The sequence below is a fragment of the Dicentrarchus labrax genome, unplaced genomic scaffold (genome assembly GCF_905237075.1).
Source record: "Dicentrarchus labrax unplaced genomic scaffold, dlabrax2021, whole genome shotgun sequence".
NCBI classification, from domain to species: domain Eukaryota; kingdom Metazoa; phylum Chordata; class Actinopteri; family Moronidae; genus Dicentrarchus; species Dicentrarchus labrax.
The window spans coordinates 5,737,217-5,881,395 of record NW_026136714.1 but is presented as its reverse complement, the minus strand read 5'-3'; the positions used below and the strand labels follow the sequence as shown (position 1 = coordinate 5,881,395).

The 144,179-nt window shown below is 38.3% G+C and overlaps 1 protein-coding gene across 2 annotated transcripts; it reads left to right on the top strand.

Moving 5' to 3' along the window:
- The first annotated feature begins 24,604 nt into the window (after window positions 1-24,604).
- edil3a (EGF-like repeats and discoidin I-like domains 3a) lies at window positions 24,605-130,087 on the top strand. Of its 2 annotated transcripts, none has more exons than XM_051423770.1 (10): window positions 24,605-25,002; window positions 52,926-52,952; window positions 62,145-62,273; window positions 81,421-81,534; window positions 89,336-89,517; window positions 96,748-96,903; window positions 98,030-98,174; window positions 98,387-98,571; window positions 116,782-116,937; window positions 126,834-130,087. In XM_051423770.1, the coding sequence occupies exons 1-10, from the start codon at window positions 24,939-24,941 to the stop codon at window positions 126,981-126,983; spliced, it is 1,308 nt and encodes a 435-aa protein (XP_051279730.1). In that variant the 5' UTR covers window positions 24,605-24,938; the 3' UTR covers window positions 126,984-130,087. The 2 variants fall into 2 exon arrangements, with proteins under 2 accessions (XP_051279730.1, XP_051279729.1); XM_051423769.1 differs by having other exon boundaries at window positions 24,606-25,002; window positions 52,923-52,952.
- The last annotated feature ends 14,092 nt before the right edge of the window (window positions 130,088-144,179 follow it).

Genomic DNA, 144,179 nt, shown 5'->3' with positions numbered 1-144,179 from the left:
TGGGTGCGTGTGTTTGTGTGTTTAGAGTGTGTGTTTTAGAGACTCATTAGAATATGTTTATGCTTCCTTAAAGAATAAAGAGAATCTGTAAAACAAGAACAAGAAAAGTACATATATATATATATATATCCAATTAAGCATATAAACAGTAAAATATGTCCGATTCATTTATGATTACCTTTGAGATTATCACATCAACTAAATGTATCTTAATACGTGTGTCTGCTAATGCTTACTTTTGTGGTTTTGTCTTATATAGTCTATTGCTTTAGCTGCTGTTTTTTTTTGTTCATTTAATTTAGTTATGAACAAAAGTAAAACTTCTGTGGTTGGTATTTATAAGGAGATTGCTGCCCATATTTTCCTTACAATAGCATTTTATTATATTGCTATGGTACGTGCAAGGAAAGCCATTATAATGGAAACACTTTTTTTTCCCCCCGTAAGTAAAAGCCTCTGGTGGTTCCGCACTGTTATATAATGCAATGCTTTCGCTCCATGATGAATTTCTGTCTTGATGGGAAGGCTGTTTTCCAGGATGACAATGTCCCTTTTCACCCGGTGATTTGAAAAGCATGACATAGATGTCTCATCAATAAGCAGAAATAATGTCAGAGGAATTGTGTGCGATTCTGAAAAAGCATTAGAGATGATGGAGTGCCACTATGATCGCTCAGTATCATTTTGTGTGTTGTTCCTTCCTTTGGTGTTGCCCTTGAAGAAATAAATGGGCCCAGTGCATAAGACACTAGAAATCAAGCTATAGATTTCTTTTTGGACAGCACTTTCAATCTACACTTCTCTGATGGAGCTTACGGAGCATTGCCTGAAGACCACTGGTTCCTGATTAATATAATTAAAAACGTGTTTAATTCTCTAAGTTCTTACTCAGAAAATCAATGCAGTCTAAATGTCTCTGGTGTGAATTTAAGAGTTTGAGCACAGACTTCTCTCACAGCAGAGAAAATTGTGTAATTGTGACCTTGCATTTTTTCTTGATTGTATTGCCTTTCTTATAAGTTCTGTTCACTTCTTGCCTTCGAATGACTAAAAATCATACACTTAAAAAAAGTCCTCAATTCAATAGTGTTGCATTATCAGCAGTCCTTGTCCAATCGACAATCTCACTATGGACTGCTTGGGTGTAAATTGAATTTTATTTTAATCTAGGGCTGAGGTATCTTTATATACTTAGAATATGCTGTGGCTAAACTATGCTGAAGAGGTCTGGCATGTCAAACAATTGGATTTTATTTTGGTTATATCTGCACTACCACTATAGGTGTATCCATTAGCCATTTATTGTCCCATTATCTGATTGTAATCTGTACACAATGTATGGCAGAACCTCACAGCACATTGCTCACTCCACACATTTCTTCTTTAATGCCAGTAAATTTAACCTCCAGACTACTAAAGTCTTAAAAAACAATGTTAAATATAAAGTACTGAGCATTAATGATTAACCTACATATTTAGGCTCTTGTGGTGGACTGTCTTTCTCTTTCTTTTTGTCTTTATTTCACTGTTTTGGTTCCATCTAATGCAAAGTCTAGTCTAGTCCTTTTTGCTTATGAGTGTTTTTTCTCCTGATATTAGCTTTGCTTTCTACCCCTGTGTCACTGCAGCTCCCTGTCTCTATGCCCATCTGCCCATCTATCATCATCTCTTATTTCCAGCCAAGTGTTGAGCCATGGGAATCTATGAGGTCATCCCAAATCTAACTTCTGTAGCAGCTGCCAGCCACACCGTCTATTTGATAAGCACTTCGATTTCCAGCTAAGATCCTTTCATCAAAAATCTCCGGGGGAGTAAACTCAATTTCCATTTTAAAGCATTTCAGGTGTTTTGCAATAAACAGGGCCAGTAGCCAATGTAATGTTAGGTCCATCTCTACATGTGGTGCATTTATGTTGATTGTCTGTTTAGTTTATGATCACCCCATAAACTCTAATGATACTCATTTGAACCCCTGTGGCAAAGGTGGGACAAAGGGCACGAGGAAACATGAACTTTAAAAGAGAAGTTCCTTATGATGCTAAATTATATGTACAAAAAACTTTTTCATTATCTCCCCCAGGACGAGGGTTGAAGCAGAGGGGTGGAGGGAGGGACGTGAGGCAAAGATACTGCGTGAGGTAAAAGTGACAGGTGCATGCATGTGTTCAACATCTGGAAATTACTGGCCCAATGATTTGGCTCGCTCACCAACACTGTCAACAGTTGCCGCAGTAGCAGTGGCTGAGACACACAGCTCAGAGAGGCAATTAAGCTACCTTAGATTCTTTTAACGCCTGTTAGCTGCAATTTGCATCAAAACCTGTACTCTTTCTCAGTTAAATCTGAACACACATGGTATACGCTACACATATTTTCAGATTCAGCGTGACTTAGATTTTACGGGGATATCATTATATCCATCGTAAATAAACATCCATAACTCCAGTTGACAATCAAAGATTAAAAAGAGACCCCCCTTATACTCCAGACCTTGCCTGAGAATGATCAGACAAGTAATCTAGTGATAGTTGTCCATACTTCCACGGGTACATTGCAACCAGGAACTGATATAGTTAAAAGTGTAAACTAGGTTGATGTGGCTCTGATGATTTTATGGTGGAATATTTGTATTTTATTTTATAACATTTCTAATGTTATGCTGCCATGTTATCACTTGTGTGAGTGTATTGTAATATAATGTGGAATGCATCGTTTATGTAATCTTCATCTGTGAGAAATATTCATTAAGCTTAAAGATCTCACATTTACAGTATGAAATGTGTCCCATTGTTGTAAATTTTAATCATTTAAGTATATGGTGCAGTTATTCATAATGAAAGAATTATATACAACATAAAATAATAAATAAAAACGTATCTTATTGTACGCTAAACAAAAAAAGCTCAACAAGATGAGTTCAGGTCATTAATGTGTTGGCATGTAACTAGTTTTTAATTTTACAGTATTTTAGGCTAGCTATGTCTGGTATAATACATGCCTGCCTTTCTAGTATTACAAATATTATAAATGTGAGATTGTCTGCAGCTCCATGACACATGACAAATAGGGCGCTGTAAAAGTGCAGCATGCAATATTAATGGCAGTTCTGAGTGGAAAGAAGCCTTTAGCTTGGGATAATGATTCATGGTGATATGATCAGTCTTGTACTTTTAGGCAAGCATGTGCAAGTCAAATAACATAGCGTAATATTTTTGTATTGTTTTGTTTGCATACACTTCACTGACTTTGGGTGTGCTCTATCCACTGATTATTTAGTGAGTCACAAATATTCTCAAATGAGCTCAGTTTATTCTAGCATTTAATAAAAATAATTTATTTCGATTTTTGCTCATACATTGTGGTTGGATTATTTTTTTCTCAAATATACTTTATCTTCTCTCCTAGATAAATATATACACCATATATATCTACTAGTATTTGGATATATTAAATAGTTTTTTTATGATCAATGTGTGCACATTTATTCACTTAATTAAGGTTGAGTCAGTTTGGCTGGGGTAGTGTAGTCTGTAGTGTTGAATTACTGTAAAATTATGTAAGTTGCACTGGTGAAACAATAAAATGTGTGTTTAGGCACAGATTTATGACATTTATCATGTCTAAACAGTTTTGTCTGTTTAGACATGATAAGCATGTTTTCCCTCACACTGCTGCTGCTTGAGCCAATCATCATTCAATCATACAGTGTTTGGCAGCATACCAAACCATTGGTGACTCGATTTCCACTTAAAATTTGTTACAAAAAAATACTTTCGAGACTAACAGATGGCAGTTCATTGAGCCACAAACACAGCAGTACAAATCTGCATGGCAGGAGTTGTGTAGTGTGCGGTGAGAGTTTTGCAATGCCAAAACGAAATTTAATTTGTCAGGAAGATTAGTTGCATGTTTAAAACCTGTTGCACGTCTGTTAACATTGTTATACATGCTATAATTTTCATCTGCCATTGTTTCTTCCTCCATTTGAAATGCAAATATGCTAATTCAATTGAGTAACTGCCCCATACCTGCGAATACTGTAATTACATTCTTGCATAAATACATGTCTTAACATAGCATCCATGTGGGGTTTTTTTTACATTATTTTCATTATGTAGTGCCACAGACAGGATACATTTGCCATGCAGATTCTTTTTAATCATCAATCTGAATTTTTAAATTTCTGATAACTGAGATTTGTGTGGATAATGTTCAGCTTTAATACACGTAATTGAAATACAGAAAGCAACGTGGGTCAGAAAAGGTAAATCATGCCCCTATTAAATCTTTTCCATCTATTTTGAAGAAAAGTGTATTTGGCATTGAATCCGTAATGAAATATAAACTAAAGAATGTTCATGCATTATGCACATCGCAGTGCTACTGTATCCTATGTTTAACATAGAATATTCTGCAGTCAACAGAATAGTAGCTGTGCCTGTGTATGTTATATGTAGTGCAGTGATTGTGTGTGAATGTGTGCATCAACATTTGTGGTATCTTCCTCACAGAGGTAGATAATAAATGAACAGTCTGTTTGGTTCTTCAATTTTACCTGTTGACTGACAGACATCCTCTTGTGCCTAGAGATAGTCAAAGCAAAATGCCTTTGGCATGTTAAGCCAGAGGGAGAAAATGAATAAATCATAAATAAGAAAACATCCACACATCATAGACATCTTCAATTTTCCACAAAATTGATGTGTCAGATGTTTCTACAGTCAATCTCTGCTATAGCTACATATCCATTTTTTTCTCTCTCTTTCTATTTATGCACAAAGGTTGTTGAACACTGAGATAAAGTTTTACTTGATTTACCGGTAGCAGTCTGTGTGAGGTGGTCATGATAAATCTGCTCAGATCTTAATAAGAGATGGAGACTTGCATATCGCTTCATCAGTGAAGGAGAAAGGAATTTTCAAAGGTTTAGTGCTTTATTTTTCTCTGTACTCCTCTTACTATTACACAGCAATCACATTGAGAAAAAAATACAGGCCCTTTGACAAGATGGCCTCCTGGAAATGATGTGTGACTGTTTTCCTGCCAGGTACTACATAGTGAGCTTATTCCAAGGCAGTGAACTCACTCACTTACTTTCCACGCCAAATTATTTTAGTACTGTAGACTGCTAAGATGCTCTCATCACTCAGAACCATAAAAAAGCTCTCACTTTCTCTATTTCAATGTCTTATTCCTTTGTTTCTCTATTTGCATCACACCATTTGGCCAGAGCTACATCTTCAATATAAAAAAACATATGTGTTGTAAGAATCTCTGACATTACTTTGGTTTGAATTTCAACCAAATAAGACAGAATTTTCTAAATAAAAACACCAGCATTCAGAATACCAGAATTAATTTGACTACATTGCAAAATACAATTTGACTATATTGCAATGGTACATGTACCATGCATACATGCATAAAACATTTACAAGTATTCCTTTTTCCCATCCTGGGTATCTGTCAGTTTTATGAACTTGGCTCATTTCCACATCTGGACTCTTTTAATCCTGACTGTACAACATCTTACAGTTAATCAAAGTCTTTACTCAGTTTCAACACTGCCCACGCCAGATAAATTTACTCTCATATCCTGAGGAATTTTCACAGTCCGTGTTGGGTTGTGAGTTCCCGTAAAAGTCCCTTTAGGAATTGTCCATGTTTTTTTTATAGTTTACAGTCGCCTCAGTCAACTACCTCAGTGGAGAGAGAGCTGTGTGATTCTGGATGGACACTGGCTCCCAAGAGTGATGTTGGTTGTTGCTCTGAACACTGTCTGACGCTGTCTCTCTTTGGGTTTGATCAGGGTCAGCCAAGTTATGTTATTAATAAAACGCATGTGCTTGAGAGTCATACTGGAAGTAACTGAACAGCTGAGAAAAAAACCCACACAACCTTGAGGGTGGACATAAAAGTAAACTGATGAGTGGTTGCATTCAAATAGTCGTTAAAGTGGTCTGGCCTGTTTGCTGCTAAATTGTATTGGTGTTTTAATGCATATGTCTATATGAAAAAATGTATTTGTTATTTTTAACTCTATTGTTCAGCCTTTGATTTCTTCAGGCACTCTTTGCTTCTAATCTGAAGGAATGCTAAGTGTACTTATTATGATCATTCATTCAGCACTGCTTCAAGAACTACCCAATCTGCGTAAATGCCAAAGCGATGGAAAGAGTCTGTCCTTTCATACAAATAAAAGAACTCTGAGAGAAGAACTGTTTTAAATGTAAGACATTAATGATTCAGCCATATCAGAGTACCATATATTGGGTTCATATTGCAGTTCCCTTTGATAGAACAACTGCCTACATCAATTGGAAAGCTAATTCCCGCTCTAACATGCACTCGCAAACCAAACCCCCAGAAACCCCTTTCATATCAACCTCCCTCTCTTCTGTATCCAAGACATGGAGAGTCCTCCCATGTGATATCTGACTGGGGACCAAGCAACGCACCAAAGACAAAGTCATTTACATATCCCACATCTCCTGTTTACACGGCTCCCATTTATCATCAAAGACAACTTTATGGATAGGTCTTTCAATGGGCGAGAAATATTAATCAAGCACAGATCCAACAGGAAACAGAGAAATCAGATGCCAGAGGCCAGCATCTTCTTGTCTGTGTGGTGAAGGCCCGTATCTTGGGTAAATATTGTATGCAGATAAAGTGTAGGAGTAAGCAGAAAAGGCAAAGGGAGGCAGCGAAGTTTGCAGAAGGCAGGTTTCTTGTGCTCAGCATTTTGGCTTCGCCTGATGTGCTGGATTATACAGTACACTGGTGTTTTTGAGGGACACAGTGATATGTTTGCAAGAGGCAATGTTAGATTTCATTTTATGGTACAGGGCACTGATAACATCAACACTACAAAAAAAAAAAAAAAAAAAAACATAGCGTGCTAGACGAGTAGCAGTATAGACATGCTCCATAAAGGCAGCTTTGATCCGTCATTGCTGCTAAGCCTAAAGCCCCATGATGTATATCATGGAGAAAAAGGAAAAAAACAAATATTAAAGTGGTTTACAGTAGGTGCAGCAGTGGTGATATGAGCTAAAATACTAACACAACCCAGTCTCAATGGAAACATTAAATGGACTGTGATAAAATACCCAGCAGCGGGGGCCTCTCGCTGTAGAGATCCAGCCTTCCTCAGGTCTTAAGGTTCATGGTGGCAAGTTTGCAAGGCTGTTAAAGAGCATCTCCACACTAAATCTGCTGTGGAGAAAAAGCATTGCTCCCCTGACCTCTACAGGTTAAAAGGTTTAGCTCTGTTACACCCAATAACACAGTTGGGTGTTATCATCTGGTACCACAATACCACTTGAAAGTCACTGGTGAAATCTACCCAATCACAAATCACACTTACACAACACAGCTGCTGCTTTTATCTGTGGTCAGTGACCATGTTATAAGAGGGATGAGAGATTTTTTTTCAAAGATATGTCATTCTCCTTTTCAAATTTCTATATATATTTATATAATTATGTACAATTGTATCAATCAATTTTCTTCCAGGCAGCTAATCAGTTAATCAGCTTTTTCCAGCTCAATTCAAATGTGTCCTAAAATAAAATAAAGTAACAATAAAAAGGAATATATTAAAATGGCAAAAATAAAATCAGGCCAGAATTAAAAGTACATATTTGACTCAGGAGCTTTCACAAAAGCACGTACAGACACAGAAAATAAGCATCTATGGTAACCTCTGCACACACAGTCATGGTTAGCCATACACACACGTTGTAATTAACAGACAGAAAGACACACTCCTGCACAGCAGATGCACCAACACAGTAACACACACACACAATTTCTTCACGCTTTGTCTCACTCTACATATCACTGATATAAACAGCAAAGACACACACGAACACACGCACACAGGGACACAGCACACATCACCAGCGACAGCTCTCCTGACACCCACTCCCAGTTTGTTGTGTTGTTCACATGCTGTCCCTGGAGTGAGAAGCTATGAGCGGGGAGTGAGAATAGAGAACAAAGACAAAACACAGCGTTCGGAGATAGGAGAATTGCATTACGCAGAAAAGAGGTGTCCAGAAACAGCACCATGTTTGTGTCTTCAAGGTGTAAATGGACTGCACTTATATGTAACATATGAAAATAACAAAAATATAATTGCCTTTTATATCCATACAACACAATGCCATTTATCTTTCAACAAGTTATACCATGCCATGGTCAGTAATGGGAAAACACCATTTGCAAGATTTACACATGAACTCAGAGTATCTTTTCTGCACTATTTCAATATTATTGGCCATAACACTGTGTAATATCCAATATAGTGCTTTACCTTTTATTTACCACCACATATTAATTACAGTATATGTTCTTAGCATGTGACTTTGGCTTGTACCCATGGGCTCCAGGCTTCTGGAAGGTTCAGTTATTTTCCTCCTACATGCTGTAATTACATGCAAGTAACACAGAGACTGCAGGGGCACAGATAAGTTTAATATTTTAAATGAGGTTGAAACAATTTGCAACCCAGACTTGAAGCAGAAAAGTTAAATGTAAACGGTGTAGTAATGTAAACAACAGACAATGTAGTTTACAGATGAATTAACATAGTAATAGTAACATATATAATAGTAACATAAACAACAGTGTAAGGTATAAGACATTATTGTCACAGACATTTGTAGAAAAATAGATGAAAATATTCCACAGTTAAATCGTGTTTTCATTTCTGTTAGGAACAGCCTCTTAATATAACAAATTAAGATGACAATGTGGTGTTCACAATTAGAAAATTGAAAGGAATAATTTTATATTTTGGAAAAGACACTTGTTTTTTCAGAGGTGCAGGTTGGCAGATTGTTTCACCTCGGTGTCCAGGCGCTAAGCTAATCAGCTGCTGAGCGTGGTCTCAACCTTTTCATCAAAATCTTGGCACGAAAGCAATCATATTTCCCAATTAATTCAAATCTATCCTAAAGAAAAGTCAATACTTGAAATTATAAAAATCAATTTATACTACTGTATATCTCCGGAAACTCCAGTGCTTTACTGTGTTTAAGCTTCATTTGTAATCCGACTAATCTGACTGGGACATGATTGGGCATGTAAATGTTGTAAAGTCAGCAGGAAATAGGGTACAAGTTTCAATAATTCAAATTTTCAGAACAGTGGTGAGGTGTAAAATTTGTGCTGGTCTGCAACACCCACAATTGTGCTGTGGCAAAGTCTTGCATCTCTCTCCATGGGATAACAATAGCTCAAAATGCAAAGTGATTCTACTGTAATCATGTATAGGCAGCCTAACTTGCACAGAGCATTGCAAATAATCCCCCAAAGCCCAACACAGAGCCAAACCATATGTCCAGTTAGTTTGTGTTCAGCCTTCCTGGTTGCAGCACAATCATGATTACCCATTCTTCCAAAGTGAATTGTACTGCTTGTAACCATAGTATTCCTGCAGAGGAGGTATCAAGTTTCCTTAAGAGACACAGAGCGTTCCCTCTTGTTCTGTCACCAACCCCCACAGATGTATGCAAAACAGTATCCTGGAGCATACAAAATATTCTGCCTGTAGAGATAAACCAGTATGGCCAGAGAACCCACTGCTTCCTGGGTATCATGATCAGTGGCTTCTGAAATTACTGCACATCCTTGAACACAATGTGGATCACCTTAGATGGTAGCATATTTAAATTTGTTTAAGCCTACAATTTTCCTATACTACACCATCTTCATCACATCATTCTGAGAGCAGAATTTAAAAAATAAAATTCACATTCTGCTTTTTGCTTTATGTTCTGCAGAAAAGTTGATGTAGTTGTAGATCATGAGATGACCTTGAATAACTGAATTACTTACTACATGATAGTCAGAACTGAAATCCAGAGATATAAAAGATGTTCAACCAAGCAAAAAATAAATGATGCATTCTTTCTCCATCTTAAAACAAATATACATATTTAGTCTTTTCCTGTTCCAACAACTAACAACCATAAAAAGTTCTCCTTTCTTCCCCATCCTTATGCATGGAATTGTTTAAACCCTAGTTAGGTTAACAGTAAGTGGTTTTGTTAATCTGGTGTCTACTGCTCAAGGAAGTGTTGTGCCCTGAGTTAAGCCTCTAAGGTAAGACTTCCTCTCAAGACTGTCTAGTTCCCCCAACAAGTTCACAGCATGAGACTAAGTGTAGTCTGAGAATTTTAATGTAGGCTAAGAACGTCCCTTTAATGCATGCACTGCTGTAGCCACAAAGCCCCAAAAGGCATGACTGGCACCTGGTGAGATAAAAATGCAATTAAAAAAACTTTTTGCACAGTGCATTAACTTTGAAAGAACTAAATATTGATAAGGGTAGGAGGTACTAAACCAGCCTGGTTCCAGACCCTGAATTGTCTGGCCACTTTTCAAATTTGTCTGTCGATTCGAGGGTCTGGTGTTACACCCCTTTTAACAGCTTGAGCCAGGAGGCACCCATGCGAATGTGACCAGAGCTGGTGACTTGTCAATCTGTGTCAGAGACAGAAAATGGGAGCTCAATATTTCAACAAGCTCAGTGGTGATGTGACATTATGCATGCAGGCCCCCTGGAAATAAGCCACCTATACTGAGGATGAAGTGGGCAGGAAAACACCCGTTTCCAGGGTTTGAAGTGGCACTCAGTCACGAGTGCCACTTCATTCCCTTGACGAGCCTTCTTGAAGCGGTATGCAGACTGTGCTGCCAGATTCGACAGTGGGTTTGGATTGAAGTAGATGCATGAATGTATTATATGTCTGAGGTACTTAAACATGGCTGCTCATTCTTTCCAATGAAAACTGCTCACAGGGAGCAAAAAGTTTCTCCTGTTTCCTAAAATATGTGAACCAGTGTCTTTGTCTGGCTGAGCCAAGCTGAGAGAAATGATGTCTGGATACAACTTTAGATGGATCTTAAATATGTTGTACCTAATGGTTGAAATAGCAGAATAACATCTCTATTATTTTTTATGTGTGTCCTCAGTTATTTTTTTGTGATATTTGAATTGCTGCTTCCTGTATATTGTATTGTATTGTGTATTGTGGATGGCTTATTTCTGGGCTGAGGATGAGCAAGCCAAACTGCATAAAAAGCAATAGGTAGGCATATAATGTTCAAAGCACACAACACCACACAGTGTTATTTTAAGTTTTAAAATGTCCTATTTGTTGGCTTATTGGCAAAAAGGCAATTATAGCCAAATGAATATGTCTTAATGGAACAATAAGGCATCATTGAAGGAAACTTAAAAGACAACTCCACCGACTAAATTATATAAAAGATCAAAATTGATGCCGCAAAACCAGATATACATATTCTTCATTCCACACATTGTCCTTCCTTGTCAACACCTAGTATCTACATTTCCCACAATGCAGCTCAGCCAGCGACAGTTTGGTCAGAGATTTGGTTGTGTTGTGCTAGTCATGGCTAATGTAGTCTCAAACTGCTAGACTACGTAGGTCACACACTAACCCCACACCTCCAGATTTGTTTTCACTTTTCACTTTCAAACTTGTAGTCTGCTCCGACCAACGTTGGATTTCCCTTTTCCTCCATTTGATCTTTATGTTTAATTTCCAACCACAGAAATAACTCTGGTCAAGTTATTACCCGCCTTGAAGTTTATCCTGCAGGCATCCTTGATGTTTACCAGCAGGAGGCAAAAATATGAGTGTGATAATTATAATAATAATATGTAATGCAGTAACATGTACTCTGTTTTCTAACCTTAGGTAAGAAATCACTTGCAAGATTACCTGTGCACTGCAGACTTTTGATGACAGCCTGCAAATACTTCCAGAGAAAATGTTAACATTACAACAGAACACATAAAACAAATACAAAATAATCACACTATCACAAAAGTAAAGCATGGCTATAACAAATTGTCATTACCGCGATGATTTCAACAATTACTTCTAAAAAATATATGCTAAGTAGACTCATATAATAACGTTTGAGTTCATTTTTCATTATTCTTATTATTTTGACACAATTCTTGAAAGCCGAGTTGATACTCCAGGTGGGAATAACCCAAACTGCAGCTAGAGCCATTCATTATTCATACTTTCTTTTCAATGCCGTAGGGAAAACATCAGTCAAACTAAAGAAAGCAAGTGAACTGTAGACAGTCTCTTTCAAGGCATCTATTCATTTTCACCTCAGATGAACTTTATCTTTTGCCCTAAGTAGTTTTATAGATTATACAGAATTACAGCGTGACCCTGTGGTCTGGTGAGTGGATGATACCTGACACAACTCTTTTTTTAAGTGCTACATGTTCCCATTGTAATGGTAAATTCAATTTCTTTGTTTCAGCCACGACAGATGCCCAACCTCCCCCTTCCTAACACAAGATGCCAGGTCCTTTTGTGTTTTGTAGATTGTGATGTCTGGACTCGGCTTTGCACCTGAATGCAAGAACCTGCAGGACACCTCAGAGTTGGAACACACCAGCGGGGGGTCTGCCACGATGCCTGCAGTGGGCAGAGGGGTGTGAAAGCACTTCCTGGAGGGCCAGACCCCTACAGCAGACAAAGGGGTGTGAAAGAGGTGGTCCTCAGGTATAAATGTTTAGATCTCCCCATATTTGGGGCCTTTCTTCATCTTTGACCGCTTGCGTGCTGATTGATCTTTTCTTTGTAAAGAAAATAAAACCTTGTCGGCCGGCAGAAGTTCTCTATTTCATTCTTCACCAGCAGCAGAGAGATTTCCACAACACCATGCAGTCTGACCTACGACAGATGCAGGGATGTCTCTCCTGGGTGACAATTCTTTGGAAAAAAGACTTAAAAGAGAGACCTTGACAGACGCACTGACAGGAAACGAGAGAGAGGGCTCCATCGCCTTCAGTGTCAGACATGTTTATATGTTGGTACTGTGTTTGTGAGGGAAGCATGAGAGACAGAAGAGCAGGCAAACAGAAATCTAATGAGAAGGTAGGATCCCATAAACAAGAATCAGACTTATTGGCTAGTCTTTAAAAATTTGCTTTATTTTAGATAAAACACTGAGTGTTCAGAGGAGAGGTTCAGAGGTGACAGGTAAACAGAACAGTTACTCATCTGCTGTGTTGACAGTGAGATGTTGTGTGTCAACAGGGAAATTATTTTCTCTAAAAAAGAAAAGCTTTGGGGATTTAGACCGCTATATCTCTGGGTATCTGATGTTCTCACAGTAGTGTTTTGCTGTCCAAATTGTTGTCATCAAAACTGCCTTTTATCCCATTAATAGTTTTGTTCTCAAATTTCTATTCCAATTATAAAACCTCATAGGTACTTGTGCAATATCGTCAGTGCCCCTTCCTTTGCATCCACATTGTGTGTGTACCATATTTGGGAAAAAAGAAATGGATACCTTTGATATTCCTCCTATGAGTTTTCTGTTGCTATGCCACGACTATTTATCTTCTTTTCCTTATCTTAAAAGTGTATTATTATGCACTTAAACACACACACATTCACACACTCACATGTCAACACCACGTCTGAAAACAAAAACCGTGTACATTTCCCAAAAGCAAGTAGATATCACACTCAAATGAAAAGAAGTTGCAGTCCCTCAGATAGAACAAAAACACAAAGTGTAACTCCCCAAAGTCTTGTGCTCACTAGCGCTGCCAACTTTTCATGAGAAAACAAGAGAGAGAGTCAAACACATGGAGCCTGCATAGTTTTGTTGCATGCAAACTTTGCTTCGTCTCAGGTCAGTGGTTCCTATTGTGTGGGTCACTATACAGTGCTTCCACACACAGTGCACCCCAATTTTCTATTCTGTCCATTCAGTTTGTTTTTGTTCTAGTTCAGCTGAACATGTGATTAATGAGGTTAACTTTTTTCTAGCTCACCCCCAAAGGAGAACAACCAGCAAGGGCACTAAGTGGAATGAAATGCTTTTTATATTTGTTTTTCATTTCCTGGCATCATTAAAAGCAGAACAAATGGTAAAATTCCATATTGTGGCTCTATAACATTTCATGTCCATAGCAGATGTATGTTGAGTATAACCAATGTGAAATATAAACAATCAATCAACAACAACAAAACCAAAGAAACAAAGAGAAAAAAAGCTCATGTGAGCCCTTCCTGGCCTTTAACGGCTCATTTTTTTGTGGAATACATGACCAGCCAGAGGAATCTCTTTGGGAAGGGAGCGGGAGTACATAGTATACTTACTGCAATTAGGCAAGGAGCTGAACTGAACTGAATCTGGACCTGTGTTTGGATTGTAGATTGTATTTCGTTTTTGGCGTGAAAAATGTGAGCGGATTTTCAAAATATAGTCAAATCTATTCCATGCTTTCCTTGAATCCAGTGGATCTACTTTACATTGAGGTTATTCACAGTCAACTTGTTCCCCTAATGGACAAGAAGAAAATCACATCTTCTGTGTTCTTGTGGTTTCTGATCTGGGTATGTTATACTGTACAAAATGTATGTTGCAATGAAAAATAATCCAAGAAGAGAAAAAGAGAAGGCACTCGACAATAATGCGTAAAATTGTGCTTTGTTTCTTTGTAGGGTTTCCATTTAATTAAACATTGAGTGTTGAACCATTCACGGTTTATAACTGTGTTTATTGTCTAGGCTGTGGTAGAACAGACACTCTCTTGCCAAGTACTGGCGTCAGATTCAGATCAAAGCACCTTATTTGTGCTCCTGATTACATGTTGACCTAGAACTGACATTCGAAAAGATTCAGTCCCTGTATACAGTACTTGTGTCTCTGTGTGTCTGTGTTCACACCTTTCTAACTGAAATATGTAAATGAGTGTAAATATCAACCCACTGTAATGTAACCCATGAGTGTAATTTACTGTGGTAAAGATGCAGAACAATATGCATTTGTCTGTTTATCTCCTACATGCCCCCTGAGATACTTGTTTTCTATGTAGACCTATGTGGGTGGTGGTAGTGGGGACTCAGGAGAGACCTTTTACCCGTTCAGGTTCTGCTATACTTATGGGCCCGCTTTGATTCAGAGTAGTTGATGTGGGTGGCCCTGCAAAATGATCATTCGAAGCCCTTGTTTTAAATGCAGCAGTTGCTGGTAGGACGTGCCTGAGTGCAGGTTTTGTTTGTTGAGTCTTAACTCTGTCAAAGATTAAAGAACTTATTTTTAATGTGTTTCTATGTGAGTGTTGGCAAGTTATTTTCTAATTTACATGTGGCCAGACTTTTCAAATTAATTTATTCAAGTCAAAATAGTGTCATATATACTATCTGTTAATTACATAATTAGATTTTTTAGTGTTTGCTGGAACATGTTTGCTGATAATTACAACATGGTGTAAATGACAGTTTATATTTATGATGAGATTGTACAATTACAATTTTAAAACAGCCGTGACAAAAAGAAAACCATTATTTTCTGGTGCATTAAACCTTATACTGTACATTTGTAAGGAAAGTTTGTCTCCATTTTTTTTAACCACTTTACTGCAGTGCTAGGCTGATGCTAATTGAACTGTATCCAAATTCATTAGAAATAATTGTCCTTGTATTGTCAGTTAGCATTTTCACATCTTGTGAAAGGCTAAAATCTCCTTATTGATGGGGAAAAGCGGATTTCGTATAGCCAGCTTCGCTTCCACCAGCAGTGAGCTAATTACCCCATAGTGTGCTCGGCTCCCACAGCTGTTTTCCAGATCTCTAAGGGAAAAAGAAACAAAATTTGGAAGGCTTACGCTGCTCAAAGATGGCTCTTGAATTGGAATGGAAAAATGTCAAGTGTACTGCTTGGTAAAAAGGGGGGGAGGATGAGAAAATTGAAAATCCTCTTTCGCCTAGCAAAGAGTTTCTCCCTGTCTGACAGAGGCACAGCCAAGACAATCCCTTGTGTAACCTCTGAATTATTTACATATTCCAGTGGGGTGCATAAACATTACTTTTATATGCTTGGCTGGGTGAGAATGGACACAAACATTCCTTGACAGCTATCATCTTACAGTGTTCAGCCTCATGTGATGGTGGAAGAATCCATAGAGAAAATGGGGACAGTATCCGCAAGCAGGGTCAATATATTGATCGTCACCCAGGGACCAATGGTACTGTCATGTCAATGGCCATCCTAGGTCCGCTTAACTTATTGATCATTTAATAGTTTTTGCCAAGGCACTCAATGCTGATGCAGGAATTAATCCTTCTACCTTCCCACTGTCTCTACAAATACGCCTACAGAGTGAAAAATGTCAGGCCATTGAACTTTTGATTGGTTTCAACTTAAAGTGTTTTATTTTTTTTTATCTTATTAAGATTGAAAACCAAAATAAGTTCTGCTCTGGATGATTACCTACCATGAAAAGACAGCTTTTAAAGGATTCTGGTCTCCAGGGCACTGTTCTCTATCAATACCAGTTAAAGCAATGTCTCTGTAGCATACTAATACAAGGGCATTGGATTGTCGAACATACCCATATGCTTGTTTCCATTATAAATGAGGTCCTTAGTTTGGGATGCACATCAAAAGAGAAAATAACCTTGGGTTGTTCTCAGCTCCTTTCTTTTTCCTGTCTGTTTTATTTTTCAAAACACTTGTCAACTTAACTTTCTTTGTCAGTTATTGACCCGTTAAATATACTCTTTGCTTACGCATTCAATAATATAGTTTGCACTCGTTGAGTTTCGTAAATGTTTGCAAGTAAAAGTTCATCTGATCTGACCATCCTCCCACAAATAATGGAACAATACAATTAAAATAAGAGCAGAACTGACATTTAGCATTCTGCGACATTTGCCATTATAGTTTGTCACCACCTTCCTCAAGTTAATCAATAATTCAACTTAGGAAAAAAAAAAAGTTTTCACACACGTGACTGAGTAAACACTGTGATGCTGTTTGTTGTTTACTCTCTATAAATGGAAGCTTGATGTAAAGTGTCACCGCTTGTTTCTCTCTTTCATCTCCTCCTTTTCCACCCACATAGTGACTGCATCTGCTTTGGCGTAAGATGTATCATCATCATCGTGCCCAGGCTGTGAGAAAAACAGCTTTATGAGTGCTCAGAGGCACAGAAACATTTACTCATACTTTGAGTCCAAAGTTTAAAATATTTGAAATGAACTATTTTCAAGAGAAAAGAGCCACCAGACAGCCAGCTCATTACCTCCGACTACAGTTCCTTCTCAGTGTTGTGGCTTTGGAATCCGTCCGAAACCTTTGAGAAAAGATTAGATTAGATTAGATTTCTGGGTTAATGTCTAAAACAATGTGTACACTACAAAATAAGATACTTTTGGTTGGTTTTATATTTATTTAATGATAAAGGAATCACTGTCTGTACACTAAACGGCTAGCATGGTTCTTTAGAAAAGAAATAAAATCTCCCTACTAGCATCTCTAAGATCACTAATTGACACAATTGAAAACAGGCATTTAATCAAAAAGTGTGAAAATGACGGTTTGTTGGTTTACATGAACATTTTTGGATGGAACACAGAGCAGATTGCACTGGCAGGAAGTCAGACGCAGAAACGGCATAGAGAATCCGGTTAATTTCCAAAATAAAATACCAACAGTTGCTCAACAGTTTCACATACATCAACATTGTGGCACCAGACCAGAAGTCAGAGCATCAGAGGCAGGTTAGATTATATTTTAAGCAAATAATCACACTATTTTGTATCCTTTTTAAATACAAAATACAAAAGTAAACAACATATGGCAGACAACACGCACTGAAGCAGACGCAACAGTATAGAGCCGTGCCCGGTGGAATTTCGGGGTTAGTCTGAATCAGTTGCCAGGTAATCAGACTCCAGGAAGTTACTGGTCCTGGCCAAGCAATAGTCCAGCACACAACCTCCCATATAATGGTGAATGGTGCTGGAAGGCAGATTTTGTTGGACAAAGCCAGGCCCCTTGTTTGCAATCTTTAGCTTAGTTTGTCAGCTGCTGGTGTACCCTTCATGTTTAGCACACAGACATGAGAGTGGTATCAATCTTTTCATCTAATGAAAATGAACAACCACATTGCCCAAAACATGAAACTTTCCCCTGAATTTCTCATCTCTGACATTATGCTCAACCATATTTCAGACAAGGTGTCTATATGAGATTATAAAATGGCATTTACAGTGTAATGCACTTTACATAGACAGTTCATCATATTGGTGAAATGGTCAGTTTAGGCAGCCATTGCAGTATTTAACATTCTTTAGCATTATTTTAGGCATACCATAAAACAGGATGTTTTGTTGTCTATGTGGCCTTTTTATGACACTTTAAATAGTACACACACGGTCACAAGCAAATAATCCACGTGCACGCCTACGCAACAAGCAATAAACACACAAATACACATTAATGCGATTCAGAAATTCCTTTTGTGTGCAGCTTAATAATATGTGAGACCCTCCGGGTGTCAGTAAATACTTTCTATGGTTCCACTGGAACACACGCCTTGAGTAGCCTCAGTAAATGGTTTTATAAGCAGTTCACTGAAGCATGATGTCTCCTTACCTGAAACCCCTTACCATTATCCCTCACATATTACCACTGATACAATTTATTTTCAGGCAATTGTGGCACAGGCCAATGATCCCCTTGATTGATTCTATTGCTTTGGCTAAAAATGTGCTCTCACTCTTCAAAGAGAGTGAGTCACCCATGTGTCTATGTCCAAGGCATGGACTTCTCAGCAAACCTCTGCGAACTCTCACATTAGGAAAAGCCCAAGTTCTTTGTGACTCAAGTTTTCTCCAGATATTTTTGGTTTTGGCTGAATAGACTTTAAGAGGTTTGTCTAGACTGAGGTTAGTGCAGAGGGCAAACAAGGGACCAGCTCTTATTGCTTATTGCTGAAAAGCAAACTTCAAACAAGATTTATTATTACTGCTGACACTGAAAAAGTATTGCCTTTAATCACTCTTGTCAGAGAGAGTATTCATGAGGAATACCTACATTTGTGTTCCTGTTTCATAACAAAGCACACAGTTATATCGTTTTCAAACTCACTAAAGAAGACCACAGGTATCAAATAAATACATTACTACTATATTAAATGTCTTTCACTCCCCCCATCTCAGATTGCCTGCATGTATTTATGTTTACAGCTCAAAAGATGCAAAGCAGAGCAGAGCCAACTACCTCAGATTACTGTGGCAGTTGATTTGATCATACTGCCAGCAATGGAACAGTTGATTGATTAAAATGCTGATCAAATAAAAACAAATAAGCTGTAATTAACTTAATTCACCCAAGATCCCTACAAAACAAGGTTGCACTTTTAATCAGCAAAGACTCCTTCCTTTTAGTGGACATTTAGCTGATTGCCGATTCTAATAGTTAACAACTACAGATTAGCGATGGGAGGGAAGAGGTGGTGCATATGTTTGCTCATATTTTTGATGATCAGGGTGGAGGAGGTGGAGGATGGGAGGACTTCCTCATAACTTACATTGTTACATTATAAATCCTGCTGTCTCACGCAGGTGAGCTGTGTATTGATCTTTACAGAAGAAATATAGTCCTTCGAAGCCATTTGCCTTTGTTGATATGTGGCATTGTAGTGTGGAAAATGAGTTGCAGGGACTCACAGACTTAAAGAACCACTTCTCAGCATAACCGTGCTTTTCCATTTTCACTATAGTCTGTTTTTTATGTTTGTATCAAAAATAATAGTTGTGTTTGTCATGATTGCAGTGCGTGCTTACGCAGGCATTGAAGTTAAGTCCTCAGTAAAGGGTTGAGTGCCTTCTCTACAAATTGTTCTTCAGTCCCAAGCCTCAGCCAGTGAAGAAAATATTTGCTCAATGTAAGAAAAATAACTGTTAAATCTTAAACTTGCAGGTAAAAGTCGATCCTTGAGCTCAGCAGTTATATAACACAAACAAAATCTGAACGTGTCAATACTCAAGGCTAGATACCTTTAAGCAAACTATAATCAAAATGGAATCCTGAAAATCTGGATAAATGAAGCTGTCTGTAATTGAAAGCTGCATTAAGCCCAACAAAAAAATTTAGTCTGTTAAAATAACACCCTGCTAAGTCTTCTTGATTCTAGGAATCTGTGGAGTTAAGTTAAAAGGAGCCTTGCTGAGCTAGACAAAGAATATTTGATTGTTTGAAACATTTGTTTTTGCATCCTAAATTTGATGATTATTGCTGTCTTCAGCTGTTGCAGTGATGCCTCTCTGAAATTAAGTTATTTTCAGACACACACTGATACTGTACAGAATTAAAGACTAAAGAAAGAGTGAATGACTGCCATTGATGCAGATGTATGTATATAATTACTTGCACACTACTCATTAAGTCAGATCTGTTAGCTGTTATATCACAACATGTAGATCTTAACAGTACTTAAAGGCTAAATTCCTAATAATTAAAAAATGAGAATAATCTATAAGAAGCAAAATTAAGACTAGTTTAAAAGCTCATGTCATTCATTCAGTAGAACCTGATATATATCACTCTATTATGCATTCAGCACAAACTGACAAAAACGCCGTAGAGTGGAACGTCAGTGGAGCATAGCTGACTACTCAGCAAATACAGCTGCCCGATATTATAATTCTCCAATCGTAGTTTAAATAAGAAATGCGGGGCTCTGAATGTGGAGGCTCAGGCCAGTGTTTCAGGCAACCACCAGATTGCTGCTTTGGACCTAAACGTAGTGGAAACAGATGGGATGGGGTGCACAGTAGCAGATCATCGTTATTATGGTCACACAGTGGGGGCGAGCTATGGAAAATGTTCCTTGTGATGCAATGCATCATGGTTCATTCACCCTAGAAAACTAAAAAGAAGTGGATGACATTGTGAAAGTACAACAAATTGATATACTTTGGATGTGAATGCAATATCTTGACAGCTGTTTCTGTTCATTTTTATTATTTAGAGATGAAATACCCTGTGCTATTATAGCAGTTGTGCAATTTGTCTGATTTTCAATGACAACATGCCCAAATGCTCAAAGTAGTTTTATTTTAAACATCACAATCATAGCTCAATCAAAACCTCATTTTCGGTGCATTTGTAATGTTAGCACTCAGCCTGTTTGCTGCAGAAAAAGTATAATAATGCAGCAGAATGACAAAGAGAGGGAAAGCATGGGCTGATGCCAGTGGTATCAACGGCCTGGGACTAACAGAAGAGGAGAGAAATAGAGGAGCCTGCTGGGGGAACACATAACTCCGCTCTATGTCCCAATGCTGAGAGAAGAAGGGAAAAGAAGATACAATGCAATATTCTCTTTGGAATTAATTCACTGTCTCTTCTCCAAGAGCATCTAATTTAGTGTTGCTTGCCTTTCTTACTGTCTCAATCTGCCCCTCGCTCTCTCTGTCTCTCCCACTTTCTTCATCCATCTCCTTTACTATCTCGTTGTTTCCATCCTGCTCTGCGCCGCCCGCCCCACCACCACCGCCATCACCACCCTTCTAACCACCACCACCACTCCTCTTCCTTTACTGTCTCTCGTGCTCTCTTTCTCTGCCTTAGGCCTTTGTTAGACTGTCTTTGTGGCGAGTGCAGAGAGAAAGAGGGAGGCCTTGAACACGACTCAAGCAGTCTGATTGGGAGGGAGAGCCCGAGAACCTGGAGACATGGGAGATGAGAGAGGGAGCGAGTGGATATGAAAAACCTCTTCTCCCCCTGTGAGAAACAGAGGGAATGGGAAAGGAAAGGGAGCGTACAGATAGAAACACAGACAGGCAAGGAAGAAAAAAGTGGTTATCCCCTTATCCAGTGTTTTTAAAGAAGTTAACCTCATTAAAATTGTGGTTATGAAAATGCTGAGGGCACGGTAGATAATAAAGCCTCATGCCAATAGTACATTCTCAGTCTGAATTCATAGATTCTTCACCAATGAAGTTTCAATTTGAGATTATGTCTGCATCCTTAAGGTGCTTTAGCCCCCCTCCCCACCATCCATTTGGATGAAAGGATAACATCTCTGTGCCCTTCAAGGTGTGGATTATTGCTGGAGGAGAAAAAGTGGCCACTCCTCTCCAACTCTGTAACTTTTGCTAGAAATAAAAACATGGCGCCAGTTTCTAGTGGCTGAAATAAAAACAGCAGTAAATGAGTCAAATATGAGAAGGTCACTGTGTTTTCCAGCCCGTTGCTCATCCTAAATGGGTCCCCGTGGCCTAAATGAGGATGGATGTGAGCCGAAGAGGAATCACTGGTCTGAGCTGCAGCCTCTCGACAAGCCAAGGGAAAAACAAGGGCAAAGGGGATGAGAAGAGTCAAGTTTGTAGACTGGACTGGCTGTGGTGAGGTTTAGATGCACCAGTGGTGGTGGATTTACAGAATACAGTTGTAGGAGCAGTTCAGTGTGTGGGCTGGCAGCGAAGACTAGGAGGAGGTCAAGGGGCCTGTACTTGTGTACAGATTTACCAGCACGCCTCTGTGTTGGTGACCAATCCTCTCTGATCTGTTGTTTGATTTTTTTCTCACTCTCTGGCACAGATGAAACTGAAGCCTAATGAGGCGTTTTGTGTCTGTTTTATGATTGTAAATGAAAAAAGGGTATTATATTTATCTAATTTAAGAAGTTAATTTTTAATCCAACTGCAAACAAAAGGTAAATACCAGTAAAATAACACCATTTTATTGATGTCTTGATATGCAGGATTAGCATAAGATATTCTCAGTGGAACTTGTACTCAAAGATTGTAACCAGTTGTTGTTTTATTCTCATTAATAATCCTCCTTAGTGATAATACGTTGTAAAGAGATCACATTTCCACTAAGGATGATCTGCTATGGAGACAGAAACCCGAAACAAGGGGAGGTGCTGTGATCATAGGAATAGAGGGTGGTGTCTCATTAAGATGATAGGAGACTTTACTGTGGGCACTGCGGATGATTTATAGGTCTTGACCAAGTGCATACACTTATAGGTCTCTATCTGCATTAAACCATAAGACACTTGATATCTTCCATGATTCATTATTAGGAGCCTGAAAACACCTCAAGGTCAGACTGATAGCTACGGGATGTTGGATGATGACATCAGCTTAAAGTCTGAGCTTTGCCCTGCTCTTACTTACTTACTCTTACAATTTTGGAACATTCTCACTAAAATAGAAACCGAGATCACAAGTATTAAATGGTGTTCCTTAAAAATGATGCATTCTCCCTATCGACCAAGTACTGGCCGGATGACACCTGAGGAGGACATCAAATCTAGAATTGCATGTCCTTGCAAGAGGAGACCATTGTTCTAACCAACATCTTAACAATTTCAAAACAAAAAATAGTTCCTCATTTGTTCCGTCATTGTAGTCCCCAGCATGGGTTAATTACTTTTACTTTGAAATCTCCAAAGTGCAATTGTCAGATTAATTTAACCCCCAAGTTCAAAATCCAATCAGTGGTGGCTGAAATATCACACATGGCACATCAACAATCAGTGTGAGGCCACCCTTGTGGAAATAATCTAATTTTGAAAATGCCAGCGCTCAGGGAGAAACCTACAGCAGTTTACATTCTGGCTTCATCAGTGCCTTGTCAGTGGTGTCTGAATGGATGGATGGATGAAATCCCAAGCTGGTCATCAGGATCAACCTTTCAGTAAGATCATGTTTCATTTCTCTAAGGAGCTGAAGTGACTTTTAAAAAGAAGTTTATGGTGGTGCAGGCCATGAAATTGTCTCCATTGGTTCTCCTGGCATTCATGGAATCATAATAAGCATGTCACAGCGTGGGCACACATTTTACTGTTTATATCTTTGAAATCAAAGTTGTTATCACACTGTGTTTTAGTGACCATAACAGCACGCCTGTATATTTCAGAAACAACAGATAATATGTTGTTCTTATGTTGTTCATAAGTGACTTTTCTTACACTGTATTAACATACCCTATTGACATTACAGAATCTCCTACTTTAATCATTTGGGTTGGAATTCTGGTTCAAGATCTGCACTTTAAAACTCAACAAGGCTTTCCAGAGAAAAGGAACCTGAACTGCTATCCAACTTCCTCGGGCTTGAAACGGAAGCCATGGGGAGTAAAAAAAAAAAAAAAAAGAGGTTAAGGAAAGGCTGAAGAGGCTGATTATACGCAATTTAAAGTCCCGAGCCGGCAGGGGTTTTTGGAAGTGCTCTTCAGGAGGAGGGGGAGGAGGAGGTGAAGGGAGGAGGAGGAAGAGCAGTCTCCACCAGCGTGACAGCGCCCCAGTCGGTTTACTGTGACCGACCGTGAAGCGCACATCCTCCAGCGAGCCAAACGGACTGTCCTTGAAGCTGCGTCAGTGTGCACCGCCTAGCCGGGATGTCAGATGATTGTACCTTCAAAACAAAAACGTACCCACGCCCCCCTTCTTTTTCTACTTTGAAGAAAAAAAAAAAGAAATACGCATGGATTTATATATGTCATTACATTTTAAAAAGTGCATTATAGGTTATTAGTGAAATTTGCAGAAGCCCTCGCAGCTCTTTTGATGCACTGACAAAACATTTGAAATAAAATACTACCCGTAAAACACAATACAATAACCCTTTTTTTTGCATGATTTTGAATCAAATGCAGCCTATTTCAAATAAATAAAATAAAAAAAAAAAAATAAAAAAAACCAAATGTTTTATTTTGGAAGTCATAGCCGGAAGTGGTGATTCACCTCACTCACGCAGGGTTGACAGTAGCTGTCCGGGAGCGTTGAGCGCACACGTCGCTCTCTCCACTACATCGCACCACTGCGGTAGGAGCGCGGAAGGCAGCAGCGGAGGGGGACCCTGCAGGCGCACTTCACTTGCTCCTGCACGAAGAAAAAAGGCAAACAAACATCCAGGAGGCGAGTGTATCTCTCTGCCGACTTTATCACAGAGGAGGACTTTACCTGTCAGGACATATAATAACACCTCCCAGGGCAAATCCTACAGCCTAGAGAGAGCGCAGGAGGGAGAACTTTTGGCTATTGCTCCGCGATTATTAACCACCGTCTCCGTAACCTTGGAAGTCAGACCTGTTCATCGTGAGAGAGGATGGGACCGCTACTCCTTTCCATCGCTCTGTGTTTGAGCGCCGCTGTCCCGCAGCGTGTGAAAGGTGAGTGGAAAAGTGACTGGCTGTCATTATCGCTGTCAAAACATTTCTAACACGACCAGCCCTTTAGCGTGGGAGTACCACAAACTGATCAATCCAGCATCTTTCGCCTGTGACCAAGTGAATTGATTTTTTTTTTTTTTTTTTTTAACGGGGGAGCCCACATGAATAGCAGAGCAAAATGTAATGTGCGTCTATGGAGAGCCTGTGTTGTTTGCGGAAAAAGCCTGGCAGCACGGTTTGGTAATAGAAAACTACGTCTTAATGAGTGCACGGCTGGTTCACTTGTGTTTAAAGGCCACTTGTTTGAGTGAAAGAAACAGATCATTCTTGTTTTTTATTTTTTTTATCCGTGCGTAATTTCTCTGTGATAAGGGCCAAATCAGTCCGTGCATCAGGCGCGCACATTTAAGGGAGAAATGTGCACTGCTCCAGTGTTTTGTGCGCCCTCACAGTGATAATCTTCTCCTCTGTGATGCTTCCACAGGATACAAAGAAGCCGTGCGTCCAGATCGATTAAGACATAAAGGACGTCACTTTCCCTTCTTTAACAAACTGGATTAGGAATAAAAGATAAGGATATGGAAAGATTTCAGGCATGTGGGCTTCAGACAGACCTAGATGCTATCACTTAGAGGAGATCTGTTAGAGAGCCTCCTGTATTGGTTGCATTTCGGTACCATTATTGACTAGGATGTCACAGGGGGAAGGTCAATTGCAACTCTAATGTAGTCTTACCAAAAAAGACTGCCTTATGTAGCCAGGAGATTGTTGAAAGCTTCACCTGACCCACTGGATCTGCGTTCAAATTATTTCACACCCTCCTCGTTCTCCTCTTTTTCCTCTGCCCGTCCAGTTTTCTGGCGATGGGAATATTTAAGCTTTTGCCTGCTGTATTTTTTTCCCCCCATGAACAGTGCAGAGCAGTATGGGATTTGTGTAAAGAAAGCAATAAAGCCCTTATGGAAGTGGGTCACTTCATCCTCCCTGTCTGTATTCATTTAGCAACATGCTTGCCTCAGGAGTCACACATGTCAGACAGACCTCTGTCTCTACACCAGGAGAGTGCCTTAAGCAGACTTTCTAAGGCTACTTAAGCCTCGCAGTGTCAACTCAGAGTCAGCCGTTACAAGATGTAATACTCCCTGGTAGACTGGCATAATGAATGCAGAGAAGAAGCAGGGAGCCGTGGTGCCTGTGGGTCGACTTGTTTCAAGGCTCAGTGAGTTAAAAATACACCCTGAACTTGTCCCTCAATTAATCATATCCCAGTTAAATTTGTGGTATTGTAAAGGGATTTTTGTCCATCTGTTTCCAAAACGGTGTACAGCTGTAACCTCATCCTCAGTGAGGACCTGGTTTTAGGAGCAGATGGAGGTGGATAGAGGGTGTTAACAATATCTGATCTGTGAGTGAGCATTCTTAGAGCTACAGTGGTCACCCTGGTAGCTATTTTAGCAACGTAACTGCTATGGGATGTTTTTTCTTTTTTCCAAAGAGTCCCAGAGTCAGCCTAAAAAAGGGGGTCCAAAGCTCCAACAGCATTCAAACTCCCGACCACAAAGAAAGAGATAGAAGGATTGCATTGTGATGATTAGAAATATTTTTGTAATTGTACAAAAGGCACATTATTCTTAACGTTTCCTCGTTACTCAAAGGTAGCAGGTGTCTTCAGGGACAGCAAACAAACACTCTATTGAGGATGTCACAGGGTCCCTCTGTCCACTGAAACAAATTGATGGGGTAGAGGCATTCGCCTTCAGGTAAAACAGTCTGCATTGTTCCAAGTCAGTGTGCAATACATCACTTCCTCTGGTTGGTTACTGGTGCTGACTCTCACACATTGTTTGGAATTCTGCCCGTCTGCCTGGACAAAAGCACATGACCGCACCATTGGGCCCCTCTGTATGGAAATGTAAGATGCTATTGTCCTTGTTTAGAGAGTCAGTTTTAATGAATTTTATGCATCTTAATTTTAGTCTCAGACTTGTTATAATGGCTGCGCAATTAAAGCATTTTAGGCAAATGGACAGCCATCTGGAGAGGCGATGTGATTGTCTGCTATTGGTGAATCATGATTTGTGTTAATATTGTTGGTCACTGTTCATTTCACTCAAAGATTTTACTCACCCAGCACAGTTGAGGAAGCTTGTCATTTCTAGAGTGATTTTGGGTTTAGATCGGTTCGATCAGTTGCTCATCACGCTCACAGACTGTGGATTCGTTGGTTTAACACTTGAGGCAAAGACTGACAGAAAGCTATTTTCTTGCTAGCAGCATCTGGTGCATTTGAATAAACAATCGACCTGGCTGGAAATGAGAGGGATGGGAATGTTGGCTGGATGTAACTTAAAACTGCTTGGGATATCATGGGACCGTGAAACACAGTGCAGACTAATTCACTTACATTTTCCTACAGTATATGCACTGTGGTCTATAATTGTCATGAGTTATTGATCACTGCAGATATATGATCTCACATCTGTAAACAAATGACTGCTGCAGTACAGTATTGGCTAGAGCTGTAGCGATTAGGTGATTAATTGATAAGTCAAATGACAAAATAGGACACAGCTAAACTTTGATCATTAATTTATCGTTGTTTGTCAGTTTTTAAAGTAAAAATTTGAAACATTTGCTGGTTAAATAAACTAATATGTGAGGATTTGGTGCTTTTCTTTGTCATAACTGATTGTAAACTGAATATTCTGGGGGGGTTGCACTGTTGGTCAAAGAAAACAAGCCATTTGAATTCATCACCTTAAGCTTCGGGAAGTTATAGCCCACACTTCTCTGTTTTCATTTTAAAGAAAAAACTATGAATTGAGAAACTAATTGTCAGATGAATCAATAATGGAACTTATCATTAGTTTTGTATTGGCCTTTTCTACAAAGATCTAAAAAGACCCTTTATACCCGTGGAGACACTATATATGACTAATTCAATTGATGAATTGTCCTTGGTTTACTGTAATGAAGTTATTCCAAGTCACCTGGTATCAACTATGCTGAATAGAAAAAAACTAGAGCTTTTTTTTGCAAAGAGTTTGGGGATATTAGATGTTACATGAATGCAGATGATAGCAATCTATTTAAAAGCTCATTACATTCAAGGGCCACTGAAGGTTATGGTTGATGTACAGGTGACTTTTAATAACAATGACTTGCAACCTACCTCTACAGTGCCCTTCACTCTGGTTTTAAATGGCATAGTCTTCAATCAGTCGAGAGAGGTCAGACCTCTGTCAGATCAGCAGCCATGATAACCAAAGGAATCAAAGCAACTCATTGGACGACAACCCATACATAAGGAAATGAAAAATGGTATATCAGAACATAGGAATCAGTCTTTCTATTAAAGCCTTCCCCCACTGCTGCAGTGACATTGGCTGCTGTCTTTATTTTTCTCATGTTTGTGGAACTTGATTGGGCTATTTATTGTCAGTGCAGATGTTCTTTAATCCCATTAATAATTGAAGGAGAGTTCATTTGTCTCTGATGCTGACAAGTTAATGGATACAGTGCCATTTGTCTTCGCTGTTGTCTGGCCTCTGTTGTCCTGCCTACATTTCATGCTTGACTTATTGGGAGGGCACTAGAGGGACGGTTATGGAGGTTGCAAGGACACACACTGAGCAAGTGCTTACCAAAGAACTTGAATATGACCCTGAGATGAGAACAGGCAGCATGGTGGTAAAATAAGTTGTTTGAGCCAACACACTATAATAAGCTTTCACATAGAGACAAAATGATTGTGTCACTGTTGTTTTATGTCTTTGTTTCCAATTTTCTCCCTTGTAATTGAGTGATCACCTGACTAGTCATAAGTGTCTTGCTCAACCAAAATATTGCTGTTGTGATGTACTATGCTTTAGCTCCAGTCGTAGATATTAAAGCTGACTTCAGGCTTATCAACTCTACATTCGTACATCAGAGAGTGAAAAGAAGCCGTGTTTAAGCACTTCACACAGAAAAAGACTAACACAAAGACTGATCAGCAGTAAAAATAGCCACTTTTCACACGTTTTTTCCCCCCTAATCTTTAAATCGATGTCTGATGTTTCTCTTCACAAAACTCTGGAAACATTGATTCCACATTTTCCCAGACATGTTAAAGGTCTAACGTTTACTAAAAGCAGCATGTAACATTATGACGGCTGGCTTAAGCAGCGATCTTCTTAGCATTCTATTAATGCCAGTGTCAAAATTCAGGCCGCGACTGTGTCAGGAAGAGAAAAAAAGCGGAAAGAGTGCTCTGAAACAGTAAAAAGATTATATGACTGTTTCGTTTGTAGTGTCATTTCATATTGAGTATACTTCACTTTTTCCAGCTAAGAACATGCAGCAGCCCCCTTTCATAGTTTGAGCATTCATAAGACCACATGCTGGTTTTAAGTAATCCCACTCGGTCACGATTAATGACTCAACTTCTGGAGGCATGGAGAGGCCCACAGTGCGGGCCCTGAGTGTGTGTGCAGCAAAAAAAAAGATAATGAAGTTTTATGATATCGTGTTTAAAGTACATGTACTATAACAACTGTAATATACAATATTTTGGGGGATTTTTCACAGGATGCAGGCTCACTACTTTCTTTTCTTAGGTCTTATAAAAAGAAATAAAATATGAAAAGATGTCCAAAGCCATCCAGACACAACACATTTTCACACTATTCAACATTACTGCACAATGGACAGTGACATTTGGCAGAACAGTGATCTAATGACTAGGGCTGGTACCAATATGTCACCAGTTTCTATTACTGCTGTCAAACGATTAAAATATTTCATCGCGATTAATCGCATTAATGTCTTTAATCTCTTATCAACATGGAAAAGTGGATCGGCTTGCTTTGTGCAAATGTTGTTTTTATTGAAAACAACATTGGCATATACTGTAGTGTTCAATTTCACACTAACATTCACACTTGGAGCAAATAATCTCTCACACAATGTAACACTGTCCATCAATAAAAGGATGTAAAAAATACTTTGTCACACAAACAGCCCCTTCAACAGCCCTTTCTAAGAGATCAAAACAGGGCGATACAAAATAAAATTACAAAGTGCACATGTAAGGTAAACTAGGACTCAGCCTATAGCGCAGTTAAACCATGGCTTAATACTTCTCAAGTTTGCTTTGAGCATAGCAGTCAGGCTACTGCTCTTTATTCACCAGAGGCTCATCAACCCAGCCTCTTATTTCAGAAAGAATGAACAGTAACGGTTACCAATAAAAGGTTTGTTCTTAGTTGTGGTATCCATGTGCTTCTGTCTGAAATCATCCATTGTTGCCTGGCTTTGACGAGGGGGCGGAGAATTGGCATCAGCTGTGCGCTTGGCCATCAAGTGGTATTTCAGACTGGACGTGCTGCGATGATAGCTCAGTTCGCAACGACAAAACACACAGATCACTTTGGTCTTGTCAATGGAACCATTTGGTTGCTAACGTTACTAGTTGTTGCAACAGCATGTGAAAAAAACTACAAAGTGTACTAGGCCAAAAAGAACGCTAATCTCGCAATTAAAAAAAATTACGCCGTTAAAATGGGTTTGCGTTAACGCCGTTAATAACGCGTTTAACTGACAGCACTAGTTTCTATATGACTGGTGTCTACAGGACCAAATCATAACCTAGTTGTCGGTGTCTCATTCCGGTGCTTGAGCCGTCTATTGACATAGTTGCCCTCTGATGCGGACATGACAACAGAGGTAACATCGCCCTTGACACGGCAATACGCCCATGACTCTGGCAGCAGGTAACCTCTCGCTAGGTTAGCTAGGAGCTACCTTAATATGGTTAATATGGTAACAGTCTAAAGCGTGCCTTTATTATCGCTCGAAGGGATTCCACCACCGTGCAGGACATCCAAGCATCTGATGCACCATGCTCGACTGCTTGTGTGACCCCATGTCAAGCACATCAGCCGGCAGTGTTGGCATCCCTGGCCCCAGTGATCGGGTGCATAGGTATAAAACACCAGATGCAATGTGTCATAATGATTTGTTCTTCTACTTTAGCTAACATTACGAGATAGGTCAATTGTAACACCGGTGTCCATGGCAAAATTAACATAATTCATAATAAGTCCAAACATCACTGTAGAAACAAATGCAGAACGTATGTAAGAAATAAGAATCAGGGATGAGATTTTTCCGGATTAACACAGAATTCCCGATTTTCGACCTGTGCAAACCTGTATCATAGAAGACTGGAATATTTGTCCTGGTGGTCTTCAGTGCTGTCCGAGTGCCCCTTCTAGTTCATTTCCGGGGTCCACTTATGAGTGTCCAGTGTTACAGTTAAAACATACATTTAACATTTATTAACAAATCCTTAAGCAAAAGACTGTGCTAATAATTACATTGTCGTTTGTTAGCCAATTAATAAATGTTTACATGGTGTTACAAAAGTTGAATTGGGGGGTTGAAGTGTTTACCCACACAAGCTCATTAACTGGGCCACCATAACAAGATAGGTTTAGCAGACCGAGTGTTATAGATCCAACACAGACATCCTGCAGATGCAGCATTTGTTGATGTGATGGAATGTGTCTGGACTTTAATGTGCTGTTGAAATAAAGTTTTTGATTCTTGGTATTGAGCAGCATTCTTTGAAATTCATGTTGATGCCAGAATCATTACACAGTTACTCAACTAGGACTGTAAACTGTGTAGAAGATGAACAGCACATTTTTATTTACTCACATAAATTTGCTTCTGGCTGCACCTGGGTAATATGGATGAATTATTTTTCAGATTATTACAACTTTTTCATATTGCTATGTTATATAATTCTGTACATTTATCACAGTGTGTGCTATGGCTTAATATGACTCATTAGACTCAATAAGTTCACATACAAAAACAAACATAGGTTTATGTTCAATTCTCAAAAATAATATTTGAGGTGGTAAAGGTGCATTGTGTGATAATTGCATTAGAAAACATTAGTTTACACGTCTCTATCATCTACACAGTAGCCTAACATTATTGAACATGGCATACATTTTAAAATCAACTCAAAAAACATTGGAGCTCCTAATCTGAGAAATGCAGTCCAAAGAATGTTGTATTGGCCTCTGAACCTGCATTCCTTATCCTCACTCCACTTCTCTTACTTTTACATGGGAATGGGAAAGCACAGATTTCATCATTCTCTGTTCTTGTTAAATAATACAGTATGATTGCATCCATCCACTCGTCTGTTATTTGTAAATACATACAGGCCACATGTCAGCTCGCTATGTGCGTGCCAACTGTACTGTATTTCCCAAGCAAGGGTCCAACTTAGACAGCTGTATGAACTAAATAGCTGTTCACTGCAAACAAAAAAACACTTCAAGTCTGCACCAACAATAGCACCATGCAATTACTGTATAAATGAATCCCTTTCGGTTTTTTAATTCTTTTGTTTTTCAAACACCTGCCTCAACACACAAAAAGGGATTCAGAGTGTCAAGATATTGTTAGATGGCTAGTATATGTTTGTGTGTGTGTGTGTGTGTGTGTGTGTGTGTGTGTGTGTGTGTGTGTGTGTGTTGTGTGTGTGTGTAGGAAGGGAGTTGTTGGGCAGGAATGCAAAGCTCACTGACAAGCATCAGGGTGGATTTTCATTGCATTCCTTATGCGAGCCAAGCAAAATTTCTGTATAGTAGTATGAGTGGATACTGAGGGCCTTGGACCCACCTTTTTGTTAGGGAGGTGTCTGGACAGCATCAACCATTCATTATCAGTGCTGGCCATGAGTGAAAGAGTCCACCTTTCCCCAGCAGATCAATGAACAGAATAAATTATTTTGGATTAAGTGTGGAACTGTAGCAGCCTGTAAACCTTAGGAGGTGTGAGCAGTTTCAGCCTATTAAAGCTTTACTGTGAGACCAAAGCTTTAAGACTCTGAGATTCAAATTGACATGTTGAGTTTGAAGCTTGTACATAGACACAATGACTCATAGACCTTGGAATGTTTGAATGTTTTATCTTTACACAAAATGCCAGCTCCTGACACATTTTTGCGATGTAATATCTTCTGTGTATGAGGATATACACCTCTTTTATGTGAAGTGAATGAGCATCCGCTGGTAATTTAAACACTTTTTATTTCACATCTTTCAAAGACTCTTTCCAATGTGTGAGTGATACTTTAAGTTTTATTGCATTGTCAGGTGTGGAGACCATCCAGTCTCATACTAAGCCGGTAATGGGAGCAGATTTTGTTGGTAAGTTTTCAAGAAATCTCAAAGCTTGCAACTTTTATGCTTGTATTTATGGGCCAAGCATACTCCATGCATGCTTTAGTTGCTGCTGACTGAACTTAAGCCTGCTTTATTCAAAATAAGATTTTGGAGTTGAAGCGATGAGCTTTGCTTTGGTCTGGTAATGTCTCTCCATTGGGCTCTGGACTGCATTTTCAGTAAGTCCAGTCTACTTATTTGAGATGATGATCAGATGGGTGCCGGTTGCTTAAGGTCTTACTTATTTCTATTCTAGAGACATATTTAAATCATGAGGCCCCATGTAACAGTCTACACATCAGGATAAAAAAAGTAACACGTCCCTTTTCTTCTTGCATGAATGTACAGTAAACACACGATGGAGGCTGCTAACCCTGTTCTTCTCTCTCTCTTTGTCTGTGGCATTCAGAAGCCTGGTTGAAGGCATGTTATCATTTAACGTAACAGCTTGGTACAACAACTTGAGTTTAAAGAGCAAAAACAACTCCAATATTGTTATCATTGCAGGGAAGATGACTGGCAAGTCACAAAAACAGCTTTCCAATATATTTGACGGTGCTGCACACAAGCTGTGAAGGCTAAACATATAACTGCAGATACCTCACTCAATACACTGTCGAGTTTGAGCTGCTATCGCCTCATCAATTCAGGTTCCCAAGGACCAGCCGGAACATATACAAGAAGTCTTTCACTCTCTATGTCATACAGGCATTGAACATGACTGTTTTAGGGTTATTTTGTAAGATTTGCTCTCTTGTACTTTTCATACAATCTATTGACCAATTTGCACATTGTCTCTCTGTTTGTCTAAATGATGCCACAGAAGCTAAGAAAAAGAGATACACATTCATCTAAATAAATTAAAAAGTCATTAGCCATTGGTTTACTATAATGCTCAAATCTCAAACTTTATTGTGCCATCCATCTTTTATTATTCTCTTTCTACCCATCTGTCGTTCTGATTATATCTATGCTCTTTCACTCAGATAATGAGATAGCGTAGTAGATACAGGCCTTTTTTGAGGATTTGTTTGTTCATTTCATCTCATTCCCAGACTCATCAACTCTGTGGTTTATAGCATTTTTACTTATATTTGATAATGTCAATACCTGTTGATGATGCTGTGTTTCTTGCTGTGTGTGTGTGTGTGTGTGTGTGTGTGTGTGTGTGTGTGTGTGTGTGTGTGTGTATGTGCAGTTGTGTGCACAGAGGTAACCCAGAAATGTCATCACACAAAGTCTAGGCAGCAATTCTTGCTTTTCTGCACAGTTGATGTGCATCCATGCTTCACTCGTTTTTCCAAATAACAAAGACAACATCCCTTTATTTATCATGTCAGCCAGTCTGCTTTTGTACTAAATTGTGCTGAATGCCATCAAGGGTTTTTTTGGTGGGTGATTGAAGGAGCAAGAAGGAATGTCTGTTAAAGGCAAATCGTAAAATATGTTTTTGCTATGTTTTTTAACAATCTGTATATGCCAAATTTTAACTAAAAGCGTCAAATATGAACAAACCGCCTTGGACTAGTGCCAAATACTTTTGAGTAGGCTTATTTGAGGTAATGGCATAAAATATATGCTACTGTATCCATTGAGAAGTGAACCAGGCAGGGGAGAGAAAGAGAGAGCTGAGAGTCAGGCTGAAATTCCCCTTTAAAGTGAATTTCAATGAACAGCAACCACTCACCTTCAAACTTCAAAGTAAGCCCATTAGAAAACTGCAAAAAAAGATCATCTTCTCCACTTTGTAATGACAGTCCATTGGCACCTATAAAAAGGGCAAGGGTTGCACCATTTGGGTAATTGTTAAGCACAGGTCTAAAACTGATGATTAAATTACTTTCTCCTTCAGATTCCTCCATTTAGGGGCGTATGAGGCAAACTGAATCCCTAATAAACTGAAACGCGCAATCGAACTCCTCTGACTCTGAGGCAGCAACAACAAGGCAACCCTGAGTCACTAGTTTCAGATGAGGGAGTGACAAAGAGCAGTGGGATTGCTGGTCTCCCTGACTTGGTGACAGGAAGAAGTTGAATTTAACTTGTGCTTTAGCAATAGACAGTATTCAGCTTTTTATTCAGCTTTATTTTTCCAGTTAAAACATAGGGTGGGGGTTTTGAGGTTGAAAAGGACCACCTAAGGGGAACCATGAACTGCACAGCTGTATGGACCTTATTGACCATTTCTTTCAAAGTTTATTTAAAGAGATATTGCTCATGTTCTGTTTTGTTTTCGTGTTGTTTCATCCAAGCTAATTCTGGCATCATTCACCATGCTGAACGTTGTTGTTCCTCTTCTATTTTTGCTCCTAAAGCAGGTAGTTCAGTACAGTATGATCGTTGTATTATTCACCACTGTTTGGGGTATATGAAATATTTACTAGTATGATCTTTCTAACCTGCCTCAGTTGTTCTGAAGGTAGGTGTGCTCCACTGCAGATGGAAGCAAAATCATACTGAAGTACATCGAGAACATTATACTTGTAAATCTTGCATCGTATCTAGCGTCGAAGCTGTGGAGAGCCTGACAAGTTAAATTAGCAGCTGAAGAAGTTCAAAAGTTTAAATCTCAGAACATATTTTTAACCAGGTTCTCTGCCTTGAAGAGGAGTCTTTGTGGGATAGCTCACCTTCTCTTTCTCACTCTCTCTCTCTTTTTCTGTCTCCCCCCTTTCACACAAACTCTCGAAGTTATAATTATAACACATCAAACCACGGTTCTTAGGTGGCTGCTGCAGCTGGGCGAGGATTTGGTTTGATGTCATGAATAAAAGTATCAGACAGGTTCGCACCGTGTATTGGAATTGAAGAGAATATGCTTCTTGTGCAGATTAATGCTCGCCTGTTTGTGTCTGATGCTTGTTTCTTTAATGTTGTCATTATCCATTCATTTCCTATGTGTTCTGCTCAAAGTTGCTCCTACAACTGAAATGAGCTGAGCTTTTTTTTCAAAGACACCAAGAATAATCACTGATAAGTAGCTACAGTATAATATTTTGATGTTCAATCATCACCCGTGACTGTACATTATCACTCAAAAAGCTACTCGAGCCTTGTCTTGCTCAACACAGAGGCTCTTAGAGTAAGCAGCGCCTGCTACATGAAATTCACTGACCAAGTGGTAAGCAGGATGAAAAAATTCAATTTGTCAAGGCCTGCCCTTTTCAGCACACACAATGCACAGCTTAGCCCGGCTAGTGTGAAGTATGAGTGGAACAAGGATCAGAAGATATTTTGTAACTACTTCTTCATGTACTTAGAGCAACATCACATTCAGCTTCCCCTTAACATTTTTCACTGTTTAAATGACCTTAACCAAAAAAATATGAAAGACCTGCAATGCAGTGTGACAGTGAGAAGTTTGTTTGCAGTGTAGGAGACCACATGACCCATATGTTCAAAATTAAAATCAACGTGTCTTAAATGAACTGTGATGAAGCATATTTAAGGATTGTGTGTTATGTATGCGACAACGTTTTAGAGATTTTAAAGGAACAGTTTACAGACGCTTACACTTACGACAAGATCGATACCATTCTTATATCTGTCTTTTCAATATGTATGTCTTATATCGGTTTAATCCGTACAAAAACCAAAGTCTAAAAATGTTTTTATGTTTTACAGGGAGTTATGGCCAGGATTATTTCATTAAGTCCTGTTGTCACTTTGTTCTGTGCCAGGCAACCAGTGGGGATGCCAGAGAGTCACAACTCCTAGCCAAGAAATACTTTGGCACCTAACTCTCCACAAAATGAAAAAGTTGTTTGCCATTATTTTGTTTTTTTGACGAATTAAACAAACAAGATATAATATAACAATAGGTGAGCTTAAGAGGCGCTGGCAGGTATATCTTGGTTCCTTTGGACAGAGTCAGGCTTGGTGTTTTTGCTCTTGTTTCCAGCCTTTATGCTAAGCTAAGCTAAGCTAGCTACTGGCTCCAGCTACATGTTGATCAGAAAGACATAAACTTTCTCATCTAACTTTTGTCAATAAGCGTGTTTCACAAAACGTTTCCTTTAATGCAAAGAAACATGTAACAAAAAAATATTAACATTCACTTAAATTCTTTTCCTGGATTTATCAAACTTATTGATTGGTTTTTTGAAGCTATCTGTATCTCCCTGTCTCTTACACACACACCAAAAAAACATCGAAAAAAAGACTAAACATTTTAATTTGCCGTACTACTGCATCCTTTGTGAATTTTGAATCAGAGCGTTGCTCAGTCACAGAGTGTATTTGTGTGGCATAATTTCCCTTTCATCCAAAATGCCACATGGAAAACATCATAACAACAAGAGAGCTAATGAGGTAAACATTTAACGAACAGGGTCACAGAGATGCCTTCATGTGCTGTTGAATATGCATTAATCCTGTGAATTAGTGACACAGTTTTAAAATGCATTTTCCCCTCATCCCTTTTTCTTTCCTCGGCTGTTAATCTGCACTGGCACTTTCCTTCACAGACACCTTCCTCTTCAGCGGTTACTGTGAAGATTCAGATGAGATGTGAGCTCCGCTTCTTTATACATGTTTGATGAATCTTTTTATGCCGCTTCTGGGATACAAGCATGAATGTGGGAGATCTTGTCTGGAAAAAAGGTACAAAAGATGGGAGGTTTCCAAGTTTGTAATGAGGCTAGCAAGGCTCTCCTGGCTCACGAGCAAACTAGGGCATCTGTAATGAGCGTGCAGAGAAACGAGGTGGTGGGGGCAGGAGAGGAGGGAGAGGAGCATGTTGCAAACCCGATGTGAGCCACAAGCTGTAATGTCAGCTGTCCAGTCAGTCCGACTAAAGCTCCCACTCAACAGGACATACTGAATGAATTTGATAATTACCACTCCCCTCAGACCTGAAGTGTGTGTCTTAGCAGAAGTTTGCAGCTTGATTTTTAACTGGGTGTATACAATTTAACAAGCATGTTGAGACAGTATTTTTGAATTAATCTCCGACAATCAAGAGGGTAATGATTTAAAAAGCCTTTACTATCTCATGGCTATTTACTCATAGTAACAGTTAAAAAAATATGACTATGCATTTTAGCCATTCAGTCCTTTATCAGGGCAAGTAGTCACATGTATAGTACAGAAATTCAGTAAGTTCTCACGTTATTAGTATTTTCACATGCTCAACAGATGTTTTGTATAATTTTTCCTAATGTTGTGTGTGACACAGTTTTGCACTGGCATGCAAAACCTCTGAATGTTATGTAAGCAGCAATAGTAATGCACAAAACTGTTCAAAACATCATAGCCGTGATCTGCTAACTGCAACTAAATTGAATGTCACCACATTTCAAAGGTGACATTACTCTCTCCATGTAATGCAATTATTAAAAATAATATGGTGAATTCAGTAAAATGTTTACTAATCCATATAGCTGACTCTTAATTAGCAAGAACCTGAAAGAGCATGGACAACTATTATGTTAATTAACACAATCCATCATAGGGCCTTGATGTTATGTTTCTCTGCTAATTTACAACAGACAGTGATTCAGACATAACAACAATTCATTTTGGTGAGTGTCTGGAGCCTAGTAGTAGTTGAAGAGAATTGTTACAAATGAGAATTTAAAGGCATGTTTTAAACTTTCCTTCCTTTTATATATAACTAATGTCGATTTCTCCTGAAATATTTTAAATCCTGGTTCCTGGTTCCTGGTTAAGCACTTTGTCACTTTGTGTTGTATAAATTTTGTTTATTATTATTATTATTTCATGGCTATCCTTTCTTTTCCCTCAATGTCAGAGATTAGAGGAGTCACATTTGCCAACTCAGTGTTCCTGCCAAATCTTATAACGCATAAACAGCCATATAACAATGTTAGCAGTGCCATAATCATCATTAATTATCCCTTAAAGAAATGCTGTCCCAGCAGTTAACTTGCATCCGCAGTTTTGATCAGTTACTTTCCCATCACATAAAATAAATCACTTCACAATGTAAGACCAGCTCAGAGGTTAGCTAACTTATAACTCAACTTGGTTTTGTGGTCGGAGTATTTATATTTTATTGAGCCTGCATTGTCATGGGAGGAAGCTATATCTAAAATAAAAAAGGCGTAAGTGTATTCTGCAGGGTTGGACCAGCTTTGCCCCGTGGAAGTTGCTTGCCAAAGGTTGCCAAATCCAATTTTTAACAGAATTAGGCATTTATGAAGGGGGCAGGATGGAGGGAGTGAATAAGTAACCCTGTAACATTTATATTACGTGGTTCTAATGCATCAGATCTTGCTATTCATAATGGCAGCATGCTGTAATAAAGTCTTAAAATCTTTGCATCTAAAATACCACCATAGTTCTGGAAACATTGCACATTTTTATTCTATAGTGACTTCATGGTCCCTGGTCCCAGGTTGCTGCAAAATCCTGTGAACCCTCCAGACCCTGTGTTGAGTGCATTATCGCTGCCCCTGGCCCATGATGAGGACAGGTATCGATCTTATCCTCAGACAAAAGCCCTCTGTGCACCTCTGCAGGGCTTAGAGTTGGCTGAGGCAGGATACACAGTAATGAGAGCAATAGAGGGCAGAATAAGGGGCCAGCTTATTCCTAACAAGGATGGAGACCTTTACACTAAAGAAAAGAAAGAAGCTAGGTGGGCTTTCTTTTGTTTGTTTTATTTATTTCTTTTTTCTGTTGAACCCCTCCCTTCAAGCTGTTCTGTTCTTTCTTTCTCCGAGCACAGTTTAGGTCTTAACCACACCATGCACTATAGCCCTGATAGTCTTATCTGGAATTTAGGACTCCTGTGGGAATATATCTCAGCACAGACTGTCTGAAAAGTAAATTTGGTTCACTCCCGCTATGAAGTTAGAGGAGCAGCGGAGGTGGTCTTAAACGATTAAAAGCATTTCTCAGGGACAGTGGTTTGAGTTTACCCAGACCTAAGAAGGTATCCCTCTGGCTGGGAAGAAAGATCCCCACTGCTTTGAGTGCTATGGTTGGAGGCTTTTGTGGCAACAGAAGTTGTTTTTATGACAAGGACTCCAAAGAGAAGACTTTGTGTGTGCAAGTCTTTGAGGTGATGATTTTGCTGGGTGAAGCCTCTAACCTCACAGTGACCAAAGCTCAACCACACCATGCTTATTATGGCTGCTGATTCTGGGCCATGACTGCTGTAGGTTTTGGTTAGTCTTGCCCAGAGATTACATCATTATGGAGCTGAAACAAATCTTTGTTTCATGCCCAACCACAATTCACTTTTTTTTTTAAAACAAGTAACATTACACATCTATTCCCTACTGGTCATGTCCATCTGAGTTAGTGCCTATTCGAACCAGAAAGTGGCAAAATCTATTCTGTATCCTGGCAAAATAGACGGTGCTGGAAGCTTAATCACATAGGGACTCTACAGAGAATTATCCAGTCTCAGTTGCTAACTGTAAATAAGTTAAAGAAATAGTTTGAAATTTCAGAAAATTCGCTTTACCTGCTGCTGAGAGTTAGATAAGAAGATTGGTATCACTCTCGTGTCTGTAAGACAAATATGGAGCTGCCGCTAGCAGCTGGTTAGCCTAGATTAGCATAAAGACTGGAAACCAGAAGAAACAGCTAGCCTTGCTCTGTTCAAAGATAACAAAGATCTGCCTACCATTACCTAAACTCACTAATACACATGTAGGTCTTGTTTGTGTAATCTGTATAAATTTGCATGTTCACCAAAGCTCCTCACAGACTGATTCTATTGCAGTGAAATGAAGTCATAAATGCTGGTCTGACTGATCCCTCAGATTCTGACCTGTTTGAAATGAGAAAATCACTGGTTGGACCGCTCTAAATACTCATACCAGCCCATTCTGCCTCAGTTCCACTAGCTGTACAAATCAGTTGAACTCAATGAGGGGGAAAGTTTAAAGGACTGCCCTCAGCAACTCACTGACTTGACAGGAGCACCTAAGGTTTCCGTCATCTTCAAAATGTTCCTGCAATGAAGACCCAGATCTCTTGTGTACTGGGTTCCCCCCAAAAGCTTTCACAGAGTTAGCAGCCAGCAGGCTTTCTGTTATCAATACCCATTTCATGTGTATGATTTGCTGCTTTGAACAATCTCTCTCTCTCTTCGTTTTCTCTTCTCTCTGGCGCATTTTATTTCCGGTCCACATTCCCGCGTGTTCTTTTTTTTCTCCTTTGTGCGCCATCTCTACAGAGCTCTTTCTGAGCAGTAGGCTGTGTCCTGTATGTGTTCAGTTTACTAGGACCACACTGTCTGTCTTTCTACTCTCCCATGGATGTTTAGCATTTTCAGCCCTCTCTAAACATTGCCTCTCTCTTCTCGCTTTCCCCTCCCCAAGGCCAAAGCAAGCTTATTCCCTCTAGCTATTACATCCAATTAGTAGGAGTGAGAGTTTCAGCCCTCCTCCCTTTCTACACTAACAATGTGGAATACAGTGGAATGAGTCAGGGTTTTCTCTTCTCTTCTTTGATGTGAACAAATTACACTTCAGATGCACACTTGGCAAGGAAACAAAGATCCAGTTTACTCTTTCAAGTTTGGATTCTTTGTCATTTGGTGAACAAGAGGATACACAATGGAAGAAGAGATCACTTGGTGTGGATTGATGGCTTCTTTTATTTCAGCTATTCTCTTTCAACTGGCAAAAATCTTGCTTAAAATTGGATTTGAATAACAACAGTATAAATATGTAGGGCGTTTCCTTTCCTTGAGCACTGTCAGCTGCTCTCATACAGTTCATGTCAGTTATGCTGACTACAGTGATGTGATTCCTCTTTGCACAGAACATGTCTACAGTATAAAGACAAATCTCTGCCTGGACAATTCTTCTACCTTCAGAGGCCCTTCAGCTGACTTTAAGGTGTGGCTGTATATGGGAGTATTCAAGATGACCTTTAAACACATCTTTCTTTTGCAAAATCCATGGCCTCCAACAATTTAAAGAGCAAAAACTATGTGACCCATATCAGTACATCTTTATAGCTACAGTGTTTTCCACTGGTAACTCGAAAAATCCAATTTTAAAAATCACTGCGATCAATCATCAGATTCACTTCCTCTGCACATAGTGTACGTGGCCGGTTTCACTTAACAACATGTTTGTTACTCTACCTGTGAAGACCGATTTCGCGATTAGTGTGATCTCATATGTTACCTTTCCAGACCTCTGGTTTTAGGCTGTTTTAATTAACTTTAAACTGACTTATAGCTGGGAACAAACATTTCACAGTCCAGACCAATTCTGTAAAGAATGCAGCAAGATGCAGTACCGTTACATGAACAGGGACCTCTGTGACAGCAAACACAATATACTGCCTTTTAGTACTATCATACTGCAACGTGTGCTTATCTAGACACTTTATGGCCGACTAAAGTAACATAACCACCTGTAATAGCATGCACTTTTCTCTGGCTGCCGCAATGTGCTGGTACCTCTCTCACCCACCGGGAGCGACTCAGATTGCCCCCAGAGCCAACCTCTCGTTCCAGAGGAAACAACCAAGCTAGTGTTTTTGGAAGAAATGGAATGAGAACGTAGTTTTGTTTAGTCGTTTTTACATATTGAGCATGATACTGTAGGTGTCAAGTACTTAGTGAGAACTAAAGCCTCTAAAACAGATGGTAGCTCTGGTAGGTGTAAGTGCATCCAAATCCCATGACAGCAGCCTTCCGTGACACGAATGATAAAGCTGGAACATGAGCAGTTTGATATAAAATCATATTCTACAAAACAAATTTTTTTAAAAAGAAGAACCTCACCATATAGCGCTCTTTTCAAAGACAATAGGACCTAACCTTTATAGTTCCATTTCAGATAATTGAAGTAAACATTGGTTTGGGATCCAAAAGGGGTGGAAAATTACCATAACATTTCTGGAAACAACTTGAGCAACATAATGGGGTCAGTTTACTCTAACACTCAGGAAGCTCATTTGTATTTGTTTTTTTGTTCATACACTCTTTGGTGGAATTGCATACATTAGGGTGAAGGTAAGGATGACAATATCAATGTTGGTGCGAACTGTTCCTTTAAGATGGTGGCGAACTGCCTCATATGAAGGCTTTTGCTCCTTGGCTTGTATTGCTGTAGTCTGCTGTTTCTGCTTCATTCCCTTTTTCCTTCTCTTGGCACTGTGCAGTTATAATCCGTACTTACATTAATCATTTTGGTATACAGATCAAATAAATATACATTTGTCCTGGTAAGGGGAATCTTCTCTTTGTATAGTCACTTGCTTGTTTTATTTGCTGTCTTAAAAGCCACAAAAAGTTAAATCAGAGAAGCTGGGTTTTTGATCTGACCACATCTGTTCATATATATTATGTTTTTAATAGCAGGAGCAATATTGGTCCTCATACTGTTTATGTGGGGTTCCTTTTTTCAGAATACATAAGGAAACACAGTACATTTAATGCAGGTATAGTTTTAATGCAGCTCTACTTGTATAATATTTAACCTGACATATTCAAAGCCCCACCAACCCATCCATCAGAGTTTAGTTAAAAATCATCATATGACATCTACCATAAATCTTTTGGTTATAAGATTATTTTTTTCTGCACATTAGTACACACAACAAGATACAAAAATATGCCCTAGAAACAACATCTCTGCTGAAAAGGAACAGTTTGCCATGCATATCTGCGCTGCCATGTATATCAGCCTCTGTGCCAAGGCATCTGGTCATTGCTCATTAAACAGTGAACAGTGTAACAACCGTTATTCACTTGGAATTATTTCTGGAAGAATAACAATTAAAAATAATTAATCTGTAAATGAATAGTTTTGTTATCAGATGGGATTGGCATGCAACATGTCTTCAGTTTCCAGAGGAATCTATCAAATCTCAGAATTTGAACGCAATTGTCAGGAAGAAATGTCACTTTTGTCTACTTCTGTATTCTTGACGTAGCCTTCTATAGGGTATGGACAATCAATACTGACCATGGCACTATAGAAAATATATATTATTTTCTGTCTTTTTGCACACTGACACTTAGGAGCAGACTTTAAAAAACATATTGATTGTGTGTCAAAAACACAGTATGAATCAGGCCTTGGACATGTCTGCACTCTGTATTGACCACATTACAAAAACACTTTCCTGTACAGAGTCTGATCCAATGGGGTTTTCTCTATGTTATGCTTGGAACAGCAATTTGATGCTCTATTTGACTGAACATCCCCTCCACAAGCAATCACATACAGTATACAGTCAGTGATACTATGGATTTTAAACAGTTTTATGGTTTCTTTCAGTTGACTCTGGCACATTTGTCAAAGGAAAATTAGTCTTAGATCACTGCTTTGTTTTAGACAAGATCAATATGTTAAATTCAGATTGATATCTTGACTTAACACAGTATGACCATTCCAAAGGCTTATTTTTGTATTGTCTTAAATATGTTACCATTTGTTTAATGGCTAACAAAAACTCAGAGTTTGAGTCTCCCTATGCAATTATATTATAAATATACCTGCTAGTGAAACTATCACTTAAAGAAGTACAGTTAAAAGGCCATAACAAAGATAACTGTTGTGGTTTCATATATTTCAAATGTTACAGTTGACAAATTTGCTGTTTACAACATTTCCGAAAGTGAAATGGTTTGGGAATATTTAACATTTCCTCCTGAACAGACTGCACTTCGACTTTTCTAAAACCAATTTAGAAATTTAATAAAATAATATTAAAATTTTGAAACACATATCATCCGCCACTGCTTTATTGAGCAGAGTGCGTATTCCCATAACAAACTGTTTTGGCAGTGGTTTCACCACTACATTAGGAAAAACAGCTCTAAAGCAAAAATATTATACATTGTAAATCATACTACAGTCACAGTATCTGTCAGAAAAATTGCAATACCATTTTTTCTTTTCATACTGTGCAGGCCGGTTTTTCACAATATTCCTACTTTCATGCAATATTACTTACTTAAAGGAGGTTGAATGCCATGTAGAACAGCCATAGAAGCCAGATGAGTTGTAAGGAAAAAGAAATCCCTGATCTCATCTTGGAGTGTGGAGTATTTTCATTTATTTTTTTCCTTTCCTGAACCACATGTCAAAGAGGCACTCGTTAATGGAGGACTTCACCCTACACTACTGCTCCGCTGACAAAAAAGTTAAATGAGGATGGATGGGTTATTTACTTAGAGATAGTGTTTACCACTCCACTTGATATAAAGGGGTATGCTACTGCACTTCCTTGTCATTAGTAGGAAGAACGTCAACAATGCCTCCCTAATTATTGTCGGTATTGTGTCTGTGAGTCATTTCACAGTTAGCCACCCACTCCATAGCAAGACAATTTAATGTTAATAAGCACTGCTATGATGGAACAAACACTTTTAAGGGTGATGTTATGTGGGAGATAGATGTGCAGTGAGCATCTGCTGGAGTTTGGAGAGTGTGAGCATGTGTGTGTATGTGTGTGTGTGGGTAGGGGGTACAAGGAAAGGTGATATCTGTAGTGCTAATTTAGCACATGTACACAGATTGCCATATGTGCCACAGTGCAGCTAACTAAATCCTCATTTGCGACAAACCACTGTAGACATTGTTTTTAGTGTTTGTTTTTCTGTCAGAAAAAGCGAAAATGAATACGATATAAATTCTGACTGTTTATTGCCAGCTGGACTGAGTTCTGAGCTGTAACTGTCTTTAAACAAGCAAACAAAATGTCTTAGCTGTGTTCACACTGTGGCACCAGTGCTCCTTTTTTTTTATTCTGATGATGTTATCTGAGTGACATTAAAACTTAGTGAGTGTAAATGCTGATTTGCTGAATTGTGTCACTTATATAAATTATAAATTATAACTCTTACCTATTATCATTTCAGCTAGTCTATAACAATTTATGTCATTCTTATTCTGCAGCTGCCTGGCAAGTTGATTGTGATAATTAATACCGCTCATTTATGGCTGAAAACACATGGAACATTTTAAACTGTGATTTGAGTCATGCTGTAATTAAATGCATGCCTGTAGCAAATTAAACTGGTTTGTGTGATAATTTTATGGATATTCTCTTTTTCAAACTACCGTATCATGATTAAAAAAGCCCATATCTCCTACTCACTGCCAAATGCTCGAAAGAAACATGAAAACAAAAGTTTTGCTGCTTGAGATTCATAACAGGAGACACTTGACAGACGCAAACAGGATTTGTCAGCCCCAGTGAGTGGTGTCTGGGCTGCCAGCATTAGCAGTGACAGCTGACTGTCACTCTTGATGCCACGCTACTAAATGGGAATACAATCTATTACCCCGATTGTTTTTGACTTTGTCTTGGGCCGACTGGCCATGAAGGTAAGAGTGATAAGCTTTACAGAGCCATCATGTCAGATAGAGCTCAATTTCACTATCCCGCAATCCTTCTTGGGGTTTTCAGTTGTTGCATCCTAGCTAATCAGTAATGTGTGGCAACATTATCAATACAAAGAAGTTTACTCCATCAACAATTGCCATTTACAATATATGGTCAATACTTTGAATTATATTTTATTAGGATGTAATGTGTGCAGACAATTTCACATGTTAATAAAAAAAAGATTATCATGATATATGTATGATTATTGTCTGTGATAGTAATCTTCATTATTCCTGAACTAAAATCCCTCAAACTATCATAAATTATTTTACTGATAACCCTTGTTACTGCAAATGCCTAAAGTGCAGTAACTCTAGCAGTCACAGTATAACCTGCAGTGTTGAACCAATCTTGTCAATAAGGTCATTCCATCTTAAAACAATCACATCAATACATTTAATGCATTACTGTTCCTAAATTCAGTAATCATATTGCACTTACTAATCAAACAATTATGTTGTTACTCACTTTACATAAGGTCTTTGATTATCTGCATAAAAAAGAATCTAACCTGATTTTTCATCCACATTTATAAAATCACTTGACTGATTTAATTGCTTTTGGTGAGAAGGATACACCTTCCTCTAATTCCAACTCTAAAGTCATTACATAGTTGAAGTCAGGGTTGGAGATGGAGATAAGGAGGAAATAAGCTGCACTAGTCTAAAGTTTGGGGAGCAAGTAATTCGATTGAATTTGTTTTCAGGGATTTGTTGAATACCAAGAATAAAAACTCAAAATCTTTTTTGCTGTTATTAGTACTGCAACTACCGTTTAGTGTTAAATTGTTGTAGTTGGGTTAGGTTTTATATGTTATGTAAATTTGTTATGTACATTTAATGGGTGTTTTGTATTTATTTATATGAACATATTTAAGTATTATTAAAACCATTAATTATTCCATTTCAAGTTAAAATTTTCCTTAGCAATAAAAAAAAAAGTTAATATCAATCGTCTTTTTTTACTTTAAAGTATTGGTTCTGACACTGTTTAGGCACCGGTACCATTTTAAAAGTATTGTTTTAGCACCATTATCAAAAAACAAAACAAAAGGATACCCAACCCTATACAATATATAACACTGGCCATCAAGCCAGCTCTGCATGGAGTTTGTGCATGACCTTTCCAGAGTACAAAACATCCACGAGGTCAATGCCATCAAACTCAATATCATGAAACAGTCACTGGCTCCCACAAGTGTGCAATAGATGGTTATCATAATTACAGTATTTGCAATCATTGTTTTGACCTCTTACCCAGACAAATGTGGATACATCAAAACAATACATTCATCTTTATTATGAACGCCTTACAGGGTTATGGGGTTAATGTTAATACTACGGAAACAACACTGAAAAAGGACATCAATTATTTCATGCTACATCGTCCCACTCAAAAGGATCCAAATGTATTTACTTCATCACATTCATACACATTGTCCTAATGGACAATTATTTCTTAAAATTTACATATTTTCCTCTTTAATGAAAATTGACAGATTAAGCAGAATGTTAATATCACACCTACATACACTTCATTTAACCTTTACAATACTAACTTCTCAGTTTTCACACTATGTACTATATTCTATCTCTCAGCCTACGACTATTACTATTGACATTTTAGGCAGGCGACAAGTATTCTATCAAATGTTTCTACTCCAAACCTTTTGTCATCTTGATAAGTGACGTTGAGAGAAATGTAGGCATTTTGTTGTCTGTAGTCACTGGCGTCAAAATCTCTTACATTATTTGCTACAGCACTCACAGCTGTCAACAATTTAAGTGGGGCTAAGCTTTCACTTGTTTAAATTTGAAGTGGCCACATTAAAGAGACAAAACTGAACACAACCACAGACCAGATGTAACACTTCACTGTGAATATCTCCCTGAATGTCTCTAATGTAAGACAAAAAAATGCTGTTCTTCTATAGTTGCTTTTGTCGTTTCAACCAATTCCTGATTTTACCAATGTGACCAATGTGCCACATATCGTACTGAAAGTCATAATTCTAGCAGTTTAAGTGATTAACTAATAGGATGACAGCACTGTAGGTGTTGGAGTTTTTTTTTTCCTCTCACCTCCTCTGATTCCACTTCTAGGTGTCTGTCAGCTTGTGATACTGTGATCACATGGTTTGTCAGAGGTGATCCAAATGCATTTTACACATTCCACTCTCCTCTTTGCGCCTCATACAAGTAAATCACATCCGCCATCTACCCTGTGAATCTCCAAATCATTGGCCACCTTATATCGCAGAAACAACAACACTGATGATCTTATTAGAGGGATAGAGCATTGATGCACTTTTACCATCAATTCTGATATCTGACCACTTCCTAATAATTTCTGCTCTTGGAAGCACCACTTGCTTCGACAAGCTACTTAACAAATTTTTATTTACTTGTCATACCACAACTGCGACCAGCAAACAATGTACCATCTCACATCCACTGTGACTGATAAAAACAGATCAGCTTTCTCCACATTTGTTTTTTGAAATTGATTTTTGACAGATGGAGCCCAAGGTCACTATTGGGGAAGAAATGGAGATTAAAATATGCTATTTGTTTTAAAATGTACTGTTGATCCATATTGTGTTATTGATTTCATGTAATTTATACTAAATCATTGGATGTGAGTGTGTGCATGTAAAACAGGTCATTGCTGTTAAAGGGCATGCTGCGAAGGTACATCAGTTGTTTCTGTTCTGGATGCATTGGTTTCCATCATTTTTCCAAACATAGCGACGTCAAAACTGCTGTAAATGGCGAATGAAGGGAAAGATTACATGAACACATTTCCCCCAACCCCAACCCAAACCTGTCATCCATGCGAACACCTTAATTTGAGTCTTTTAATATATGCATGTGTATCCTCCTCCTTATATATGTATTTGTGTTTTGTACGGGATTTGTATTTGTCTAACCTGTGCACCGGCCCCTCTATCTCTACTGAACACCTTGAGGTCATATCGGCCCTATGCTGGACAGGCTGGCTGGTTCCCATTTAGATTATGGATGGTTATTACTGCCTCCCGGCTGTCAGTCAGATTAAACCAATATGTCCCAGGATGGAGGCTCATCGTGCAACATAGAGGACCTTCTGCTGGGGAGGAGGAGGGGCAATTCAAATAAGTCATCTCCAGAACCTTCCATGTTTTACAAATGTATTAGTGCACTCTCCAGATGTATCCATGTGTCAAGTATTTGGTGTACCAAATGTCCACTATGTAAGGTAATGTCTAGCCTGTCTGCCTGTCTCTCTATATCCATAACCACAAGAATAACATTATCTTACACTCTTGGCACTTGCAGTTAAGTACATGTAAGAAAGACATAAGAAAACAAACACACATATCTGCAGTATTCCCTTGTAACACATTCAACTGATTAAATAATTTGTTGGTTTTTGGTTAGCAGAATAGTGTGGTTCCTAATAATAGAGAACATTAGCGTAAGTTGTTTGATGTTATGTCTGCCCACAGCTCTAATATGCAGATGCGGTTTGGTTTTCACCACTTTGAAAGACATGATAGACATTAAACTGAAATGTTCTTGTTTATATCACCACATTTTTTGAGATACAGTATGTAGCAAGCACACTTAAGTGGTTAATCGTGATTGTTTCAAGATTCATTATATATCTGTTTATAGCCCCACTGCTGAGGGAAATCTGGTTTTGCTTTGATGACAACTTTTATGGGGAGGGAAATTGAAAGATGTTAGATTTGCAGGATTTTATGAACAAACATTTCAATGCTTTCAATTACTGAGTGTAAGTACCAGTATAGTCCCACTTTCCCGACTATTCTACCAATATGTTATTTGATGCCATTTTATTTTTTCTTCTGTGGCTTTGTAATACAGTATTAGAAGTATTTCCACCAGAATGTTTGTAGCAGTAGTTCCAACAGCAGTGCAAGACAGACAAGCAATTGTTTTAAAGCAGTCTATTAAGCCATGTGTTGATTTACTGAATAGCATCCTTTCTGAAAGGCTTGGTATAATAATATTGGCATGACTAAATAGAATAATAAGCTATAAAATAAATGAAACCTAAGTTGTTACATGAAAACTCCTTTAGAATACCCACTTTTAAAGTCAACTTTGACTGCCACAAAACTTAAAAAAATCTGCGGCATGCTAACACCTCTGATTTGCCTCCTATACATCACATGGTGTATGTGAGATTAAGTCAGTGTTGTCTGCATCTGTGTACTACAGAGGCATTTACCCCATACGGGGGACGAACTGAGTAGTAAGAATTGTGCTGTTTCACTATTTCAGCAGAGACAAACACTCTTCTCATTTTCTAATCTATTTATTAAATGGAGAGTACGTTTTCTCTCGGCAGACAATAATAGATAAATAGTGATGTTCACTTTCATGGGAAATAAGCCATGTGATGCTATTCGCATGGGGTGTTTTGACTTATTTATATGTAACACCAACAACTGCAGACAAGAATTTGCCAGCCCAGTGTATTGTACAAATAACAGTCAGTATTTTGTGTACTCTTATGATTCACCATTTCAACACTTGTGTGGACCAAAAACTATTCCTTTTATGTATCTCTATCTTCTCAGCATGTGTATTTATGTGTGGGTGTGAATAGTTGTCTGCACTCAGAGGCGTATGTTGTTTTTTCCCCTTCTTTTTATTTTTTCTTTGTGGGTGTGTAATTGTGTGTGTGTACACAGAGACACAGTATGTCTCTGTGGGCTTGCATGTGTGTGTTTTGACCCTGATGGTAAGAGAGGAGAGGAAATGGCAGAAGGAAAACCGCACTACAGTAAGTGAAGTGTGGAATGTGCTTAGTTTTGGGATCACATTGGCCCATGTGCATGGGAAAACACAAAGAATAGCATCTACTGCCAGACAGATGAGAGGTTGGGAAAGTGCTTGGCTTTGGCTCACTGTGACTTCAATTTAAGCTTTCTCTCATATTTAAAACAATGTTAAAGGCTGCGGATCACTCTTTAATTCAGCTGTTTATCACTATGGTGTCTAAGTAAATCATTTTCCCCTTCAGTTTGCAGCTGCGGAGAAAGGATTCATGTATGCTGTCTGAGTTGAAATCATTTGTTCCAGGGGTGTCCTAAGTTTGTCAAAACAGTCAGCTCAGCTTGTCTTCCTAGACATTTAGTGGAAACACTGAATGCAAACACCCCTGAAATAAAGTACCACATTAAATTAGCCGGCAATATAAAAGTTTTTAAAACCCTCTGAGAGCACTTTGTGAAGTGATTTTATTTTCACATCCAAAACACCATAGGGGATTCAGGCTGACAGAGCACTGATGTTTGGTTTGTGAATAGGAAAAAAAAACTCTACGGGACTCTGTGCATGTTTCTCTGCATTATGATTGGAATTGAGACTTGATTAGTCTTCTAAAATGGTTTTAGATGCATTTGCAGCAGCATGAAATGCTTGCATCTATAACTGTCTCACTCACTATCAGCCTCATGATCTATGTGGCCTTAATCCTTCCCATATGTTAATGCATAATTAGTATGCAATGCTGTGGAAGAAAACATGTAGATGACATTTAATCATACTTTAATTAAGCCAGCTCAGTGACAGCCAGTATCATTAGCTATTGAGAAATAACACGTGCAGAATTAATATTGTCTTTAGAGTAACAAATCCCAATATGTTCATGTTTGTCCAGCCGCCCATCCATCCATCCAATGAAGCCTTCCAAAGGGAATTGTTTCAACATAACACATTTCTGATCATCCCTAACAGTAATGACAATTTTCTTCATCATTCTATGCATCTGATGCCCTTGGTCTTTTGCCTCCGCAGCGGTGTCCAGCTTCTGGGCACATTTTCAGAGCAATTTTATAAGTGATGATGGAGATAGAGGGTTGTGGTAATGATGGTAGACAGGCCAAGTCTCAGCCATGGAGCTGGACTGGGATTTAGGAGCCAGGGATGCAGCAAACAAGTATGTATGCCACAGGGGCTAATCCTACACTGGTCCAGAATGATGAACACATATTAGTCAAAGGCCACCGACCAGGACATAGCATAGTAAGAGTGTATAAATGGGGGATGGGCTGTGACACAGTGCCAGGTTACGCTCAGTGGTCGCAGTGTGGAGTATTACTGCTGGCAGGATGTTGTGCCTACAGGTAGCAGGTGTGTCTGGCGTTACATTTTGTATGCTCTCTTGGATTACATGTCAAATGTTACTGCACATATGGTAGTGCACAGTGCGATTAATGCTATAGTTGAATCAGCAGAGCTACATGCAGCTGCAGCACTGAATACTGTGACATAGTTTTGACAAAGCTAATATAATTTTTCTCTCTTCCCCTCCTCCCTCTTTTCTTCCTCTGTGTCTCAACAGCAGCAGATGGTGAGGAACCAACTTCAGCAGGTGGGAAATTTTTATGCTTGGTAACATGATTTCCCTTTCATTTGTGTATGTCTGTGTGTGTGTGTGTGTGTGATAGAGAGAGAGAGCAAGAGGGTGCTTTCAGTCTCTAAGTCTTGGCCAAGCCTCTTCCTTCCTTCATTATCACATACTCTAATTCCTTTATCGAACCACTGATCATGTCTGGTCAGCAACACTCGTGATTATATAATTTGCTAGTTCAGTTTATAAGGCAGTCCTATTTAAACCTCCTCTAATGGTGTGACTCAAGAGAACTATCTTGTCTTGGTCTGGTACAGAGTTTTGAGATTGTTTTCAGAATCTCACAGTCCAATTCAGTCCGGTGATTGCTTTAGCTTGATTGCTTTTCATCGAGTGAAATTTTCAGAATACCAGAGTATTTAGCATAATTTCAAGAATGTTTTTGAAAACCATTCCTAGTCTGTCTGAGCAAGGATGTTTAAATCCATTACCTTCAGAATAGCTTTAATATACAACAATTTCAATATCTTACTGTCTTTTATGTAAAGTACAATGCATTCCATCTTAAAATGCATGCCATTAGCATTAGTCTGAATGTAAAGTGTATCCAGTCCCTAAGGGGTGCACTGAGTTGTGCTGCTCTTAGTGTTTGCATTTAATAGGTAATAAAGTCAGATCTGTGAATTATCATACAGAGACTTCCTTTGAAAATCCTCTTCCTTCGAGATCATATTTGTTATTCAAAAGTACTGCTTCTCATTATTGAAAGAACTAATGTAACGAGAGTTTCATTACAAAAGCAAGACCACAGAGGACAACAGTAAACAAGAACCTGATTTATCTTCATCAGTGATATAATTAAAATGTCACTTCACATCCTGGGGAAGCACTGCAACTGAATACAAACTTCCTAGTTCTAAGTGCATCCTCAGCATCTAATTGTCTTTGTCTATGTTTCTTTCATTAATATTAATAGTGGAATGTTTATTTGAGATCAAATGGGTTAAAACAAGACTGATTTATTTAGATAAGACATAATACCCTACAAATCAAAGCAGTTTGTTGTCAGTCAAGACAGAAACACAAACAAACGTACGTACGTATATGCATACGTACATGCATACATACATCTACATATACATAATACATATATAAATACGTAAATACAACTGAATATACATTTGCTGCAGTATAAAAAAAATATAAATATAAACCTACTCAAAAAAGTGAATATTGGAAAGTGAATTTCACACAAAAAGTACTAAATAATTAAAATGCTCATTTAAATATCTATATCCAAATCTCGTATTTTTTAACCAAAGTCACGAGGCACAATTCAGATTGAATTGCCCAGTGGCAGTTGTCACACATAGGGCTCTCACGAGAACCGATACCAAGTCTATACCAAAGTTCTTCTAGTTTTTTTGCAGCACTGTAGGTACCATAAGTACCAGGGATACAGGGGGTGGCATACACACCAACAAGTATTCTAGTCTCCTGTTAAGTGCATAGTAAGAACAGCTCATATAAGAACAGTAACATGTTGAAGATGGGGGGGACAGCAAGCAATAGCTCAACCTCAACTCTGAGAAAAGAAATAAAGGAAAACTTTTTTAACTCTGAGGGGTCTCTCCTTGCAGAGCATTCAGGAGGAGAAGAGGTGCTCACCTGAAATGGTTTGCTGAGTCTCAAAATGACCCATAGTCACACTATGACTATAGAACTACTTTTATTATATTGTTAGAACAATATGGAAGCCAAGTGTGAACATACTGTAAATTAACATTAATATAAACATTTATTTATAATATATAGCAGTTCAGTCTAAATATACTCCGGTTAATTGCTTGCAAGAATAAATCATGTTGGCAAAGCTTTTTTTTGTGTACTGTACACATTTCAGATAACAGAGAGAATGTGGCAAACAGCACGAGAAATAATTATCAGATCTGAAAATGACCCGAATTAGGTGTGACTTGTGACCACTGACCTGGAACTGGACTTCGAGAGAAAATAGGACAGGGTGATGTGGAAGGCCAAATTACTCATGACAGGTTTGAAGAATTTAGCATATCAGCTGCTATTTCTCAGCCTTCATATCTTTAATCTACATATTCACACCCTTTGTCTGCACACATAAAGGGGACTAGTCCTCAGCACATTTGGCCGGTATTTCTTTAGGGTCTATGTATATCTCTGCATGTGTCGTGCTACTGTTTTGCAAGGTTGACGTTGATAAAGAAAATCTGCTTAGTGTGATAACATGACAAAATATTGGATTTAATTTTGTCCTCTGCCCCAATAAAATAATGAAATGAGGAAATTGGCTACATTTTATCTACATAGGGTGGGATTCTTTCTTTATATCTAGGAAAGTCTGTTCCTACTGTAAGAAATGGAAAATTTCTGATTACATTAAGAATACAAAGGACAATGACTAACTGTACCTTCATCTTTTTGCTGTGAAGCCGCAAAAAATCCCACCGAGAAACAGCAATGACTGAACTGAATCACATTAATAAATGTAGTGAGCATACAGTGTGTCACCTTTTTTATTGTGTTTTAGGATGTAGTGGGAGACTGTAATTTCAATGTTGCATATTAAGTAGTTACATTATTACTACTTTGATTAATTTGTAAATGTCTTGAACGTCAATGTGTTAAATATGCAGCTTTTTCAATTGAGTCAGTCACACACACACACACACACACACACACAGACAAATCTGCTCAGTAAGTAAGCAAAGCACATTTGAATCTTTTTTCTTTTTTTATAATAAGGAAGTAGTTTTAATGGGCACAGGTCTTTCATTATATACCAAGAGATACTAAAATATCCATATTAAGAAACATGTTCCTCTTAAACATCCATCCTATCAGATCATGGTCAAAACTCTTCACTGGCTTTCAGAATGTGCTCATCATGTGCATTAGTCTTAAGTACAAAATTCATTTCTTCACATTTATATCATTATAGATAAAAGAGAGAGAGAGAGAGAGAGAGAGAGAGAGAGAGAGAGAGAGAGAGAGTGCACTAATAGGTTTCATTCATTCAGTCATCCACTTGCTTATGCATCAGAGAGAGGAAGATTGTGTCTTCCTGTCCATCTTATTCAGTATTAGCTTAATGTGTTTTTTTGATGTATAGTTATTGTACATTATGAAACATTTTAATTTATGCATATATTACATATTGGTAAATGGTAATTTGACTGCATTTAGCCTTTATAGTCTTCTAACTACTTAAAGTGTTTTACACTACAGGTCAACATTCACCCATTCACACACACATTCATACACAGATGACAATGGCTGACATGCAGTCATCAGAAACAGAAAGTAACGCCCATTCTTACACGCATACACACACGCACCGAGAAAACACACACGCACACACAGACTGATGGCGCAGCCTTAGGGAGCATGTTTATAGGAGCAGGTCATAAGGTCTGAAGAATCTTCCGATTAGTGGACGACCCGCTATACCTCTAAGCCAGACTTCCCCCATTATATATTAATTATGATACACTTAACTTTCTGTTAGTATCTAATTTAGGGAGAATGAGCACCTAAACTAATTGTCCAATTGTAACTCTTTCTGTGAGTCTTCCTTTGTGTGAAATGTGCCTCGTAGACTTAAGAATCTTACTTTTCATTGAATGTAAGGCCTACCATGAATCCTTTAGAGCTACAATGACCCTGGTATTGATAACGCAAACCTAATTGTATGCTTACAGTGGCCTCTGTGATATGCAAGTTGCAGTTCTCTGAGAAAGCTCCATGAGGCGCAGGCTCTGGCTTCCACGCACAAATTTTGCAAAGCCCATTGCAGGGGCAGCCCCAATCACATATTTGCAGTGTCATTTCACTGCAAAAACTTGTAGATGATGTAACCTAAAATTAATTCATATATCATAACACTGCAGGTGCCCCCACAAATTCTATAAATGCTTAAGCCCCATGGTTGAAGCATGTGGACTCCACAGGCAAATAGCACAGATGCCACTGAGACCTCAAGAAGCATAATTGAGTTTTAGGTTAAGTGGATAAATAACAGTCTCTTTGCAGAACACAGAACAGTGGTTGTCCTCCACTGAACAGGTTGGTGCCAGCTTCTCTCTAATTTTCTTAAATCTTATTAGGTTACAGCTAATTTCTTTTACGATATACTATATATTTGGCATTGCTCACAAACATTAGAATCAGGACAATGCCTTTGTTACCGAAGACCCTTTGGAGGCAGGCCCAATGCTCTGACATTTTCATGGCATTTAGTATCTGACAAGACAACCTCCATTTATGCCTTTCTCTGGATCTTCCAAGAATGATGCTGCTCTTCAGTGTGACCTCTCCATTCGGATATTTAGTTGACATATTCCAAACCATTTTGTTTCTGCCTGATTCTTACTACTTTCAATTCTAAGTGCATTTGTCTGACATTGTCAAATGCTGATGGGCTGAAATGGCAGTGTGGCAAGGGCACAGGAGAATAGAATTCACTAAAAGCACGAACGTACGGCAGCTCATGCTGAGAGCCCTGATGTAATATTGGTGGTACAGTGCCAACTTTCATCAGTCGAGGTGAAGGATGGGTGCAGTGACCATGAGCCTGTGAACCAGTGAAGCCATCATAGAAAAAGAGGCTGGGTTAAAATAGATTTGACACAATTAGGCCATGTCAGATTTCTCTGTGATGTGGCTGGGTGCACATTCAGAGCTGAACTTCAATGTAAATTTCACTCTCTTGAGGCAGGTAAAATGTGCATTTCTTAAAATATTTTAATAAAAGGTTAACAAGGTGGTTGATGGGCCGGCTTTTCACTGTTAACTCAGTACTGTGTAAGATGGAGAAATTGGAACTGAAATTCAGTTGACAGTTTCATTTTCAGGGGACTTTTTCATCGACAGTCATTTCACTTGTGTCATTTAATTATCTACGGAATCTCTCTAAAATAAAGGTTTTCCAATAAAGGTAGTGGGTGTGACTTTGATGGTTGGTGTTTCAGTGCAGCTGTCAATGGAGATATTTCCCCTATCCTTGCATTTGATTTATCAGAGAAAAAGCTATAATACTGTAAATTGTTCACATTTTCATAGAGGAGTGTTGTCTCTGAGTCTTTGTAATAGGAAAACAGAGTGAACAAGAGGCTCAGTACTTAATTATATCCCACTTATGAAATTAAGTGAGTCTTAATACCTAAAGCCTCTCAGCTTCAATGGTGCATTGTAAAATTTAGCATTGTAAACTATATCATTTATAAGGGGCTAAGTTATAGGTTTAGTATAATGAAATTAGTATTTGCTTGTACATTTAGAACAAGCTAATGTTTATGACAGCTGTCAGCTAAGATGTAAGAGCGCATATGTAGTCTTAACCCTGAAAATGTCAGGCCTTCATGATTGATTTTCAAGGAAACAAAGGATGCTTTCCTGTGTTTAACCATTGGTCAGGTTTTCACAGTTGATTGATTGAACTCTCTTTGCAGCCAGAAAAGAAATCACAGCGCTCGTGCCGGACACAGCACAGGCTCACATCAATCACAGAGCTAGCGTTGGCTTGTACAGCAGAGCAGCAGCTGACGTTCACACAAGAAAGCTGCCAATGTTTCCTCCAGACACGCATCACACAACTTACGAAGAGAGCATCCACTGACAGCCTGATGAGACATCCTCACATGACACCCAATGTCCACCTCCTCACCTTTTCTGGAAAAGTTGCTTGTTTTTTCTTAGATGTGTCTTGATCTCCAGTTTTGTATCTACAAATATATCATTTATATTTTCTTGTTTGGAAGTTAGAAACTTGTTAGTCCAGCAGCCACAATGAGCACTTTTTCAATAAGTTTTTAAAAGAGTTTTATAAATCTCAACCCACTATGACAGTGTGCTAATGTAACTGTTGTAGTCCATCAGGTTTTGATGTTTTTTAACACATCAGGGTGTAAAGGTATGCAGTGTCTCCCTCAACTTGAAGTGTTCTAGGTTTAGAATTGTCATCCAGCTCCATAACAACAGTATCAGTAAATCAGTATTTTTGAAATATTGCTTTGTAATGTTTTGGAGCCTTTTATATCTAAAAAAATAACTCAAACATAGCTGTCACACAGTACACACTCCCTCTGTATCTGTCTCACACACTCACTTTGACTCTCTCTCTCTCTCTTACTCCCACCGCCTCTTTCCCTCCCTGCTTTTTTCAGCTTTATGCGCTCTCCATTAGGGAGGCTGTCAGTACGCCTTGGTGCGACTATAGATCGTCACGTCAAAACAGCCCTGAAACCTGTCACCCCCCTCTCCCTCAGAGAGCAGGGCCTCTGTGAAAGCTATTATACGTTTCTCTGTTCAGCTGATTAGCCACCGCTCTCATTATTACTGATACAGGTCCTGGCTTTGAAATGGCATGGCTTCGATAGGATTAACTCCTTTGTAATTCATATCCAGAGGCCTACTAATTTCAACGAGAGAACAATAATAAGATTGCTACTGGTGTTTATTTATCTATTTCCATTCCTGAGTTCATTTTCAGCTTATACATTTTCTGGGTTGGGGCTAGCTCTAAATGGTTGAGCAGATGATGTAGTATACAATTCAAGGCCGCGCCTGTTTACTTGACATTGTTGAATTTTCTGCTCATGGCTGTTCATTTGTCAAATTGACTTAAGAGGGCATGATAGTCTCACCCTTGAGACTTCTTCTTGTTGCTTATCACTTAAAATGAAATAAGAGTCCTGTCAAAGCACAGTTTACCTGTCAACGGTAAGATATGACTGCAAAAAGACTAGAATAGAAATTGCATCAAGAGACAGGAAGCCTAAAGAGAGGGTTCATGGAAGCAAATTTGTTTAGCTTTTTCTGTTTTTTCTGTTGACAGACAACAAGCTTGAGACTGACCATAAATTGTCACAGAAAACATCAGGCATTCGTTACACATCGGCCTTTTAACATTCAACACGTGCTGAGCTTCAACCAAGTTTGCATTAACATCGATGCGAGACTCCTAAAGTTTTTCCCATCCAATCTCAATCCACAAAGTTTTGACAGCCTCGGTGCAGTTGTACAACTCAATGTTTAAAAGATGAGACAGCTATTGGCAGGCCCTTGAGTTATGAAACCAATAACCCTGCGTCAAGGCCTTGTCATTTACATTTGGCCCCATGCTGCAGGTTAGTCCGAGAAAGGTTTTAGATGGCTATAATATGGCATCATGTTGTAGGCATTGCCAATGAATTAATATATTGCTGTCATATATATTTGCTTGTAATAACTGATCCAAGGCTGCGGGTATTGTCATTGGTCCCAGAGAGCAAAATTATGAGGAAAATAAATTATAAAAACACTTAAACACTTATAGAAGAAAAAATACTCAAACTGAGTTATTAATCATTACCAGCATAACTTTGAGGGTGTTTTTTTTGTTTTGTTTTTGGTGATTGAAATTCTTTCTTTTGTTTGCTAAATCCCCAAAGAATCCCCATGAATTCACCAGCGATTGCAAAGCCTCCCAGTGCTCACTACACCCAAATATTAAAGAGATAACAATGGTAATGATGAATGGGGCACTGCAAACACAGCAAGAATACATGTGCTTAGTGGCAATGAATACAAATTCCCTTGCAAATTAATGTTTGGCACATGCAGGACTTTTCTGCACTGTACTGACCCTTGCACAGGGTAACAGCATAAGCACCCTTTGATTTTCAGTAGGAATGTTGAACTGTTGTAATGTGTGTGGTGTGGAATAGCAACATGTGGAAACGTTTAGAAGTAGGCCATATTGAAAGTGATCAGGGGCATTGAGTACACTTAACAACAAAGAAAGCAACAAAGTCATCAGCAAATACAGTACGTATCAATTCATACAAACTATGCAAAAACTGATACATATGCTCATACATGGATGCAAACAATCCTTGCAATGAAGGGCAAGTTCTTTTGGTAAAATAAACGTATTTTCAATATTCAGAATTCGTATATTTTGCTACTTTATGAAGTGCCTCATGAAATTTAATGAGAAGTAACTCTATCCTCATGATGATTTTTTGTGTTGAGAGCACTAAGAAAGGCAAGAGATCCATGTGTCTTTTGTAGAGTTCAGTTACACATATGTAACACATTCCACATATGTTAGCAATAAAGACAATCTCACTGTAACCAAGCTTATATAGATTTTTTATTTATTTATTTTCATTTAAAACTAACTTTTTTTTTTTTTATTATTTATTTAGACTGATGTAAGTGTCCAAGGCACTGGTCTCTATACTGCACCTTCTGTTATTTAAAGAATAAATAACTGCATAAATGGCAGAAGGTCAGTTATTAATTATCCAGCAAGCCTACCCAGCAGTGCAGGAAACATCTTTGCAGTCACTCAAGCAGACATTGTTTTGCGCTGTGGAATGTAAGTACAGTACACAATTGATAATTGGATGCAAAGGCCAAAAATGAGCTGTTTGGCCCGTTTAACGTTCATTATAATGTTTCATTTCAAAGGTAACTCACTTCTGTTGTAACAAATACCTTACTAATCGTCTGTTCTGTGTTTTGGCATCGTTGGTATCATGATTTTTCTGTCTCAATTTCAAGTTTTTCCACTCCAGCAACCTAAATCTGGTAGAGCAATTCACTCTTCTCTGCACTCTTGTGTGTGCCAGTGTGTTTGTGTATTAGCATGCAGTTAGTCTGTACTTTCCTCTTAGCACTGTGAGGATGAAGTGTTGCTTTCCTGCAGGGGACATATTCAATGATTTTAGACGGTGCCTTGGGCTGCCCTCCAGACCACAGAGACCAGCAGCAGTCACTGAAAGCCAGCCTCTCTCTGCTCTCCTGTCATCCTCAGTTTTGCCTGTCAAACTGTTTTACTTATACACTGTCTCACAAGATCCAGCTCCATTTAAACTTTGTCGCTGTAAATTTTTTCAAATGCACAGGCAATATGCATGTTTGATTAAATTAAATCCTTGGCTAAGGTTGTAAGAATGTTTTTTGTCAGCGTTGGCATGGCAATATTCATTTTATTCATGCACACTCTGAAAAACAGCGTGCTACACTAGAATGATCCAATTACCTAGAACATTGTGTACTTGTATGCACAGCAAATGAGAAAGTAAAAGATGCAGCCCATTATCAGTTTCTCACCGTCTTAACATAACATCTTGTTTTAATAGTGGCACAAAACTGACTTCTTAACAGTGATTTCCTCTTTTTTCCATGCAGGCCCTTGCCATCCAAACCCTTGCCACAACAGAGGAACATGTGAGATCAGTGAGACCTACAGGGGTGACACCTTCATCGGTTACGTCTGCAAGTGTCCACCAGGCTTCAGTGGAGTTCACTGCCAGCACAGTAAGTTGGACCACTCTCGTCCTTGTTTCTCTAAAAACCTAAAAAAAAAAACCTTGACACACTTAAATTTTTATAAAATAGAATATTAAATCAAAGAGTTTGTAAGGCTTTCGTAAAACCTCTCCGTCTCCTTTTACCCATTTCCGTGAAGTGTGATTTGTCTGTTTGATCTGAAAGATTTTCAACACAAATAATGACCTTGAGCAGTGAATAAATGTTGAACAGCTGACAGAAAGTAAATCGCTGTTGAAAGGACGAGTTCAGCAAAACGATAGTGAAAAGAAATGCTGAACTTGCTTTCTTTTGTTGAGCATGCTCTTAATAAAGGTTGGAGTCAGAAGGTTTTTGCTGCCTATGAGATACGTTAGACCATGAGCATTGTTCTGAACCCCAGTACAATTTATGCTCTATCTTTAAACAGACTTTCTGAACTTTTAAGCCTCTTATGCCCTGAAACTGGGCACAAGGCAACTTGAGGTGCAAGCGCATGTGAGTGTGACCAACACCAGCAATTGTAAAAACATGAAAATGTACAAATGTACAAATGGGTCATTGCAACTCTGTAAGTGCACTACTGGCTGTGCTGTGTATTTTGATGTTGTTGAAGACAGTTACAAAGAAATAAAGCAAAGTAATGGAAAATCAGCAACATTGCTTTTCTTAAAACAACAGAAACTTCCTTTTATTGTAAGCTTTCTCCAGCCTTTCTCTCAAAAATTCCACAACAAATAACTGAGCTGTTTGATAACTGTTCACGGAAACAACAAGGAGCAGCAGGAGTAAGCTGTTTTGACATTTCAAAAAGTAAAGTTACTTTTCTTTCTTTTTTTCTGTTTCACTTAAATATTCTCAACAGTAGTCACTGTTCTCAACCAATTTCACAGAAAAGATTAAATAGTGGCTTTCTTGTGTCAGTATTACTCGCAGCACGACTTATTAGGAAATATGTTATTTAATGTCAGGAAGTGAAACCTAGTTTATGTGTATTTAAAAAAGAAAATGTCATATAAGAGATGCAATCAAAATCAGCTAGCCGGCTGTAGAAAAAGTATAGCATCCAACCTACTGATATCTTGACTTAAAACTTTTGCATTTTGAATACATCCCAGGATTTGGAGACAGCAAGTAGCTTTTGTCTGTAAGTGCTAAATCTAGCTAAATCCTGCAGAATGATATATAGGCCAAGTCCTGAGGCTGTCTGTGTGTGTGTGCCTGGCAGAGCATTGCGTTAGCCCACACAACACAGTTGTCCTTCATCGCAGGTGTGCTTGTAAGTAATGGATTTAATGTATCACGGTGCAAACTGTGTCGTGAGACGGCCCATTATTGGTCTGAGAGAGACAGAAGGATTGACACAGAAAGAAAGAGAGATGATAGCCAATACTTACATTTATATCTGCCTGATAATCCTACCACACCAAGGTCAAACAAAGACAGCACTTCAGAGGTAAACTGAAAAGAAGAAATGGGCTCTCATTTTGGGACAGTTGGTGTCAGTCATTTGTTTTCATATCATTTTCTTTTTTCTATTTTATGAAAATGCACAAAACATAAAAGGAAATGGAGCGAGTCACTATATCAACGGTGTTTCATTGTGTTTGTTTCCAGCCAGAGTCGTGAGCAATTGGCTAGCATTCATGTCATAATTCAGTTATTGTTTCCTATTAAGCCCTTAGGGTGGTGAGAAACTGATTTGATATGGGCTGAATACACATTAATGTCTGCCAATTTCCCTCACGGTCATTACAGTTGAATGGAAGAGAGTGGGTGACAGTGAGAGAGGGGGAAAGAGAGAAACAGTTTTGTATCTGAAGACATTTATAATCAAATCTAGCGTCTGAATAATTCCTGCAATTAAATGATAAAGGCATATAAATAATTGTCCCTTTAGAATGACAGCTTAGCGGGCTTTGTTATGGTATGGCGTTGGCTTTTAATGGATGACAAGCTTAATGAAAAGGATAAAAATTAGAAAAAAGATGTTGGCTGGGAGTTCTGTAGGATACAAGAAACAACACAAAAACATGGGGCGTTTTAATCTTGCTGAACAACCTGTCTTAATGTGTGTGTTATTTTAATGAATATCAACCACTTTAATGGGTAGATATTGATGTGCCCCCTTTCACTGCTGATGACACTTCAAGCTAGTATTTGTCGATACTATGAATTCATCAATACATTCATTAGTCTCCTTGTTAAAAAGCTGGCAGCTGTTGCAACAGAATGGATACCTGCTGCTTTATTGTGAAATATTAAACCAAATCAGACTAAGATCAGACAAACTCAGGATGTACAGTATTTCCGGATGGGTTTTTTAAAGATTGCTTCAGGATTGTAGGATTACCTTTTTACCTCGTGCTATCTAGTAATCCAGTGTTTTAAATCAGTATTGGCCCGGATCAGTGTTTGGATTTCTATATACTGTGCATTATACAGATGTAACATAATATAAATGTGTAGGCCAGCCCTAGATTTTTACTGTTGCTCTTACTATCTCCTTGCTCCGTTGGAGCAAAATCCAATTTCACACCTTTGAACGTTATCCTAAATACATGCGCTACATATCCTGCTTGTTAGACCAGTTTTATGAAGCACAGCCAGCAATGATGTCACACATGGGGAGCTAGGATAAGTACAAGCTATTTCAGACTTTTTTGATGGGCAGACACCGTACTGTATGTACTCGATGCTGTTGTTATTTTTTTTTACAGCCATCAGTGAGTCAACCTGAGGTGTTGAGATTTCCATATTCAGAGCAGACGTCAGACAATCACAGCTGAATGTGATGGCAGTGTGAAGTCACAGCAGGCGTCAAAGAGAAAGTTTCATAAGTTTGATTTCAGTCAGCCACTTTTATGCAACTCAATCTAATAGTATCTTGTTTATGGATTTTAGTAGATTAAGTCTTTTAGGGCTGCCCCCGAAAACTCAAAACTCAACTCATAAGTTTGTCAGTCAAATTAATTTGAGTTTTGAGTTTTGATCCCGTAGAACTGATTTAAGGTTTAGCTTTTGAAATGGTAGTCAGGCAAAACAGTTGGAAATCAGCTTTACCAAGTCTAAAGTCTCAACCACCAGAGAAAAAAACAGGGTTAATTTGAGGTTAGTGTCACTGCTTTTGTTCTGAAAGCCCTTATTACCACTAAGTCATTCATCTTTCGATAGTGTGGCGTCATGTCCCTGAGAGAATGAGTGCCATGTGATTGGGCAAGAAGCCAAACATTGTAATGAACTGTCACAGTGTGGAGATTGGGACTGATTGCCTCAGCTCATTTTTAGGGCATGCATTCTCAGTCTATCAAGGACAAATGAGCTATAAACTGTTCGGATTTCTACTGAAGTGTTTATTTTTCTGCAGAGATATTTGCCATAATGTCTCCCCACAAACGGTCTTGTGTAACAAGCACACCTCCTGGTGAGGTTATAATTGACGCAGTAATACTAAGTCATAGCTTGGAAAGTAGGCAGATCAGAGGAAGAATGTCACACTCTTCTTTGTGTGTAGTGAAACTTGATCACATTCCTGATTCCTGTGGCTCCTTTTCCTTAACTCTCTTTGAAAGATGTTGGTTTTGTCTTATTTCTTTATACTTACTCACTGATACTGTATGTGGAGGTCACTCAAATATATTAAAATAAGTGGTTTGAAGGTCTGAAAGGTCAGGCCAGTGCAGGAGCGCCTTAAACCTGCATTCGTTCTAATCCAAAAAATGGACTCCACTGGTTGCAAAAAGAAGTCTGATTGTATGCAAACTTGAAAACATGGCCCAATTTCACTTGATTTATTTTATCAGTAAATAGTTTTCTAATGGGTTTATAGTCACAATCACTAGTTTTAAATCTTTAAAATCAGCATGATATTCATTTTGTATATTACGTTCCCAATTAGAGTAAAGCAGAGTAGCCTATACTTTAGGATGTGGCTACCTTGTGATTGACAAGTCACTACCATGGCGACCACCCCTCACTCGTCCCTAGCTCTACAATCTCATCCGAATATGGTCACTTCTGGCTCCAAAAACCAAGATGGCAATGGCCAATATGGCATACAAGAGGTTTATTCCATGAAACAGTGAGTGACATCATGGTGGCTCTGTCGACTATTTATTATAATGTCTATGAGCTCACTGCAAATCACAGACAAAATTAAAGCTAAGAGAGAAACTGTTTCCTAAAAATATGAGTCGATGTGTTCGGGCTGGTTTTTATTCTTGCAGAAACATATATACAGGCACTATAAAAAACAACAACTACCAAGTTAATTTGGCTATATTGTTTCTTAAATGACTGTTGTTGTTCAAGTTCTATCTCTATCTGTCTCTTTCCATCCTTCTGAGTCCTGCAGATCCTTTGAGCAGATTCCATCTTGCTCTTTGATCAATACACATCTTTGCCTTTCTCTCTGAAACACAAGCAGGGCAGGATTGATTGGAGCTAAATGTAGGATGTGTGAGATTTTATGTTTGGCCCTGTGTTAGCTCATGTATTGACAGTTGCTATCATGCTGTATTAGCCCTGCTGCCTCCACAGCTTCTTGCCACAGAATAATCAGCCAGTGTTTATGGCTGCAGCCCGATGTAAGGCCGCAAGGAGCCATTACTGTTAGTCAATTCACCTGGGACAGATCACAAACTGCCTTTCATCAGCTCAAGAGAAAAAAAGAGACTCCATAAGGACATGGTCGGTGCTTACTCTTTGGTACTACTACTGCATTACTACCCTATTGTGTGTGTTTTGCAGTTTGTAAGGAGATATCCAGTGGTGCTTATATTTCTTTTTTATTATTTTTTTCCCCCTCTCTAATGTTTCACCGGGCCCTCTGACTCCACGCCTTCACATGGATTTTTATGGATAGTGAGCAAGAGAAATAGAGATCGGACTTATTTTCTGTCTTCATCTCTTTGTTGTGTTCAATTTACTGCTTAAGAGCAAGATGATAGCATAGACAATAGCACCACAGCCTGAGGCAACATGAGTAGTATCAAAAGGAAAGTGGTTATGTACATCTTAACCTGTAAACATTTGACTACAGCAATAGACTCTATTTGTCAGGCACAAGGTAGAGGTAGGCAGTTTCTCCCAGCACCCCCTTCTCCCCTGTGAACACCCACCACTTCACTTTACTAGCACACCTCCGAGTGGTTACCAGCATCTCTTCAAGCGAAAAATGACTTGCCCTTCTCAAACCTGCCACTGCCTCACAGGAGGTGTTAGTCGGCATTTCTTCCTCTCCTCCCATGGAGGCCACTGAGAGAGGACAGCGGGTGGGGTGGAGAGAGATAGGTGGGCTTGTGGTTTTTCTCCTCCCTCTCAACATGATTGAGGCAGTTGTTATCTCCTTCTAACTGTGAGGCTGCACTGTTAAAGTCACTCCAGCAAATATCACGATGAAGCATGGAAATTTCCTTCTTCTTTTCCTAAAAGCTAAAGGCATCTCACCAGGCCTTAAAATCCCATGCTCTTTCATTTAGCAATAGGAATTTTAACAAATTATAGATAATAAAATAAAGAGCAGTATGCATACATGCTTTAAACATGGATATACTGATATCAATAAAATCAAAGCTATTAAATGGTTAAATATCTTTGAGCATGTATTGTATACAGATCAGTTTTTTGCCAGACCTATAAATATGTTTCCACCTCATCAGTGTTTGCACCATCACTCCTGGAGCCACTCCTCTGACAGTACAGAGTCCCAAACATGTGGACTAAATTTGTGTTTGTTTGCCCCTTCTGTTCATTGTTATTTTGTAGAAATGATAACAGTTCTGAAGAAGAAAATGGACCCATATTTCCAACAAATGATCTTGCAAATTGCCACCGTGTCCACAAAATCAGCCTGCTATTCATCTCAGTGGTGAAGCTCTGCAAAGTGCTTGCTTTTTTGTTTATAACTCCAGGGGGAAGTTGTTCATGTGCAGAAATCCAATAACTGTCTTAGATCACATGAGCAGTATAGCTGAATTTTCTTTTAGGGCGGATTTTCACTTTGAATTTTAAAAGAATTACTTTTTCGGGGCAGGCTTAGCTAACTGGATTAAGATTGATTTAAGTACAACTTTAAGTTAGTGGAAAAGTTTGTTAAAGAAAAACTTTCCCAATGGTAAACAGGCGGAAGGAGCACTTTGTCCACAGAAAGTGAACCAATTTTCAAAATAAACAGAGACATCAGTTTAGTCATAGTGCCTGAGGTCTGTTCTTGTAGGTATAAATCTGTCTCGTCTTAACAGCCTCTGGCTTACAAGAGCTGGAAAGTTTTACTGAAATTATGCTAATCTGGACATCAGTTTTATTTTTATACGCATAAATTAGCATGAACAACTTTTAACACTAGTTTGTTTTCTCAGAATAATTTATACCTATTCTAAAATGTAGGACTTCTGCTCCTCTTTTCTTCTTCTTGGGTCACAAACACATGGCTGGTGATTGTGTTGCATTATTGCAAACAGTCTGTAGTAGCAGTATCAGTGCAGCACCATGTCATCGCCTTTATTTAGGTTATTCACGTAAGAGTGTCTAATTTATTTTTCTTTTCTCCTTTTTTTTTCTTGTCATATTTTGTGAATTTCTTCAAAAATCTCACATTGTTTATCTTGTGAATACAGATTCACTCCTACTAGAGTTTCCCAAGGTCGTCATTGTATCACAGATACAAAAAAATGTGCCCCACTACCTGAAGTGGCCTTAGAACCTTTGTGAACACTGGCTGCCTCAAGGCTCTCCCCACTGCTCCATTACTGTGATGTAGAGCTGTGTGGAGGACACAGCCATTTCCAGACACCCTCTCAACATTACATTCACAATCCCACAGCCCACCCACTGCTCTCAGTCTGTGGCTAGAAAGCAGCATTTACAGGAAGAGATGAGAGTAGAGAATCCTGGGGGAAGGGTCCATAGTCCACCAAACATCCAAAGAAGACCACAATCACGCAGCCAAACCGTCAGACGCCAATGATCAACTACTCATGGAGAGACAGAGTGTGTCCACACACTCGCTTTCTGTCTTGCAGGAGTCTCTGCAGATCAAAATGGAAAGATGAATATGCTTGTGGGCCAGAAGTCCTGTTGTTTTAGCTCACTGCGCATTTGGTCTATCCTTGTTCAAAGCACTGTGTATCACTCGAAGGGAAACAGCACAGCACCTCTTTATGTAGTGGTTCAATCATAATCTGGTCAGTAAATCAGGCCTTACAGATGACTTTTATGTTTATTTTTTTCATCTGTGTGAATAAATAGAGATCAGCATCTAAAACAGCTTTAACACCGCTCGTGTGATATTTTAACAGTAGCATTCACCTTTACTTTGTGCACACAGCGCTCATCTGTATATTTGGAAAAGAATGAATGAAGGGAAGAATGACTTGGTTGTTTTTAGCTTGTCTAGCATGAATAATTCCCCTTGTCACTGATTTTGGTGATGTCATTGTGATTTTGATCAGTCAGTCTCACACAAGAAGCGAGAAAGAATTTGTTTTGTTTACCTGCGGCATAGTGGCATCATAGGCATTGTGGTGTTGTGCCACGCTTACCAAGATATGCGTCATTGCCACTTTCTTAATGTAGCTGCAGGCAACTACTTTGGGGAGTATGTGCCTGGTGTTTTCCGACAGTAGATATTCCAGACAAGGGATGAGCATCTACCTTTTCCTGTTAGGTTGCACTGTGTAGCCTCTTCACTTAGAGTCATGCTTTGCGTCTTGCAATGTTTTCTTTCAAGTTATTTTATGCTACTTAAGGACAACACTGTTTGTGTCTCCTTGCAGTGTGTCTCAGATGGCCTCTATACCTATAGATGTATATGTAGGTGGGTGAAAAAATAGATCTTGCAGTGATACTAAGTAAACTTGCCATGACCCTTTACTGGGTCCACAGGTGCAAAGAAACAGGCCCACATTTCTAACTTATATGTCTTTTATATTTGCTCTTAATAAGAGGCATTAATAGTAAGAACACTCCCATGGTTCAATAGACTGAATGTTGCGGTTTATTAAACCATAGACCTACTTAGAACAAGCCCACCTACAATACAGTTAACAGTAAGGTAAAGTAGTGTTATAATAACATTATAAGTGTATGTTATTATTATTCATATTTCTTGTCACCTTGGCTATGTATAGTTTTTGCTTGCTTTCAGTATATGTGTGCAGCTTCTTTGTGTGTTTATGTCTACATGAATCCACAAAGCAAAGGAGACCTGGTCAAAGATCAGTGTTGTACTTCAAATGTCTATTTTCTTGGGTGTCCTGCTGCCCCATTCTCCATCCCAGGAGGAGCTGACCCTATCACGTCTCTGTCAGAGGGCATTTTGGATAACAAGCTGGGGAAACAAGCTAGAATCAAGGTGTTTAGAGACACTTTTTCTGCGCCACTGACAGAGATATTTTATTTAGCCTCCTAGATGGAGCCTTTAGCTTGACAGATCAAAACTGACCTTTTTTCCTCACCTTTATTGAATACAAAGAATGGCACCAGACACTATTTATCAGGATCTGTCTGTGCTTGGCCCTGATCTCGCCAGTGTTAGCCTTATGCATGTTCTCACACCCTCATCTGTCCGTGTTCCGACTCTCCATTGATAATATAAAAGTAAATATGTCACCTTTTCCATATTTCTCCAGTAAGCACTGGGTTCTGCAAATCCTGCCAAATAAAAACTGCTGTAGACACATATTTTTAGTAAGATGACCTTTCTTCTTTGGCAAGGTGATGCCTTGCTAGCAAAATCACAGGTGACACAGTTTTTTCCACAATGCAACTTTGCTGTTAAAACCAAATATAATGGCACATAATGCCTTCAGGAAGTTGGCACTATATAATATGGTCGGGGCCGCTGGCTTGAAGTGTAGTCTTGTTAGCAAAACATAGTATTCTAGGGAAAGGCCAGCACTTTTTAAAGAGTATGAATGTATCAAAGTGCTTCCGGAGTGGTTTTGTTTGAGGTTTTTTGAGAGCCTGGATTGTACTAGCACTGTTTGCTCAGATTAAAAGAGAAAATGGCGAGGAACAAAAGCATTACTTTGAATGTTATGAAGAAAAACAGCAAGAAAATAATGAGATGGGAATTGCCAGAAAAGAGCCTGGATGTATTTGCTCAATTTTAGTGTCCCTCCAACCCCTCCCTTTTTCCCCAGTCCCTGAGCACCCATTCACCTGGTTTATCCTTCCTGTGGAGGGGTTGTAGGGAACGAGCTGTTACCAGGGCCTAATTGTGTAAGGCCCCCTCGGACACTTGAGCTGCGCTGTCACCTCCTCGCTTCTGTAGTAAGGATGGACCTGTTGGCAGATGGCCAAAGCATAAATAGAGATGCATTTCCAAATCCCAGGTGGTGGAAAAGAGTTAGACTCAGTCCTGCCCAGGGCTTTTGGCTGGCACTGCAAGCTAAAACAGAACACTGATAAATGTTCAGCTTGACTTCACAGAGCTGCATTAATTCAGGATGGTCAGTGTGTGGCCAAATTAGTATCAGTGTTGTTTTACTACAGGCTGGGTTTGTTCAATGTGACTGAAAAAAGAGATTAAGGTTGGTGGTCATGAGAAGGTTGTAAACCATAACAAAGGAGTTTTGGTGCCTGACAGAGAGATATTAACTGATTCCACCTTTGATTTAAGATTAAATATGATATACATTATAGACAGTAGATATGTGGATAGCCATTATGGGGATCATTATACTTTTTTACCAAAGCATTCATGGATTCTCCTCTTGTGTTCATTAGATACAGGAATGAGGAGTTCAGAGAGAAGGTCAGCAAGGAAATGAATTAATAAAATTGGTGTGAAATTACGCTCTGTTGAAACCACTGAAGTATCTTAATCTGGCAGCACTATAAATATTAAAGTCTGCATAAGCCATTCAGAATCTGACCCTTATCAAAACTCTTTTTTTGATGAATACGATTTTTAACTCTTTCTTCAAATATTATATTTTAAACTAAACATATTAGATCCTTTATGTCTACAGTACTATGTCAAGCCTAGGTGTTCTTATCTTTAACATGATCTTGTTTCTTTTATTTGATTGAATATTTTTGCCAGTGTAAGTCTGTTGAACCACCGTCTCAGTATAGACTGAAATAGCTCGATGAATTTTGGATGGAAAAGTAAAAGTTAAGGAAAAAGTTAAGGAAAAGTTAAGGGATGGATTGCCATTCAAAAACTGAATGGCAATCCATCCCTTAACTTTCCTCCAGCACCACCACAATGTTGACATTTGTGGTTCAGAATGACATTTCTGACAACTATTGGAGGATTTCTGAGAACTTCACACACATTTATGTTCTTGAGAGGATGAATTGTAATAATTTGATTCAAACCTTTTATCTTGGGCCATCAACTGGTCAAAATGTCCTTTTTCTGTCATTTTTTAAGACTTCTGGACCAATGTGTAGGATTCAGTGGCAACTAGCAGTGCAACCATCTGAATACAGCTCAGCCTTCCAAGCGTAGAGAAACTACAATGGCTGCAAAAAATGTGAAAGACCCTATCTAGAGCCAGTGTTTGATTGGTCTATTCTGTGCTACTTTATAAACATGGTGGTCCAACATGACAGACAAAAAAAAATCGTCTTATTCTAAGGTAATGAAAACATACCTATTCCGTTTCTTCCGATAGTTCCTCCTAAATATTACACACTGGACATTTAATACTCGCAAAGGTAATAGCATCCTCATCACACTCAGCTGTAGTTTATGTTTAGTCCTCATTAGCAAATGCTGTTAACACATCGTATACTCAAATATTGTGGTATTGTAAGAGCCAACGTCTCTTTTTATCCTTATTATTCGTGCTTTTTGGCCATCACCTCCCTCCACTTTCTATCTGCATCTTATTTAAGTGTCTCTTAAACATTCTAGAAAGTGATCACACTGTTGTTCCGAGGTAGTTCAGTATTCCCCTCACATACCTGCTGTGGAGGCTCCATCTGTAAGCTTAAAATGACACTTAAGGCTTTCCTCCGAGTGTCATTCTGTCTCCGAGCTGAGGGCTCTTCACATTCTGTACACCCCAGCTTCGGAGGAGCCCCCCGGTCTGCATGTCTTCGAAATGATGAGTGTTTTGCTTCTCAGAACCTCTCTGCAATGCATCCTAAGATACCTTTTCAAGGGCTTCTGGAGTGCTGCTGTGAATAACTTCTCAGCGGACTAATCCCACTTCAAAAAGGGAGCCTTTGGAATGCACTATTCTTAATCCTGAATTCACAACATCATCATATCCCTTAAAACATGCAGCATGTACCACTGTAAAAAAAACCTTCATATGAGATTTCTGAAAAGTTAATCAATGAAATCAATACTCATGCTGAGCCTAGTATGACCACAGTTGAGACATATCACTGTGAAAACACATTTCAAGTATATATAAATCTCTATTCCAACTGGTTGTGTGACTTCATCAGACTCTGGATAGGAATCCTGTCTTATGTGGTGATAGTCACTTCAGTGGTATGGGTAAGGCAAGGATAGATTGACAGGATAGATTGACAGTGGAGACAGGCACTTCCATGTTCCATCCTCTATCTCTGACTCAACCTGGAGAGACAGGCCTTGTCTTGGCCTTTGTGTAGTGTGGACTAGACACATTTCACTGCACCAGGACCTGTCAAACACAACATCCAAGGCTGATCGCCCATATACAAAGATGCAGCTCTGAGGACATGTCAGTATCTCTTGAAGTACAGTAGCATTATAGAACTGTCCAGACTAGAACTCACATAGGCAAGCAATAAGCTATTTCATAGAGATACTTAGAGATATGTACTATATGTATGTATGTATCTGTATTGCATCTACAGTGTATGGTGGAAAAACATTGCACGTATTTGACTTTTACTGATAATAAAGCTCTTACTCTGTGCATACAGCCTACTGAGGTGTCCTCTTTCCTGCTGAGATGTGAGCAGGTGGCTCTTTTATCTCCACCTCTTTCGAGCGGGTGCTGTGTTACATCAGAACTGACAAAAATGAGTGCGGGAAAAGTAATATTCACAAAAGAAATAAATAACCGTAAGGATTGCATCACATAATAGATGAGCACAGTAATCACAGAGGGAATAGAAGACAGGACAGCACAAGACACGCTGCTCTTATCAGAACTGCAACTCTATTACTGGCTGAACATGTGTTTATATTGTTCCCATAGTGTTAACACTGTATTGTCATGTTCAACATGTCATGGGCAGCAGAAGATACTGTGCTGTTTTCATGCTATTTTAAAGCATGAAAAACATTCATATGTCATGTTATTCTCCCTTAGATGTGTCATGGTGGTCTGGGTGGAATAAAACCATGTGTTGTTGAATAAGTACTATACGCCTATAACACATGTATAAGCCTAAAGCTAGTGTTGTGTATTATGTCCTTGAGGTGGACCCCCACATAAATATATCAAAATGATCTTTATCCTCAGATGTGAAATTCTCATAAATCTTTGTTCTCATAACTTCCTTAATAAAGTGCTTTTTCAAAGAGCTTATAAGCAAATGATATACATTCTTTCTCTACAGACTAGCATCCAATTAATGTAAATCACTGACTGTGTTTTTAATTTTTTCCCCTGATGAATTCATTCTATTTGACCTCGGATTGCAATCTTTTTTCAGTATCAAATCCAACATCTGCAGTACCACCATGAATCACAGGGCTTCAGCAGGCAGCCTGTCCTATGGGAATCCCTAACCGCTATAAAGAAGGAAAAAAAAGGATGATTACCTCCAAGGAAGTACGAGTGTTCAAGGTCAAGGGTTAATTATGTGGCAGGCATAAACAACCGGTTGTCCACTTCATTCCTGTCGATCACTGACCACAGAGGTCAAACCACTGCTTCTTGTCTCGATAGAGAGGTCAAGAGGATCAACTTGCTTTCCAAACATTTGTGGGTCCACTGGCTCGGTGACATAAAAACAGATAAGATAAGATGAAACTTCCCCAGGGGAAAATATGCATGAGGGCTAAACTGAGTCCAGATGCAGAGATGTAACACGATGAGACATCTCCACATGAAAGCAAAGTCTTGACTAACCTCCAATTGTGTGGCTTACAGTGTCTTGGCAGAGGAAAAAGAAGGCTTAACTCAGTTTTAACCAACATCTGACTGTAATTTAATGAAGGAAGTGGGTGAGATGTAGGGGCAATACTGCTGGGACATTACCTTTCATTCTGCTAATTAAGTTTTGGGGCTTTACAAGTATGAGAGGATTACAAGCTATTAGCAGGCATTTGTTTCAATCATTGGTTTGATTTATGTTGTTGTTTGGGGCCAGTTTAGACTTCCTTATGCTACAGCATATATGTTTAAGTAATGCTTATTTTAATATAAATGAGCTCTGTAAATGAAATTTCCTCTGACCTGTTTTGAGGAGCACAGCTAGCATAGATGGAGAACATGCATATAGCCAGACAAATTGTTGTTTTTTACTGAATTTGCATAAATCTGTAACCATCTTTGTTTCATCATGTGTATGATTTTGTAGCTGACTGTCAGCCAAACAGTAGACTGTGCACAATTTTTATGTAGCTGTTTTCCTAGCTGTAGTCTCTTTTTCTGCAAACATGGTCACATGTCTTGTCTTGGCTTGTTGAACAAACATCCACAACGGAAAAGTGTATGCAGACGTCATTTTGCAGGCTACATGTAACTGCCAGCTAGTCGGCTGTAGCAGTTTGAACAGTGTGAAATATTACCTGCAAATGTCAACAGCGGTCAGTTTAGATGATAAATAGTGTTGTTCTTTAGTACCACTTTAAACATCGTGGTTAACGTTGACAACTGTCTCTACCGGTCTCTTGTACAGGTCTGCCTATAAGCCACAGTTACATTGTGTCTCGTCGCCCCTGCTGGATTAGCTGTCAAACACAAACTCAACTTTGAAGGTTAAAGTGGCATTTCATGTTTTCAATGACGTTTTCTTCCCTTTAAAAGTAATATTAAAAAAATATATATTGTACATGTTTTCTGACTGCAAAAATGATCTGTTTCCTAACTTTGGTTTGTGAAATTTCTCTAACCTCTTATTTGAAGTGTCTCCTAAGACCAATTACGGCACAATTATTATCACTCAGACTGGCACAAAAGGTTTAATACACTCAATGGAATTTCATTTCATTTCATTTCATTTTTTGCCTCATCTTTATGTCACATTTACATCAGCAATAACTCTCCTTTGTACAAGATTTGACACAATCCCTTTACTGTTAAATGAACTGAAAAGCAGATGCAATGGGGTGTGTGTGTTTGTGTGGCAGTAGCAGGTGCAGGTGCTGCAGAGGTCTGTGCAGCCCAGGGGAGAGGGCACAGGTGACCCCTCCCAATACAGGCCTGTTCCTGCTCTCTGGACACACCATAGCCAATTTAGCACTCACAGCCAGTGTTAGTTCCTGACACATAGCACTGTTCATTGCTCTCATTATTGTCCGACTGAGGCCCTTTTTAGAGAGCAATAGAGGAGCAAAGCCAGGGAGCGAGACGTTCCAGTGGACCGATGAGAGCTTAGTGAGAGTCTGACCAGAGACGGAAGAAATATATTTTTGGGTTCATAGCCGTTTTAGGAGACTGTGTCTGTAAGCAAGGTTTAGGCATGATGATGTTAAAGATGATAACACAGTCTATGGTATTAATCCTTTTATTAATCTTAATGTCTTAGAAGAACAACCAATTAGTTTATAAAAATTGTAGTACTGTGCAGTGGCTGGACAAAAATACATAAACACGTTGCAGAGTATTACAGTCAATGTGATGCCACTAAATACACTCTCAGATGAATCAGCATGTTGACTCAGTTTCAACAAAAAATCAACATTATAGGCTTCACTAAAGTAGTGTTATTGGAGAGCGGTATTTTGTATTGCATTCAATTGTACGCTTGGTAGTTTTATTTTCTCCATCCGCTGTAGAAATCTTTACTCAAACTGGCTTGTTAAATCGTTATAACCAAGATAGCACTATTCCCATTAAGCTGAAGACATCAGTTGCAAAATGTTGTTTTACAATGCTTAAGGCTTTAATGACATATTTAAATGCAGAATACTAGACATTGACTATTACTAGTGAGGGAAACTCCTTGGATGTATGCCTGTAACTGTGTTGTACAAGTTGTGTAAGCAGAGTTTTATTTACCTGACCACTGGGCTATCACATATTTCCCTCTGTACATTTATTTCACCCTCTCTCCTCTCTTTCTTTCACAGTTTCTGTCCCTCCCATCCTCACCATACTTCTCCTCACCTCTCTTCTCAATTTTTTTTATCGGGTGGATTAACTGCATTCCCTGAAGTAATCCCTTTTCTCCCACCTGATTTACTGGCAATACACCGCTTTTAAGTCTCACTTTCCCTGTGCTGATCTCCCAAGGGCTAATGGCCTCTCATAAAAGGGAAGCACATTGTAAGATGGGCTAGCTGTGTTTTCCTCTCTCTATGGTATGTTGTGCTCCAGGCTGTTTGACTGGCTCGCCCATTTGGCTAACCTTTGTATTTGAACCTACAACAACAAAGAAGGATATTAACTTAAATAATAACAGCACTCATTATCTAAGTGGCGTGATTGTAGTGGAGAAATAACAATGAATTGTGTTGGTTCTATGTTTTGGTTCTATGTGCTCAGTGTCAGATAGGATTGGCCCCAACCCCTCAGGCAACCCTTAAGGATAAGCAGGTATAGCTAATGCATTGATGGATGGATGTACATTCCTGTTTCCTGTTTTTTTCCTTTGACATTTGGTGTAATGCTCTCTATGGAGGGCCTTTTGTTCACTTTCCATATATTATACTTAAGAGCTTGCTCAGTTAAAATCTACAGCAATAAGATATTCACAATAATGCTACTGCATTTAGTCTCAGATGGATCTACATTCAGCTAATGCATTGAAATCATAATATCTCAATGTTCACAAGTGGCTATAAAATCACATTTCCATTTGGATGTTCCACTAAGGCAATTAGTAAACACCAAATATTCCCTGTACAAATTACTCTGCTGTGAAATGCATGAATGATGTTTCATATGGCCATGCTGTACCCTTGATTAAAAACGGTATTGGTATTTTTATTACTGTTGTTACAGTTGCTAACAATTAGTGGTTCTTGAGGATTAGAGCTATTAAAAACTGAAAAGCAGAATTGTTTAAGGAGGATTGGCAATTGTTGTTCCACACAAAGCTGGTTCTAGTTGGTATTTTTCAGGTTAACATTTTCTACACACGATAATTAAAACAGAATCGATTGCAGTAATCTCCCATAATCAGAATGCTTTGTTCTGAGAAGTTTGTTCATCTCTGTGCTATATGTGTTGCCAGTAGGAGGCTAGTTTCTTGTATTAGTCATGCTGGCTGTTTTTGGATTTGTAATTATATCAGATTGTCCTGTACTATAACTCATCAAAACACACTTGCAGCTGAGGCAGGAGCATAAGAAATATCACAGGTAAACATTGGGGATTGATTGGCTTAAAGCATATTTCTGAATCACATTTGCAACATGATAGTTCTGAAATTAGCTATGGGGACCTACAATAAGAACTGATTACTGTATACTTTGCTTTCTGATTACAGCAAGCACTTGAAATGTTGCAACGCCCCCAAAAACACCCAAATCCACCCATTAATGACAGACCCTGAGTCCTTGAGTGACTGGCTCTCTTACATAAGGTGGGAGTTAGATCATAACAAATACCTGGTCTTGAAAATTTTTCAACCAAATATATGAGAAAACATAGATTTAATGTTTTTTTTTAATTTGTAAGCTTTATATTGATTGCACATTCCATGAGGTTGTTGTTGTAAGTAAGGTCATGAATTCAGCTTCAGTTTTTAGAGCCACAGTCCATATTATCTCTCCAGTTGTCACATATCGGTTGAGTCTTCATGATGCAAACCACGTAGAATGAACTACATGGTCCCTAGCTGACTGTAGACGATGTAGATCCAAACATGATGTAATTTTGGGGAGATGGGGACTGTGAAACAACTGCACATAGGGGCTCTAATGGTTTTATTAAATGGCTTCGAAAATGTCTTGGGAAACAGATACCGAAATACATAAAGACAATCACAAACCATTTGTGCAAAGGCAAAATGGGAAACTAAGGCAACACCCATCATAATAAATGTCATATGAATGCATCTTCACAACTTGACATGCAAAATTATTGGGTAAATTGTTACAATTCTTTCTGTTATAATGTATACATTGAGCGGACCCTGCAGTTTTTATCTGATGTATCTACTTTGTGTCCAGCATAGTTGTGTGTTGATACAGTCTGTCTTTCAAAAGTAGTGTTTAGTGCCAACTGTGAAAATCTACACTTTTGTTGTGCTCTGTATGCCACGAGATGACATGCTGGCTCAAAAAATCTTTTTTCAATCTTCCCAAGAATGTTGCAGTAAAATATACAAATTGTGTCACATTGAGAGGATGAGTGTTTTGCTGTTCACTTTTTGTGCTGTACATCTGATTTATAACTCATGGTATTTCATCAAATGGCTGTAGTTGCAGAGGATGAACAAAAAGCATGGTTTCTCTATCATCAGCTATATCTTAAGCGGGATGTCGCCGTCACATTACGAGACACAGCAGGCCTTGTCTTGCATGTGCTGGCTATGTGCTTATAATGGACAAAGAAATGAAATAAAAACACAGTGATTTACTGTAAATCTATTCTATACAAATTCTACACGTCCAGACAGACACACTATCTTCTCGTGCATACCAGATAAATGAAAACAAAATAGACGTGCATAAGTTCAACCTGCATAACTTCCTGTATAGTCTTTCCGGAAAGGTTTTACAGCTCAATTTCATCAAACATCTTTTCACCCAATGTAGTTATCTCGTGGGTCCCCTGTGGATTTTTGGGTGAATCACTAAACATGTCTCATTTCTCTCTCTGTCTATCTATGCCTCTCTCTTTTATTATTATACTCTATTTATTTATTTACTTTTTAGTTTTCTGCTCTGCTGCAGATTAAAGATGCTACGGCTTCCAGTCACAGTACCTCAGTGACCGTTATGTGTGAAGACCATGACTGTATTCCTCCAGAGCATAAGACATTCACAGAAAAAAAAGATATATTTTGAGATATTACAAATGTACCCAAGTGACTATTATAGATATTATAGATACAATCTCAGAGAGATGAAGCACCATGACAGACTTACTTTAATCATGTTACACTTTCTTAAGCTTTCCAAATCTGAAATCTGGTTACATATTCATGAAGCCAAAATGTACCTATGAGTCACAGACGACTCAGGATATGTTCAGGAGGATTAAAAGTATTTTAGCAGCCATCAGCAAGTTTTGAATCATTAGAAACTTGTTCAAAATTGTTCAAAAGTTTCCCCTTTTCCTCCCTCCAATAATAAATTATTACTAAAAAACGTTTTCCCTATAGAACAGATTGCAAATGGTATGATGGTTGGGGTTGTGGGTCTGTCACTTTCTGCAATTGGTTAGATGAATCAAATTTCAGAGAGCAATTACAAACCAAAGGTGGCTGTACAGCAGATGATAATTCAGTGATTTAGCACACTGAGTCAGTCTGTTCTGCTCTTTTGCATTGCATTGACAAATGCAATTTGACTGTGTAGTACTTAAAATATAACTTGCTTGTAATATGCTAGCAAATTGTTGTTATCATTCAACATTAATTTATCCAGTCCATGTGACTACCTCACTATTGGACATAACTATATTTTATCAATCAGCTACAGTATATAATGTATATATAGCAGACAAATGATAACTGTTATGAATGTTAATGTGTTTTAAACAGTAATACTGGCACTTACTTTATGTAGCTTTGTTTAACTGAGCAGGCATGGTTTGCAGAGCAATACATTGTGTATAGCACTCACATTGAAAAGTATGATAATTATTTCTATTCCAAAGATAGCACACCAGGTAATTGTTCTTAACATTTCAAAACTTGGGCTTGTATTCCAGCATTAATGGTCTCCTGAGGAGCTATGTGATTTATTAGTTTCAAGAAACCAGTGTCTTTGTAGGAGATTCTTTTGGGCAGACAGAATCAAGTAACAGAGAAAATTCAATATATGCTCCCTACCAATGCATTGTAATGAGGATGAAGTCTTGCTAATTGCCTACATGTCTGCTTCAAATAAATGAATGCACCTTTTTTTCTCTTCCAGATATTAACGAATGCGAAAGGGACCCATGCAAAAATGGGGGCATTTGCACAGATTTGGTTGCCAACTATTCCTGCGAATGCCCGGGGGAGTACATGGGGAGGAACTGTCAATACAGTAAGTGCTCATGTTTTTTGTTTTTTTGTTTTATTGTTTTTTTGTCTTTTAACTCTTTTACAACTATCTGTTTAGTTTTAACTGCACACCTGATGCTGTATGTAATTTCAGAGTTGCCAGGTAGTATATCAGCCAAGCCCAATGATCAATCAAAGACATATTTGAAATGTGTTAATCGTAATCCACATTCTGTCTTGTGCAACTTTTGGAAGTTAATTTCTCTATGAGTTTTTAGATACTGCTGGACAAATTCCAGGACAAATGCACACAACTGAATTTCCCCTTGTATATATTGAGATTGAGATCATTGAGATCAGTTACACGTAAGCTGTCAGCTGAAAAGACTGACTAATGCGAATATGAGATCTGAGCAACATAAGATGTGCCAAAGTATGCACAGCCCATGTATTTAAATTTCATTTGAATCTTAAAGATAAATTCAAATGTCTCCTTATATTAGTTTAATAGAGTACACGGATAACAAGAAAAAATGCATGTTCAGACAAACACAATAAACCCTAAAGCATAATAATAATTAAAAAATCTAAACATTTGAAAACTGAGAAGCCACAGCCACTTTGTGCATGCAAGCCCTCATTTCATTTTTTTTGCCCAGTGGCTGTGTAGAAAGAGGGAGAGTTCCGTCTTATCAGAAGTGGCTTTTGGAGAGCTCAAAGGGGCCTTGTGTGTTTATTATGCTATTGTAGGGATTTTGTGTGCTCAATCTAGGAACACATTAGGATTAATATATCAGTGGACTCGGAGCCTTTAGCCACCCCTGTACTGCTATTCACAAATTAATTCATCAGTTTTTCTATCTTACTTCAGGTGCAGTGCAGTTGTTCAGGAACACACTAGAAGGGGGCATTGGAAAAAGAGAAATTTTGCCAGTTGCAATAGTTGTTTTTAATGACAGAAGGCAAAGGGAAATTTGTAAATTGAGCAGAGTAAAGAAACGCAGCCTGACAGATTTGGTGAAAAACTCCAGGAGAAAGATTTAGTCTTGCTGATTGAACATATGCTAAGCTTCATTATTTGTTTAATGATGCTCATTTCGATTTTCCCATATAAATTCAATATTTGTACAGCATATTATACAACCATTAATTCAGCTTCAGTTATTTTGTTATGTTTCTTCAGTTGCAGTGCAGTCTGTGAGTATTGGGATGGTTTCTATTGCTCTGTACTTCAACACATTATATTTGAAATGAAACAATGGCCATGAGGTGAAAGTGCTGACTCTCAGCTTTGATTTGATGGTGTTTACATCCACAGCAGATGAACTGTGTAAAAAATGTAGCCCTTTTTATACATATCCCCCAAGGGTGAAAAGGGCAATAAGTCCTACACTGCTCACCCAATATAGATGTGAACAACCCCAAACACCCCTCAAGCTAAAAATCGGCACTATAACCTTGTTTTTTGTTTTTATTGTGTGTGTTTGTTTTATTTGAAATCCATTGTGCTGAAGTACAGTCTTAAGTCTTAATACTTTTTGACAGAACTAATTTTTTTTTCCTGAATCTGAGACTTTTGCCAGGGAGGTAATCTATTACAAAATGTCTAAAAGAAAACCTTACAGAGATAAATATATTTGGAGACAAAATGGTAGTTGCTCATCCATCTAATATTTCTAACAATCAGAATCTCAATATACCCTCCCAGCCTGGTAAAGGCCCACATCTTGAAAACTTAACTTTTTCACTTTGCAATGCAGACTTTCAGCTAAAATTGGGCACAAGCTGAGATAATACTGAAGACATCACTGTGACATAATTTGAGTTATTTGAAAAAATCTTCTCCATAGCCTCAGTGGACATTTTTTTATTACAAGCACAAGTGGCACTCCTTGTGAAAGTGGTGGAATGCCCCTTAAAAATGAAAAAAAGAGAGATTTTGCTATTTAAATGCATTATGTGTTTAATGTGTTGCAGCCTTATCATAGGGCACAGTTGTAGGCAATGAATGTCGCATAGAAAAAGCCTGGAATGTACTTTTATGCAAGGACTCGTCATCTACCCTGACTTGTTTCTTCAACCCACATTGTGTGTGTGGGCAAGTCCTGCACACACATTGGCTGCTGTAGATTAAGCAGCTGGGCATTCTCCTGCTATATCAGAAATCACTGCGGGGATATTTTGTGAAGGCAGCAATGAGCTCTTGGCCATTGCTTGTCTGTTCAGCGATTATCCGATTTTTGCTGAAATACAGTACTTACAGTGCCTTGAATATTGATTCCCATGATCCAATGGAAAGCTAGAAGTTAGAAGAAGAATCATATCTATCACTTGCCAACATGAATCCCAGTAAAATATAGAAGAAGGCATAAAATACAATGAGATAACACTTGGCACAAGCTGCCTCAGCCTTTCTGCTGAAACAAATTTGGGATTGTTACTGCTGTAATCGTCCAGAGACATTTACACTCAGACACTAATATGGGTTAAATGGTCAGTTAAAGATCCAATATCGAGGAGAGGTGATGACTGTTCAGGGCCCTGTTTCCTTAAGGCTAAGATGATTATAGAACCATCTGCCTTGAGCAGAAGCTAAATTGATTAAAGTACACCAAGTTTGGCTTAAAACTTTTTCCACCCTGTAACATCAAATAAAACCTGTAACCCTGTATCAAATAAACTGCATAATTCCAGTTGCAGATTGTTTTATTGTCTTGTTTCTTTTTTCATTATATTTAATTTATTCATAATTCCTAATGTGGTTTGCATTAATATAGGTTATAGAACTAATTCTAACGTGTTGAAAACAACTGGTTTACTTAAATATGCCAGGTTGCTTTCAAAATTATTAAAGTGAGGTGAACATCCTGTTCAGCATCATGAGTTATGTTGAGAAGCTGTGTGCATGCACCAAAGAATCTGCTATTGGTTATGATATAATATACTCCCAGCTAATTTGCTGATAATCAGAAATGCAGCAATATCGCCTGAGTGAAGTCAAACAGAAAGAATCACGGGTGGTGAAAGGCTCAGACATGTTGTAAACAGCAGGGTTTGTTGTTTGTTTGTTTCTGTTTATTTATAGTTATATGTATTTAATAAAATATCGAGGGTTTCTATCTTGCACAATGTCAAAAGCATAACTGCACACAGGCTGACACACCCATAATAAATGCAGGTGCATTTCATTCAGTCTCATCTGTCACCTATGGAACTTCTTGTGTATATGGCTGACGTCTATTTTGTGTGTTTATTATTCTTTTCCTCATCCCCTCTCTCAGCCGTATGCTCATTAGTATTGGTGTGCTGGCATTAATTTCAGTGGGGCTCTAATTTGTTTAGGCTGTAGGTAGGGCTTGTGGGAGATGGATTCAGCTGTCACATCACGGTAGTGGTGTGTTAGTGATGTGTGCTGTCGCAGGGCTGATGTATGCTCAGGGGCCAGCAGGCCAAGGCCCGGGGGCTGGCTGGCTCTGCAGCTCTGACGGACGACTGGCAGGCAGCTCGTTAAGAGTGGCCCATCATTGCCACAAGGTGAGAAGGACCACAACTTTGCAACAGTGTCTTGCCACAACATCCACATAGAGTACCTTACAAGAGAGCTGCCCAGTAGTCAATATTTAGACAAACAAGATATTGTATTGATGCACATTGCACCTCAGCCCTAACGTTAGGTCATAATGAGGAAAAATATATCCCATATCTTTCTCAGGAGGTAAATCAGGGTGATATACCATTTGGTGCCTGTGCCAGAATAGCATGTGTAAATCCATGGGTCCCCTAACAAATTGAAAGTCAGAATTCATGAAAAATGTGAACTATTGATCTGCAGCCTCTACATCTTTACATTCAGATATATCGCCCTCAACTCAATTAACACCCTTTTAACTGCCACTTGGGTCAGTTTGAAACATGTTTTTAGCCATTGTATGAGTGGCATTGTTCTATGGATGGCAATGTTGATGTCGGTACACCATGTTGGTCCAGGGTTGGGTAGAGGAGGGAGGGTTCTCAGAGGATGAATCCTAACTCTCCCAGCATGTTCAAGTTTTCATGTATGTTTCGTATTGTCCAAACACTGTTCTGTATCCTAATTACTTTTGTGAGCTGTATTTTGTAGTATCAAATATTAGCATGATAATACTCTAAACCAAGATAGAAAACATTACATCAGTTTAACATCCGTGTGTTAGGATTGTCATTTTAGCTGGAAGTACTGTTGTACCTATGCAGTTTTAGAGAATCATTAGCATGGCTGTATGTCCTGTTTTTCTTAGCCCTATAACATTAAAACATGCATTGAGCCATTTCTAATGACTGCAACAGCTATAAGACATGTTCCCATTACTTCAGATTTGAATGGAATTGATTGTTGAACCTGCAAACATACCCTTAGGATTTGAAATATATATTGCTTGTTGTTTTCAAAGTTAAGATTATATAATGGGAGAAATTGGTTTTAATCAATTGCTCCCTGGCCCAAATTGTGTATCTTTGCTGACATATAAACCTCTTATTCGCTCTTTGTTGGCCACTAAAGATATCAATTGTCCTTATATAAGTCTAAGAATGCTGAAATGCAAGGCAGTTTCATTTATAAAGCAAGTGTCATACACTAAAGGTAGATTCAAGGTGCTGTAGTTAATATTAAAACAGTTCAAAGATAAAACAACACAATTCAAAGTTAAAAACAGCACAGTTTAAAGTGCAAGTGTGCCTTGGATTACTGTATATCTAACACAGTGGTCATTTTGGAAAGTCCTAGTCTACAATCTAATAAGAAAGGTCCCCCATTGTTCTGAGCCATGGGTTTAAATTGGATTACCATGTCTCAAAATGAAAGCTGTTTATCCTTTCTAAGACTGGTAAAAGGGCAGAATGACGTTCATCCATCAGATTTTGGAAAATCAGAAGCTTCTCGTATAGCTTCAGCAGTAGGCTACCACATCCACCTACACCATCCTCTCATCAGTCTGGAGGCGATGAGTCACACACAAGGAAGAACTAGCGAAGCAAGAGTCATTTACTATTGTGGAATATGTAAACACATCTCTGGTAGTACACACAGACACACACACACAAAAAGATATGCTCTTTGCACTCTTCCAGTCTCCAGTCGATCCCCTGGACTGTCCTCAGACATTTGTCACTGTCTCCCCAGCTCCCTGTTGCCTAGAACCCCACTGTTTTAGCAGCTGGATAAGTCGTGCTAGGGTTATTTTCATTGTTCCATTCTTCTCTGACTCTTGGCTTTCTTCTGTGGTAAAAGTCTTCTTACAGCTTTCAATGCCAGATTCATTGTCTGCTGGTATGTGTGTGTGTGTGTGTGTGTGTGTGTGTGTGTGTGATGCCTTGTCTGTATGTGTGTGCGTGTCTCAGTGCCAGCACTGTTTAAAATGTCTAGGTGTGTTTCTTAAATGGTGAAGATGGTATTACAGCCTACTGACCATTGTGCCAGGCTTCCCCTGAAGGTTCAGCTGACAAGTGAAAGCAGTGCCTCTGGCTGAACTTTGAGCTTAAGATATACCCTTATTCTCTTGGGACACTTCCAAGTTCCCTCAGCATTCCCAGCATTTGTGGTGTCTAGGCCCTTAAACACAGTCATTTAAACTGTGACTAGAGACACGTTAACAAGAAAAAACAGCTGTGTAATTTACCCACCACTGTTCACAAAAAGAATAATAATAAATTATGGGCGTCCTCTGTTTTATTGCTCAAATAATTTTTCTCCAAGTTGTCATTAGAAATAAACACCAAGAACAGAGTAGGCAGAATCTCTCCCACACCCTTTCCATCATAAACTAGATGCAACTGTGTATCAATGAAATTAAATACAGCATCAGTAATTATCTTCCCTCCTCTCTAATACTAAACCAAAAATAATATATATATATATATATATATATATATATATATATATATTGTAAATTCAAAAATAAAATTGAAGAGCAAAATAAATGTATTTGTTATACAATAAGAAAGGCAATGGCAACATCATGACTGAAAAGAAGACCACAATGGTCCACAATTGAAATATTGAGAACAATTTGAATACATTTGTTGCAGTGTTTGACTTGGTACATATATTTTTGATATTGACTTATTCAACACATTGCTTTGCCGTTAAATAGGATGTCGAAACATCCACTAAACTCTTGGTAGCACTTCTTTTCTGGCATGTGTCTTGAGCATATTTTGCAATGGTTTCCATCCTTTTTTGGATCAGACCATGAATTACTGAAATGTTATCACTTTTCCTTATACAGAGAAAAATATACTAGTTGAGAAGATGGTAGCTGCAGAAATATACAGCATTCATATAATTGCAAGTCATGTTCAATTAGGAACAATATTTCAAAACAAAAAAAAAGCTTTAAATCAGCTTTAAATCCTTGCATTTATGTCAACTATATGCTTAACTTAAAGACTAATTAAAACTTAAGCATCTGTCACAACTAACAGAGCACATCTTCAAGTTTAAGAGAACAGTGGGATAGAAGAAATGCAATAAAGCTGACTGTTTCAGACCGACTTTGTTTCACTTCTCAGCTGTTGTTTTTCCTCAAATTGCACAGCATGGGAAACACATTTCTAAACAATTTTCTACAGCAAGTGACTAAGTAGCATATTACAACTTAAGGTTTGAATGACATCCATTCAACCCCAGTTGAACTGTTTATGTTGTGTACTCGGCACATCTGAGTCTTCAATTATGATGCCTTTCCAAGGGCTAAGTTATCTTGAAATTAAAGGCAAACTATACAATTTGTATGCATATCCCATCCTAATTCAATCCACCCTGAGCTGGTGGAATCTCACAAACTCTGATGTGTTTTGATAGGAAAGCAGATGTTTTGTGTGTAAATCAACAATTAAGAAAATCTCATTTGCAGAGCACAGGCAACTTTTTAAAACTGTTATGCAATACAATTGTATATTTCAGTATGTATTTATCTAACGTACAATATGGATACATGCCCCCTCTCCATCTGTTTCTTCATTGTGTTTCATTCTCATGTGTTTTCTATTATTATTTGATTTCCCAATAGTTTTTTTTAATGGAAACACAAAGACGTACTTGTTTTGCAGCACAATAAATTCTCTAGTGGATAAACATTGCCAGAATCCCTTCACCACAGGTATGTCTATTAAAATGGACATACCAATTAGGATTAAACTGGAAAACAAGCTGCTTACATAAGAAAGGACAGTGTTTTTGATTGTAGATATTGCTGTCATGGTTTCCCACTTTAATACTGCAGCCTGTAGGATGTTATAAAGCTTGTTGACTTTGGGTATGATGCTGTCCAGAAATGGCCAGAGCTCCTTGGGTGGAAGCCTGAGGGCTCTGTTACTGATGGGAGAGATGAGGGAGCAACCTGTTAGTTCTTGCAGACAGCATGAAGGCAGAGAAGATTCCTCTCGTTGACTGCAGGGACTTTAAAGGATTTTGCCATAATGGAACATTAGACGTTTTCTTGTAGTGAATCAAAGCAACATTTATAGTAAGAGACAGGAGACAAGGTCTCAATGGAAGGCCATCACAAAGATACAACAGAGACGGAAGGGAAAGTTGCAGTTTTAATGACCATGTCTGTTACTGTACAAGCAGAGAAGACAAGATTTTTTTTATCTCTAAGACTGAGATAAGCAAGTATATTGACGCTTACATTGAGGAGAAAAATGAAGGAAGGTGTGGAGGACAAAATCACTGACATTACAAAATGTGGTCTTTGTGGTATTTTCAAAAATCTATATGCATTCCATAGACTGAATTTCACGTATTTTTGACTTCTGAAATTACATGAAGGATCATCTGTCTCTTTCTCCCTCTCTTCATTCAGAATGCTCTGGACCACTGGGCATGGAGGGCGGCATAATCTCCAACCAACAGATAACAGCCTCTTCCACCCACCGTGCTCTCTTCGGCTTGCAGAAGTGGTACCCGTACTTTGCACGCCTCAACAAGAAGGGCCTGGTCAATGCCTGGACTGCTGCCGAAAATGACAGATGGCCTTGGATCCAGGTAAAGCACAGTCACAGGACATGAGATATGCAAAGCCAGGCCAGGGCCAGACACAAATGGATTAAGAGACAGACACAGTCTTAATTATAGATAGACTTTATTGTTGTGTTTGTTGAGGTTTTAAATTGTCTTTTTTTATTTTATATTTATAAGTCCCTTGCTGTATAATGTCACATGACTGTAGTCAATGGTTAGTATTAATTGTTGAATGTTTTAATGGTAGAGTTAATTACTTATACTGTAAAATAATGGCTCACTTACTGGTAATAAAAAGAAATAAAAAGTGTAAGCTTGGGGTAGAACAGATGCACGTTTAGTCAAGTGTGAGGAGCAACCTGAAAGGGCATAATTGTTGTCAGCTAGTGGCTGTAGCATCTCACTTTATGATGATTTTGTTGCTGACAGTTACTCAACTGTGCCATCTTTGCCATTTGTAGTTGTGACAGGCACACACATATAACTACATTGGCACTTGCTGTATTTTGTGTCATAAATTGTAAAAGAAGTGCCCTTGCAACATAACTACAGTGCATAGTATTGTCATTATTCAATGCACTGAGGCTTTGTTATGTCTTATGTAAATTCTGATCTGCAAATCACTGTGCTGTCAAGAGAGAGATTTGATGTATAATTTTACACAACACTCTACAGTAATATTAACCGTAATTTTCCTGTTATTTACAAAAAAAGATTGATTTCAGCTTAACCACTCAGTGCCTCTTTTTGTCCTTTTGTGATAAGTGTTTCTATGACCACCTGGGGGCCTTCATATAAAACAGCCTTATGAATTGTAAAATGAAAAGAAACAAGATGTTTACAACAGCAGCAAAGCACTGATACATGAGTATCATCTTACTTAGGCTTTGTTAAAGTCAACCTTCATGCTGTGCCATTAGTCGGTGCTTATTGTCAAAGGGCCACATAGACAGATCGATGCGATAGATTGCCTGGTGGTCCTGAATTATTGCTGCACATCACATCCCAAACTTCTGTCCTCACCAATCTTGCCCTGCCCAGATCCCATTGCTTTTACTTTTTGGGCCTGTTTAAATGCAGAAATAATTCCTAGTGTGTACTCTTACAGAATGTAACTCCAGGAACCCTGTATGTCTGTGTTGAAGATTTCATTGCATAAGGCTGCTGCAGCTCCTCTACCTCAAATGATATCCCTCCAGTATATGAACACAAGACCTTCAGTATGTAGAACTGGTTATCTGGATTTATGTTGAGCAAATAGTCATATATCATGGCCCTGTGCTGAAACAGCTGTGGCATATAAAACTACTGTCAGATGATGCATAGCTATGGTATATAAATCCCTAACCAACTCCAGTCTGAAGGCTTGGTCCAGTCCTTTTTATGACAGTTTCATCTCATAAATTGCACAGTATTTCAGATAGAAAGATAAAAAGTAAAAGTAATTAATTGTTTATCAAATTAATTAACCAATTAATGTATAAATAATGTTTTTTCACCTTCAGTGCATTTCTCTTACTTTCAAGTCACTCACAGAAATGCTGACAGCAACCTTTGAAGTGGGCTGTTATCAGATACATGATACACAGTCAGTGAACCGGGAACAAAATATAATAGAAAAACATATTCTACGGCATGACAGCGTGATGGAGAAAGTGAACCTGTACCTATCAACAAGAGAATAGTAAGACAGGGCAAAAATGGATTTGTAAAAAAAAATGAAGAGAAAGAGAGAGAGAGAGAGAGAGAGAGAGAGAGAGAGAGAGAGAGAGAGAGAGAGAGAGAGTCAAAGAAACAGTTGACATGAGTGAGAGAAAAGGAGCCTGACACATGAGGAGGCTGAGGAGAACGGTCCATAAAACATTCAGGCAGTTTGTTTGACTTTAATGATGCCACGTGGGATGTTGCGCAGGATGCTGTAGGCATTGTGTGTTTCTACAGAGGGCCTGGATAATTGGGACGTGAGTACAGAGGTGTACAGTCATGTCAGTGTTTTGGGATTATGCAAAGGAATCGGTGGTGTACTTTTGTAGTGCATAGTGATGTGGTGTTTGCATGTCTGTCATGTGAAACAGGTTGTACTGACAGATGACAACCCTATCAGCATAGGGATCAGATTTATCTGGCTATTTGTAAGTTTTTCTCTGGTGCAGTATGTATCTTTGTATGTCAGCCAGAGTCAGCTTTTCCCCCCATAAACCTCACCAAATGAATCAAACATAGAGCAACGTACTTTGAATAATACATCATAGGGCAGACATGGCATTCATATATGTTTGTTTGTGTTTTGTGTCAGGTTGTGAATTGTGTGTGTGTGTGTGTGTGTGTGTGTGTGTGTGTGTGTGTGTGTGTGTGTGTGTGTGTGTTCATGTGTATGAGCTTGCTATTGTTCACACATCTATGTAGTGTGAGAATATCAGTTTTCCACAGCCTCGTCACGACTAGCTCACACATAAAATTGCATTTGAACACTCAAGGGAAATATGCTGCCAGTCTGACCAATATCAGCAAAATATAGCTCCAGCCGGCTGTGTTGGAGGAATGAAACAATCCAAATTACTTGTGAAGGCTAAGAGGGTCTATGCATAATTTACGATATACAGTTAATGACATGACGTTCAGGTGCAGATCTCCATCACATGTTCACATTTTCTGATATGTACGTATATCGTCACAACCTGGCTCAAATGCGCTTAGACTCTAATTTTGTGTCTGTCTGGAGAGCTTTTCCCTTTTCATTCCAGTGTAACCTTAGTTATTAAAACATTCAACTCTACAGTCTGTTATGTGGTTCACATGTGACCCTGACAAACGCATTTCTGTCACGGTTTACTTCATGATCACAGCATGACTGCAATCATTAGTAATTGAATAACGCCTTTGGATACACATGCTGTGATACAAAAACACATTGTTGGACTCCTATCAAATTTCCTACCAAAATTTATTTTCAGATACAAATGAGTCAGGGTTCTTGGGCCTAAACTTAATGCAACTCCTTTAGCACTGAGAGCTATAAACAGATGTCTATGAGTAATTCATCAGTCTCTAACAGTGGTCTTACAGTTGAGACCACCTCTTTTAAGTTAGTACTGGTTCAAATGAATGTGAAGGGGCTGCCTATTCCTTGTCCTGCCACAACATCTCAGTTGTGGTAAATCTGGGCTTTTTGTTTATGCCATTTCAAATCTTTTAAACGTTTGCAATGCCCCCATGAACGAGCACAATGATAACATGATTGCACATCACTGGCTATTACTGTGAGGTTGTGACACACACTGTGGATTATTTTTACACTCGGAGGACTTGGACACTTGGAGGATTTTTGGTTAAATGGCCACTCTTACAATGAGTCACTATCTGAGACTTTCACTTACGTGTAACTGTGGTCAGGCTTTGATTACCGCCAAGTACCATGGTCATCAACCAAAAAGAAGAGGAAAACTAAACGCTGATGCAATTTGAGGGTGGAATTGAGTGGCTACATGTTTGTGTTATAGAAAAAGAGAGCACAATGAGATAGATATGGCTGTTCAAATGTGTGTATGTGTTTGTGAGTGTGTGTACGCATTCACATGCTTTTTTTTCCCCACAACAGTGCCACAGGGCTCTTTGCTAGTTTCAAGGACACAGGGCAGTTTAATTGTTACAGTACTGTTGCAATTCCCTCAACAGTTTTCATCTCAGTGTGTAATCAACAGAGGATGTTTTTTCACTCATGACCTTTGTATGTGTGTGTGTGTGTGTGTGTGAGGTCTTACTTGTAGGTATGATTATATTTGGTAATAGTTAGTGGTCTTGGCAATATAAAGGACTGGAAGATAACCACTCTGTAGTGAGTTCCATTTTCACCCAAAGGCTGTAGCTGTAAATAAATGTGTTTTTGCCTCTTTACTTCAGGCTTAATGAGCTCTGGAGAGAATTTAATGGAAAGTATAAAAAAGTTATATCATGTTGTTCATTGTTCAGCAGAGGGCTTTCAGGTTCTCATATAATATGACATAAGATAGGGAGCCAGTTCCTTACAGCAGCACTAGAACAAAGCAAGCATTTGAGATGAATAATTTAAGTTTTAGTTATAATTAGACTGCAAACAATTGGTTATTTTCATTATTGATCATGCTATTGATCTTTTTTTTTTATTAATCAATAAACTGTGTTGTCCCTAAGATGTCAGAAAATAAAGGAAAATGCTAGCCATAGCTACCCACAAACGCATAATTCTTGACTAATAATAATATAAATTATACCTGTGATCTCATGAGGGCCAATGGCAAATCAAAGTGTGTGTGTCCGAACTTGCAGTAATTGCTTTTTATTTCAGGGATGCTTCAGAAAACTGCCTCAGTTTCTTGAAGGTAGAGTGAGTGAATTACAGTTCAGGACAGATTTAGCTCCAGGATTTTGCTGGTGGTTACATGCTGAACATTTTCTCACAGTAGTGAACGTTTTTCAGAGAGAGACCCAGTTATATCAAACCATGCCAACAATTGGTATTTTCTTTGTGTTGCAAATAAAGTTAGAGAACAGAAATTATTTGATGTACAAGTTCTTTTCTTCGGCAGCTCAGACATTTTTACCCAGAGCACTTCATACACATGATACTGTGTGTTTTAGGAAAAAGGAAAGGGTGAATTGGTGAAAGGGTAAGAGTTCATTCTAAACTTCATCTTCTGGAGTCTTCCTTCTAGCTCTCGTTTGCACAAAGTCTCTACAGCAAACTCAGAGAGTGCATACACAATTCTGTAACTTATAATAGAGAAAGTTTAGACATTTTTATTCCACACATTGATAAAGATTTGCATCAAACTATGCAGACAATTATTAAAGTAAAATGCCTGAATCATGGTAGTTGGTTCCTGATGTGTCATCTAAATTTTGATTTAATTCCACGGTGCATTCAAGCTACAAACTGACAACCTTTTCAGGTCATACAAACATTATGTACTAAATTAGTTGTCGTTATTAGTAATCTGTGTTTTTCTGTGTAATCCCACCTCTCATTTTAGGTTTAATCTCCATCACAATGAGGCATTTTCCTCTGAACTGACAAATTTAAGTCTGTAGACAAAGGCCTGTTCATGGAGGATGTTTCCAGTGATGCTTCACTCAAATAAATAAATGCATCACTTTTAGTGCTAAGGTGACAGACGTGTTTCTGAATGGTCATTAAAAATGTGAAGGATCACCCCAATTACCCCAGCAGTGGCCTTTTAGTGACAGGGTTCCTAATTAGTGCGCAAAGTATCTATCTCTATGGATAAAACTGAAGAGAGTGAAGAAACGCAGCGAATGAGAAAGAGTGGGTCATTGCAGCTCTAAGGCTTTAAGAGGGGTTCTTATGTATAATTAACTTGATACGTCAGTTTAAGTATGTTGAGGAATATGCGTAATTGAGTCTTGTCTCTGCACATGGAAATTAGAGGGCAAATCCACACTGCAATAGAATTATTGTACATTACTCCATTAGTTTTTGACAGTTCGGACAAGGTTGGTGAACATAAACAGTTTTTTTCTTGTGCTGGATTTGTAAGAGCCAATACTCTAATCTCTAATGTCCTCAGGAGACACAGCTTAGAGTTTTTTCATTAACCAGAAAGGAGAGTATAACTTAGTGGGCTGAGACTTTCTGTTTGAGCTTTTTCTCTCAAATATTTTACTTGTAAATTGCCCTATATTATAGTAATGCTAACTTTTCTTCGCCGGAAAATGAGCTCAAGCCCCCGGAATACCATTCTGAAGGTGGTCACATTGTCAGTGAAGTTTATCCTGGATCAGCTTTAAGATGGTTCATGTTCCTAAATAGAAACTGATTTCAACTTCACAAACATAAACTGTAACATGTTCTTGTTTGTTTACCATATCACATAAAATGTTGTTGTCTGGAACACATATCCTTAAACATTAAATAGTAATAATAAATGCACCCTTTAGCCATAATAGTCCAATTCATAGGAGTAATTCATTAGTCTGCATTTCTTTCTTAGGTTTGGTCATTGCAGGTTAATGATCCTTTCTTTAATAATCTCTCAATACTGGCTTATTGCCACCCTCCTGTTCTGCAGTTATGCAAGACTAGGCAGCTGTGTTTTTATATTTTGTCACTGGGTGAGCTGAACGAGCCAAAGTGTCTTTTTTCCTCAAGATGAAACAGCTTGTTGTTAATGTAATGCCAAAATGATTAATGAATAATTGTCATCACCGTTTATTTACTTTATCTTATTTGTCACAGACTTTCACAAGTGTGTTACAGTATTTAAATTGCCCTGTGTTATTCTGCCCTACTTTTGTTAATCAAAAAAACTGAACAATATTAGGCATTGTGTGTGTGTGTGTGTGTGTGTGTGTGTGTGTGTGTGTGTGTGTGTGTGTGTTTGTGTGTCTGTGTGTGTCTGTGTGTGTGTGTGTGTGTGTGTGTGAGTAACCCAACACAGCACCACTCTTTAGTCACCACAGGCTTCTTCATGTTGCACTGAAGTGAGCTGTCATCAGCTGTCATCATCCATTAAGAAAAATAACTCTGGAGACATTTTTTAAACAAGTTCACCAGAATTACAGGGTGAGTGAGATACTTTTGTATTCAACCTGCAATGATAGGTTTAAGATATAGATAGAAAAACATGGATGTCACATGTGTAACATCACTCATAGGTCTCCAAGGCTTTGAGCCATAGTGTGAAAGATATAAAGTAAAGAAATAAAAGCAAACATGCAATATTAAAGCTGCATATGTGCAGCAACATTACAAATATGCTGTTGCTAATCTGTGAGAGGAAATATGTGAAACAGGTGTGATATTGCTGAAATGCACTCTATGTCCTGTCAGTGGAAAACATGTCAAAGCGAACCTTAAACTGGTGTGTAGCACGGCAATCATGCTTAGGTAATAATGATCCTGGTTTGTGCGTGCTATGCCAGATCTATGGAAACATTCATCGCCTTCCCCTTTCTTAGCTTTCTCTTTTCCTCTCGGCTCTCCAAGCCGCTTTACATTGGCACCATATTGACAGTCTGCACAGGGTTGACAGACTGGATCTGGAGCGTGAGGATTGATTAAATGTTCCATTTGATCACAGACTTTCTGAATAAGATGGATGGCCCTGACAGAAAAGATACAAGGAAGTGAATTGATTCCCCCATGACTTGCATGCACACACTGCTCATGCACACACACACAGACACAGATGCACACATTCAAACTATCTGAAAATGAAGCTATAATTTCTTAATTTTGCCTTTTCTTTGACTCCACAGATAAACCTGCAGAGGAGAATGAGGGTCACCGGCCTTATTACCCAGGGTGCAAAGCGTATCGGCAGCCCAGAGTACGTCAAGTCTTACAAAGTAGCCTACAGTGATGACGGGAAGACCTGGAGAACATACAAAGTCAAGGGCAAAGATGAGGATATGGTGAGACACACACACGTGTGTGCACAAACACAGGCATACACACTGTCCACACTACACATTGTCATCTCTCCACTCTTTCCCTTTAGCCTTTCACTCTCTAATACACAGACAAAGATACACACATGCCCACACTCACACACATGCACACATGGCGACTGGAGACTGTGCACTCAGTCAAGGGCAGGGTGGAGGACGTGATGAGATGGCTTTTTAATTAGCTAGCACACACCGGGCCCATCTTGCTGCCCCTTACCCCCCTCCACTTTTATGACTTCTAGATTGAATTTTTATACTATTTGGGGATGAACAGCCACCAAATAGGCCACACAGCATTCTATCATTCCTGACAGCAAACCACGGCTGTCCTCCATTTGGCCGAGCTCCGAATGACCCCAAACCTCCAAACTTCTTCTCAAATTTATCACACGGAACAATGAGTCTGGAGCTGACTATTCTGTGATCTCAGTTTTGTTTGTTGTCTGTCTTGAATGTTTCTTTTTTCTTGTCAGTCAAAATTAGGTTGCCAGAAAGCAAGGATGTGCATGATTGAGTGTAAATTTGTATGGAATATTTTTGGAGGTGATGAGCACACTGGGATAAATACCTGTACAGTAGCACCTGTCAGTGTGTTTGAAGCAGTTACACGGCTTGATCCTCAACTTAATATAAATTGGGGATTTTTTTTTCACACTGACCACCCAGTGACAGCTCCTATATCCTGATTTCCTGTATCGCATGAAAGTATGCTGCTCTATCTTTCTCTTGCTGTCTCTCTCTCTGTTGCCCTCTCTTTGCGCCTCACACATGGAGTACATCACTCAAATCAGAGAGTTTATGTCTGACTATCTCAGGTCATTTGGATAAAACACTCCAGAAGGTATAGTGATATAATTGGACCACTAATTTAAAACACACCACTGTTCTTATGAATTACGGGCTCAAATCGTGCGAGAAATTGTCTATTTTTCCCTGTAATTCTAGCTCATTGACCTTGAATGACAGCAATTTGTTGAGTGTGGAGTAGACACTAGAGACAGCGCCAGATAGACTGCCACATTACGGCAAAACTGATCTGCTTCACCATCCTCCCTTCCCCCATCTGCTGTTATTTCATCCCTTGCAACAGATTTTCAGAGGAAATGTCGATAACAGCGCTCCATCAGCCAACTCCTTCACCCCTCCCATTGAAGCCCAGTACGTGCGCATTTACCCCCAAGTCTGCAGGAGGCACTGTACCTTACGCATGGAGCTGCTTGGTTGTGAGCTTACAGGTGAGTGAGCTGAGCTTCATCCAGCTGTACACACAAATTAATTATACAATGATCTGAAAATTCACTACAGTGTGCCTACTGCACAGTTGTTTCATGCTGCATTTTTTATGTAGTACCAGCAGTGAAAATATGCTTTTTTTAACTTTCTTTTTGGGCGAGGGCTGTAAGTTCAGCAAGGTTAGGACAAATCTGTTTGTTTTTGTTGTTGCCAGGCTGCTCTGAACCACTGGGAATGAAGTCAGGCCATATCCAGGACTACCAGGTCACAGCCTCCAGCATCTTCAGGACTCTCAACATGGACATGTTTACTTGGGAGCCTGGAAAGGCCCGGTTGGACAAACAGGGCAAGGTCAATGCTTGGACAGCTGGACACAGTGACCAATCACAGTGGCTACAGGTAAGATGCTATCTGAGATAGAAATCTGTTGTCTACTGTAGAGATTAGATCAGTATACAGTATTAGCAGGGAAATGAACAACAGACCGTCAGGTTCTTGCATATAGCTGGTTTTCACTCTTCTCAAGGATTAGCTCTTACGTCCCTGGCATAGTAATTGATGGTGTGCAAATGGTGATGCATGCCAATGGATTCAATTATATATCATAGGAAAAGACTTCATCTATGTGAACACTGTCAGCTGTGAGGGAAGCTATATCTTGAAATCCTATCTTTGTTAGCTAGCTATCAATATCATTCTTAGAAACAGTCAGTTTTACGTAGTCATTCTAGTCACCCACGCTGCCTCTGTTGCAAGAGTTTAGCCTTGTTATCTTTGGCTACAGCCCAGGCTTTCTATCTCCATGAAAACAGCCAATCCATTTGTTTTCATTACAGTACCTGACGGCTGAAAATGTCTCCTGAAAGGGACAAGGCACGTTTCTAAGTGAACGTTTACACCCTAGTCTTTCTGCTTAACAATATGTGAGATTGATGGAGGCCTAGGTAGTTTAAGATATCAATCAGACTCAATCATGTCCAGTATGACCTCAAATATGGCCTCATATATTGGATTTTTTTTTTTGTTCTTTTAAGATAAAAGGCAGTAAATGCTCTTTACTTTCAGAGTGAAAAAAACACATCTTACTTCAAGCTGCAAAACTGATAGCATAGAAGAAATTGTGATGTGGATCATCTTCTCAGGGAATTGAAGATCAGAAGGATTTCTTTGATTTCTTGGCCTCTCTGCTGCACTCGCTCCACGCATACCACCTCCCTAGCAGTGACACAGTTAGCGCTCTGTAGTCACACTGACTTGTCTGGCTGTTATTAGATTGGTTGGGTCTTCAGTCAGATATGTTTTTTATTATGCTGAAAGCTTTTTGCCGAGGGTGAGGGTATGCCGGGCTTCGTGGCGGAGGAGACAGGTACTTAGGCAGGGCCCATCCAGGCCAGGGAGCTCGACTAAGCAAAATTGATTGCTGTGGGTAAAGGAAAACTTGTGGTCTCATATTACATGCTGTGCCGGCAGGAAAGGGGAGATGCTATACAGACGCAGTGAGAAAATCAATGGCTTCCACTGCCAAGGACCACTTCTGTGCACACAGGCATATACAATGTCTGACTTTTTGAAAAATAGACATTAAGAGTTATACACTGCAGAGTGCTGTTTCACATTTATAATGATACAGCTGATGGAACTGACCAATTTTTTTAAATTCAGTGATCGTCTTATATGCATTTGTTAAACTCCCACAGTTAGTGTCTTCTTTATATTGGTTGCCATGGTGAATAATTGATTCTCAGTGACATTACTGAATGACTTTAAACCTTACAGATTAATGGGATTAATCAGCCCTAATGACATATTAAGTATTCCTATTAATCAAGACAACTGCTCTGGTGTGCAGTTGAAGCAGTGGGAAACTCTTTACAGACACAGGATGTCAAATTGGATTTCTTCGTGCATAGGACTGGACAAGATCTCATTTCAAAAGCAAACTGTGGACTTATGACTGCTTTATTTATTATTTATTAAATAATTATTCAAGCATTTGAACAACATAATATATATATATATATATACACATATTTATTTATTTATTTATTTATTTCCAAGCTGTGAATATTTTTTTTCTAGTATACAAATATAATGTAGTTGGTGTCTGGTATCTTTAGTAGTTTTGTAGCTTTGAATAATTGAGTGTCCATGGTGACATGACATGCTACAATAGCTGGACATCTCAGTTTAACAAGACATTGTCAGTACATTATTTTTCACCATTTGAGACAAATTGACACATTGTTTCAATTAGTGGTCATTTCAATTATAGAAATATCACACAAAAAAACATTCAATGGATCATTTGAATGTAATCATTTGATTGACATGTTCAGAAAGTAGTTTTCAGCATTTCAACTACAGTTAAGAATATTCATTTTGTGCCACAAAACACTGTTAAGTCCAAACATAAATACCGAGAACTGGACACACTTGGGGACTAAGCTAAAGTTATTCTGGCCTGGCAGTAGATAAAATTACACAGGGAGAACTAGAATCTTTCAAGATGTTTTCAAGAGAGGAGCTGAAGCTGTCAGACTGAGCTGCCAAGTGTTCCAGCTGGCATAAGCTGATTAGTTAATTATGCACATTAACATGTCCACATAGCAAAGAGAAATTGCCAGAGAGACAGTAGCTACTTTTCAATTTCACAGTGTCCTCTTAATGCAACACGTTCACTGCAAATTTTCTTAAGTACTGTTCCAGGACTGTGGAGAGGGTTTTTTTTTGGTGGATTATGGTAAACATACTGCAGACAAAGAAATAAACAAGGTTGGAATGGAGTGATTGTGTCTCTTCATCCCACATCTCTTAATTGTATTGCAGTGAACAAACTACTTAGCAAGCATTCACTTTCCTGAATCATGAGCTTGAATTCTGAATCACATCTTGTAGGACTGTTCCAGGTGCTGAACTGACAGGACGTGAAGGAGAGGAAAACTTCAAATATATTTTGTGTTGTTTTTTAGTACATATTCAGACACATCTGGACTGTTTTGTCCTTGCTTACAAAACAGATTAGCACCACTGATAGGCCAGGATGGTGTAATGAAACATAATCATTCAGGCTATTTTTTATTGAAATATTTGAAATAAAACTTCAAATTCTCATGTTAAACTATACATTATTTATATTGTGAATAAGCTTAACTTGGGTCTACTCTGTAATGACATGCTGACATTGATTTGATTTCAGCTGAAGCTCTGACTGAAAAAGACATATTATATTGAGACACTGTTCACCCTTAAGAGACTGCAGAGAAGTATTGTGCAAGGACTGAATGCCTTTGGACACAGTAACCAAATGAATATTCAGACAGAAAAAACATTTTAGAATACTTTTAATTAATGTTGTAATATATAAATATATAAAGTGTATCCTTGTCACTTCAATTTATTATGTGTGGTTGAACTGAAGAGAAAATGTCTCAAATAATCTGATAATATATGTATATATGAGTTAGTGGTGTTATATCATCACTAATATATCCAGTGGTGCTTCACCTGTTAAAGCAACAAACAAGCAACAAACAAGCAGTGTTTGTGTTTGTTGAAGAGGCATAAGCACAGTAACATGAACACATGTGCCAGTACAACTCAGTAACATAAAATAGCCTTCATAATTCCATAGGGTACATTCCTTATAATGTGTCATTATCATGCACATCTGTGCAGTAAACAATTACATGGTGTAGGTTTTCTATAAATAACACATGTAATATACAGATGTTTTAACTATTAATATGTCACTTAATTTGCAACTTGTTACATTTATTTGTAGCCTGCAAAAGTTACAAAACAAGCTATGAAAGTAATTTTGTTTTGGTGGTTCATTTGTTATATCCTGTCTTCAAGGTTTTCACACCCAATTATCTCCTTAAAGTGATAAATATGTGTGGTGTGTGGCTGTGGCACCCTGATAATCACCTCTGCCTCTGATGATGCAGAATGAGCTAAAACTTGTGTGTGAAAACTTTGTGTGAACAAAATTCCCATGGTATTCATGCACATTGCACATCAGACAATTACTGTAATATTGAGTTATTTAATTTTTTTTTACCTACTGTACTTATTGTAATATTGTGTTTTTTACTATTCTATTATTGGGTAATATTGTGTTTTTTGTTACTTATTGAACTTACGTCGGTATCAGGGTGGACAGCACAGCAAAGAAAGAATTTCATTGCACAGAAAAACTTGCTTTCTTTTGTTTCATATGACAATAAACATCTTGAACTCTGAACTCTTAAAAACTTCACTAGCACCTATGCAAATGGTACATTGGTGTTAATGTGAAATTCAACATAGAGCCGTTGTCACATAGTAGTGCATACCTTGGTGTCATTATTTTCTGGTCATCATGGATAAGTTGACCATATCATATGCATATCATATATTTAATGCAGTTTTATTTGTGTTATCTGCATCTATGGAATCGGAGACAGAAGTGATGCTACTTAGACACAAATTCTGGGATTCTATGGTGGAGAACACGCTTTTAAATAAAAAACATTTTATGTTCTACTTAGGTGAACACATATGAGTGTTTATTGTGTTAGACAGATTTGGCAAAAAATTGTTGTCACTGTTTGGTTAGAATAACACTTGGACCCAAAAGAAAACACCCAGCTGTAGGCAGGATTAGAGTTTGGCAGTTTTTTGAATGAAGGCAGAGCAGTAAAATTACAGGATCCCGGGAAGTCGAGTAAATGTAGAATAACATATGCAGAGCAGAGCACACATAACAATTAAGCAAATGAGTACAGTGAAAGCAGATATTTGCATAGGCAGATGCTGAGGTAAATAGTGGAAGCTAAGCACCTAAGGCACTGCATCCACATGGAGAAAAAGCTTCTCTCTGCTGGAACACGCAGGGCCAAGGAGAAAGCACAGTGGGAAACTATAAACCCAGACAGGGTAGACAAAGACAAGTGGAGAGACATAAGTAAAGTGACCTATCACAGTCACAGCTGTATCATGCCTGTTGAGTGCTCCCACTAGTGTTATTACTCTAGCAACAGTTTAGCTACATACATTTCTTGATTGCCAGTAAAGTTCCTTTCCACTGGTGGCTGGAGAGGTGTGCAACGGAATGGAGTTTCTTATAACTAAGGAAATGGTGGTACCCTCATAGTGAATGACTCACATGATGGTCAGGGTGGATCAGTATACATATGATGCTATGATGATACTTAGCTCCACAGACATAATGCATTGGCTCAGGAGTCCAAGTGAATAATGTGAATATAGTGAAAAAAAGAAGAAAATGGTACTGCCACAAAAGTGTAGCTTCTGTGGGTAAAAGTTGGCAGTACTCAGAAAACATTGCAGCTGTATGACGGAATTGGGTTGTGGCCATTTGTTTCCTGACTTTGGTATAGTCCGTCTGTACAGTACATAGCTGCCAGAAATGATGAATCCCAGCAAGGAGGTGGTCGAGACACTGAGCTCACACTTGGATTTGACATAAAACTGATTCCCCCTCGCTGAGGGACTTTGGAGACATGTTAAGCATGGTCTTGAAGGGACCTGTAGAAAATGATAATGATGCGAAGACAAAGCATTGGAACATGTCATGAAGAACATTGTGGAGTGCTTTGAACACAGCTGGAGGGAAAGTGATCCTAGATGGCGTCAGCTGGAACTGTGTGCTTGCTATATTCCACTCATTGCCTTCATGAATGAACATGACATGATATGCATACAAAAGGAGATACAAGGCAGATGATGGTTATAGATTTGTAAACCCTGTAATCGGTGTGTTAGAACCTGTCATGAAGAACCCAGTGGTAGCAGGCCAAGTGGAAGGATGGATGAATTCTGTAGCTAGTGCCGTCTCAATGTATTTCTCCATGGGTATATTTTCACAGTCTGGGAGAAATAGTGCCTGGCTGAATGGAATGGTCTGTCATGGGCAAAAATGGTCCCTCAGTGCTTATTGAAATGACATATTTGCATACTCAAGGAACACTATGAAGGTTTGTGGGATCCCTCAAGGTCATGCAGAAGATACTACTTTAGCTTCAGACATTTAGACAGTAGAACTTGCTTTTAACCAAGAGAAACGTGTAAAAGCCCCTAAACATTGTTCATCTATGGCACTGGCTTCCACTTGAATTCCTATAAGTCAAGTGGATATACTTAATTCATGGTCCAAGGCTCTATAAATAAAGCACTCCTTGGACCCAAAGTCTTTTAGCACCAATGGGGGCGGCACTGGTTGTACCAGAGCAGACTGCCAGCAGGCTGAATGTCAGAGTATAGTCCTGTCATGTTGAGACCGGGGCACAAGCACCATTTCAGATGGATGCAACCCAACACTTTAACAGATCTCAGATGATCAGTCTTGTACTGCCCAGCTGCACTAGGTCACCTTTCCCTTCTCAGCTTCCCATTGTCTTGTGAGTGGCAGAGCCTGTTCTGTCTTATTAATAGGTAGTCGTGGCAACCTATAATTTCTCAATTTTGCCTAACAGAGTCAAGCAGATTGACGTCTTTTGGATAAGTGGCTGCCTATATATGAAACATGAAGATGTATGAAATAAGTTTGCAAACTATCACAAACAATTGCAGACTGAAATACTGCAGCATAACTAGCAGAGCAGAACAGAGCACATACTATAGATATAAATATACACGGACAGTGTAACAGTAATGAGTGGCAGTAAGAGGTGAAGCACTGAATGCACGTAGGGATATCAGTCAGTCCCTCTGTTCGTCAGATGGGAGCACACAGGACCAAAGAAAAGAAAGACAGTGAAAGATAGAGAGGCAGAAGCAGATGAGGACACACTTAGGACAGTGAAAGTCAGTGAAATTCATTCTGCGTAGAGCAAATATTAAATTAAATACATTTTGCAAAGAGCAATGTTTAATGGATTTCACTTTTAAGTGTAGCTTTCACTGTGCTTAAGGTCCAAAAGATTTGAACTGTAATAAGCTAAATAAAATGAATGTAACATTTCTGTAGTGGAGCGTACAACAGGGCTTGCAACCATTTAGTTTGTCTTTATTTTACTTAAGTACACATACATTACATAATAAATTATGTAGACTTAATCATATAAATGATTCTGAACAAAATATCAGTTATTGGAATCATAATAAAAGGTTTATAGTTATTTTTTTAAAATATTTGCTTCCCAGTTTCTTTTCAGGCACCTCTTCTATGATTCAAATGATTTTCATCATTTTCTTTTCTGCAATTGGTTTTAATTGTCTTAAAAGTGTTCATCACACTGCAAGCATTTTAATTATGTTTTATTTAATAGTGTAATTCAAAATGTTCTCGTGAATTACAATTGCAAAAATGAATATACTACAGAAGTAAATTACCACAACTGTTTGCCAATGGTTCCTAAAGCATCAATGCATGTAGACACTTCACATAGAGCATTGTCCCATGTGGAGTAGCGGCTAGAAGGAACAATAAGTAGACATAATGCAAGATTGATTCCCGCTCAGTGTCTGTGAGTGTGCATTTGTTGTAATCAAACCAGGTATTATCATTACACCAATTTTGCAGAGCACAGCTTCCTAATCAAATCGCTACCTCAAATACAGCGCCACTGACAACAAACTCTATTTCTTTTAATCAATAGAATTAGCTTGGTGCTTGTTTCATCCGTCCACAAAGGAGAATGGCTTTAATTTGTCCCATTGAAACTCTCATCTCTTCTTGAGTGTTTATGCAGCAAAGATGAAGCGTGTCCTTTCTAAAAACAGAAAAGCTGCCTCAGAGAGTAAAGGCATTGTAGCATGAAAGGATTTAAGAGGGATTTTGATCATCTGGAATAGCAATGATCATGTCTTTATTTCAAGAACAAGAGTCTGGTACTTTGTTGAAATTACTTGCATGGGAAAATGGACTGTAAGAATTTATTGGGAACTTTCAAGGGTGTGCCATCTTCTGCGTCCTTCAGTCCTTCAAGCTTGAGCCCCCCACCCCAATGGAAAACACAGTCCTTACAGCCATGAATTGCTAGGCAACAGAGGGTATCCCCTTAAATCCAGCATTTTTATTACTGTCATACTATATTGATCTGGTTGAAACAAGATAAAGGCACTTGTCCCTGCAGATCTGACTATTCAAAGTTCTAATCACATTAGATACAGCTTTTATTCTACTGGCTGCTCAGCTTTTTATCATTATTTGTCCTATACTCTGCACACAAAACGGAATCAATACGAAAAGCACCTGCAGCCAATTTTTGTTGCTGAACTAATTAAAGAAACAGAATGTTAGAGGGACAATGTCTCCAGGTGGTTTCTGTTGCAATCAGTGAGACGCACACAACCATTTAGCGACAGCTGTGATGCTGAAAAAAGTATGAAATGAATGAATACTGGCTTGAGCATACAGTCGAATCTGTCAGGCTGCATCTATACTTCTGTGCATGTAAATTTCACCTTGATCCAACCTTCAGAGGAGGTAATATGAGGACCATGTTCAAAAAAAGTCTTTTCACTTGTTTTCCTTTGGATTTTTTTTTCATAGTTTTTTTCCCTGTGTCTGAGAATCCATAAATAATATAAATCAATCAAGATAACATGATTATCCAACATTTAACGTTGGTTCACAACATTTCAAACTGAGCCAACTATTTGTTAGTGTAAATAACAAATTGCATTCGTACATCCATTATCAGATATACAGCTGAGCTAATATATTACCGGCATCATATCTTTATTTTTTCTTTGTTTTGTTTTGTTTTTTTTCACAAATTGTTGCAAGATCTGAGCTATGGCAGTACCCACTGATTCAAAGCTTGGAAGCCAGGATAACAGATGTAACCATGACTGCAAATTGCTCAGCCAGCACTTACTTTGGCAGATGTGCCAGCCCAGTTTCAGAAAAGCAAGATCAAATTTGCACCATGTAGCTGTGTACAGTGTGTGCATGATTATAAGACTTGGCAAGTTTTTTGAATATGGAAGATCATATTAAGGGGGATTGTTGTGGGTCATTATCAGACTTCTATGGTGAAGCATGTCAGATGGGACCCGTTTAATACTGAATATCCAACTGCTGGCTACCCAGTTAGAGACTCCTTCATATTAGAAAGTGTATTCTAATTTGAACAGACATAAATACAGTATGTTGATTCAAAAATGATGCCCACAGCTATTGCTAATTTAATCATCTGGAGAGCATTATCCAAGAATTCAAGAAGAATCTTAGAAGGAATCACACTTATTTTAAAACATGCCTGATGTAAATTTCATTAAGGCATCATCGTCAGAGTCTCATTTTAATCCTGTCCAATACGGCACTTTCTTTGCTCTATTTTATTCAATTTCCCTGCAGCTAGTATGCTGATTCAATTAGCTTCCAAATGAAGTTACGGAAGGGATGGTAAATCCATCTGCTTCCCTGATTCAATTGGGTGGCTTTTAGTGTCCCCTCCCTCCAACTATATCCTTAAATGTGCAGGTCTGCATGGAACCTGTGTAATGTTGCTCTTTTGTTTTCATTATCCAAGGAAGCCATCTTATCCTTCAACACCGCATCCTGATCCTCATCTCCCTCGCTCTACCTCTGTTCCTCTCCCTCCCTCTTAGCAAACGTAGGACGCATTTATCTGTTTTATCTTGGGATGAGTGATTCATGAGTCTGCAGCCGCGCCTACTGTAATCGTGGGATCTTCAGGAATTGTCAGAAGTGAAGGCACCAGAGCTTAAATCAGTGCAGCAGAGATTGGATCCAGTGTGTTTTGCATGTGTATCTTTTGGTTTCAGAGTCTCTAAGCCATTTCTTGACAAGCAGGGTATCCCCCACTCCCTTAAATCAGACATATTTATGTTATGCACCCAGGAGAGTATGGACTGCACTTAAGCAGCCCTGCTATATGCTGTATGCTACAGTATTATGATTACTTCAGAATAGTCCAAAGTTAAGTTATGGCTCTGTGGGAAACTAGGTATTGAGTAACTTCAGGTTAAGTATCATATTGCCAAGACCACTTATGTCCATAATCTATTTTGTGATTTCATGGTTTCCCTTTTTATTGCGTGTGAAGCACACCATGTTTTTCGTGCAGAGATTGTGTTATCTGCACACGTGTGAGAATTTGATATGAATATTTTATATACCATGTGAGAAGCAGGAGAGGGGAGGGAGGTATGATGAGCTGTAAGTGCTGCAGCCAGAGTTGTAAACGATTTTATTTTTAACTCACCTATTTTGTACAACCTTTAAAACAACATAATTGTTAAAAGGGGAACGCCATATCATTCAATCATTTCACATTGCTTAATATTCCAACAGTATGTAGGGGGTTTTTTTATCCTCCAGCATGAATTACAAATTTGGTTTCACACAGGGAGACAGACTACTTTAGATTTTATCAGTAAGTGTCCATCACATGTCTAGTCACTGTGAACATTAAACAGAGTATGAAATCCCACAAGTACCTTACTAGTGCAACGTCAAGGCCATTTTTTACGTATATGGATCTGAGCCCCTCACTTCACTCATGCTGACACGGTATTCTCTGGTTCTACAGATCCTATTCTCCTTGCTGCAATGGCTCTAAATGATCCAGACCACCATGGTTGATTTCCTTCCTGTTCCTTTTGCCATGGCTAATTCCCTTCATCGGTTCACGCAACCATTTAGACTTAACTTGACAAGCTAACTAAGGTTCCATCTGTTTTATGGCTGTGTGCTTTGAAAGGCCTATTAGAAATTCAGGTAGTAATGCTTGTGCTTTAATGCACTTGATGAAAGCCTGTCTTTGTTTTAGAGGGAGGAATAGGAATTAAATAATACTATAATGGTCGAAATGTGCACTATTTCTATTTTAAAGCACTTTAGTTTTTTTGTTAAATTATAGATGAAAGAAAAAGATGTCTACAGAACAAAAGGCTGACCATGCAGGTGTTTGTGTTGCAAGCTGTAAAGGAGAGGCTCATCTCTCCTCAACATAACAGTCTTAAGTCTTTGTCAAGCTCCCCCCAACAAAAGAGGAAGCTCAGGCTTGTCATATGTCTATATATATATTGATAAACAAGACTTTACAACAGTTTACAGCTGTGCTTAGGCATGCTAACATTCTCACAATGACAATGTTAGTGTGTTTATGTTTAGCAAGTATAAAGGCTAAACATCTTAGTTTAGTTAGGCCGATGGTAATGTTATTTGTTTTGCGGATATTTGGTGGTAAATTTGGTAATTTTTTTTGACATGATCATCAAAGTTATTGCAATTAATTCTGATTGGACCAAGAATGTCTCACAAAATGTTGTGCTAATCCCTCTAGTAGATACTGATATTATTTCACTGGATGAACTAAATAAATAATAAATAAAAACAATGACCTGCTTGTGGAGCTATAAGAAATCAAGGGAGCACCAAAAGCAGTATGATTCATCCTCTGGGCACTAAAGATATCCGTTCTAAATTTCATGGCAAATTAGTGGCCTAGGGCCATGCCACTACCATAACTAAAGACGTTTGACTGAACTGTGAGCCTTCTGCATAAGAAATTCATTCTGGTTTTTGAAGATTGCTTAGGGTTATCTACCTGCAGGTGTCATTCAAATGTGTTTAAGCATTTTAGGCATGCTGTGAAGATGCAAGTGTGCTGGAAGACTGAAGACTAGAGTGAAGAGGAGGAAGGGGGCGGATGTTCAATGCATAGCAATGTCCATGCCATGTAAAACTGTTTGGCTTATAATTTTGTGCGCTTGCCACCATTTTGCAGTTCAATGTGAGTGACTGCTTAGTGCTTTTCCCATATTTATATCCCAAGCATTTTGGCTGTAAGATGTGCCTTGACCAGCCAACCAGCTGACTCTCTTAATGTACTGCCAAAACAAGTCATGTTGCACTGCAACAAAGACATCTCTTCTGATGTCAGGACAGCTCATTCCACATGGAGATGTTCCTTTGGAGTGCTTTTGATTTACATTTTACATATAGCACTTTACAAAAAAAAACACTGTTCAAGTCAAATTTCAAAATTGTTTTAAAAAAGTTTAAAATCTTGCTGGGGTGTGGTCAGTACCACACATGGGTGTGTTCAGATGGGGGGGCTTTGTCATTATCCTAACCTCTTCCACTCCACACTGTCTTTCAGAGGATGTAGCTGGCTCCATTTCAAAGCTAAGAGTAATGAAACTGCTATTATATGGAAGTAAATGACATAACACATCCATAAACAGTATTGGAATTTTATAAACCGGGAATGACTGCAAAGCTGAGACACATACTTAATGCCACCCCTGCTTAAGTCAGAGCCCCACTTGTGCCACCCTTGTCAAAAATAGAATAGAAACGCCCCTGGTACCACACTCACCAGCCTGTCACAATATGAGGCAGCCATGAGGGGCCACTTTCTCTCTATGACATTGCCTTTACTATCTTCAATGATCCAAGGGAACTAAAGACTGCCTGCACACCTTTCTTTCTCTGCAGGCATTCATGCCTTCCGACATCCCACAACATCAGTCACAAAGGAAAGTCAGAAAGGAGATTCACCGTGTGCGTGTGTGTGTGTGTGTGTGTGTGTGTGTGTGTGTGTGTGTGTGTGCATCCACAGCATGTGTGTATCCTATAAAAGCTGTACAGAAATTTCAAAGAGGGCAGAACATTAATTTCAATCACAGAAATTCGAAGGTGGGCTACGACATGGAGCCAGTTAACTTGGAGACTTTGATGTAAACTCCCACACAACATGACAAACCACTGAGTGAAACAGACAGTTAGAGAAACACAAACAATGATAAATGATAAATCACACACTGCTGTAGGAGAAAAAACAACAAGAGAATAAAAAATCAAGTTGATTGAGTGTTTGTGTGTGGGTATGTGTGCATCCCTAAGATAGAACGAGAGAGAATAAGTCATAATGTAGTGATAGAGGGTGAGACCACCTCCTCTGTAAACAGACCATAAACAGAAGTATAACATCAGCCAGGTTCCAAATAGTATGGCTGCACATTTAAAAAAGCTGTATATATTCAGATTAATGTTGTTTTAAATTGTGTAATAAAGTGATAAAATCTAAGGTGACTACTAGAGTAAGTGACAGTCATATTAAAGTGTTACTATCCCAATCTTGAAAATAACAGGGAATCTATCCATCCCATTTAATTAACTTGTGGCACACACCTTGTATGGTGTTAATATACCTTTGCTTTGATTCTTTAAAAATGCAAAAAAATGTTTTTAATTTGTTGTTTGTTATTATTATTGTTATAAAGAAATAGTTTTTATCTGTAAGGTGGGACTTTGTAGATTTTCATCCTAAAACGGTTTCTTATGTTAGTGTTCACAAATATCATGCCTTATGCTACAGGCTGCCTGAAGGTGTAAAGGTATACGTGCCTTCTCAAAATATTTCCACCAGTAAGCTATAAGCGCTCATGAAACTTTTTTCTCTTTTTTTCATTTTGACCTGCAGCTATTTATAATAAGCACCCTCGATTTTACATTTTAATAAGTCATTAAGACTTCCTTGTCCAACAGGATAAGTCCATGGAGGGCTACAGGCTGTTTGTTTTCTACAGTAATAAACATAACAAACACAATTAATGAATATGAGTTTCAGTCTCATTTGTTTGGGCTGATGTTACTTCTTAATATGGCTATTAGTATGCTGCAAGCTTGTCTATCTGTTCATTTGGTCTTCCATGGTACTGGAACAATATGACTTCATACAGAAAAAGGCATACATGTCACATAACAACCTCTCAAGCTCAGTGAGACTCCATGGTTCACCTCATAGAATTGGCTCAGCCAGCTCACCTCTGTGTATTTTTAAACTCAGAGAGGTGTCATGACACAAACAGGCTTTTCTTTGCACTCAGAGAAGTGCTATACTCAGTCAACCATCTGTCTGGAAGTTGTCTGCCTTCAGCCTCATCCCTCTTTTTTTCAGTCATTTTAGGTTTGCTTTTGGCTTAAGGGGCTTTTCTAAACATAGTAGTGTCGCAGCTGAATTGTCTTCTTTGGCATGTGGCATATGATATATGTTCAGATATCATGGAGATATCATGTAAGAGTTTATGCAAATGGAAGTGAGAAACATTCAGGTCACTTCTCCTATGGCGGAAAACACACTGAGGGGCTGTGATGGATTCCACTTTTCCCTCCATGTCAACCAGTGACAGCAATAGCGTGTGAACATTCACCAAGGTTTTGGTGTCTGGTTGATTCCCTTTGTATGCTATAAATGAATCTCACAAAAATGTACTGTGACTGTAGACAATCATTTTCTGTAAACATACCAATATTAATCCAAACAGTCACAGTATTTTGTCACTGCTGTGTCACATAAAAGGTTGCGTATAACTTGTTGATTTAATGTGTTAATTAATGTTTTACCTGTTGTGACTGAAGTTTTCAGAAGTGAGTTAAGTTTATTTTATTTAACATGGCCATAGCAAAAGCACTGTAACATACAATTATGCACAAGCACCAGATGCAGTGTAATTAGTGTTTGTAGTGCAACGCTAATTTACAACACCTGTCCACAGAAGGCTAGAAGTAGAAGAATGACTGCTTCAAATGTGTCTGCTCTAAAGACCTTTGTCACAGCAGCCCTTTTGACATGAAATAGTAAGGTAAAGACAGGTCTTACTTATGATACTAATCAAAGTGTTACTGTTCCATTTACAATACCCGACCATTTCCAGTGAGCCAATATGCACTAAAGCACCACCCTGACTCTTTTTGACCTGAATGGAACTTCCGTTAGAACCTCTGTAATTAGTATTATGGTAACACCTGTGTTTACCCTTTGAATGTCAAAATGGCTGCTGTAAAGAAGGTCTATTGTGCACATTCTTGTCTGTATTATAATATATGTCCTACATTAGTAGTTTTCCATCATCATTAGGAGCTAGAATTGTTCTGGTTGCACCATAGAAAACCAACTGTTCTCAGAGCCCTGAGCACCAGGATTCAAAAACACACTTTGAAATGTCTTTTGTGTATTTACATGCAAATGTTGTGCAAGTGTGTTTGAGTCCATGTCTGACATGTAGAATAATTTCCTTCATTCTTCTTTAATAGAACTAATTTGATTTAATTATGCAACTTTTCATTTCCTTGCAAGGAACATTACATGAACTAAAAGGAGGGCTGCGATGATTTAGTATTGTACTTCAGTAATGTTAGGGGGACTCACACCAGATGGAGTCAAAAACAGAAGGTCAAAATTGAAGCAACAGAGCTCCAGAAATGATAGAGCCAGTATTTCCCATGATGTGACTCAATAGCCTTTTTCATAAGACCTTCCCTGCCTTCTAAATTCCCACTTCTTTCAAAACCCACCAGTTTATAAGGCAGACTTTCCTTGAAAAATATTGACATGGCCATGGTCTTAGGAGCCTTAACCAGAACCTGTGCTGTTACATTTTGCATGATAATGACTCTGATATGGTGGAGCCTTTTATTTAATGTTAAGCAATATCGCATGAAGTTTACATTTGAATGTTTTTTAGCACATTGTTTCAGTGTATCATGAAGAAAATGCAGTGAAACAAGTAGTTTTTCAAGCTCTCGCCAAAGCCTTACGCTTTACAGCTGCCCTGTTGTGGGACTGATGGGCCATAGTAATGTCCTCCTCATGGCTCTGTGAATTGTGTACACACAGTTCTGAATTCTACACTGTGACCTAGGAGAATATACAGAAAGTATGCATTACACACAGAAACACATACACATACACATATTTCCCACAGGCTTTGAAGATTAAATGAGTCTTCAACACATAGTTAAATTAGCACAGCTGGAGGGAGAAAGTCAGCAGGATGCTATGTATGCTTGTGCTGTATTCATAAAAAAGGAAACTGGGCCTCGTTGAGGTCCTTATAAGACTGCTGCTCACTGCATTAATCTCTTTATCCTGCACTGGCAAAGCCACTTGAAATAGGGACTCGAGATTTACACACCAACTCTTGTCTTAATGAACAAGGGAGATGAGTGTTTGTCTGGCAGAAGTGCAGAAACGTTGTCCCTTTGCATGCTGCCATCAAAGAGAAGTACAAATAAGTAATTGACCCTGTCTCCTGTTTTAATGTGCAGCTGTATTGTTGGGAAAACTAAAAGCTTAGATTAAAGTGACATAAATCTTTTTTTTTTATCTCAGATACAGCAAGCAAAATCCTACAATGGATTGTTGTGTTTTATTTCTTTGGAACATCTATGCCACGAGCATTCAGAGAACTCCTAGTATGTCTGGGTTAACAGCTCATGGAGGAGAGGATTGGGTTGAGAGTGTGATGGAAGAAAGAACAGAAGGTAGAGGCTTGAGGAGAAGCCTTGCTTTAACAAGCTTATCTCGCTCCCTAATTCAGTTTGGGCCATCAAAGTGTTGAGAGACTGAGTCGCTAGGGGCGGTTGTATTTTTTGACCGCTACCTGTGACAGCAATTACAGGTTCCCCTTCAAGCCTGCCTTTGTTTTGGTGGCAGACTTGACTGCTTGGGTACAACGAGATTACCTCAACGTTCTGCAACAGGAGCATAATCAAAGCCTCACAATGCAAGGTGTCATGCCCCTCTAAATCAACCAAGCAGCCCGTGCCACTGTTTTTTTGTGGTCCCCTTTATCCAGCAGGTTGTTGGGATATTATTGTCGTTATATCAGAGCTGTGGTTTAAAGGTTTTATACATTACAGGAAAATATTCAACACCGCTGCCACAGAGACGGAAACGAGCACTGCTTTAAACAAAAATGAAAGCAGAGGCTGAAGGAGAAACTTCATGAATAGTGTATTCAAAACAAATGAAGCATGCATACGTAGTGTGCGACATCTGCATAATTGCATACCTGTAACCACAGCACTGTGAATTTGCTGCACGCAAACTTCAATGGCTTTTGTCCTGCTTTCATTAGCTTAACATCTCAATGGAGGACTCGGGGTTTATCCACTTGGATGCCTTTTAAAGAGCCAAGAGTTGGCTTTGTAGTTGTTTTGTTCACATGTGTGTCAGGACCCAGGTCTATGCCTGCTTATGTAGACAGCAGGTGGTCTGCATTTGGGCCCCTCCAATACCGAGGGAACAGTCCTCAATCTTAAAGTAGCTAGGAGGAAAGAGAAGTGTTGGAACCTTATGAGCGATGAAAACTCTGAGTAAGCTCATTCACATCACTGCTCAAGAAAAAAACATAGTTTCAGGGTTTGTAACATATTGCAAGCAATAAAAGTGCGGTGCGATGTGCTGAGATGCACAGTGGTGTTCTGCAATGTGTCAAGACCAGGAGGTGGAATGGAACCGAGCCATAACTCATGTACTACTTCAGTTTGTTTGCTCATTTGTTTAATCTACCCAGGGCCCCATTTTGTTTTGTCAAACTAGTGTGACACAGTATATGTTGGCCTATGACCAGGCCAATTAGTGTGATGTATGGTTGTCTCGATGTTGTGTATATTCAGCAGAACAAATACATCTGCATGCTGTATGTTTCTCTCTCTTGCTGTCCTTGTGCTTCTAAATTTTGCCACTATCTTCCCATGTGACAGCAAAATGCCAAGTTGCACCCTGTTTTTCATCCTTTTTGACTGAATTGATGCTATGTATGTGATAAGTGAGAGCTTTGGAGTGACATTTAGGCTTTTAGCATTTTAATGTTGGAAAATGCTCAAAGCGGTGCTATAAATCATTAACACTGTTTGACATTATACTCTTTTAAAGAAACTCACACGTGAAATTGAGGAAATTTTACACCCATAAGTCATATTTTTGATATTTACAAGTATTACAGGTGTTCTTGTACAGAAAACAACAATAAACATTTGGCTTAATTTGCTACAGAGATGTAAAATTATTTCCCCATAGTTCCCATTATGTGGAATGAACTCTTAACATTACACAACACGTGCTGCTTTATGCTTATGAAAGATCAGTGGGGGAGTGACTTCATTTATAATACTACCATTGATGTTCCATTAAGATATGAGCTGTAATATTTTACTGCACTGTATTGCCCACATTAGAAGGCAATGTCTTCCTTTTAACTTCTACTTTAGATTGATCACATATATTATTCATTTGACATAATTAACACAGTGGAAATATCTCACTTAGAAAAAAAGCCTAACCTGTTTAAGACATGATAGTACAATATTTTCTCTGAAGCAGAGTGACCTAGGTAAACGTAATGGAGCTGTAATACTTATTCTTGTCATACATTTGGGTTCAGTTTTACTATTTTTTGAATCTGTCTACTTTAACACAACATATGCCCTTTAAATAATGAAGCATAATTGAACCCTAAAATATCAATAAAAATAACAGTTTGTGTTTACTGCCTAGCACCCATGCGCTGTAAATTTTTGCAACAAATGAGAAGCTATTAAAAATTAACCCAAATGGAGCAGTCTGGGTCTCAGAAGCTGCTGCGCCATGCGGTTTCTGTTTTGCTGAGGCGAGGTTCTGGACTTAGCCTTGTTGTTCAATACTCTGTGAATAATTGAAACTGACTTTTTGCGCCCAGTGTCTTTATACAGTAAATCCTCTGATGACATCAATAGAAAAAAAAAGATGCTGACTAGAGTGTGAAAATTTAGCATCCCTGACACTTTTCCACTTGCTGAGTTTCTTGAGAAATTAAATTAGTCATTCTACTGTCTTTCTGTCTGTTTCTTCCCTCTTTCAGGTGGACTTGCTTGTGCCAACCAAGGTCACAGGTATCATCACCCAGGGAGCTAAAGACTTTGGCCATGTCCAGTTTGTTGGCTCATACAAACTGGCGTACAGTAATGATGGAGAGCGGTGGAATGTTTATCAAGATGAGAAACAGGGGAAGGACAAGGTAAGGAACTTTTACAGACCATAATAACCATGATCAAACACAAGTCACACAGATGTAAGCCACACCAACCAACATATTAACTGAAAAACAATCATCAATCAAATATGAGACATCTTTATTGTCACACAAAGCAAACATACTGAAACAATACAGTAGAATGTAAATGCACGCCTGTGGGTACAGTGAGTACTAAAGTTTTAAATTATATATCACACTATGAAGGAAAGGGGCATTCTAGGTAAAGAGAAACAGTTAACAGAAAAATGCACAGAAAGGACAAAAACCTGAAGCCGACAACAAACAATGCAGCAAATGTCAAAAAGTTTTAAGCAAGTGAAAATGTCCATTTTGGGACCTGTCTGTTCCTCCTTTCCACTTCCCTTTAGCATCTTCTTATCTGTGGCTCAAACTGAGCTTGCCTGGTCTGTCCTACTGCATGTCTCTGGTTTGGGATCTGATAAGACCCGGCTGTCAACCTGGCCTGGCCAGTGCTATGCTTGTTTACGGCCCTTCAACAGAGTCCACGTCCATTCCAATCGCCCTCGACAGCAGAGACAGTGCAGGGCTGCATCAGCCTCTCTGCTGATATCAGGAGAGCTGCAGGCACAGGGTTACAGCTAAAGCTGAAGCCCCTTGTCTTTCAGATACTGGTGGCAAGAGAGGCAGTGTTTATTTTTCTCCCTGACTGTGTTATTGAAAGATAAGCCTTACTTCGTCTGCTTATTCGTATTTGTGATATGTTGACTAAGAAAAATCAAGAAACAGAAATCTTAGAGTCCAAGCATGTATATTGAGCGAAAAAGCTAATACTGTAGAGGAGATGGAAATCACTTTATTATACTGTACATTGTGATCAGGATGTAGCTACTGTATAATCTACTAAATAATCTCTTCTGTTATAATCTTACACTGAAATATTAATCTATGTCTTGAACATCATTTCAGAGTATTTAAAATTATATAGAGAATGCTTTAGGGTGAAATAATATATCGTTTACCTCTGGGAAGACATTTTGTTACTGTGAATATGCATAAAAGATTTAATTAAACAAAATCCAGCTGTTTGAATTCGTAGAAGTTTCACTGAACAGGAAGATTAGTTGTCAATAATATGTTGTGACCAGTTGGAAAGGATTGCACAGCTAATATATTCATACATACATTCATAACAAGAATGCGAGTGTTTTGGAGTAAGCATTTGATGAATATTTAGAAGATATATTGATTTAGATTCCACTAGATTCAATCTTTAAAACATATTGGCACACATTCATTTATTCATGCAAATTTATTTCACACATTTCAAAATAATTATCCAATATGAAATCTTTTGTGGATAGTTTTTCTAATGGCTTCAAAACCACAAGTCTTTAATTTGCCATCATAGTTGATTTTATAGTTCAACTGCAGCCGATGCCCTGCAGTCTGTGCACATATGTTTCTCTCATAAAAACTGATTCTGAGCAGTCTGCAGAGGTTACATGGTAACTTCAGCTGCCGTTTCATAATGAGATTTTCTTAAAGAAGCTTCTATTTTGTTTGGCTTGGTGTGGTAGACCTGCAGCTGAAATATGACAGCACCTTGTTAAAGCAAATAATACCCCTCAGTATATTTCATTATCCTTGCTGTAGCCAATGACCAGAAATATTTTCCATTTTTGCAGTTCAAATTCCTTGCTTGAGGAGTTTATAATTTCAACATCCCTGATGATCTTTGGATACGGGCCAGTGCATGCTCAGCATGATTTTCACTCAGTGCACTGGATGAGCATATGCTGAGATAGCAAAGGGAACGAGAAAAAAATACCTTTTATTTATTTAAACACTGATTTTCAGAAATATCTCAGTGGTGACCAGCATGTTCGTCAAGCTATGCATGGATTTAAAAATCTCTTTAAACCATATACAAGATATTTCTATAACCGTCTATAGCCTTGAATGTTTTGTTATTGCTGTATAATTCAGAGCAAAACCAAGGATAGACAGTCAATCTGAGTGTGTGTGCGCTCTGTATTAGAGGGCAGGCGTGTTCAGCAAGGCTTCTGAGAATGTCAATCAGTTTGTCCCTAGACGGAGCCAAGGGGCTGTTCAGATGTATGATTCTTCAAGGTGTTTTCCCCCTTCAGTCAGCTGAAGCAGCCATTAATGCTAGAGGACACATTTGGCTGTCGGACTCCCGAGGCTCCTCCTGCCACACCACAATGCTTGACTTGGCAGGGATATACTGTGAACGTGTGTGTGTATGTCTAGGTGTCTGGCTCGGGCACAGTGGTAGAGGCTTGTAAGTATTCTTCTCAGCTCCCCCTCCAGCTCCTGTGTGGCAGAGGCTGCAGGCAGTTAGATCTAGATTGAGAGAGGAGGCTCTGTCAGAATACAGATGTTGTCAAACAGGGCACAGTGGAAACATACACAGTATCCCTCTACAAAATCCATAGAGTGCAGTGTTTGCCTTTTCTTACACACAAATCCCAAATATCTATGTACTGCACTTGTAAGTGAGACAAGTAACAACATAGTCCATTATTTAAACGTAATTAAACTGGGATACATTCCACATCGGCTCAGCTGCATTCCCACATGTACACACTTTCCACACCTGGGTCACTACTCTGTCTAATCCTGCACCACTGCTCTTTCCTGGGTGTCAATATTTACACAGTCAGTTGATGAGGGCAATCAAGCACAAAAGTAATTGATTTATGTTTAATAGTGTTTCACTCACTTGACATGGGGTTAATTAGCCATTAGAGTCTTCAATTCCCTCCAGGTCAGAGGGTAACCGAATGTTAGATAGCTGTGACTACAATCATTTTAAAATGAACCACTAATAGTCATATTTTGTTTTTCTACAGTCTTGGAAAATATTGGCTGCTGGGTTTTATGCACTTCAGGATTAAAAAAAACAAATCACATATTGTTTTCCTTTTAGGAGAAGTAGCATTTCAGTTTGATTGAGTTTAAGTGCCTCTTCAAGGCTGGCAATCCACTCTTGACCTTTCAATGAAGCTGCGGCTGAGTTTCCCTGGTATCAACCATTGACAGTACATATAATGGACAGAGCTTCCAGCAGGGGGAGCTCCATTGACTGCAATAACACACCGATACCATTCACCCTAATGGAGAATGAGCCGACTTCTCTCTTGATTTATGAGCTCAGTAAACAGTTTCCTAGTGATGACCTAACTTTATGGTCTCAATCATTTTTTTCACGTCTTCTTCAATACATTATGATACTCATTTAGTAAATTATGGTCCAATTTAGACGAAAATAAACAACAAAACCGCGTATGCTTATGGGCGTGGCTACCTTATGGTTAACAGGTCACTGTCAGTGAGTCTGTCCAGCACAGCCCACGAAATTTAGATCAAACTGTAAAACTAGGCAGTGCTGAACAAATATGAAGCAAGATTATTTTACTGTGTTACCTATTTCTCACTTAAAATCGTTTCAGAAACATATTTTAGTGTACTGTTTAGCCGTAATACGAGATTGTATGTGACCTCCTGTTACGGACAAGTCAAAACTGCACAGCCAATGAGAGATCAACTCGCAGTACGTCTCCTCCGCTGGCTCTCTCTAACTGTCATGGCCAAAATGGTACTCCACAGACCAATGGGTGACATCACGAATGTGGCCTGTAAAGCAACTTGAGGGCAGAGAGCTAAGGAATCTGAGCAACCTGCTCCCTTGACCTGTACAGCAGGTTTAAATAATGCAGTGTGGCACTGTTGTATCTCTAGAGGCATACAAGGCCTCCTTTAGTAATGCGTACCCAAGACTATACCCTCCTGGAAAATCAATAGTTGGGAGCAGAGTTGTGGCTCCTGCATCAGTCTGGAAACACACACAGAGAAATGTGCCTTCAACGCTTGTGTCTCGATTGTTGGATAATATAATTACACTTGGGGGCAGCTAGCACAAATACTACCAATGGGCTGCACCAGTGGGCTGCACCAGCACCAGTGGGCTCCACAAGTGGGCTGCACCAGTCAGCAGCCCGTGGCTCTTCCTCTATTTTTCCGATTCTGCTGCTGTCAGGCAGTTTGACTTCTGCTGCAGCGGCTGCCTCATTTATACTGTGCTGTATCTGTAATATTATTTTCTCATTGCTATAGTTCAGAAGTTGCTTTAGCTAATGTTCATGTTGCTAACTTTGACAATGAGAATTCAAAATTTCATCCAACACATCCCTCCTCCACAAAACTGATCAGAGTAGGATAAACCAAATTTCAACCTGCTGCACAGCTGGTCCAATTCTAACAAAAAATTGGAAAGGTCATCCATCAATGCATTGTGTTAGGCCATTTGCAAATTAACAAATATATGATTAAATAAATGTATACATTTTTGAATATGATGTTTACAAATGGCATACTTCAAACTTGCAAGCCAACAAAACACAGTTCAAAATGCTATGGTAAACGTCAGAAGATTGCAGAGCATTATATAGCTTTTATAGTTCGTTATAGTAGTTAGACTAGAGGTAATGGCTTACATTCTTTACAGTAGAGTACCTCTGGCTGAGATATGTGTAATTGCCTATGAAGTACAGTATTTTTATAGTATTTTGTACTCAATTTCTTTCCGCCCCTTAATTATTGTATGCGCTTTGTTGTTGTTGTTGTTGTTGTTGTTGTTGTTGTTGTTGTTGTTGTTGTTGAGGATACTTTCCTCACCTTCCTTAACCCTTTTCCTATTTTCTTCCAAGCAGCATTTCTTCTTTTATTGTTACTCTTCAGATATCTTGCTCCAGACAGTTTTTTTAGAGACATAGCCTTTTATACTGTTCAGCTCCCCAGACAGTCTAGGGGAGATTCTTGTCATATTTCAATCAGCTACTGCTTTTATGGCCTTTTTGTCCTGCCTTTTATATTGTGCTATCATGTGCCCTGGTTGACACGTTAAAATTGAGGCAACACTCCTCAAAGTGACACATTCTTCGCTTCCCAATGTGAAATGTTGTGGTTCTAAAACACAGTAAAAACTGGGAAGAACAGTTTAGAAACTGGTCTGTGCTGGTTTTCACTCCATATTTGTAATATTATTAATATATGTAAGCAGCATGCAATTGGGGAATGCTATGAACATGTACTGAAACAGATGTGGACCAACACACACTGCTGCTGCTCTCTCAACTGATAGTGCCACTTTACCGCCATGAAATGAGAAGCCATACTGCTCTAATACATACTGCACATTCAGTTTCTAGACTAAAATTGTATTTTAGAGATGGATTAAAGTGAGTGAGTAAACAATAGCATGTTTTGAGTACTCTAGTAGTCTGGAGACTTGTAATAAAGTTATACCAGTAACTTAACACTGACTGAAATCTTTAAAAATAAAATTTGTTTGACAAAGTTTTAACAAATATTACATCATTTTTTCTTTTATAATGGCAACCTTCAAGGATAATTTTCTTGGCACGTATTAGTGGCAATACTTGGTTGGCCACTAGGGAAAACTGGTAGCATTGCAGACCCTACAACAGAGTAGCCACCTCTATTAAAACATGCTTGCACCTGTATGCTAGCTCAACAGAAAGTGCAATATGTGCACATTCAAAGTGATGTCAATATATGCCATGTTTATATAGTAGCCCAGAACTGACAAACCAAAAACTGTCTGTAGATAGGGATTTTGCAAGTTTTCCAGGTTCGTTGGGCCTGATTGGAAATCAGTTATTTTTGTTGTTCGACTGCTGTGCTATATTCATTTATGCTTAACTTATCATGCATATCAATTCAATTCAAAACACTTTATCTGTCACTCAAGGGGCATTTCAAGGTGAGCAATCCTGCAAACAGAAGTACACAATTAATTTACACATATAAAAACAATCTTAATACAAATATGACAATGTTAGAAAAACATACACATAGTGACAAGTCCATCGCTGGCCAACAATATCCAACACCACACGGGCACATATTATGTTGAATAAATGCAAAAAGTCCGTTTTTAGCACTCTATACACATAGTAAACTGACCATTTTTGTATTTAACTGAACAAGAACACAAATAGTCTTGATGTAAACAGAGAGTTCAGGAAAAGTCATAAACATAAACTCCAGTTACATTTCAGCTCATCATCTAAAAGTTTGTTAGAACACCTCGTTTCCCCTAACAAGTTACAACCGGAGGCTTCTGAAGTAACACTCAGTTTACGTTCACTCAAAACTGTATGTTGAAATGACCTCTTCACATTGCAGGAAAGTGATTATGTTTAAATATTCATCAGCATTAAAACATTTATTCATTTCAGAAACAGTGTTAAAATATATGTTAAATGGATAGTTCAGGTGTTTTTAACTGGGGTTGTATGGCTTACTTATTGTTACATGCTCCCCCTCTGCTTATCCATAGTCAGTGTATTACCTACAGTAGACAGCGCTCAGTATGCCCCCAGTTGAAGTTGAAGAAGCAGACAGGCGTACCAGCAAGCAATGTACAGCTGTGGTATCACTTTAAGTGTACACTATATTTAGAATAGTTTCACTGCTTTACAATGCTGTCAGAAAGCCCACTTCAAGAAACCTGAACTATACCTTTTAATCATAAAGTACAGGATATGGGAACCTTGAATATTTTAAGCTTTTTAGGTCTCTGCTTCTTAAGCACTAAAATGTGGATTTTTTTTATGTTTATAAAAAGAAGAAGAAAAGAAGAAACAGAGAACAGAGAAAGAGAGAGAAATGACAGGGAGGGCAGGATGCCATGTGATGTAGTGGCGTTTGCTTGTCTGCAGATGCAAACCTTATCTGACTACAGTCTAAGCTCGGTGCTACAATAGATGAGAAAGACAGGGACAGAATGAGTTTCACTGCTGTAGGAAAATGATGAAAAAGAATGTAGGATGAAAAGGTGACCTGCACTCGTTTGTATTAGACTTGTGAAATAAGGAAAGTAATGAAAGTGTACACCTGTCACATGATTTCAGCTTTAGTCTGCAGTAAGAATAACTCACAAGAGCAGCGGAAACAATAGAATACAAAATTACACGAAAGCAGTCATATACAAGCTAAGAAGAGGAGGCAGTGGTTTGGTATCGTGTCACATATTTGCATGTTGATCAGGGACAAATACATATTATATGTCCAGCTGCTAGTGGATAGCTAATACTCTCATGAGACTATCTCTTACATCTCAATACCATATGTTTAATGTCTCTCTATAGAATCTGAGCAACAAGTTATACTTATTGTGACCTATACCGGTATGTACTTTATTTAGATTAATTGTATTAAAATTTTAGAATGATGAAAGTGACATTAGGCTTGAATAAAATGCAATCAGTTATAATGTTTTAGGTTTTCACAAGCACCAACATCAAGCTAAAGTGGCCTAAAAGAAACACTCACGCAATATTTTAACATGATACATCATGAAGCTATAATTATACCTGTAAATAATTACACAATGCGCAAACATGAGTGTCAGTAGTGTTTTAATAATAATTTATTACACTGGAGAGTCAAGCAAACAGTAACATGCCCGATAAATAGTACAGCACAGCCAACACAATGGATGGATATGTAATGACAGACAAAAGAAAGTAACATTCTCTGTGGCAGCAGCCACAAAAATAAAAACAGCCTGTGTGTTTGGGTTTCATGTTCTATCTTAAGAAAGTTAACTGAAGTGTTTAGTTGAATTTTAATTGAAGGTTTAAGAAATGAAAAAGTTAACCTCCACACATTTCAATAATGTTGATTTTCCTTTACCTTTTGTACTTGATACTTGATACCATCATGTACTTGACTTAATCATATTGTTATTCTTTCTTCATGAGCTTAACTTGTAACATAAAGCCATTTGAGGTTTATGATGATGGATGAGATTGCATACTCACTCTGTGTAGATGAAATAACTGTATTAGGATTTTCTCAAATGTGGTGTAAACTAATACATGTACAGAGGACTGAATGAATATTATTCATGCAAACAAATCTATATTATGTGTATAATTATGTTTACAGTAGCCTGAAGGCATATATATGCCTTGGCGCATTTTGAAGATTTACCAGTCTTAAAAAAACGGACTACCAGAATATTCTGGTTGTCTGTGTATAAGTTTAGATTTTATTATGCTTCATTCAGTGAATAGTTAACATTACACAGCAGCAGTTGTTTAACCAGTTGAGTTAACACTACTCTGTTTCACAAGGGAAATAGGTGCATTATTTGTTGCCAGGCTGTCGCTCTTGCTTGCAGAGGATATTTGGATAAAGCTGGACCTTTTCTACATTGAGCCTTTTGAGTCTTGAGATGCAGTGGGCAGTGTGAGCATGTTTTTTGAGGTTCAGTTCACAATGAAAGGATGCCTGTTGCTTTTGCAGTGTTTAAGTCCAAGACAATAATTCAATTTGTCTGACCAATTGCAATTGTCAATTTCTATTATCCTGTTTGTAATTATGTAGTAGGTATCCAGTTGGCAGTCGACTTTAAGTGGCACTCCAACAGTAGTATCAAATATAGCAAAAAAGTTGAGCTCCTTCACAGGCTGTGGATATATATAATGTATGAATATTTTGTCCAACCACGCAAAGTGTGAACTACTTTTCTCCAAAATCCCTCATGTGTTTTTTGGTGCATGGCCATTGTTTTAGCTTGTTGAAATCCAAACTGGCTCTTGTGATTATTTGAAAGAGAATTAGTTGAAGCTTTACTCTAAAAAGGTCAACCTCTGTCTCCAGCACCTGCTTGGATTTGGCCTGCTGATTTTCCATTTCCACACAACAGTGAATCCCATCACATCCCAATTATACAGGCATAATCATGTCTGTTTAATTGAAATGATCATATCGTTCATTGAAGCAGTCCCTGTAGATACATTTCTTCCTAATATACTTCATTCTACTGTCTATTAAGCACACATCAACACAAAGCTTCTAATAATCAACAATAGAGCACCCACATGGCAATTAGCTTGTTTGTCTCTGGTTGTTAGTTAGCCCTTAAATTTTTGGTTCATGGCTTATCTAAAGGCTCTTAAATGTCATTGAATTGGTATTAAATTGGTGCATACCTGAATTTTTAGCTAGATAAAATTGCATTTTCAGTACTTGCAATGAAGAATATGCCAAAGGCTGCATAATGGCAGTTCACGTGTGTTGATCCAGAATGCACATTAGTCTGTGGCACAATATGTTGTGAGTTTTACAGAGCCAATAATGGAGAATAAGGGCTTTTCTTTTATAGCAACATTTCTGGCAGTCACCAAAGGCTTTCTGGTATTGCCAAGGTGAAAAAAAAATAAAGAAAATGTGTACAGCAAAATTGAAGGAAAACAAGACCAGCAAGCATAAGGTGCATGCTAATAACACTGCTTAGAAAGCAGGGGAAACAACAGTAGTTGTCTGTCACTAATTGTGAAGGTGGGACTTTCAGCTGTGCAGCTCTAACAATGCACAATTTTCCACAGGGGGAAACTGTTGATGTGCTCACATGTGTGGTGCATAAAAGGAAAAGAACCAAGAACAGGGCTGAGTTCAGAGAATGTACAACTGTTATTGGCAGTGTTTGAATTGAATCTCTGATTGGCTGCACTTCATTCAGTACCTGCTCAGGCATGAGGCCTTCAAGGTAGCAGTCTGGAGAAATCAGGCTAGAAATGCAGCATGAATGTTCTGCACCTGCCTCTCAGTAAAAAGATTTCTGTGGTTTGTCATTAAATATATATATATATATATATTTTTTTTTTTCAGATGTGGACTTCTAAAGCATTTAATTACCATTTTCTTTTCAGTCTTCAAATATTCAAATATTGCTGCATTAAAATTCAGTTTTCAGAGTGATGTTTTTGTTTGTTTGTTTTTTGAAGAAAAAATGGTTTCTGGTTTTGTAAGGGGAAATCATAATCAAATGTAATAATTCCTCCATGCTGATGTTTTTATAGGTATTCCAAGGGAACTTTGACAACGACACACACAGAAAGAACGTGATAGATCCACCCGTCTATGCTCGGCTCATCCGGATCCTTCCCTGGTCATGGTACGGCAGGATCACTTTGCGTGCAGAGATACTCGGATGCACAGAGGAAGAGTAAAGTCCTTTCCTCCATCTTTCTTGCCATTGTCCCCTGTCCCTTGGCATACTGGAGGATCTCACCCAGTATTTCAAAAATTAAACTGTGCAACCTGTACAAAGAAATCAATTTCCAATGGATTTTTCAAGAATACGTGTTTGGTTGTGGTGGGTTGCTGTTTGTTCTTTTGTACAATGATTTAAAACCTGCCCCTGATCCACTTTTGTCTTTTATTTTCCTCTTTAAGCGTGATCTTTGTCTTTTTATTCTTCTCAAGATTTACCATCCTGTTTGGAATGAACTTCTGTAATATATATGGGAGGGGTTGGGTTAGGGGTAGAGTCGGAAAGGGGGTTTTGCTGTGGTTTTAACTTGTTGCCATGGAAGCTATTGTACAGTGTCACTTTTTAACAAAGATGTGAAATCTGTCTGCTGTGCTTCATTGGACATGATTAACCAACTCCATAACATAACTAAACTGTCTAAAATACCATGTAGAGATCACACGTTATGACTTTATCAAATATATTTTTACTTTGGTTACTACACGTCCTCAAGCAATGCTTTTACCCTAATGGACACTGGCATTACTACATCAATCAAAACACTATTAATGCTCTTGTATTATATGTAAAAGACTAAGAAATTGCATGGTGCGTGAATTATAAATGTATATTATGACAAATCATTTAAAACCTCCAGCCCTGAGAGCAACGGCTTTGATTTAGGGACCTATTTTTATGTGCATTTTTAAATAGTTCTGAAACATTACAACACACTGCAAAAGCTTACTGAAGATGACTGATATGTGAGACAATAAACACGCACTGCAGTTAAATGTGGTACTGCAGCACTGACACTGAGGCTTATAGGCTGTCTCTTGAAATGTCTTAATGCTCTCATAAGGAGTTGCCATTTTTTATTTGTATCTATTTGATTATCACTACACTTTTTCTAAGATATTTGGAATTATTGTTTGTGCTTGTTCTTTTTTGTATTTATTTAGATTTATTTGTCTCAGCTGTCAGATGCATAAAATCTGTGTTTAATGTCTTCGTGTTATCTTGGAGATCTAAGTTGAATCAATTAAAATGCTCAGGATAGATGTCATTCACCAACCCACAATTGTATAATTTTTGGCCACCTATTTAAAGATTTCTGTGTATTATTGTTTTTTAAAATGGCAAATAATTGAACTGTCCATTATGCATAATTCAAATATTGAAAGCAATCTTTTATTTTATTTCATCCCTTTGATGTGTTAATAATAATTGTTAATTAACTTCTGTATTTTTAAAAATGCAGATGTCCAAGATTTATAATATATTAATATATGACATTATCTCAAACCTACAGTGATGATGAACTGTGACATCAGTACAGAGCTCTAAATTAAATATGGGCAGTGTCTTTATTTCAAGAGATATGATCTTTAATAGTCTGGATCAAAGATGATATAGTCATGAAATGTCAAAGAACTTGTTGGTATTTTCACATGACATGACAGCAGCTCTTTGCATGCTCAAATGGTTTTAAGATGCTAAAAATATTTAGACACATTAAGGTTACAAGGTATAAAGATGCATAGGCCAGTCACGTCAAAACATTCTATTTATATAGTTTTCACTGTATGGATACTGCTTTTGGCTGCATGCTGCAGTAAATGAACATCAGTGCTTGGCTGGTTAAATAAATGGAAGCAAACAAGTACCTAAGGTATCACAGCAGTGTCCAACCTTACAGCCCATTCTACACGGCTTAAAAATAGGCCTGGATTACTCTGGTGGTTTCCACTCTTGACTAGTTTTCCCAAATCTCTTGAGTGCTAGAAGAGAAGAAGAAGAGAAGAGCTGAAGGGAGCCATGTCTACTTTTATGCTTCATGTTTCACTTAAGACTTGTCAGCTTTCAGTCACTTAACTAACCAATCATTTCATATTGTAGGAATACAATGTATTTGTTCAGAGATTGCAGCCCAGCCTTAAAGAGAAAGGAAGACATTTGTGGGAAAACCTTATTTAATTTAATGCTTCAACCATTCCAAATAATGCTGGTTGTCTGACACGTTTGGAAATACAACAGTGCCACTGTTATTTTCATCACTTTATACATAATGAATACAAATGCATTGGAATCAAACATTTTTGGACTACATCCAAAATGATGAAAAGCACAGCAAGAAAAAAATGTGTCATCATTCAAATACTTTGGAGCTTACTTTATATTGTTGTGTGCCAGGGCATTCTCAGCTGTCATGCCATCAACATGGATGTTGTTGTAGTTAACAATTAACTGTACGAAGTCTGAAAATAAAACAAAACATTTTCAATTGTTAATTGGGACTGAGTATAGCCAATTGTAGTCTGGTTTGGCAAATTACAATATGATATACAGTATATGATATAGTTTACTATAATGGCCCTGGTGTGTTTAAAGATATCTTTTACTCATGTTATGTTGCCAAACTCGACCTGTACTTCAATGTAAGTTACACTGAAAGACTTTGTTGTAGATTACCAATATGTGAAAATGTTGTTGGTGTGAATCAGTGACTGTCATTCCTTGGGTTCATGAACATGGTATAAGCATAAACAGATTCTTTCTCACAGATTATTTGTCGTTTGACATTTTCCATTCTGACACTTCAGTCGTTTATTGCCAAATATCTTGGCCAGCATCTGCTCTGATTGATCTTTGTAGTCAGCTTCCTGTCGGCAGGCCTGCTGCAAAGCTTTGAGGAAGTTTGCATGATGTATGAGTTTGAACAGTACAGTATAACAAAAATGTCCACAGGCACATTATGTTCTTGCATATCATAAAGATCTAATAGCCTTTACTTTGTACTCACCATCAATTGTCTTGTGCATTGTAAAACATCATCTCACAGGTTCAAAACGGGAGCAAAGTGGAAGCTCATCCTGTCTTTGTATTTCTGTGTCCGCTGTTCACATATTATTTCTCACCTCCTCGGTCTGAGTGTCAATCACTATCTAGAAAAAGTACCTATTATAATACTGGTTAGGTTCAAGCCTGCAGAGGAGAGTGATAAACTGTGTACAGTCAAAAAAAATGTTGCTTCAAACAAAAGCTCTTTCAGTTTGACAAATAAAAACATATCTGTGAAAATGACGTGGTCGCTTTGTTTTCTTTAAATGTCTGATCTCTTATTCTGTTTATTCCTTCAGTATATAGATATATTATATCTTGATGCGGGATGTAGTCTTCATTGCACCTTCCTCATTCTCAGTCAATCAAGTCCCCACCTGAGCACTTGTCACTCATCTTGATGAGCTGAGAGGTCCACCTCCAGTAGCCTGAGGCTGAGGTGTCAGCCATTCATACAGCTCACAATTGTTACAGAAAGGAACATCAGATGAAGGAAATCATCAATATTAACCTTTGTTTTTGTCTTTTTTTTGTTTAACAGCAATGTTTTTTTGCTTTTGACCAGCTGATTTATGCTTATTGTTATGAAGATACATGCGTCTTTAATTCTATGCTTCCCTTGGTAGCTACATTCATCGTATGCTATATCTACTATATCACTGACAACCCAGTTTCACAGTAATGGCAGATTGTGGCTGTGCACATTGTGGCTTTATTCCTTGAATAAATAATGAAATGGCAAAGAGGGTAGGCTACAAAGACTGTAAGTTTATTTGCCAACTGATTATGTGCATGTGAGGAAAAATAATGAATGGTCTTTGGAGTCATCAAATAAATTGTGTACAGAACAGTTTCTCTGCAAAGTCCCAACAAAATGACTCAAGTGGATGTTTTTCACTTAACTCAGAAAACCTGAGCTCACAAGATGTATGTTAGTTTTAAGAGGCTACAGCACCTTCTTTTTCAGTTGAAACTGTTAAATATGCGACTTGCTGACAAACTTTATTGATTACCTAAAGGTGATTCATTAAAGGAACAGTTTGATATGTTGGGAAATTACTTGCCAAAAGTTAGATGAATTAATACCACTTTCATGTATGTTCAGTCAGTATGTAGCTGCAGCAAGCAGTCAGTTAGCGTATTGTACCCTGGCTGCTAATAGTAGCTTCATATGTACAGGCAGAAAAACATAAAAACTTAAATATAAGAAATATAAAAACATGTAAAAACACCTCATTAGCTCAGTGGCCCCTCACTTCAAAATATGATGTTGTAGGTGCCCTTCTAGCATAATTTCTGGATGTACAGGGCTCTGCGGTCAAATTATCAACAGTTTTATTTTTTATTTAATGAGATAAGTCAATTGAGAACCAATTCTCATTTACAACGATGACCTGATCAAGAGGCAGCCACAAGAGGCAAGCAAATACAACAAGTACAGCATACATATAGCTAATGCAGAAACAGTATAGGTAAACAGAGTTAAACAATTAAACATTGTGACACAGTTGCAGTTTTTTGGGTTTAGAAACAAAATCTACTTCCTTAGGTTTCGGCAAAAAAAAAAAAGCTTATGTTTGTGTTTCATAATTTGAGTACATGAATAAAACGTTAATGTTCTTAACTTGCATCAGATACATCACACAAGTTATGTACATTTCTTAAAAAAAAAGGTCTCTGTGGTTCAAATGTTTGATTGATTCATCCACCTCACCACCTCCATATAGGGACTTTCTCTGTCTTTATACTACATCACCTGATGACAATGGAAGATGTGTCCAGAAGTCACACTAGAAGGATACCTACAGCATCATATTTTGAAGTGGAGGAACGTTGACCAAGCTGCAGTATCTTACGAGCTGGGAGAGAGACTGTGTTGATATAGCAGGTTGCAACAGATAAACATCACGTCTGTTAACATAATTTTAAAGTTAAATAATTTACATTCTATTCTGCAAACAAATTAGTATGAGTAGACTGTAGCTCTGTAATTTAATGTATAATTAATCTGATAGAAATCTTCTTGTTAAAGCGTCTGTTGGCTTTGCACTGCTTGGCCCTCTACTCCATCAAGCTTGGCTCAGTGTCAACATGGTTTTACCACATTAAGCTGCTTTGATTGATTTTCTTTGTCCTGCCATTGCCAGTCTCTGTGTCTCTCAGGTGAGTTCTCACAATTGTGTCAGGGGATCAAGAGGGTGAGTTGTTGGCCCGACACAGTTGTGGAAGCTGAAATGTCCAGTAATGGTTGTGTTATCAAAGTGTCAGCGCAGGGGGAGGTAATTGTCTCGTAACTCAGGTGAGTGAAGCTATTTGCCAATTAAAAGCTGATTAAAAAACAATCAGTTTAGACTGGTTGTCCTTTCCATTACAGCTTGATTAGTAAAGATTCTACATTCAGTGTGAGTGATCACTTTTTGGTGGTCTTTGTGGAGGAGTGTTCCCTCTTTAAATGGATATTTATATGTGGTATTTTACCTGCATCAAGTCAATACAGATCACATGGTGTTTCCACGTCACAGATTATAGCAAATTACTTTCAGTGCAAGAGATTTGCTAATTTTATCTCATTAAATAAGTAGCATGTACATTCTATACGTTTTGTAACTTGTTATCTAAGTTAGTGACAACATCTTACAAGTAAGGTACAGTGGTTTCCTCTAACTGCACTGATATCAAATCTAGAAACATGTTTTTGTTTTAGTTCCTTAGATTTGACTGTAATTAATTAATTAATTAACAGATCGATAAGCAATATTGTGTTCAAAGCCATTACATTGAAAATATTAGTATTATCAATGTGCACTGTTTTTTAGTGTATTCACTGGAGCCTGCTGAATCAAGGAAAGTAATAGGGAGAAAGGAAATGTTGGCTGGAACACAGATTTGCCACCCTAAATGTACTTTAAATACACATGAATAATGCATTAAATCATACCAGTATTTGTATCATGATTACATTTTGTTGTCTCTTTCTGCTCATATGTTAAGTACAGATTCCTTTAGCGGTTAAGTTATTTGTAATCTGTTTAATCCATTAATTATTATACTTACTATACATTACAGTTAATACATTTTTAACTTCTTGTTTTCTTACTTCCCATTGTTGTACTCCCAACATCCAATATTTATTTGCAAATCTACAGCAATCCCTGGTTTTCTTCATCTTGTTTCAAGAAGCTGTTGTTTTTATGCAAGAAGCCCTTAGTGTAATAGAGCAACCACACATTGTGTGCCATTTTAATTTCAGCAGTTGTGGTAGCTGTGTGGACTTGTCTGTTTCTTGACCTTTTTATTCCCTTTCCAATTTCACTTCTTTTATCTTTTCTCATGCAAGGAGCATAATTCTATTACTGCGATCAAAAGGCAAGTCATATTTATTCTGGTGACCCACTGATTAAATTTAGCTTTGCAAACTGATGAATTGAGTCGGCAGATTAAAGCATCACTGCACTGTGTAAACCTGAGGTGGAGGGAGACTAAGACACATTCATTTACAAAAGGCCTTCTGTGAAGAAAGGATTTTGTTTTCCACTTTTTGCAAAGCAAAAACTTGACTAAGTGCTTTTATGAGTGACATGCCCTAATTTGAATATTGCAATATTAAAAAATTACAGGGTACGCTGTTGACATAAATTAAATGTATTACATTTTAAGATATACATTGTGCAAAGTTAGATAATTAGTCAGTGCATTGTGTAAAAATTAGATACATACTGTATGTGTGATAATGGCACTGAATACTCATCAGACAGATCAGCTTAATCAAATATAAGTGTTGATAGAGCAATGGAACTTTACTTAAAAAGTAACTAACACCAAACTCCAAAGAGTAACTGTGGTAAAATATTGCATAGTGCCTCATAGAACCTAATAATATCAAATATGTACAAGGTCTTGCAAGGATCTATTTCAAACACTTCCTTATTCCTCTGACTGTTTAAAAGTTTCAGGAGTGATGTTGCATAGCCTGAGAGATATTAAGAGTAGCATCTAATGAGTCATAGGTTATTTTTAAAAGGCCAGACTGAAAGAGCAAGGAATAAAATGTTTCCAGACAGTGTAATGTCGGCTAATGTGGAGTCTCCCCGATTGCCTGTCTATAGTATATGCATAAAGCTATTTCTAGGGACATATAGAAATTAGAGGTCTTGTTCCCATCAGGAGCATGTCCACCCCTGTGCTTTAAAATGTTACATTATCAAGTAAGCAAAAATGACAAGGCTTACGTCACATTAAATGCTCTCCTGTTGTTCCAATGTATAACTGACTGACAAGGCTATAACAGGATTGGAAAAAGAGAGACCAAATTAAAGAGTGTAAAAAGTGTAACCGGAGCTGCCTCCTACAGTACAGAACATTTTTTGGCAAATATTCACATTTTCTAAACACTTTCTTAATTTATTTCTATTATAACATTATTTGGGGCAAGAGAAAAAAACAAATTCCTCTGACAAAACACGTCAAGGTCCACTTACTCTCCACAACATTTGACTGAATAAGTCCTCAGATTCGTCACCATGTTTTTTACAAATGGGGCAAAGAGTCCGTAATGACCATAATTAAAAAATACAAAAAATATTTTTCATATTATTTTAATAATTGAATAGCAATGGCAGTGGCAATGTCAGAAGTTAAACAATACACTGAGCAACAGTTTGCTCAGTCTAATGGAGATGAAGATGTTCAAACTTCCCATTCTGAATAAAAGTATAGAAATAATAACAACTGAGGCATCTTTATCAGCTGATGAGAACTGCGTGATATGGTTGAAAGTATGGCTCTTCTTGTCAAATATTTACCTTGTAAATGCCCACTGCACTGTACGTATTGCTGTATGTTTCATGACTGTAAAAGAAATGAAAAAAGGAATTACTGTAGGCCTACAAAAATCTGTTGTGTTATCCATTTATCAAGTATAAATAGGCACATTCTGATAATGGATGCTGATCATACAATGGATTATGTTCATTTGGAAATCCAGCTTTTGATGCTTCTGAGCTGATGCTTATGTGTCTCCTGTCTGGGGGTGTGTTAACATGAATATGCAGTAGGAAGGGATGGGGTCCTTTTATTATCTCACTTGGTCAAGGTATCTTAACAAGACTTACTGCCCAACTACAACTGTTAGATCCCTGCCTCACACTGCAGATGTTACACATAAAATTATTTCCAGCAGTGATGTTAGTGTATCATTTTGACCAGTGGGTTAGAGGAATGGATGTACTATTTCAAAATCTAAGGCTAAGTGACATTATGGTACGGAGGGGAACTATAAGGCACTGGAACTTATAGGTGTTAATATGTATTCAAGTTTAACCAAGATCTCCTTTTGCTCAGTTAGTCACACATGCATGATTCTTGATAAACCGTCTACAATTCAACATTCGAGCTAGACAGTTTGTAGCATAGCTGTCACTGTCACAGCATCCTGCATGTGTATATAGCTCTAACTATATCATAAAGCATTGTTATGCTTTGTGCCAGCAGAGGCTCTGACACTATAGTAAATTAGGACAGCACACAAAAGATTAAAAAGGACTTCAGTTTAACAAATGTAACAAAAACACTGGCTCAAACGAATGAAACTACCAGGGAAAGATATTACCTGGTTATGAGATAATAATAAATAAACAGAAAATCAAAAACTCCACCATAACACAAGGTGGTGCCAGGGGATAGAAAGCCTCTCCACTACCAGGATGCGGTGGATCTTATATAATCTGGAGACATCGGCCTGCAGCCTCCAGGTCCTTAATGGCCTTCCGCTCCAACCAACCAGGAACCTGCAACACTGAAAGACAACACCCACACAATACAGCTACAACACAACACACACAAGCCCCAACAGAGGCCTTGGGGACGTTACACCATCAGTGTAGGATTTCGGCCCAGATGCCCTGCAGCCCTTTTCCAGAAGGTAACCCAAGTGGTTTGACGAAGGATAGTTATTGAAAAAGGTCTCTGAAAACCCAAAGCAAGTGTCAGCCAGAGGGATTTTTCACAGTCCAGCTGGTCCGTTAACCATTAGTAAGTAATTTGTCAACCATCAATACATAATCAGATACAACTTAAAAACCTTTTTTAATGGATGAGATATTAAAGAGTGGTAACATCATGAGAACAAATATAACTAATTGAACCAATTTAATATATTCCTGTTGTAATTACACAATGTTTATTGCACTGGTTTCCAAACTATGATACGTGTACCACTGGTGGTATAGTCGGGCTATTTTGTTTCAGTATCAGCCTTCTACATGGTCACTTGTATGAACGTAGCACATACACATACATACATACTAAGACAGTAAGCACAGGTAATTGAATGGTTCAAAAAGTTCTGGGTCTTGAACTGGTTCTGTTCAGGATTCAACAACAGTCAACAATAAATATGAGGAATAAACCTGTCTACTGCATGAACTGTCTGTAGCTGAATAGGGCCAGCCTTTTCACCTGTATTTTAACCTTGGTCATAATGATGGTACCTGGGGAGCTTGATATTTTCTGAGGTGGTAAGTGGTGTGAAAAGTTTTAGAAACACTGTTTTCTTGTGATCATTAAACCCACAGTATATCCCTCCACTATTTGAACAATACATATCCAACAAACGTCATTTCATTTTATATAACCGTTTCATAACCTAAACAATATTAATATACATGTTCTGCAAAATAAAGATCTTTCACTTTTTACCCCATTTGTAAAAACTGTGGTGACAAATTTTATCAGCCAGAGCGTTTTATATCTGGAACATTACAGCCCCACCCAATGTTTGAGCTATATATAGTGTCACTTATCATATGGACTAAATTTGTCTGCATGGCGCTCTGTTTGTCACAATAACTATTGAGGGCAAATGAGTTTCAAGTGCCCTGTGATATCTCTCTTGTTATCTTGTTTGTGTAGTCTTTGGGGACTTTTTGGCAGAACTGGGCCAGTCTTGTGAGCACTGTTCACTTCTCTAATGAAACTGATGCACATGTTATTTTGGGGTTCAGTTATTGTACCTGTAGAACATTCAAGTGGGACAGAAATTACCACTAAAATGCTTCTGAAAGTGTCAAACTAATTCTCATCAGTTCTTATTGAGGTCAGCTTGGATACCTTCTTAGATAGGTCTTGTGCGCCAGAGGTATTCTGGAGCAAGTCTCAGTGAGGTGATATAACAACTTCTGTTCTGTGAGAAGGGAACACCTGAACAAAAGCCTAATTCAGTCAAAATATATATCATAAGGCCATCTTAAGAGGCATCTTGAACAGAGTCAGGAGAGTTTATGTATTATTTTGTACAACCTTTTCACGGAGGTACATGTCTGCAAGGCAATTTAGACTACATGCCTTGCCCGATGACCCCTAGATAAGTCATTATTTCAGAGTATGACAGCATCTGCTCAGAGGAAATGTATTCAGAAAGGGCTAGGACTAGCTAACCAAGCTGTTAGGCATTCTTTTTCTTAAGGTTAACAGGTCAGGTGTGATGGTTTTACATTTGAAAACACAGTATATGTGTGGGGATAAAATGCTTTGACATGTTTAAATTGACCTGTGGCCAAAAACAAAATCCAAAAAGTATTCTTGTTGCAGCAGCAGTGGCGGTGGTAATGGCAGGACTTTGAATAAATTACATAGAAATAGTGACATGATGAAACTGTAATATCTCAGCACACAAAGAGACATTGACATTGACAGACTTTTAGCTTGAGTGTAACACCAGCAGTGAGAGATGATCATTTAGTATTGTTCCTTCATGTTTCATTCCTCTGTGTGTGTGGTTAAGGGCTAAGCATTATGACTCTGGCAACAGAATGTAAAAGGTTAATGAGAAGATTTATTAAACATTGCAGTAAAGGATCCAAATGACTGGCGAGAAAATTAAGGCAAAGCAGAGGTTGAAAGAGAATAATGGCTTGAAATTACCTATTAAATGTTCAAACTTGAGTTTTCTTTAGGTGTGATAAGGAAAAAATTATTGCATTGCATTACCTTTCCATCACTTCAAAAAAAACTGACTTAAGCAGTTTCAGCTTCTTTTCTTGTTTTAAGTTGAATAAAAATATAAGTAATGTCTGGTTTGTGAGCTGCATTTTAATAATTTATTATAAGAAAAGTATAATATTATAACATAACAAGGGAGAGAGGAGTAAAAGTGGTTCCTGTTTCAAGACAGAATGAGAGAGATAAGATGTCTGGAGATGAGGTCTTTGTCCCTTTAGTGATGTGACTGTTTGATAGAGGTGACAAGAACTTTGCAGAAGAGTCTATGAAAAATACATGAGCTGAGCTCCAATGAGCCTCCAGTCCATGTCAAAAAGGAACGTGAGAGTTAAGTTTAGTCACTTCTTTAACAACTTGCACAAAACTTCAGCAGTAATATCTCTAAACTACTCAGTGCAATAGGTAATGCTTAAAGCTTTGAGAACACAGAGGATGCAAACAGTCCTTGGAGACCCGAAAAGGTGCACTTCTTTAGGTCAGCATTTCACACTGCACTGTCAACGTATGTTTCATTTTTTGCAGTCAGACCTCTTTACTTTTGTCCTTCTCTTTACCATTTTTTAGATGGTAGAAGATCCTTGCTTGAAAATACATTTGAACAACTTGAAAATGCTTTTAAATAGGTCTACTGCCTTTTGCCACATGAGTTTTAACTGAATGGGCTTCTTGAAGGTCAGAGTTAGTTTGCATTTTTTTTTAGATTGCATTCAATTTAAATGGTACAGTATATGAGATGTTGCTGAACATTTTATCAAAGATATTTAATGGATGGTGTGTTGTTTTACAAAATATGTCTCCTTTCTCAGGTCAACTGGTCCTGCTTTTATAATAGTAAATGTCATCAGAGGGAATATTGGGGGAACAGATACTGAGAAACATTTTGATATCTCAGAAATCTGATTAATTATTTTCTCACACCTCGCAGTATTTCTGTCGCTCTGAGGAAAAAAGTACTTTCAAGGCCACAGACACTGATCCATTACTGTGCCATCACTGACTTTTGAATGGAGTTTGTGACTTTTTAATAAAGGGAACTAGTTTTAGAATAAATTACGGCCGCTCTTATATTTTGTTGATCCTGTAGGCTTGTGAAACATCGTTTAAATTTCTTCTTTGTCTGGTAGTTCAAATATGCATGTTTTGCAGACCCTCTGTGGACCCAATTAGAATCAAATAATACAAACAAAATCCCTCAAGGTACATATAGTGTGGCTTGGATATTGGTCTGCAGTGATATCGGGTGCTTATAGCCTCAAGCGTTTTCACTGCATATATTCTGTAACAATGCTTTGGCCTTGCATCATTTACATTTGGGATTGTCCTCTGTTGCTCTTTAAATCATTTTTTGGGCTCTGAAACACAACACAAACCAACAACATTAAATATATATTTAACCCTTAGCTACCAATCTCGTTTTTATATGACAAATACTGCTCCTCTTTTTTATTTGCCTGTTACAGGTTATATTTTCCTAACGGCTACTTAAAAACTTGTTAAATACCCCTCTTGCTTTTCACCAAAACACACTCCAGAATCATGTAAAATCAAGTCATAATTTGATTTAAAAAAAAAGTGTAATATAATGCATAACAAACTCTACAAGCTGGTTAAAGAATTCAAGATACTGTCATCATGAGACTATTATTACAGTTCTACTGGAACTGATTCTATACAAACTATATTCAACTGCATCTTTTAAAAAATAGTTTGTCCTACATTGCAGATAGGAAATGTTTACATTACTCTGACTGGTTTAGTTTAATGTAAACAACTGACCTAGCAAATCCACACATAACACAAAATGTTTTTTATGTATCGTGTTAATAACAGTTATTATTTGATTTCTATGTCTTGTTTACTACTGTATATCTTTATTTTCATATTGTTTAGCACACTGTGGGACTCACATAGTTCTGAGTGTCCACTAGCTTGAATGTTGTCATCATATTTTCATCCCATGTATTACTCCACTTTGCCAATGGACTGTACTCAGCCAGATGTAATTAAAGTGTTTTAATGGGATGATTCCCTCAGAAAACATTTCGCAGTGACTAGCGATCCTTGTACTAACTAGACCATCAACAGAATCCAGCGTGCATATGTGTACATTTATATGTGTATGCATGCATGTGCGTGTGTGTGCACATGCATGCTACCAAATGCAATGCTTAAAGCCAGTGTATTGAATGTTACTAAGCTTAGCAGCTTCACAAAATGACCTAGCTGCAGGAAACAAGCACATAGTCAAATTAAACTGTGGAAGCTCTTTCTTGTACATGTGCCATGTTGTCCTCGAACATCAGAGCTGAATGCATGGCCTTATTTGAAGGGTGATATTGCTATCTAGAGGGTAAACATACTATCGCATTCATGATCAGAACCTCAAGGACATTTTAACGAGACAGAGATTGAATCCCTGGGTTACTGTGATGGATGTGGTAGCTTCTTCTTACTGATAACACACAGTTGTACAACAGCAGTGAATTTACACAACCTAATTCAATGTGGCATTTTGGTGTCAGGTAATTTTCGGGTTTGTAATAATATTCATGTTTTTGAAATGTTGATCATCTCCAAACAAACATCAGTCTGTAACTGATAACTGATAAGCAAAAAGCCTTATAATTTTATAGGGAGATCTCCAGAATCAAACCAAATACAATATGAAGTTTAACTGTAATAATGTACTTGTACAACTTTTGACTAACTTCTGACTTCTGGCTGTCTGACATCTGCCCTCGAAGCCAAATTGATCTGTTTCATTTAGATTGTCAGACTTTGTACTGTTGTGGTGGCCTACATTCTACGATTCAGTCTGAATCAAGATTATCTTAAACAGAACAAAATTATTTTTTATGCATTATATGTATCATATCTGTTTCTGTTGCTGAATTCCTCATTTCTTTCACATATATCATGTCCAAAAACATAATGGAAATGGAAACCTGTCATCAAAAGCAAAAATAAGCCAACATTATCTGCATATTCATACAGTATGTTTTCCCAACAGCTTCATATAAAAACACACATATCCTCCCTGGGAGTCATATGAGTAAACAAACATTTAAATCCTTGCAGAAATATAAAATCCCTCCCATTTGCATAAGCTTTTTTATTTACATTTTGAGATGGCAGAGATCATACCAAATTGGCATGAAAGCCCAATGAGCCATTTGGGTTCAGTGTTACACTTCAGAGAGCCTTTCAAACCAACCGCCCTCTCATCTCTGCCAATGAATGCTGCATGTCATTAAAACTTAATGCCAAAACACAGGAAGCAACTCAGTAGTTTTATCAAGAGTGAAAAATTGTGACTTGAAATCCACATCAGGATGGAGAAAAAGACATGAGGAGGAAATGAAAAGGAATACCACTGAGCTCATCTCTGCAGTTATACGTGTTTCATTGCATGAAATATATTCAATGCTAAAATTGAGTTGAGAGAAACTCAACGGAACTATGGAATATTAGCCTCATTTTTCAAAAGAAAGGTAAAGCTGATTGCTGGTTAATGGCTGTAAACAGCATGTAGATTGTGATTTTCACAAGAAGGGTGGCAAATATGATTCTGATTACATTAGAAAAGTATGTTTTTTTTCCCTTTTAAACAATGTCAAGAGATCTAGAGTCTATCTTTTAATCTTTGGTAAAATGTTATTTTGTGAGCATACTGTGTGATATGGCAAATTTAATCCTCTTTCTCTTTCTTTCTTTTCAGTCTTTTGTATACTTTGCTGGATCTCTGTGTAAACTTTTTATGTGATCATTGGTTTAAGAGTTTGGTTTTTCGGCTGTTACGGCATTTAATGCGATTTCTAACTGTTGTTTAAAGTTCACTAAAAGAGAGAAAACTTTGGAGTCAGAGATGGAAAAAGCAGACCTGAATAAAGAGCAATCAGGTCTGACCTGAACCAAACCCTACGAAACCCTTAAAGCTGAAGAGACGGATGAGGATAAAGAAGGGAATATGGGGCAGGATGTGACTGGGAAGAGGAAACAGCTTTGATGCCTGCAATCTCAATCTGGTCAATCAGCAATCAGAGCGCACTGAAACACTAATGAGGGGTTTCAACACAGGATTCAGCACCACTGCTGCTGATGCAGATGTGATATGACAGTTAAATCAACTACAGGAGGAACATTCGCTTGGCCTGTGTAGTGCTCTGACGGAGTGAGCTGCAGAGCAACTCTGATTTGAAGGAAATGAAAATATTGTACTCCTGCAGGTATGATACAAGAATCAGAGGAAAATAGCGGTCAAACAGCCCAGCAGAAGTGATAATAATATACATCACTGATGTTTCACTCACTCTGATATGAAAGACCCGCTTTCATAACATCCTTAGTCTGGTAATAGTGATACTGCAGCATGTGTAGCTCATCAAACGGCACCAATTTGTTATTCGTTCTTCATCTTGGATTCATGTTTTAACATAATACACACTCATATAATGTAGCAATTTTGAATGTAAAGGGAGTTTGGTTAAACCAGTCACATATCAAACTGTGTCATAAACATGCTAGATGAACACACAAGTAACTGGCCTGCTGGCTACAATAACATGCCCTTGTGTGTAATATATGCATAGTGGCATCTGTTTGCATGCGTATTTCTGAGTGTTTGTGTGAAAGAGATCTCTTGAATAAGCACGAGAAAAGGAAAACCATTGACAGGAACAGCACAACACGTCTCCCTCTTCCATACAGAAACTAAAGTAAATGGTGTTTTAATAAAGCAGCCTGCTGGGGCATTGTCTGAGTTTGAAAACTGTGCACGGTAGCTGCCTGAGCAGCGACTCCACTCTGAGACAACCCAGCCTAATAACACGGACTGTTAAAACCCACTATTGCTCTACAAATGGCGGCATCTGTCCCCTGCAGCTGTCCTTGTTTGTGATCTCATGTGCTCAGGTCAGGCTACCTACCGCGACCTCTTTTGGCTGGCTTGGGGCTCAAACATCTCCAGGACTGATGCTGCCAGTTGTGCAGCTACCAGGACAGGTGAGCCACCTAGGCTGCGTCCAGTCATCACTTGGCTTGTTTGATCTACATCATGGGCCCCTTGTGTAACACAGCACATTCAGCCAGCTCCGCTCAGCAGTAGGCCTCGCTTCAAGCATGAGCAACAAAACTCTTACAGGGGTCAAACAGATGGAAACGATGGATGGAGGATTTGTCAAACAAGATCAATTATGTAATATTTTTTTCTGACTTGGAAGTATAGCTCTAGTCTTCAGTTTATCATGTCAAGGTGGCTGTGTTATATATGCAGCTGTATCACCTAATGTCCTAAAAAGTATACTTGGGTTATTAGGCCATCAGTGTTGGATTTTATGCCCAAATAATACACTGTGTGTATCTCAACCATATTGCAGGACAGAACCTTGACAGGTCTGGACAATTCATATTTTAATTGGATTACTGGGCAATTCTGCAAAACCCTTTGTGGCACTGGACATCAATGCCAACTTTTTGATAATTTTTTTGGTTTCTACATTTAGACATGGGAACTATGGAATGCCCATCTTAAAAAGACCACGTTTTAGGCAAATAAGGTTAAGGTATGGTTATGGTTAGGTAACTACAACACTTGGTTGTGGTTAGGGAAAGATTGTCTTAAGGATTAAAACATTAACTGTGTTACATATTGTACATACTGAAATAAACACCTGTGGAAATAATGAATGCAATTTCAAGGGACACTGGAGTGGTATAGCTATACATTTTGGAACACAACACATTTCTACTCATATGTGAAAATTCGGACAAATTTTAAGATTTAGATTTCTATGAAACCACAGGAAGTACTCAAGGTTTCCTTCTGCTTGTAAGACAAAAGTGAATGTTAATTGGCATAAGCTGAACTAGTGTGGCACTTATGTGGATGTCTATTGTTAGTTGCTAGTATAAAGATGAGTTAGAGAGGTAACATATTTATTTTATTGGTCTATTGTGTCTCTCGTTGTCTAAGTTAGTGTTGTTGTTTTGTTTTTCTTTGTATTAGTGATATTATGATTTGCGTGCCTTAACAGTTGCACTCAGAATATCCTTCACAGCTATTTTCATTTCACACAAGACAGAAGGAAGAAAATTAGAACATGTCATCATCTGGGGTTTAAATGGAAAATAACAGCATGGAACACAGACGTGGACCGTTAATTGAGTTAATTGTTCAAACAAGTGTAATATTGTAAAATTGCCCATTCTGTGTTATCATATTCAATCCAATAATATCACTCTGTGTTTTGATTTCTCACCTGCAATTTCACATGGAACGTTCGTTTGCTGCATGAATGGGAACCTGAGAAAATTGAGGTATCAGTGGATCTATATT

Excerpts from the sequence above, each read along its gene's own strand:
- edil3a (XM_051423769.1), top strand. The coding sequence starts at position 24,939 with ATGGGACCGCTACTCCTTTCCATCGCTCTGTGTTTGAGCGCCGCTGTC. Across the intron at positions 81,535-89,335 it reads GGGGAGGAACTGTCAATACA|AATGCTCTGGACCACTGGGC; the intron begins GTAAGTGCTCAT and ends CTCTTCATTCAG. Across the intron at positions 98,175-98,386 it reads GCTTGGTTGTGAGCTTACAG|GCTGCTCTGAACCACTGGGA; the intron begins GTGAGTGAGCTG and ends TGTTGTTGCCAG.